This window comes from Oryctolagus cuniculus, chromosome 17 (genome assembly GCF_964237555.1).
Source record: "Oryctolagus cuniculus chromosome 17, mOryCun1.1, whole genome shotgun sequence".
Lineage (NCBI taxonomy): Eukaryota > Metazoa > Chordata > Mammalia > Lagomorpha > Leporidae > Oryctolagus > Oryctolagus cuniculus.
This window is the reverse complement of record NC_091448.1, coordinates 66325360-66450914: the sequence shown is the minus strand read 5'-3', so window position 1 is coordinate 66450914 and position 125555 is coordinate 66325360. Positions and strand designations below refer to the sequence as shown.

At 58.9% G+C, this 125555-nt stretch overlaps 3 protein-coding genes and 3 long non-coding RNA genes across 13 annotated transcripts; 4 read left to right on the top strand and 2 right to left on the bottom strand.

Moving 5' to 3' along the window:
• Positions 1 to 11649: 11649 nt before the first annotated feature.
• LOC138846331 (uncharacterized) lies at positions 11650 to 14458 on the bottom strand. The gene is made up of 2 exons (XR_011383799.1): positions 14337 to 14458; positions 11650 to 11876 (listed from the first exon to the last, which is right to left on the bottom strand). It is a non-coding gene; the product is annotated as an uncharacterized lncRNA (long non-coding RNA).
• PEMT (phosphatidylethanolamine N-methyltransferase) lies at positions 12463 to 73206 on the top strand. Of its 7 annotated transcripts, XM_051830752.2 has the most exons (8): positions 12463 to 12520; positions 13408 to 13536; positions 24959 to 25066; positions 64161 to 64276; positions 69225 to 69370; positions 70920 to 71031; positions 72776 to 72850; positions 73008 to 73206. In XM_051830752.2, the coding sequence occupies exons 3-8, from the start codon at positions 24974 to 24976 to the stop codon at positions 73063 to 73065; spliced, it is 600 nt and encodes a 199-aa protein (XP_051686712.1). In that variant the 5' UTR covers positions 12463 to 12520; positions 13408 to 13536; positions 24959 to 24973; the 3' UTR covers positions 73066 to 73206. The 7 variants fall into 7 exon arrangements, with proteins under 7 accessions (XP_051686712.1, XP_008249834.1, XP_008249830.1 ...); XM_008251612.4 differs by lacking the exons at positions 12463 to 12520; positions 13408 to 13536 and adding an exon at positions 14247 to 14388; XM_008251608.4 differs by lacking the exons at positions 12463 to 12520; positions 13408 to 13536 and adding an exon at positions 14585 to 14823.
• On the top strand, positions 26713 to 34447 carry LOC127486646 (uncharacterized). The gene is made up of 2 exons (XR_011383803.1): positions 26713 to 29723; positions 30096 to 34447. It is a non-coding gene; the product is annotated as an uncharacterized lncRNA (long non-coding RNA).
• A 2705-nt stretch (positions 73207 to 75911) lies between the features above and the next one.
• Positions 75912 to 77687, top strand: RASD1 (ras related dexamethasone induced 1). 2 transcript variants are annotated; one of them, XM_070061739.1, is made up of 2 exons: positions 75912 to 76373; positions 76636 to 77687. In XM_070061739.1, exons 1-2 carry the CDS (start codon positions 76088 to 76090, stop codon positions 77331 to 77333), a joined length of 984 nt encoding a protein of 327 aa, XP_069917840.1. In that variant the 5' UTR covers positions 75912 to 76087; the 3' UTR covers positions 77334 to 77687. The 2 variants fall into 2 exon arrangements, with proteins under 2 accessions (XP_069917840.1, XP_002723370.1); XM_002723324.5 differs by having other exon boundaries at positions 75925 to 76373; positions 76562 to 77687.
• Positions 77688 to 78825: 1138 nt separating this feature from the next.
• MED9 (mediator complex subunit 9) lies at positions 78826 to 92448 on the bottom strand. Its single transcript, XM_051830753.2, has 2 exons — positions 92131 to 92448; positions 78826 to 80311 (listed from the first exon to the last, which is right to left on the bottom strand). Exons 1-2 carry the CDS (start codon positions 92355 to 92357, stop codon positions 80095 to 80097), a joined length of 444 nt encoding a protein of 147 aa, XP_051686713.1. The 5' UTR covers positions 92358 to 92448; the 3' UTR covers positions 78826 to 80094.
• A 35-nt stretch (positions 92449 to 92483) lies between these two features.
• Positions 92484 to 100678, top strand: LOC138846334 (uncharacterized). Its single transcript, XR_011383802.1, has 2 exons — positions 92484 to 94367; positions 98828 to 100678. It is a non-coding gene; the product is annotated as an uncharacterized lncRNA (long non-coding RNA).
• The last annotated feature ends 24877 nt before the right edge of the window (positions 100679 to 125555 follow it).

Below are 125555 nucleotides of genomic sequence, written 5' to 3'. Positions count from 1 at the left end.
AAGCAGCAGTGAGCCTGGCGTTGTGGCACAGTGGGTTAAGCCACCTACAATGCCACCATCTCATACATCACAGCACCGGTTCGAGTCCCAGCTGCTCCACTTCCGATCCAGCTCCCTGCTAATGCACCTGGGAAAGCAGTAGAAGATGGCACAAGTGCTTAGGCCCCTGCTACCCACGTGGAAAACTCGGATGAAGTTCCAGGCTTCTGGCTTCTGCCTGGCTCAGCCCTGGCCATTGTGGCCATCTGGGGAGTGAACCAGCAGATGGAAGACCTCACTCTCGTCTCTCCTCCTCTTACTGTAACTCTGCCTATTAAAAAAAAAAAAAAACAAAAAAAAACAAAAAAAAAAAACAAAAAAAAACACCTCTTTGGACTCTCAAGTCCCTCCCTACCTGTGAGCCCCTGCACCTGCTCCTGCCACCATGCTGCAGTCAGCCACAAGCCCCACCCTGTACAGGTGCACCTCTCGGGTCTCTTTGAAGAGAAGCCTCTTTGCTCTATGAAGGACCCTGCCTCAAATGTATTTTTAAAAGATGTACTTGTTTATTTGAAAGTCAGAGTTACAGAGAGGGAGAGACAGCAAGAGAGGTCTTCCATCCCCAGATGGCTTCAACAGCTGGCGCTGGACCAAGGTGAGGCCAGGAGCCGGAAGCTTCCTCCAGGTCTCCCACATGGGTAGCAGGGGCCCAAGCACTTGGGCCATCTTCTGCTGTTTTCCTAGGCTAGGAGTAGGGAGCTAGATTGGAAGTGGATCAGCCAAGACACAAACCAGCACCCATATGGGATGCTGGGGTTGCAGGCTAGTTACGTCACAACGCAGACCCCACCTCTTTCAAAAAAATATTTATTGGGGTCGGTGCTGTGGCTCAATAGGCTTATCCTCCACCTGTGGTACCAGCACCCCGGGTTCTAGTCCCAGTTGGGGCGCCGGATTCTGTCCCGGTTGCTCCTCTTCCAGTCCAGCTCTCTGCTGTGGCCCGGGAGTGCAGTGGAGGATGGCCCAAGTGCTTGGGCCCTGCACCCCATGGGAGACCAGGAGAAGCACCTGGCTCCTGGCTTTGGATCAGCGTGGTGCGCCAGCTGTATCGCACCGGTTGCAGCGGCTACTGGGGGGTGAACCAATGGAAAAAGGAAGACTTTTCTCTCTGTCTGTCTGTCTCTCTCTCTTTCTCACTGTCCTCTCTGCCTGTCAAATATATATATATATATATATTTATTTATTTATTTATTTGAAAGGTGGAGCGATAGAGGGAGACAGAGAGAGGGAGAGAGAGAGCGAGAGAGAGAGAGCGAGGGAGAGAGAGAGTGAGAGAGAGATCTTCCATCCACTGGTTCATTCCCCAAATGGCTGCAACAGCCAGAGCCGGACCAGGCCAAATCCAGGAGCCAGGAACTCAGTTCAGGTCTCCCACGTGAGTGGCAGGGGCCCAAGCACTTGAGCCACATCTGCTGCTGCCCAGGATACACGTCAGGAAGAAGCTGGAATCAGGAGTGGAGCCAGGGTCTGAACCCTGGCTCCCTTTGTGGGATGTGGGCATATCCCAAGTGGCTTCTTACCCACTAAGCCAAACACTCATTCCCTTCAATTTTATCTTCTAACCCTTAGAGTGAGGTTTTCTATGTATGCATGGAAATATAAATATGTGTGACAGTCATAATGTCTATAATATAAATAGATAGGGGCCGGCGCTATGGCATAGCAGGTAATGCCCATCGCCTGCAGTGCTGGCATCCCGTATTGGCGCTGGTTCGAGTCCCGGCTGCTCCACTTCTGATCCAGCTCTCTGCTATGGCCTGGGAAAGCAGGAGAAGATGGCCCAAGTCCTTGGGCCCCTGCACCCATGTGGGAGACCCAGAAGAAGCTCCAGGCTCCTGGCTTCGGATTGGCGCAGCTCCAGCCATTGCAGCCAATTGCAGAGTGAACCAGCAGATGGAAGACTCTAAGACTCTCTCTCTCTCTCTCTCTCTCTCTCTCTCTCTCTCTCTCTCTGTAACTCTTTCAAGTAAACAAATAAAATATTAAAGAAAAAGAACGCGGAGCAGCCAGGACTTGCACTGGAGCTTTGATCCAGGATGCCGGTGTCGCAAGCTGTGGCTGAACCCGCTGCACCACCGTGCCCGCCTCCCTGTCATATTCGGGAGCACCCGGTGTGAGGCTTCGCACGTTCTACGTCCCATGGAGCGGTTGCAATGACTGCGAGGCGCCTCCGCACCTGCCTCTCGCTGGGCGTGGGTTTTCGTCTCTTTCTGCTCGGAGGCTGTGCCGGGTTTCTGGTGTGCTGAACTCCCAGTTCTCTGGCCCAGCCGCCACCCCGTGTCCCACTGCTCCGCCCTCTCGGGTCAGCCTTTCAGCTCACTTCCTTCTCCCTGAATTCCCCCCTCCCTTCATTCTGGGAGGGGGTATCCTCTTTCCTCCGTCTTCTCTCTCCACCCCCGCCTTTTCCATGCCGGGACCCCGGGCTTCCCCGGCCCAGCTGGTCCCTGTGGGCATTCCTACTCTCCGCTCACCATCCCCCTCAGCCCTGCCAAGGCTACAACAGTCAGGGCTGAGCCAGTCAGAAGCCAGGAGCCTGGAACTGCATCGGGGTCTCCCACCTCGTGGGTGCAGGGGCCCAAGCACTCGGGTTATCTCCTGTTGCTTTCCCAGGTGCATTAGCAGGGAGCTGGACCCGAAGGGGAGCAGCCAGGACTGGAACAGGTGTTCACAGGGGATGCGGGTGTCACAGGCAGAGGCTACACCCGCTGTACCACACGCCAGCCCCCTGATCTGATTTTAATTTGATTAGCACTGTAAAGACCTCCACCCTCTCCAAATAAGGTTACTTCTGGAGCCCTGGGGGCCAGGGCAGGGTGGGGGGGGGCAGATCAGAACATGCAGTCCCTCAGGTCTCTGAGGGGTGTCAAACAAGGAGAAAACAAGGGGATGGAAGATGGCAGCCACAGCAGGTGTTGGGGGGAGAGCATGTCAGCCAGAGAAAACAGCAAAACAGAAGGCTGGCCCTGCCCCCTTGGGTGCTGCCTGTAGCCACCAGCCAAGCCAGGAGGCATGGCTGAGCGTAGCCCAGGCCAGAGCCCTGGGCCAAGAGCAGCGACAAGGACCCACAGCCTGGCCTCCTGCAGAGCTGCAGGGGAGAGGCCTTGCACCAGATCCTCGTGGAGGAGGGAGGAGGAGACAGAAACAAGCTGACCGTAAAGATGTGCAAGGTAGGAGCGCCCCACCTTGGATACTCTCTGGGCAGGGTCCTGGGGGAGGGGTCGGAGGGCACCCAGGAAAGACCACCCTCTGGTGTCCTGCTGTGACAATAAACCGGCTCCCTCTCCTACCTGCTCTGCTTCGGAGCTGTGCCCTGGGTGGGGAGTCTCATTGTACCCGGCAACCTGGTCCCCAAGACAAGTGGCCGCTCCTGTCATGCCCCTGTCTTCCAGCAGGTGGCACTGTTGGCTTGGTGTTGGGCTCCTGAGACTGGTTGGGGGCGGGGAGAGAGACAGAAATGGCCCCGGGGGTGTGACAAGTCCTCCCACACCACCAGCTGCGTGCTCGCTCGGGGCGGGCACAGCGTGGCCTCACCAGCAGGGTCAGAGTGGCCGGAATGGAACAAGCCGCCCCATCCAGGAGGACCGAACGCAGCCCGCAGCCACCAAAACCAAAAGGGAGGCTCTGGGGCCTCCCTGGGGAAGAAGAAGAAGCAACTGGCCGTGGACTCCCTCTCTCTCTTTTTTAAAGATTTATTTTATTTATTTGAAAGAGTTACAGAGAAAGGTAGAGACATGGCCACAACAGCCAGAGCTGACCCCATCTGAATCCAGGAGCTTCTTCCGGGTCTCCCATGTGGGTGCAGGGGCCCAAGGACTTGGGCCATCTTCTCCTGCTTTCCCAGGCCATAGCAGAGAGCTGGATCGGAAGTGGAGCAGCCGGGACTCGAACCGGCACCCATATGGGATGCCGGCACCGCAGGCGGATTTCTAGTAATTAAAATCAGTAAGGAAGGGCAGAACACTGCCGGGAGAAGTCCAAGAAGGCATAAATAGAAAGCCTTCTGCGGGTCTCAGGTTAGGAGACTCACTATTGGGCTGATATCACTCACAGTCAGACACCTGCAGGTTCAAGGCCACCCCTGTCCGTGTCCAGCAGCCTTTTTTTGTAGACATGGAAGAACTGATCCTGAAGTTCACGTGGAACTGCAAGCAATGCCAAAAGCCAAAATGATATTGCAGGACCGACCTGGATGTGCTGTGTTCTGTTTAATATTACGCCAGCGCCCGTGTCCGCCTCTCATTCTGCCTCTTCCTTGCAGAGAAAGCCGCTGTTCCCCGTGCAGCGTGCCCCGCAGTCTGCGCTTTTGGGGGCTGCACCCTGCGGGGTGTGTTCTCATCTGCCCCCGTCCCCTGCACTTGGTGCAGCTGGGCTGGGTTTAGCTCTTGCTCAGTATCGGGTTTGACCGTTTCTGAATAGCCTAGATGCAATGCTGCGCTCATCCACCAGAGGGCGCCAGGCGCCTGATTATTGATGATAGCAGGTGGCAGCCTGCGTTGGTCTCCATCCAGGCTGGCTCCTGACTGTGCTGGGATGTCCCAGGCCCTACCCACCTGGGACAGTAGCACCAGCACTAGGACTGGGGGCTGCAGGAGAGTCAGCAGCCAGGGACCCTGTCCCCCGGAAGTCAACAGCGAGGACTTCTCCCCCAGCCCTCATTATGGGCTATGACAGCAGATCAGAGTGAGAGGGAAGGTGTTTGGGGCAGGGGTGACAGTTTGGAGAAAAAGAACAGAGAGGGAGACAGCCGGGGCAGAGGCAGGAGGAATGTGGTGGACTCTGGAGGGGCAGCCCCATGAGAACTCCCTTCCGTAGAAGCTTCCAGATACCCACAGGTACCAAGGCCACCTTGTACACGCATGGGCTTGCGGCAAGACGCCCCTCGTCCTGGCTCGCCACAGTCGTCAGGGCAGAGGCTGTTGCTGTACGTGGCTTCCTTGCTGCTGGTCGTGACGTGTGGGGACTGCATCCCTGCCCTTGCCTTCATATTTGAGGGGCCAGCGCTGTGGCACAATGATTTAAGCCGCAACCCACAATGCCGGCATCCCATATGGTCACCAGTTCAGGTCCCGCCTGCTCCACTTCTGATCCAGCTCACTGGTAATGCACTTGGGAAAAGCAATAGAAGATGGCCCAAGAGCTTGGGTCCCTGCCACCTACATGGGAGACCCGAAAGAAGCTCCTGGTTCCTGGTTTCGGATTGGTCCAGCTCAGGCCATTGTGGCCATTTGGGGAAAATTCTGTCTCTCCCTCTCTCTGTAACTCTAACTTTCAAATACATAAACACATTTTTTTGGTAAAGATTTATTTATTTATTTATTTATTTATTTGAAAGGCAGAGTTACAGAGAGGCAGAGAGAGAGAGAGAGAGAGAGAGATCTTCTATCCACTGGTTGGAAGTTTCTTCCGGGTCTCCCACGTGGGTGCAGGGGCCCAAGGACTTGGGCTATTTTCCACTGCTTTCCCAGGCCATAACAGAGAGCTGGATCGGAAGTGGAGCAGCCGGGACTCGAACCGGCGCCCATAAGGGATGCTGGCACTGCAGACAGCAGCTTAACCTGCTACACCACAGCCCTGGCCCCCAAATCTGGCCTTTTGATGGGCTTTGCCTGTGCCCCCTAACTGATTGCTAGCTACTGTCCTGTTTGTTTTTATTTTCCTTTCCCCAAAAAATGTGTTTAAAGGACTCCGGAGCCTCACAGCTGGGGGAGGGGGGCGCCCTTCCTCCAAACACCTGGGCGGCCGCCCCAGCTGCTCCGGGCACGCATGCGCAGCAGCGGCTCCCGCGCACTTCCTACCCGTGAACCACTTCTGGATTTCCACTTCCAGGCCAGATGTCGCTTTATGCACCTGCCTCCAGGGGCCACCAGCCTCCTCTGCACTCCCTCCTCCCCTCCCTATTCCAGGAGGGCAGCCCCACCGCTCTGTGCTAGGTCCCAAGTGGTCTTTGTGGTTTCAGTCACAGCTGTGATACCTTCCCCGGGGCAGGTGCACATCCCAGCCACCCCCACCCCCGACTGGTCGGGACCCTACTGCCAGGGTCAGAAAGCATCCAAAGGTCACTTTGATTTCTTTTTGAAACTAAGATCCCCGGACCCCGGGAAGAGCCTCCGCCTTCTGCCAGTTACACGCAATCTAGGGCCGAGCGTGGCGTGTGTTTGGGACTGCGCCTGCGCGGGTGTGTACCCCGCAAGTCAAAGACGCCATGGCCCCTGCCCGCCGGGTCAGGGCTTTGGAAATGATGCCCTGAGGGTCTCCTAATATTTGCGTCATGGGATCAGCGTTGTGGCCTCGAAGGTTAAGCCTCCAGCTGCGGTACAGGCATCCCACAGGGACACTGCTAAGAGTCCCGGCTGCTCCACTTCCGATCCAGCTCTCTGCTGTGGCCTGGGAAAAGCAGTGGAAATGACCCAAGTCCTTGGGCCCCTGCACCCATGTGGGAGACCTGGAAGAAGCTCCTGGCTCCTGGCTTCGGATTGGCACAGCTCCAGCCGTTGCGGCCATCTGGGGAGTGAACCCTAAGATGGAAGACCCCTCTCTCTGTCTCTCTCTCTCTCTTGTCTGTAACTCTGCCTCTCAAATAAATAAATACACTTTTAAAAAAATTGCATAACAACTCCTCATGGTGCCTTTAAAAAAAGATTTACTTATTTGAAAGGCAGAATTAGAGAGAGATAGAGAGAGAGAGAGAGAGAGATTTTCCATTCACTGATTCATTCCATAGATGGCCACAATGGCCAGGCTGAAGCCAGGAGCTTCTTCCAGGTCTCCCACGCAGGTGCAGGGGCCCAAGCACTTGGGCCATCTTCCACTGCTTTCCCAGGCGATGGCAGACAGCTGGATCGGAAGTGGAGCAGCCGGGACTTGAACCAGCGCCCATATGGGATGCCAGCACTGCAGGTGGAGGTTTAACCTATTAAGGCACAGTGCCGGCTCCATGGTGCCTTTCTTAACCTAGCCGGGAGGAAGGTCCCGGACACAGAGGACCACCACAGCGGGACTTGATTGGTGAGAAATGTCCAGACAGGGCACATCTGTGGAGGCAGAGCGGCAGGAAGTGCTGCGGGGGCCTGTTAGGGGTGGCGGAATGTTCTGGAAGTGGACCCCCCGGGGGAGGGCAGACATCCTTGGGAGAACATGGACGTGTAGGTTTCAACATGGAAGGTGTTTAAACAGCGGGTTTTAGGATAGTGAATTTTATCTAAAAAGCAAGGTGCAGGGAATTCTCTACTTTCTAATGAAAGCGCTCTAAAAATTACTAGGGGCAGGTGGTGGGGTGGCGTGGGTTGAGCCCTCGCATCCCCACATCAGCGTGCTGGTTCCAGTCTTGTTTGTGCTTCCAATCCAGCGTCCTGCTAATGCACCCAGCAGGCGGCAGATGGTGGCCCAGATACCCAGGTTCTCGGGTCCCTGCCACCCGCAGGGGAGACCCAGATGGAACTCCTGGCTCCTGGCTTCAGCCTCGCCCAGCCCTGGCTGTGGTGGGCATTTGGGGAGTGAACTACTACAGGGTGACAGATGTCTTTTTTCTTGTCTGCCTCTCTCTCTTTCATGAAAACTTAAAAAAAAAAAAAAAAGTAAAATAAAAATTCAATCTAAGCCGGCGCCTTGGCTCACTAGGCTAATCCTCTGCCTGCGGCGCCGGCACACCAGGTTCTAGTCCCGGTCGGGGTGCCGGATTCTGTCCCGGTTGCCCCTCTTCCAGGCCAGCTCTCTGCTGTGGCCAGGGAGTGCAGTGGAGGATGGCCCAAGTACTTGGGCCCTGCACCCCATGGTAGACCAGGAGAAGTACCTGGCTCCTGCCATCGGATCGGCGCGGTGTGCCGGCCGCGGCAGCCATTGGAGGGTGAACCAACAGCAAAGGAAGACCTTTCTCTCTCTCTCTCTCACTGTCCACTCTGCCTGTCAAAAAAAAATTCAATCTAATAATTAAAAGAACAAAAACATGAAGTAACCCTGAACAATGACCTTGGGTCCCATGGCAGCCACTGCATTGGGAGTTGGATCCCCCTGTGCCTTCCTGTGTAGCCTCACCAGCCTGCCCCTGCCCCTACACCTGCCCCTGCCCATGCCCCTGCCCTACACCTGCCCCTACACCTGCCCCTGCCTACACCTGCCCCTGCCCCTGCCCTGCCCCTGCCCTACACCTGCCCCTGCCCCTGCCCTGCCCCTGCCCTACACCTGCCCCTGCCCCTGCCCTGCCCCTGCCCTACACCTGCCCCTGCCCCTGCCCTGCCCCTGCCCCTGCCCCTCCCCCGAGCCCTTATCCCTTCCTGGTTGGAAAGAGCACTGAGCTGCCCGCAGGTCAGCAGAGCCCAACTGCCCTCAAACCTATGCGCACCCCAGGGAGAGTTGGGGCCCAGAGGGGTCAGCCCCTGAGCCCCAGTCAGCCGGCCGGGCGTGGGGTGGGTGCCAGGGCTGGAACGGGCTGCAGGTGCGCTGGCCCCGGTGGCACAGGGTGGGTATTAAGATGACCTGACTGTCCCTTCTCATGGGTGCCCAGCCCTGCCTCCTGCCTGCCTCCCCTTCCTGCTCACGCACACCCTGGGAGGCAGCAGTGAGGGCTCGAGTCCCTGGGTCCCTGCCAGCCCCTTGGGAGACCTGGATTGCGCGCCTGGCTCCTGGCTCTGGCCCAGCCCAGCTCCAGCAAATGGGGTGGGGTGGGGGCTGGCACTGTGGAGTAGCAGGTAAAGGCACCACCTGCAGTGCCAGCATCCAATATGGGCGCCGGTTCGAGTCCCGGCTGCTCCACTTCCAATCCCGCTCTCTGCTATGGCCTGGGAAAGCAGTGGAAGATGGCCCAAGTCCTTGGGCCCCTGCACCCACGTTGGAGACTGGGAAGAAGCTCCTGGCTTCAGCTTGACCCAGCCCTGGCCATTGTGGCCATCTGGGGAATGAATCAGTGGGTGGAAGATTCTCTCTCTCTCTCTCTCTCTCTCTCTCTCTCTCTCTGCCTTTCTAATGAATAAATAAATTTAAAAAATAAAAATAAATAAATAAAAGAAACTGGGACACACACACACATACCTACAAGGAGACTTTAGAAAGTAGTCTATGGGCCGGCGCTGCGGCTCACTAGGCTAATCCTCTGCCTGCAGCGCCAGCATCTGGGGTTCTAGTCCCGGTCAGGGCACTGGTTTCTGTCCCGGTTGCTCCTCTTCCAGTCCAGCTCTCTGCTGTGGCCTGGGAGTGCAGTGGAGGATGGCCCAAGTGCTTGGGCCCTGCACCCCATGGGAGACCAAGAGGAAGCACCTGGCTCCTGGCTCCTGGCTTCAGATCGGCGCAGTGCCGGCCGAAGCGGCCTTTTGGGGAGTGAACTAACAGAAGGAAGATCTCTCTCTCTCTCTCTCTCTCTCTCTCTCTCACTGTCTAACTCTGCCTGTCAAAAAAAAAAAAAAAAGTAGTCTATGGACAAAGGAATTACAAGTTTATGTGGATGCAAAACATTTTTGCTATCCACGCATGCGCTTTCTATGAATCTTTAGACGGTCCTGCATGGTGGCTAGCACGGACACACCCCACCCGCTCACCCACACACGGAGGCACAGGCACGGGTGTACCCGAGGAGACACATACGCCTTCCCACTCCTGCACGCGGGCCCGGCTCCAGCCCAGCGCTGCCCCCTGACCAAGCCGATGACGTGAGTCCGGGCGGAGCAGCATCGGCTGTCAGTTTCCTGGAGCTCGCGGGTCACTCTGACCTGGCCGGGCCTTGCCATGAGTGACTTGGCCATCTGGTGCCCAAATTGCTCACTCTGGACCTGGGCAAGGGTTGGACTGGGGCCAGGGAGCTCCGGGTCACCCTTGCACCCACTCAGTGACATCAGGTGGCCAGGGTCCCTGAGAACTGAGCGGAGGGCTCCTGCTGGGTCCTGGGGGTCAGAGGTCACTCACAGTCACGCAGTGGGGGGTGGTGACAGTGAGACCGGGTGACTAAGACTTCTTATCGTCCTTCAAGGTCTTTGCTGTCATTGTACCGTTATACAGATGGGGGTGAATGACGCTGCCCAGTTGCACGCTGGCCTTGGAGCCAGTCACAGTGACCTGGCACCCCCCCCCCCCCCAGCGGATCAAGGCAGCAAGCCTGCGTCGCCAGCGCTCCGGGGCTGTGAGCTGAGGTGCACTGGCTGGTTTCCTCCAGGCTCAGCAGCTGGGCGGCTTTATGAACGCTCTGGGCCAGCTTGGGCTTTGTGTCCCACTCAAGGGCTCAAGGTCAGGTGCAAAGTCAACTCCCCCGCCCCCTCCCCATGCAGCAGGCTCCACCCACAAGGAGAGGGGAGGGGGCGGGCACTGGGTGGAGCTAAACAGACCAGGACAAAGTCAGGAAACCAGGCATGAGCTCCTGGCTCCAATGCTCCTTGTTCATTTCTCTGCCTCACTTTTCTCATCTCTAAAATGGGTTGTTACGGGGTGCACACGGGATAGCAACTGAGGGCCAGCCTTAATGTACATAGTTGACATGGTCGGCTGTCACCCAGCTGTTGGTGTGCAAGGTCCTCGCATCTCCTTGGAGCAACCTGGATATGCCTATAGGGCTTCGTGGGGTTGGAGGAATATTTTGTGGGTGTGGCCGCGGGTGCAGAATCACTCGCCTGGGAAAGATTTGCCCCACACGATCGCCAGTTACCCTTAACAAGAAATGACTGGATCCGATTCTAACCCATGCAACTGCCTGTAGCAGATGGCAGAGGCAAGCCCCAGGGAGGGGTAGAGGCTAGACCAGGAGACGTCAGGGCGGAGCCGGAGAGATGGGTGGGGGTGGGGAGCAGGTCCCCACCAGGATGCTATCCGGAGCCTGTTCTTGCAGGCGACTTCCCCGCTCCAGCCTCAAGGGCAGGCAGAGACGGCAGAGGACGAAGCAGTAGCCGCTCCCCCCACCCCCGCAGAGGCTGAGGGAGCCCCCTCCCCACACTTCACTCCCCACTTGGGCGTGTCGCGGGAGCCCAGCTGTCTGCCAGTCCCACAGATCCACCCAGCATCGTGTCCGTGCTGGGCGCTCCGTGGAAGGGAAAGCAGCGAGACCCCCACGGGGGCCTGCAGGGGACAGTGCCACCCTCGGCAGCTGCCAGCCATCACCCGCGCTGAAGTGACAGCCACGCCCGGGGCCAGTCATGACAACGCCCCTCCTCCGGGACAGTCCACAAAACACCTGGCTTGTAAGAGCAACCCCCTCCACCCCCCAAAAAAGTGTCTCTTTAAGGACAGAGACCAGAGGAGGATTTTATTGCAGATTTCAAGCCGGGATCCTGGCCCAGAGCTAGGGTCTCAGAGAGAAACGCCCCCTAGAGGGCGAAACCTGCAAGGACCGGACTTGGCTGAGCTCAACCCCGGGCCCCTGCGCCTCCCTCCCTTCCGTGCCCACCTCCGCTGGGAGCTCAGCACCCACTTGCTTTCCGTTCATTGCAATCTCTCTGTCTGTGGCTGTGCTTGGGCACGGAGCCCTGTGCATCCCCTCCTGTAGCCATGAGATTGGACGGGAAACCCAGTGTGCAACGCAGGCGGATCACCCACTCCTCCCCCTGCTCTCCCCTCCACGGTACTGCTACCTGAGCCACTTCCCAGGCCAGGGCGGGGGGGGGGGTCCCATTCCCACGCTGAACAAGCTCGTAGTTATTGTGTGTGTTTAAAGATTTATTTATTGAGAGGCAGAGTTTCAGAGAGAGAGAGACAGAGAGAGAGGTCTTCCATCCGCTGGTTCACTCCCCAAATGGCTACAATGGCCGGAGCTGCGCCGATCCGAAGCCAGGAGCCAGGAGCTTCTTCCAGGTCTCCCACGTGGGTGCAGGGACCCAAGGACTTGGGCCATCTTCCACTGCTTTCCCAGGCGCATTAGCAGGGAGCTGTATTGGAAGAGAAGCAGCCGGGACACGAACCAGGGCCTGTACGGGATGCTGCACCTAAGGGGGAGGCTTAGCCTAGTAGGCCACACCGCCCCCCAGTTACTGTGTTTCTGGGCAAAGCAAAGCACGTTCTAACTTGCACAGAGAGGGAGGGTCTTGAAGGCATCTTGGCTCCTGGCTGGGTCCCACTGTGTGGGAGAGAGGAGACCATAGATTTCAGTCCTGGGAAAGCTGTTCCGCTTGGCTTTGGAGCCCAGTGCACGCTCTGTTGTGGCAAAAGCCGTGCGTGAACTTCAAGACACGCTCTGTGGTTGTTGGGAGCCTTAGTGCTGTGCACGCAGGAGACACGTGGGTGGGCAGAGGGGCAATGTCCTCGGCTCTCTGGGAAGGGAAAAGCGTTCCTGGCACAAGGAGTGGGAGGTGCAAAGGCCCTGTGGCCAGTGTAGCTGGTGCAGAGAGGAAGAGGAGAGGTAGGGACGGGACAGGGAGGGGTCAGGCCGGCGGCTTACTCTGCCGTGTGACCGTGGGCGAGTCCCTCCCCCGAGGCAGCTTTCTCCTCCGGAAAGCACTCGTGAGGCTGTGAGAAGATACGGTGCCCAAACCGTGGCCAGCCCAGGGCCCACAGCCCACCGGAGCCCCAGCAGGTGAGCTGAGGTCTTCTTTGTTTTTATTTATAACAATTGCTTATTGCTGCTTTTCAGAGTTTATTTGAAAGTCAGAGAGAGAGAGAGAGAGAGAGAGAGAGAGAGAGAGAGAGAGAGAGAGAGAGAAATCTTGCTACTGGTTCACTCCCTAAACCATCCCCAAGCCAGGAGCCAGAAATCCCATTCGGGTCTCCCACGTGCATGGCAGGGGCCCAAGCAGCAGCTTAACCAACTCTACCACCGTGCCTGCCCCAGCCTACACAGGGAGTCAGAGAGGGTGAGTTGCTCCCCCAGGGCCACACAGCGGGGAGAGGGCTTTAGCCTCAAGGAGGGGGTTTGATCTGCTGGTCACTGCACACCCCCATTGCATCGGCTCGGTCACTGGGCTTACAGGAGTGCCCAGCCCGAGGTCATGCGCTCAGAGAGCATCTACCCACAGTGACCGGGGCGGCTGCTTTGGCCCAGTTCCGGACGGAGACAGATACAAATGCCTCCCTTCCTGAAGCTCACATTCCCATAGGGTGTAGGATGCTGATACAACTTGTGGAGAGAAACCAAGTTGGAAAGGGGGGATGCAAGGTGCCTGGGGCTTGGGCAGAGCCCAGAGGCGGTGGGGGAGGGAGGGAAACACAGCAGCGGCATGTGCAAAGGTCCTGAGGTGTGTGTCTGGGTGTTCCTGGGGAACAGCAGAGACAGGGGTTGGTTCAGGTGTTTCCTGGGCTGGCTGAGGCTGTGGACTTCCGGTGACTTCCCTCCAGGTCCCCGGGGGTGGGGTGGGGGTGGGGGTCAGCCTGGATGACTGGCGTCCAAGCCCTCGGGCCTGGGACCTTGGCTCTGAGTAACCCCAGCCGCCTTGGCTTCTGGGTAAAGGTGTTTGCTTTTCACAGGGGGGACGGTGGCCGGGCCAATTGCATCAGTGCTGGGGTGACCTCTGCCTGCTCCCCTGTCTCCGGCCCGGATGAAGCAAACACACAGAAATTCATTTTCTTGGCTTGATCAACAACGGAAGTGACCAGGTAGGCAGCAGGAGACTGGAACTTCAGGGAGAGGGACACATGGGGGTGGACCCTGGGGGGAGGGTGGTGACAGCAGGGGGGGGGCTTCTTCTTTATTTTAATGTATTTTTATTTATTTGAAAGGCAGAGGCACAGAGAGCTTCCCTGGCCTCCCCCAACCCCCCCGCCCGGCCCCAACTGGTTCATTCCCCAAACGCCTGCCAAGGTCAGGGCTGGGCTGGGGTCACTTCTCCAAATGACCTCAGCCTCTTGGGGGACTGGGCCAGGCTGAAGCTGGGAGCAGGGACAGCAACCCAGGTCTCCCATGTGGGTGGCAGGGGTCCAGTTATTTGAACTCTCACCGGTGCCCAAGGCCCGGCTGGGTTTCGGCGACAGCGGCCGCTTTTTCTCGCCTGCTCACCTCCGGGCCTTTGCACCTGCCGCGGCTATTGCTGGTCTGTCCTGTCCTACCCTTAGCGGCAGCCTTTGATCCCACGGGAGCCAGGCCTTCGTTTCTGCCGTCCTAGGGGCTGATCCCAGGTCCGATCCTGGACTTTGGGGGACTGGGGATCCTCGCCCCGTCGTCCTCCAACCCCCCAATCCTTCCTAGCGCCCTCGACACCAGACACGTCCAAATAGGAGAAGGCTCTGGCTGAGGTCGCCGGGGCGGGGGCCCAGCGCGTCGGGAGGAGGGGGGTGGCGGGAAAAGCCGCGTCGCCCCGCACCGCCTGGGGCGAAGGCAGATCCGCAGAGGGGGCGGTGGCCCCGAGCCCCGGCCAAAGTCCAAGACCGCAGGGGGCCGCGCGGGAAGCTACTTATACCTGCGACCTACAGTTCGGGCCGCCTGCCTCCAGCCCCGGACGCGGACGCCAGGTTAGTTGGCAACGTCGGACGCGGGAGCCAGCGACCCTTAAAGGGACCGGCGGGAGGGTGAGCCCGGACGGACACTACCGCGCGGCCGGGGACGCGAACTGCCCTGGGAAATGTAGTCCTCCGCTCCTTGAGCCGCCGCCGCGAACCTCGGAGGAAAGGAGCCTCGCGCGGCCGAGGAAACTACATTTCCCAGAAGGCCGCGGGGAGTCAGGGTGTCCGCGAAAGCGCCCCGGCCGGCGGCGCTTCCTCGTTGCGATGGGGCCGGCTCTGGTTGCGCGTGGCTGCGCGAGTGGACCCCCGTGTGTGGTCCCTCCTGAGGCGCCCCGCCGGTGAAGGGTTCGACCTGGTGGGGTCGGGGGTGGCGAGCCCATGAGCGGCTGGGTGGCGGAGGCGCTCGACTGCTGCGGAGGCCTCGGCAACATTGATTTCAGGCAGGTACTGACCCCGCCGGGCCGCCACAGGCACTTCGAGTAGGCATGGCGGTACCCGGGAAGGCGCCGCCTCCCAACGCCCGACGGCGGGGGCCGCCCCGTTTCCATGGCGACGCGGCGAGGGGCGGGGCGCAGCGCGAGGCGCGCGCGTGGGCGGGTGCGTGCGCGCGCGTGCTCGAGGCTGGGCGTGACCGCGTGGGCGCCGGGCTGGGGGCTGTGGGACCCCCAGGGGAGGGTCCCGCAGGCCCGAGCGGCAGCCCGGCGAGTGCGGTGTTGGGGTCCCGGGTGCTCCGCCGCCGCCTTGGGGCAGTGGGTGGGACGGGTCTGGAGTCCGCTGCAGTCAGGGGCCGGGTGGGCTGGGCGTCAAAGGAGGTGGGACGGAAATCCCAGCAGAGCGCGGCTCCGCCCCTGGCAGGGAGGTGGCTGCGCTCCCTGGGGGTGGCTTCCGGGCTGGGGCAGCGTGGGGAGGGGCGATGCAGGTGCAGAGCCTGGGCGAGAGGTGGTGGTGGTGGTTGGGGGGTGGGGTGCGAGCCAGCAGCCGGCTGGCAAAGCAGTGTTCTGGTGTGTACCTTGTTGGTACAGTTAAGCTTTTCTTAAAAACAAAAATCCCAAAATAACCTATATCTTTACATTGCAATGGCTGCCTGCCTCCTTAGTCAAAATTCCTGTGTTTTTTTTTTAAACCTTATCATTTATTTTAAAAATCATTTATTTTAAGAGGCAGAGATAGAGAGACCTCCCATCCGCTGGCTCACTCCCTGAATGCCCGGGAGCTGGGGGACTCCAATCCAGGTCTCCCAGGCTCACGGCAGGGACCCCCAAGGACTTGATCCATCACCATTGCCTCTCAAGGTTGCACGTCAGCCGGGAGCTGGAATCGGGAGTGGACTGGGGACTTAACCCAGGCAGTCCAGGGTGGGATGTGGGCATCCCAAGGGGCATTTATTTATTATTTGAAAGGCAGAGTGAAGAGAGACAGAGATGGTTCACTCCCCAAATGCCCCCGACAGCTGGGGGCTGGGCCAGGTCAAAGCCAGGAGCCTGAAACTCCATCGGGGTCTCCTGTGTGGGTGGCAGGGACCCAAGCACTTGCACCATTATCTGCTGCCTTCAGGATGCACGAGGAGGAGGCTGGAGCAGAAACAGAGGAGTCAGGCACTCGGATACAGGATGAAGGCAACGCAAGCGGCGGCTTAACCCACTGCCCCACAACCCCACCCCTTAAGTAGCATATCAGTCACCAGTCCGTGGGTCCCTCAAACAGTTTCACGGTTTTTCTATGCCCCGTGGGCGTCCGAGCAGCAGGGTTCTTAGAGCACCAGCCAGCACGAGACATCATGTGTGCCACGTGCAGCTTGGACTTTTCCAGTAGCTGCATTAAATAGATAAAGAGGGGGGCGGGTATCATGGCGTAGCGGGTAAAGCCACCGCCTGTGACACCAGCATCCCAATATAGGTGCCAGTTCTTGTCCCAGCTGCTCCACTTCCGATCCAGCTCCCTGCAGATGGCCTGGGGAAGCAGCGGGAGGTGGCCCAGGTCCTCCCAGGGTCTGATTAGCAGGAAGCTGGAGCTTGGGGCCAGGACTTGAACCCAGGCGCTTTGATGTGGGACATGGGCACCTTAGAAGGGTGGTCTTGGCTTTGCGCATTTCCCTGGGATGTTCTGATCATTTTCGTCTAGGCAATAAGGCAACAGTGGAGAGAGATGACAGGAAGGAGACCAGGCAGGGTAGGGCTGTTGGACTGCAGGAGGTTGACCCTTCCTGTAGAGCTTAAAGGGACAGGAGCTTGGTGGGGTGGGGATGGGACGAGGCCTGGAGGGTCGGAGGGAGCAGGTTCACAGTGAGCCATGGCTGTCTGGATCCACAGGTGGCGTCTCCCAGGTGGCAGCCCACTGTGGTCATCTCCCTGGACAGGCAGCGGCAGACCGAAATGTCTTCTTCCTGGGCAGGAAAGGGCGGTGTCAGATGGCCAAGCCGCCGCGCCCGCTGTAGACATATGTGGTCCCCCCCACCCAGGGGCTGGTGCCACTAAGTACACTGCCACATTGTGTTCAGGCGGGGGGCGTTCCGGCCTCACAGCAGGAATAGGTTTTTTTAATCTGTGCATTCAACTCCCAGTCGAATGCCTCCTGTGTTCTAGGAGGGGCTTTGGTGGCCTGTGTGGCTGCGAGATGCGTTTGCCTCGAGTTATGAGATGCGGTGTGAGGGTGTCGCGGAATTCCCACTGTGCTTCTTGTACCTTCCCTCGTTTTGTCTTGGGTAGTCTGGGCTAAGGGTTCCTTGATGTTATTGAGGAGAATCCTTTTTTCTCAAAGAAACGGCTTTTGATTAAAAAAAAAATCATCTTTCCAGGGGCAGGTGCTGTGGCACAGTGAGTTCAGCTGCCCCCTGTGAGGCCAGCATCCCACATGGGCACTGGTTCGGGCCCTGGCTGCTCCACTTCCCACCCAGCTCCCTGCTAATGAGCCAGGGACAAGCAGCAGAAGATGGCCTAAGGGCTTGGGACCCTGCACCCACCTGGGAGACCCATAAAAAGCTCTGGGCTCCTGGCTTCAGCCTGTCCCAGCTCTGGCCACTGTGGCCAGTTAAGAGAATAAACCAGCGGATGGAAGATCTCTGTCTCTCTCTCTAGCTCTGCTTTTCAAATAAATACAATCTTTAAAAAAATAAACTTTCTGTAGTCTTATTGCTGTCTTATTTTTTCTCCTGCCTGCGTGGAGTTTCATTTCTTTGTATCCCCTTCATTTATCTCTCTCTTTCTTTTTAAGATTTATTTATTTATTTGAAATGCAGAGTTACAGAGAGGCAGAGGCAGAGAGAGAGATAGAGAGAGGTCTTCTATCTGCTGGTTCACTCCCCAGATGGCCTCAATGGCTAGAGTTGAACCAATCCAAAGCCAGGAGCCAGGAGCCTCTTCCAGGTCCCCCACATGGGTGCAGGGGCCCAAGGACTTGGGCCATCTTCCACTGCTTTCCCAGGCCATAGCTGAGAGCTGGATCGGAAGTGGAACAGCCGGGACTCAAACCGGTGCCCATATGGGATGCCAGCGTTGCAGGCTACGGCTTTACCCCCTCCGCCACAGCGCCAGTCCCTTTCCTTCAGTTTTTTTTTTCTTTTTTTAAGATTTATTTTTATTTTAAAGGCAGTTACAGAGAGGCAGGTGCAGAGAGAGAGAGGTCTTCCATCTGATGGTTCACTCCCCAGATGGCCTCAGTGGCTGGCGCTGTGTCAATCTGAAGCCAGCAGCCAGGAGCTTCTTCTGGGGTCCCAGGCGGGTGCAGGGGCCCAAGCACTTGGGCCATCTCCTACTGCTTTCCCAGGCCATAGCAGAGAGCTGGATCAGAAGTAAAGCAGCCGGGTCTTGAACCTATGCCCACATGGGATGCTGGCACTGCAGGTGGTGGCTGTGCCTGCCGTGCCACAGCGCCCGCCCCAATCCTTTCATTTCTTGAGGACAGAACTTGTGTGGCCTCGTTGGTCTGGGATCATTCTTTTTTTTTTTTTTTTTTTTTTTTGGACAGGCAAAGTGGACAGTGAGAGAGAGAGAGAGACAGAGAGAAAAGTCCTCCTTTTCTGTTGGTTCACCCCTCAATGGCCGCTGCAGCCGGCGCTCCATGCTGATCTGAAGCCAGGAGCCAGGTGCTTATCCTGGTCTCCCATGGGGTGCAGGGCCCAAGCACTTGGGCCATCCTCCACTGCCTTCCTGGCCACAGCAGAGAGCTGGCCTGGAAGAGGGGCAACCAGGACAGACTCCAGCACCCCGACCGGGACTAGAACCTGGTGTGCCAGCACCGCAGGTGGAGGATTAGCCTATTGAGCCGCGGCGCCAGCCTGGGATCATTCTTTATGTTGCAGGTTCTTTCCCTCTTAGCCCGGAGCTAGCTGAAGCCCAGAATTTCTGATACACTGCATTTCCGTTAACATCCGGTTCCAAGTATTTTTCAGTTCCCCTTGAAATGAACTTCCTGTGGCACTGGTGCAGTGTCTTTTTGTTACTGTTTCTAGTTTAGTGATTCTGTTGTAGTTTGAGAATATCCTTTGTGTGCTTCCCGTAATTTTCAGTTTAAACTTGTTTTAAAAAATTGAATTTATTTTCATTTTATTTGAAACACAGATAGAGAGGCTTCCTGGCTTCAGCTGGGCCCAGCCCTGGCTTTTGTGGGCATTTGGGGAGTGAACCAGCAGATGGAGGGTAGAGGGATACCTCTTTCTTTCAGTCCATCTACCTTTCACATAAAGTGAAAATAGAGAAAGGTGTTGAAGCCAGGAGCCAGGAACTCTCCATCTGGGTCTCCCCTGTGGGTGGCAGGAACCCAAGAACTCGCCTGCTACTTCCCAGGTGTGCAGTTGTAGGAAGCTGAACTGGAAGGGGTGGAGCCTGGACCAGACCCAGGACCTCCATATGGGATGCAGGTTTCCCAAGTGCATTTTTTTAAAGATTCATTTATTCATTTGAAAGAGTTACACAGAGAGAGGAGAGAGAGAGAGAGAGAGAGAGAGAGAGAGAGGTTTCCATCCACTGGTTCACTCCCCAGTTGGCCGCAACGGCCGGAGCTGTGCTGATCAGAAGCCAGGAGCTTCCTCCAGGTCTCCCACGTGGGTGCAGGAGCTGAAGCACTTGGGCCATCCTCTACTGCTTTCCCAGGTCACAGCAGAGAGCTGGATCAGAAGTGGAGCAGCTGGCACTCGAACCAGCGCCCATATGGGATGGCAGCACTGCAGGCGGTGGCTTTACCCGCTACGCCACAGCGCCGGCCCCTCAAGCACATTTTGACTGCTGTGAATGGAGCCAGGCTCAGATGTGTTTCATGGCGCAGGGCGTGGCTCTGTGTGGGTCTGCGTGGGAGGTGGGTGGTGTGTGGGGGGATCCATTCCCGAGCCCGGCGCATCACATCTCACTAGGATCGTGGATCCGATCGTCTCGCCTGTGAGCTCTGCACGTGGTTGCTTCACGCCTGAGCCTCGATTGTGTGCCTGAGAAGTGGGTGCCTGTCCCAGGGCTGCACTGTGGGCGTAGCGACAGGGTGCGGCCTCCACTGCCTGCCAGTACCCTCCTGCTGGAATCTTGCTCGCGGCGCCATGCCACTCCCATCACAGAGAAAGGGAAACCGAAGCCAGCGGAGACGGGGCTGTGTCTTGTCCGAGGCGCTGGGGCAGCTCTGTCACAACTCAGTAGTGACTTGGACACCGGTTAACTTCCGGTGAGGGTGGCTGGTAGCTCCCACACACCGGAAGGTGTTTGGAGAAACTGACCTTGCCCCCTTGGCCCAGGCCCTAGGAGGTCCATGTTCCCCCAAAAGAGCCTGAAGCCCCTTCTCTTAGTTGCTAAGAGACCCCGGGGTGTTGGGGATCAGCTCCCCCACCCCCACCGGCTAGGGATCCAACCCCAGGAAGGGGCTCCCCAACCCCCACCCACCCCCAGAAGGGACAGCAGGAGCAGGGGAGCCAGCACGGCCCCCCCCCAAAACCTTCACCTCCATAGAAGGAGTTAGGTCCTGTGGCGGGGGCGTCTCCTTTCCTGCTGGGATCCCGGGAGCTCTCCCCGCAGCTGATTGGTGGCCGCAGAGGTCATTGTTGCATTGTGACGCCCTGACCAGCACCTCTCCCTCCACTGTCCCCAGCTCGCTGGGCCTCAGTTCCAGCGACCGACCGACCGTGGGCCTGCGTCCTCCCCTTGGCCCTCCCTTTAGGGCACCAGGCTTCCCTGAGGCTGCCTCTAGAGAGGTAAGTTGTTAGCTCAGGGGGACTAACTCCAGGGGGCAGAGCAGCCCGGGCAGCAAGCGCCCTGCGTGCCCCACGCCTCTGTCCCCACGTGCTCTGTACCCTCTTGGCGGGCCGCTGTCCCTCACCACAGGCAGTCCTGGGCTCCGATGGGTCGCAGGAGCCCGTGGTTCCTCCCCTAGTGGTGGTGGTGGAGTCTGGCTCCAGCCTACACTGTGGCTACCAAAGCCCAGAGTCCTTCCTCCGAGCCACGTGGCCCCGGATGTAGAAAATGGGGTCACAGGGCTGCCCTCATATAAAGCATCCTCCTCCCCCCACCCTCCACCGCATCCCACCCTGCTGCCACCCTGACGGGGTGGGGGTGGGGGTGGGGGTAGCAGCCATGGAGGATAGGACGCCGGACCTGCCTCCCCGCACCTGTGCCAGGCACAGGGCTCCAACCCAGAGCTGCAGGACAGATTTGAGGGGCTGTGCGTGCTCTACAGGAATGGGGGTCCCGCCCCCTCTCAGGGCAGCCCCCTCCCTGTCCTGGGGCCCTCTGATGTGTACGCTTTTCAATCGATGTGACTTTGGCCCTGCTGTTTGCTCGGATGTCACAATGCATGCGACCCACTGCACATCGTCCCCTGACGCCAGGGACTCGCTCTGACAGGTCCCTCGGCGAAGTGTCCTCCTCACCAATCCCTAGGGTCCCCGTGTGACCCGGGCTGGCCTCGGAGCCAAGCCCGACATGTCCTCCTGGTCATGGTTCCGCATTGCTCCACCCCCAACCCCAGACCCCCAGACCAACTCCTCCTGCTGCTGCAGCCTGGGTCCTATTCTTAGAATTACTGAGTGGGAACTTGGTGCTTGAATGATGTTGAGGCTGGGAGGGGATGGGGGGCTCCCGGGTGGGAGGGGTCTCTCCTGCTCTGCGCACGTCTGACCCCATTTTTGGTCTGCCTCCTGAGCAGGTTTTAGGAAATGACAGCCATAGGAGGGGCCCTCTGTGTTTGCTGGGAGGGGAGGGGAGCCTCTTCCAGCAGCAGGTGCTTCTCCAGGAAACCCAACCCCCCCCTCTGCAGGTGGCCAAGGTCAGCCCCTGGGCGCCTCCCTCCTGCCAACCAGGTTGATCCAGGGGCACCCGCATGGAGGAGGGGCCTGGGGCCAGGTTCCGGTTTTGACCAGTTAAGCCTTGACCTGGAAAACCGGGTGGATGGCAGTTGCTACCTGGGTCGGCTGGTGTCAGTGGCTCAGTTCTCCTCCTCCTTGGCTCTCATAAAAGGTGCGAGGACCATATGAAGGGACACTCTAAAGTCCATTGAAAATGCCGGCACTGTGGCGGAGGAGGTTAAGCCACCGCCTGTGACACTGGCATCCCCGTGTGAGCTCTGCTTCATGTCCCGGCTGCTGCTGCACTTCCGATCCAGCTCCCTGCTGATGGCCTCGGAAAAGCCTACTGGGGTTAGGATGCACCTCCCACATTGGAGGGCCCTAGTTCAACTCCGGGTCATGGCTCCTGACTAGTGCAGTTTCTGGGAAGGCAGCACTGATGGCTCAGGGTTGACTGCGCCCCTTTTAAAAAATATTTATTCATTTATTTGGAAGTCAGAGTTACACAGAGAGAGAGAGAGGTCTTCCATCCGCTGGTTCACTCCCCAGATGGCCGCAACAGCCAGAGCTGTGCTGATCCAAAGCCAGGAGTTTCTTCTGGGTCTCCCACGCGGGTGGCAGGGACTCAAAGACTTGGGCCATCTTCCACTGCTTTCCCAGGCCACAGCAGAGAGCTGGATAGGAAGTGGAGCAGCCAGGACTCGAACCGGCACCCATATGGGATGCCGGTACTGCAGGCAGCGGCTTTACCCCTATGCCACAGCGCCGCCCCCATACGTGGATTTTTGAGTCCTTTTCACCACTGTGCACTTTCCTCAGCGCCCTTTTTGCCGGCTTCGCCCATCAGGTTTGGGAGTGTTCAGTCCACTGGGGAGGGGCTGAAAGCCCCCCTGGGGCTGTCTGGAATCCGGGTGGGCCCCTGGCTCTCTTTCTCTCTCCTTCTCTCTCTTTTTTAATTGATTTATTTACTTGAAAGGCGGAGTGACAGAGAGCTCTGAGCACAGCTGGGGACCGGCTGGGGCCGCACCTGGGTCCCCAGGCCGCTGGAAGGCAGGCTGTGTGGGTTTGCCATCCAGAGCTGTAGCCGGCCCGAGACAGTGGCTTCCTGCAGTTTCCCGAGTGTGCCCGCCTCATTCCGTTTGTCAAGGGCGACTTCATCCTCGCCTGCCTCTTTGGTTCCGCTCATCCTCTGGGTTGAAGCGTCCGACACCCCCTTTAGCTCTGCCCTCGGCCCCACGCCAGGTGAGAACAGCCACCCACATGTTATGCTAATATCCTACATGCTCAGGGGGCTTTCCAGAATGTTCCGCCACACTCAGCACCACAGTCTGGACGGGAGGCTGAGCTTTGCCGGGAGAAATTATCTGGGTGAAGCAAGAATTGGAGGTGACCCCTCCCCGGCCCCTCCTCCTGCCACCGCCGCAGCCACCGCCATGCAGCCAGCAGACCAGGCCTCCCCACCCCCACAGGGCTGAGCATCTCATCCACCCCACCCCTGCCCCAAGAAGTAGGCGACAGAAGCTCTCTGAAAGAATTCAGTGTCCGGAGAGGAAACAAAGCGAGGCATTGTGGGAAGTGGGCGTGGCGGGAAAGGGATGATTGTAACACTTAGATTGCAACTTTGGTATTCTTTTTAATTTTGAATTGCTTGTGTCCTGGACCCTTCCCGAAATCCCTTCTAAATTGAAACACAGCTGGCTGGGCAGCTGTCCTGCAGCAGCTGGTTAAGCTGCCGCTTGCAAAGCTGGTTGGAGTTCCAGCTGCTCCGCTTCTGATCCAGCTCCCTGCTAATGCACCTGTGATGCAGGTACTTGGGCCCCTACCGTCCACGTGGGAGACCCAGATGACGTTCTGGACTCCTGGCTTCAGCCTGGCCCAGCCATTTGGGGAGTGAACCAGTGATGAAAGACCTCTCTGTCTCCCCCCTCCTCCATTGCTCTGCCTTCCAAATAAAGAAATAAATACGTCTGTCTTTAAAAAATAACAGAATGGTAAATAGAGAAGAGTTTAGAGAAGAAGTTTAGCGCCAAGCGAATGCTTACCTCCAACCCCCCAATGTCAGAGGTGCCACCCATTCAGCAGGAAGGAGCCTGCGTGGACCGTGGACCATGGACTGTGGACCGTGTCGTGTCCCTCCCTCCCCACAGGCGACACTTGGAAGGCAGGCACAGGCCGTGCCAGGCCCCAGAGGTCAGAGGGCCGGGGGGTTCGGAAGGGCTGCTCTGGGCAGCCGCCGGCCGCCAGGGTCAGTGCAGCGCATCCCAGTCCGGTCATGCCGGTTCGTGCCGCTTCCTAAGAACGGACGTCTGTGCTCCGGGTTCTGCAGCTCACTCCTTTCATCTGGCGTTGCGTGTCTGAGAATGTCTGCGTGGCCGCCGGTAGAGCTGCTCTGTTCACTTGTGCGGTTTGGCTTCCCCCGAAGTGGCTGCTGGCTTCTTTGATGGAACCCTGGGGGTGTTTCTTTCCTTCCTCCCTCCCTCCCTCCCCCCTCCCTCTCTTCCTTCCTTCCTTTATTTTAAAAAAATTCTTATTGATTTATTGGAAACACACACACACATACAAATCTCTGTCCCACTGGTTCACTCCCCAAAATGCTCACAAGAGCTGGGGGTACACCAGGCCAGAAGCCAGGAGTCTGGAACTCCATCCGGATCTTCCACGTGGGTGGCAGGGGCCCAGGAACTTGGGCCAGCACCTGCTGCCTTCCAGGGTGCGCATTCGCAGGCAGCTGGAATCAGGAGCAGAGCCAGGACTCGAAACCCAGGCTCTCGTACGGGATGCAGGCGCCCCACGCGGCACCTCCAGCACCCTCAAGTTTGCTTCTAACTGTCCAAGTGACGGGAGCGGCTGTCATGTGCTCCCTGTGCCCAGGACGGGAAGGCTGGGCCGTGGGGGACACTTTTAGACCTTGGCCTTGGCCCGATCGTTGCTTCCAACACATTCCAGCTTCCTGGGCTCTCTCTGGTCCCCTGGGAGCCCTCACCCTGGAGGGTCGAGGTTCCCCCCTTACACCCCAGGCTTGGTCACTTCCCTTGGAGGCTGCTGGACTTCCATGTTCAGAGTCAACAGTTCCCCGCCCAGCGCCTGTGCAGGCTCGGGCGGCGGCAGCCTGCCCGGCCACCCTCCCGATGGGTAGGACACAGCTGATTAAATTTCAGTCTTTCATCTTAGCTCATGAACCGCACTGTTGTAACCTTTGCTGGACCTGCGTGTTCCCAGCCTCCTGGCTTGTTCCCAGAGGGTAACTTTCTCTCCGGGGGCCGGGGTGGCGGAGGCGGCAGTGGGGGGTGCTGGTTCCCGCTGATCCCAGCTGTGTCTCTGCAGGCAGACCTGCGCGTTATGAGCCTACTGCTGGGCTACGTGGACCCCTCCCATCCCAGCTTCGTGGCCGCCGTCCTCACCATTGCTTTCAACCCACTCTTCTGGAATGTGGTAAGTGCACAGCTACGGGGGGTGGGGGGGTGATTGGACACACGGACGGACAGATGGACGGCTCAGCCCTCTCTACCGGCCAGCGTTGGGGTACTCAACCCTTGTCCTCTGCCTGCTCCCCACCACAGGTGGGCCCCTGTTCTGCCATCCTGTGGAAGCCCCTCACCTTGGAGGGAGTGCCAGTAAGGGGGTCTTCCTGGTGCCACAAGTGAGCGGCCGTGCATCTATCTGTCCCAAGTGCCTGCCACCCCAGCGGTAGCTTTCTGGGCTGTGCCATTGGTTACCTGGGTGGTGAAGGGGACCCTGTTCCCTCCTCTGCCAGGCACACGACACCCGGGCTCCCCAGGTGTACACCACGCCACACCTCCCAAATGTGCCCCTGGTGTGTTTCTGTCTGTGAGGCTTTTCCTGCAGGATGTATATGCTGGTGGCCTGGACTGAGCACAGAGACCGAGCGGTGCCTGGCTGGTGTGTGGGTACCAAGGGGCTGCACGATGGGCAACGCTGGGGCCAGGTGGTTGGCTCCTGTGGCAGCGCGTCCCTGTGTCCCCCACCCCCACCCCGAGCTGTGGGGTGAGGTGCTGGCGTTTCTGCTTCCCACCCCCACCCCCACCCCACCTCTGTGGCGCTCTCTGGGCATCGGGGCTGGCTTGCTGATGCGGAGCTGCGGACGCCCTGTGCGCACCCTTCGGGCTAATCTGCAGAAGGCCAAGATTCGCGTCAGCCACACGCTGTTCCCTGCTGTTTTCATTTAAGGGGAGCCCTTGGTCCCGGGCAGAACTGGGCGTGTTTGCCATCTGCTGTTACAACTTGGGTCTTTTCGCCCATCTGGGAAGGGTGGTGGTGCGTGCGGGGTGGGGTGGGGGCCCAGCTCATCCCAGAGAGGCTGTCTCCAACACAGTGTACCCAGCACAGGAGGAGACGTGGCTCCCACTCCCCAGAAGACCCCCCCCCCTCAACTCCCCTGAAGCCGGGCTGGTTCTGCCTGAGCTGGCCTTGACCTCCTGCCCTGGCCCCTGGCGTGAGAGCTGTGTCTGCAGCACCCGGTCCGTCCGTGCACTCTCCCTAACCTGTGTGTGTACGCGTCACCAGCATGCCTGGGTGCTGAGGTGTGTGGAGCAGGGCGTGGCTCACTCTTGGCCTTGAAGGCCGGGGCTCCAGGCCCCTGGGGCTTGGGAGAGAAGACGTTTCTGTTTTCAGCCAGGAAGTTTGTGGAGTTGTTCTTGCAGCTCAGGAAATGGATAACGGTACGGGCAAAGGCTCCAGATCTGAGGTGGGGCATGTTGGGGTGGGCTCCATCCCAGCTGCAGGCCTCTTCCCACAGCAGGAGGGCCCTGTGCCCCCATGGCAGCCTGGAGCCCCGTCTCTGGCTGGCTGCCGGCCAGGTGTGTGGCCACGGACTCCGTCATTCCGGTGCCCGCTGGCTTCCCAGCTGGGCGGGCGCACGCAAGGCGGTAGTGGGGGGGGGGGCAGGGGGCGGGATGCTTTCATTCAGGCGTGAGCCCTCTTGGGTCTTGTCCCGCCCCTGTGGTTTTGTGCATTTCTTCTGAAGCTGCGTCATGGCCCCGGGGCTCCACCACGGCGGCCAGGCGGCTGACGTTGAGTGCTGGTCACAGGGCTCTGTTCTCTGGCCGTAAGTTTCTGATTTGTCCCATCTTGAACAAATTATCCCCTGGACCAGCTTGTGGGTGGGAGAGCCAGCGCCTGGAAGGCGGCTGCTGGGACCAGGAAGGGCTGGTGTCACAGCAGTGGGGGAGGGGGAGCCAGCTGGGGCAGGGCCTGTGGCTGGGGGTGGGAGGTGGGGCGAGAGACCCTGCTGCCCGCAGTAGGAGGGGTCGCCCTGTGCAAGCTGGCAAAGGACAGGGATGACAGTTAAGCAAGCGTCAACCCGGGAGGTGGGGCTGGCCTATCTGGCTGAGCACCACAGAGCCGGGGTCCTGGCGAGCCCCCTCACGCCCACCCCAGCTGCCGCTCAGTGTGCAGAATATGGAAGAGACTAGGCCCATGGGGCGGCCTCTCTTTCTAACAACTTACTCTTAGGAGAACTCAGTCCTGCACTAACTCAGCCCTGCAGGGCCGAGGTCAGTCCCTTCCCTGGGCGGAGTCCCCATCTCCTCCTCCCGCCACCTCAGCACCCTGGGGACCGAGCCTGCAGCACGTGAACCCTGGGGGTGGGGGGAGCCTGCTCACACCACATCCAAATCAGAGAGGTTACTTAGGGCCAACGACGGGTCAGGCAGCGTCCCCGGGCACTGGGCAGGTGCTGTGGCGGCCTGCAGGGGGAAGGTACAGGAGGGAGGGCCCGGGCTGGGGCCTGGGGGACAGCGTGCCAATCACGAGTGCAGGGGTCCTGGTTTGAGCCTGTCCTTGTCCTGGAGTCAGGCGGTGGGGATAGTGGCACGGGCCCCACAAGTTGTGGGAGGACTGTGTTTGGAGGCTGAGCTGGGAGCCCGGTCAGCCACTGAGGCCCAGATGGAGGCTTACTGCGGAGCAGAGCCAGGGCGTGGTGTGTGTGTGTCGGGGTGGGGGGGTGATTGCTGCAAATGTCCAGGAAGACTCTGGTGGGACTGCGGGAACATCTGCCTGGGGCCCGAGGGGCCAGGGGGAGGCTGTGGCCATTGAGATGGGGCAGCCGAGGGCCGAGGGGCTGCGGAGTGAGAGTTCAGTTCTGTTTGCGCAGGTGGGCAGTGGCCATGCGCTCCAAGAGGAGGTGGAGGTGGTGTGTCTGGGGTTTTGGGGTGTGGCTGGGGCGGAGTCTAACCTTGATGCTCTGCCCAGAGGGGGCTATAGGGGGTGTGGCCTCCATGCCTGGGTCTCCCATCTGTGCCTAGAATCCTCAAGCTGTGGATACTTGGGTCTGGGCCCTGCAGCCCCACCTGGGGTCAACAAACTGTGGCCAAGACCTCCCTGGGGTGCTGTCCCCTCCCACCTCCATGAAGGAGGCCCTTCTCCAGGGTCCAGGGCAGAAATCTAGAGTCTGCCCTCAACTCCTTCTAAACCCTGCCCCAGGGTCCCGGTCCATCCAGCTTCAGGCCACGTCTGTGCAGCCGCCTGGCCAATCTCCCTGCAGGTCACCCGCAGCCGTCCCCAAGCGCATGGCTGTTTCCAGCACCCAGCGGCCACTCTGCCGTCTAGGAGGGGTTAGCTCCTCGGCTGACCCAGGAGGCCCCTCCGCAGGCATCCTCTTGTCTGCCTCCTGGTCATCTGGGTCCTGGCTCCTCCCAGGGTCACCTGGTCACTAGCATTCGGGGCCAGCCCAGGCACTGCCTGACGCTCAACCGCAGCCCTGGCCTCTGCCCACTAGGTGGCAGTAGCGGCCTGGCCTTGACACTACCTGCGGCCGCCAGGGGCGCAGTCGCCTTTGCTGGTCTGAGTGCCCAGCGCACGTCCAGAGTCCTCTCAGCCACCATGTCTAGTCTCCCCATTTACTCCTCGCAGCCCACTCAGCAGAGCGTCTCCCCACCCCCACCCCTGGCTTTGTGGGTGAAAAAGAACTGCAGGGGAGTCAGACACAGAGACCCATCACCTGAGCTCCCCGCTGAAGGTGGGACAGGCGCCCCCTGCTGCCCAGTCCCTAGGGTGCGTGCGGTGATTGACAAGTCAGCTGTGGAGACAGGATGAAGCCAGCCAAGGTGCATTTCTAGACAGGGCGGCCGGAGTGCGATGGGCTCCCTGCAGGGCACTGCCTGGAAGGTGGGGGTGGGGCGGGGTCCCTCCAGCTTCAGGGGCCAGGTGCCTCGTGTGTTCCCTTCCATGCCTCCTGGTCTCCTCCCCACTGCCCTCCTTCCTTGTCTGTGAGCACCCCACCTTCGGGCCCCCCTGCATGCACAGTGCATCTGCCTCACCCCCCTCTCTGGGCAGATCCATCAGCGTGCCCAGTGAGAGAAAGTGGTGGACCAGGTCAGCCGCCGACAGACACCTGGCCCTCACTTACACACCAGGCCAGGGCTCCACCCGTGGCCCTGCTGGTGCCAGCTGGCGGGGGCCCATGAGCACGATGTCTGCATTAGGGTGGGTGGCCTGCCTGCCAGCCAAGATGGACCTGTCTCAGGGTATTTGGTTAGGGAAGAGGTGGCTTTGCCTCTCCAGGAGGTGGAGGAAGCTCCTCCCTGCCCTGGGTGGAACTGGGGTTCCCACGGTGGGCGTGTTTGACCCCCTGATGCCTATACCTGTGACCTCAAGGGCTGGATCAGCCTCTTTGGAGGGAGTTTCCTGGCGACTGGACAGTAGGTGGCGCTGTGGGTGCAGGGAGGCAGGAGCTGGAGCAGCTGGGGTGTAGCCACCACACTGCCTGCCACCTGCTCCTCAGTCACCAAGCCTGTGCTCCCTCCCCTGTACCACCGCCACCCCCTCAGGCTCCCGCTCCAGCCAGCAATCCTTTGTCTCATTTCTGGGTGCCCCGAGGAAGTGCTGAGTGCCCAGGAAGCTGGCGCTGAACCGCCTGCAGCGGCAGTCCTGGTCCCATCCATCTGTGTGTGCATGGATGTGTGTGAGTGTACATGAGTGTGTGCATGGATGTAGGTGTGTACATGTTTGTTGGTGTGAGCGTGTGTGCATGTATGCATGTATGTGGGTGTGCATGTGTGTGGGTGTGCACGCATGTGGGTGCAAGCATGTATGTGGGTGTGAGCATATGTGCGTGTGTGCATGTATGCAGGTGTGCGTGTATGTGGATGTGAGCATGTATGCAGGTGTGTGCATGTATGCAGGTGTGTGCCTGTATGTGGGTGTGAGCATGTATGCGGGTGTGTGTATGTATGCAGGTGTGTGCATGTGTGCACGTGTGCATGTATGCAGGTGTGCGTGGATGTGAGCATGTATGCAGGTGTGTGTATGTATGCAGGTGTGCACGTATATGGGTGCGAGCATGTGTGCATGTATGTAGGTGTGTGCGTGTATGTGGGTGTGAGCATGTGTGCACGTGTGCAGGTGTGCAGGTGTGCGTGTATGTGGGCGTGCACATATGTGGGTGTGAGCGTGTGTGCATGTATGTGGGTGTGAGCATATGTGCATGTGTGCATGTATGCAGGTGTGCACGTATGTGGGTGCGAGCATGTATGCAGGTGTGCATGTATGTGGGTGTGAGCATGTATGCAGGTGTGTGCATGTGTGCATGTGTGCCTGTATGTGGGTGCGAGCATGTGTGCATGTGTGTAGGTGTGTACATGTATGCAGGCGTGTGCCTGTATGTGTGGGTGTGGGTAACGAGAGTGTGTGTGTTCCAGTCAGAGGGTGGGAGACAGGGTGCAGTGCAAACCAGCACCTGTGTGAGACCCTTGCTCCCATCGGGCTCTGGAAACCTGGCTCCCAGGGCGTGGCTCTGTACCCAATGGGCTCTGATCCAGTGTTTCGGGGCCAGAAGGCACTCTCTGCCAGGGCACAGCGTGGGTTTGCTGGAATGCAAGGCTGGGCTCGCTGGTGTAGCCTGGGGCCTTAGAAGGGTTTTGATCTGAGCAGAGGCAGCTGGCTCTGAGCACGCAGGGTGCTAGCCAGCCCGCCCTGTGTCTCTGTGCCTCGGGGCCGGTGCAGCCCGAGGCACCGTGGCCCTCCCTGCTACTCACAGCCATGGGCTCTGTCTCCCGCCGGAAACAACCCAGCCTGCCCTGGCCCCGTGTGCCCCGTGTGCCCCGTGTGCCCTGCATGGAGAGTTCCACGGCTCACTTCAGAACAGCGGTATCCAAGCAACGTGGCGTCAGGAACTGGGTCAGCTCACAGCCTTTGCCAACTGGGCTCGGAACGACACAGCCCAGAACAAAGGGAAGGGGTCGGGGCCGGCAGGACCCCCAGGTCCCCGATGTGCCAGAGACATAGGCTGAGAGTTCTTAAGGGAGCTGGCCCTGGGCGGGCGTGGGAGGGGCGTCTCCAGCCCGCCTCTCCTTGAAGCTTTATTTTCGGTCCTGGCTTTCGTGGTGTTACGAGGCAGCGGACGGCGCGTCCTGTTCCTGCTGTGGTGTGGATGCTGCTTTGGTATTGCTCTCACTCTGGGGACCAGGAGCTGGGAGCAGGGCTGAATTCTATTCCTTGGCTTTGTCTTTTTTTTTTTTTTTAAAGATTTATTTATTTGAAAGGAAGAGTTAAAGAGAGGGAGGCAGAGGCAGAGAGAGAGAAAGGCCTTCCACCTTCACTCCCCAAATGGCTGCAACAGCTGGAGCTGTGCCGATCCAAAGCCAGGAGCCTGGAGCTTCTTCCAGGTCTCCCACATGGGTGCAGGGGCCCGAGGACTTGGGCCATCCTCCACTGCTTTCCCAGGCCACAGCAGAGAGTGGGATCGGAAGAGGAGCAGCCGGGACTCGAACTGGCGCCCATATAGGATGCTAGCACTGCAGGCAGCAGCTTCACCCGCTATGGCACAGTGCCGGCCCCTTGGCTTTGTCGTTTAAGATTTATTTATTTATTTTTATCTATTTGAAAGGCAGAGTTACAGAAGGAGAGAAAGAGAGAGAGAGAGAGAGAGAGAGAGAGAGAGAGAGAGAGAGATTTTCTATCCACTGACTCACTCCCCAAATGGCTACAACAGGGTCGGGCTGAAGCCAGGAGACAGGAACTCCATCCAGGTCTCCCACTTGGTTGCAGTAGCCCAAGCACTTGAACCACCTTCCGCCAACTTCCCAGACCCATTATCAGGGAGCTGGATCAGGAGTGGAGCGGCCGGGACTCGAACCCCTGCTCTGATACGGGATGAGGGCATTGCATGCTGCCACTTAACCCACTGTGCCAGAACACTGGGCCTTCTTGGCCTTTTTCTTCAGTATTCCCAGCACGTCTGGCCCTCCTGCTTCTTCCTCCTGAGCCTGGCTGCCTTCAGGGTGGGTGGTGTGGCTTGAGTGGTCCATCCTGCTCCATGCCCCACTGTCTCCCTCCCAAACATCTCCTCCAGCCAACTTCTGGGCCAGAGCCCCGTGCACTGTGGATGGTAAGTGTGGTCTCACTTCCTCCCTGCACCAGGAGCTCTGGGAGCTGAGGGCAGGTCTGGGCCTAGCCTTCCTAGAGGAGGAGCCGTGCAGAGGCCCCGGGAGTGGTGGACCCTGGCAGGGTCAGCCCCTGCCACTGTGTGTGCATTTATGAGGTGCAACCCCTGGGGCCAGCCTGGCTGCAGCGTCTGCTCCTCCCCATTCTTGTGTCTCCTATTTAGGGGCCGGTTGAGATTGCTTAGGAAATTTCCAAGCTGAGCTTTGCTTTTTGTTGGCTCATTTCATTGCTAACCCAGCTGCCTGGTCTGGGACGTGCTGTGTGGGCTCTCCAGGAAGGGCAGTCTCCTCCCTACTTTGCCCAGATGTGGCAATGAGGCTTGGGGGACGGAGGCGGGACCGGGTACAAAGGGCTTTGGCTCAGAGGAGAAGCCGTGGTGGGCGCCAACGCTGCGGGGTAAGGGGGGAGTTCCCAGTGTCTCTGTCTTCTGCCGCTTCTGCCGGCTTTGGGCCAAGAGCTTTGACTCGTGCCCCAGCGAGTTCTGCAGCCAGGCGCCCTTGCTTCCCTAGGCACGAGGAGTCAGACCCACGGACTACTGGGTGCATATGTTCTGGGCCATGCGAGGGAGCCACGCCGTGCCAGGTGGCCTTGGGTTCCCGGTTCCCCTGGGGTGCTGCTGCCAAGGTGCCCTGGCTGCTCCGCCGTCGGCCTTGACCCCACCACCTTTGTCCCCACTTCCTGCTGGGCTTGCCTATCACCACTCAGGAGGGCTGAGCTGGGAGGTGGGCGGTGCCCACATGACCACACTTGGGCCCAGCCTTGCATTCCAGGGAATGGGGCCCTTGTTTGCTAGCAGCTGGGCCTTGAGTCAATCTCAGGAGTTTACTCAAAAGTGGGGACACTGGCAGGCCCCCCCTCCCCCGCAAGGTGTGCTTGGGCTCCTGCTGACCTCGGGCGTAGGGGGCCGGGGCTGGCTGTGGGGGCTGCACTGGGCAGTGTCAGGTGGAGGGGGACAGGGAATCCAGTCCTGATGGAAAGCAGACTTCAGAGAGGCTGGTGGTCGGTGCACAAGTGTGGGGACAGACCGGAACCCTCCGCCACTGCAGCTCTCTCAGTCAGGTGCCCGTGCCCGAAGCACTGGCCCAGTCCCCCGGAAGCAGGCACAGGGCCCTGCGGTGTATGGATGGCTTGAGGAGGCAGCCACAGGCTCAGCCGGGCTGCTGAGACCCTTGAAGATGGTCCGCAGTGTGCCCGGAGCCCCTGGGGCAGCCACATGACCCTCCCTGCGCCTCTCCAGCCGAACGTGACACACAGCTGTTAGCCGCACATGGGCACAGGTAGCAGGGGGCAGCTAGAGGCGGGCAGTTCAGATTCCTGTGTGCTGGGCCCTTGTCTCATGGAGCTGTGTCCTGCGCTGCCTCCCTGGGAGAGCTGGGGGCAAGAGAAGGAACTGAGTTCCAGTTCTAACCCTCTTGGGTCCGCTGTCAACCCAAGGAGGGAAAGAGGCTTGGAAACTGTAGGATTCAGGGACGGGCACTCCGTAGGGCGCAGGCGCAGGGGCAGGGGCAGCTTGCCGCCCCCTACCCTGTATCCCCCACTTCTCCCCTCCCCACCAGCAGGAAGCCCTGGGCAGAGGGAGCTGGCTGCTGGCATGGGGCTCTCACCTCCTCTGGTGGCCCTAAGCTTTGTGGGTCCTCCTAGAGGTGTCTGTGGCCTGGGCCCGTCTGTGAGCCATTTGGGGGACGCCTTGCCACGCACGTGGGTGGTGTGGGGCAGCCCGGTTCAGGGGCCAGCAAAGAGTCCAAGAAGCTGGTCTGGAAGGCTCAGTGTGGGGGAATACCCTCTACCAGGAGCCAGTGCCATCAGGGCAGGGACTGGGGCTGTACCCAGGGAGGGTTTGTGGGGTGGCTGTGAGGGCCCCTGACCTCGCGTGCCGCGTGGCCTCACATCCCGGAAAAGGCGTTTGGTTCCCGCCCTCCAAACTGAGAACATCACACCTTGCCCAGGGGCACCACTGGGGGCTCGGATGAAGGGCAGCCCCTGGCCAGCCTGAGTTGCCTCACACCCTTCCCCTTCCGTCCACCTGTATGGTGCGGTTGTCATGGAGACCAGATGCGTAATGGTGTGAGAAAGAAACTTCTTGGTCCGGGCAGAAGGGGTTAAGTCCTTACTATCAGTGGGAAAGGCCATGAAGTTTTTTTTTTTTTTTAATGCTTCTGTTTGTTTATTTAAAAAATTCGTGTGAGAGGCAGTCGAGGGCAGAAGGCACGGAGGAGGGCCCCCCCACCTGCTGGGTCCACTTTCCCAGATGCCTGGCTTGTTGGCTGAAACTGGGAGTGGGAATGCAATGCAGGGACCCAACTCAGCCATCACTGCTGCCTCCCAGGGTCTGTGTTGGCAGGAAGCTGGAGTCTGGAGCGTGAGTGACGGCGCTTCCCCAACCCCGAGGACTGACAGACTGCAGGTGCAGTTGCCGAGGCCAGGGTGTGGCCCCCTAGAATCGGCCCCAGTAACAGCACAGTGCCTGGAAGCCCCTCCTTCCCCTCCAGCTAGGAGGCGCTGTGCCCAGCTGTGTGTGCACTGCTTCCTGCCCACCTCCTGGCAGCCCCTCGCCAGGGTGCCGGGGTAGGGTCTGAGCTCCAGGGGGCCCAAGGAAGCTCAGCGGGGATGCTGCCCGGAGGAGAGGATGTGAGCTGCACAGCAGGTTCACCCTCGGTCTGCAGCAGGGACCCGCCTGCCCTGTGTTCCCCTGGGGACCCCCTGTGGGATGGGCGTGTGTGTGCTCTCTCCCTGTGTGGAACACAGAGCTCCACCTGCCCCGTGCGCCTCCTCAAGGGCCCCTAGCCTCGCCCGGAGCCCACTCTTGGAGCCAGGCCTTGGAGCCCATGAGGCCACTGTGGGTGCTGCGGTGGGGCAGGGTGACCACTGGGAGCGGTCACGTGCAGATCAGATTCTGCCTCTTGTCAGACAGGTGGGGATCTCAGGTGCAGCTACCGGTAAGGCAGTGGTGGCAGGTGAGGGGGTGGGGCCCTGTCAGACGGGACACACCAGCCTGGGCAGGGGTCAGGGGTAGTGGCTACAGTGCAGGGGCCCCAGCCACCCACGCTGGGTGCCCAGAATCAGCGGCTCTGATATCATTGTCACCACTCCTCCCAGCGCGCTGTATCTGCTGGGTGCTGATAGGGTTCCAAGGGGTCAGCTCTGAGCACCAGGGTGAGGGTGGGGGGCTAGGCAGGATGGGGGAGGGACTCTCACTCTGCTGCTGCCCCCAGCTCTACACACCTGCAGCAAGATGGGAACCCAGCCCCTAGCCACACAGCACTGGGCCCCTGCGGGCATCAAGAGGCCACACACCCCGCGGCACCCTCCCCGCTGGAGCTGGAGCCCGCACGTGTCCCTTGCTGGCTTCTCTCTCCACGCCTTGACATCCGGGCTGCCCTGTGCCCCGCCTGTGTCAATATTTTGGCCGCACGTGAGACTTCCTGTGGGCAGGGCTGCGCAGGGCTGCACGTGGAGTGGCCGCGTGAGGCAGCCCCATGCCAGCCAGGCCTCTGCCTCCACCCCTCACCGCCCTCATCAAGGGCCCTGAGGCAGTGATGCACCTTCCCTGCCCCCACCCCCCATCGCCCTGGGCCCCTGAGCACAGGGACCCTCAGGCAAGATGGCTGGCTGCTCAGAACCTCAGTTGTCTCACTTGTGAAATGGGCCCAGTGGCAGGGCCCAGCAGATGGGGGAGCAGCTCAGTGACTTCCCCTTGTCTCGCCTCCAGTCCCACTGCCCGGTCCACCTTCTACAGCCACCACGGGCCTTCTGTTGTGGAACCGGCCTGTGGCCTTTGTTGTTGGAACCCAGCTGGGCAGCCAGGGCTATGGCATCCAGCCCGGGATTGGCTGCTCTGTCTGAAGCAAGACCCTGAACCGCACTCCCGTGCCTCAGTTTCCCCATGTGAATCAGACTTAACCAGGGTAATGGTAATGAGTAGACTGCCCGAGGCAGGGCCAGGCAGAGCCCAAGCTGGCTGTGGCTTTGTCCTTGGGGTCCTGCCCCAGTGTGTGCCTTGGAAATCAGGATGCCTGTGGATTCCGCCAATCATATGAGCCCCCGCCCTGGGCCCTGGTGGAAAATAGAATTTGACCGTAGGGCTGGGTGCAGGAAAGATTGTGGCCACCAAGTCCCAGATGTGGGGCCTGGGGCTCGGGGCATCCAGGACACAGGGCATGGTTGGTTAGGAGGCAGTTGTGTAGGTAGGCTGGGGTGGGCAGAGCTGGAGAGGAGTGGCTGAGGCGGGGCTGGACGCTGCCTTGCACCTGCTGGGCTGGCGTGGAGCCGCGTGGGGCTGGCCGGGCGGGCTGGTCCTGCACCTGCTACACCTACAGAGTCCTCCACCCTCACGGCACTGCTCCCTTGCCACGCGGGACTTTCCCCAAGGTGAAAAAGGTGCTGACAGGTGTCCAGACATGGGCCGGGGTCAGTCCAGCTGGGCTGCTCATTGGCTCTGTGGCTTTGGCTAAGTCACTGCCCTTCTTGGGCCACGTCACCTCCACTTTGCCTTTTGTTTGGTCATGGAATTAGGCCATGTGTGCTAAGGGCAGGGCCCAGGGCCTGGCCCATGACTGGGGAGTTGTGAGGGTCAGGGGGAGGGGGCGGGGACAGCCACCAGCGCCCGCTCCCGCCTCCCACACAGGCTATGCTTGGCCCAGCCTCAGCACTAGCCAGGCCATGTCTGGCTTGCTCTGTGGCACCTTGCTGCCCCTGGCCTCCCTGAGGGTGACAGCTGGCTGCTCGTCGGGCAAACCTGAGGGCTCCCTGTCTGCTTCCCCCAGACACTTGCCCGTGGCCAAGGGATGGGGTGAGGAGGTGCTGGGGACGCACCGGCCTCGGTCCTCTGGGGTCCCTCTGGCCAGAGCAGGCCTGTGTCTGCTGTGAGTGGTGGAGAAGCTGGGTCTGGGGGTGGCAGCCAGACAACAGTGTGGGGTTCTAGCCCCTGTCCCACTACTGCTGCTGGCCAGGGGCTGTTGCATCCACTCTGCCCCTCACTCCTGGCCACCCGGTCCTGGCTCCGCCCTTGCACAGAGCCTCTTGGGAATCCCAGCCAAGACCCCCCAGCCTCCTGACTGCAGCCCCAAACACTCACTTCGACCCAGAGCCCCCTCCCCCTCAGCCTCCTCCTGTGCCTCCCTGGCTTCCTCCACACCCCCGGGACAGCTCTTCCTCCCAGCCCCACTGGCCTTTGTCACCTCCAAGGACTCGAAGGCCCATTGCAGGGGCCCAGCCCAGGTGCTGTTCCCAATGGAGGCGACTTAACACTGCCAAGTACTCCCAGCACGCTGCCTGCCCTGTCAGGTCACCGAGGGCCAGGCCTGGGCCTCAGACAGGCTGCCAGGGCTCCAGCCCTGGTTCTACCCGCCCTGAACAAGTCATTTAGCCTCTCTCAGCCTCAGTGTCCTGCTGGGTGATAGGCACAGTGGTGCTGGCCTCCAAGGCAGGGCCTTGCCCCGGAAGTCCCAGCTTCCCCAGCAGGGAGGGGCTGTGGAGGGGGAGGGCTTCGGGGGTCAGTCTTGCCCGTGGCTTGTGCTGGCTGCAGAGCCTGAGCAGCCCATGAAGCTCTCCGGGGCTCTGTTCCAGTCTGTAAAACTGGGGAGAGCAGCATATGCCTTAGGGAGGAAGCGAGCAGGCGGGCCCGCCCGCTGCGGGTGGGGACATGGGAAGGATGCAGACGGTTTGCAATGCATCCTGGAGGTAGCACCAGGTATGTGGCCGGACGCCTTCCCAGCAGGCCTTGCTGAGTGCCAGGCACTCAGGGTGGGCTGTCCTGCGGGCTGGGGGCGGTCTCTCGGAGGGGCGCAGCTGGAGGGTCCTCCTTCTGTTGCCCATGAAGACCGCAGGCCCAGGGGAGCAGGACGTTGGCACAAGCCCAGTGCCCAGCTGGGCTGCGTCCAGTTCCGTGCCCTTGGCTCCCGCTCCTCTGATTGTCTTACAGCAGGTGCCACATGCGTGGGGCTCTGGGGCCCCCGGCCCAGCCTACCAAGCGTTGCCCGGTCCCCTTTGGGCCCAGAACTGTTGGGTGCCTTCTCTGAGGCCTGCCTCCCCTGGCCCCCAAGGGAGGACCTGCACCCAGAGTGTGGTCTGCCTCCACCGTGGCCTGCAGCATCCCACTAGAGGCCTGCTGAGGTCTGCTATGGTTCTTCTGCCACCCAGCAAACACTTCCTGAGCTTTTGCCGCTGCAGGAGCTGTGGGGCGTGTGGAGGCTCCTAAGGGCCGCTGTGTGTCCCGGGCGGGCAGTGAGCCGACCCCGGCCACTCTCCTGCAGGACTCCACGTGGGAAGCAGTGTCTCTCCCCGGGCGAGTGTTTGCACGCACCGCACACCCGGTGTGTAGAGCAGCATGAGACCAGAGAAGTCGGCTCCGTGCAGAGGCTGAGGGAGGAGCCTGGATGTGCCCCATGTGGCTGCAGGGTAGGGCGGGGCGGGCTGGGGAGGTCAGCTGGGCTGGAAAGGCCAGGGCTGCCCAGAGTCAGAGCCGGGCTCAGGGGCAGTAAGTGCAAAGACTCTGGGAGGAGCCAGGCATTGCAGGGGGAGGGGGAGGGATGTGAGGTGGCCGCCCTGCCACCCACCCGGACTTGATAAGGGGACTGGAGGCGTCCGAGGCAGGGCCCTGGGGACCAACCAGGACCCCAAGGCTTCCCCGCCCAGCCTTTGCCACAGATGAGAACTTTGCTTTCCCATGGGAGCCGCTTCCGCCTGCCGGTGCATCCGGTTCCTCATCAGAGACTGCCCTCCAGGGGCCTCTCTGTTGGTGATGACAACCCCACGAGGGCGCAGAGGCCCTGGCTGGATCTGGCCAGCAGTCGCAGGACTGGCCGCTGCATTGGTTGTTTCAGGGCTGCCAAGTGGAGCCGGGGCTTGTGGGGGTTGGGGGGCAGGAGCCACCCGAACTGCTCGGGACCCCTCGTCATCTCCTCGTCCTGGGACCAGGGACAGCCCCCACCTTGGCCGGATGTGTAGCTGCGTGCCTGTCACTAAGCACTGAGGCCTGGTCCCTGCACAGGAGCCCCACAGGGTTCCCTTGAAGCTGTGCCGTGGTGAGGGGCCAGAAAGCCCGGCTGGCAGGTGGAGCAGGAGCTGGAGGGAGGGCCCGGGGGACCCTGCGGCAACCCCGTTTCCTAGGTGGGGGACAGTCGACACCCACCTCACCCCTGGCATCGCCTGCCGCCAGAGGCACCAGCATTTTTTCCTGCTGGGCTGCAGCATCACAGTGGGCATTAGCAGTCGGTGTGGACCTGGGGGCCAACGAGGTGCTGAGGAGGGGAGGGGAGGGGAGGGGAGGGAAGGGAAGAGGAGAGGAGAGGAGGGGAGGGGAGAGGAGAGGAGAGGAGAGGAGCTGCTAAGGTCGAGGCCAGGCATGCACAGCACCTGCCCGCGTAGGGGATAGCTATGGCGAGATGCGCCCCACCTACTGGTTACACAGTCAGGGACCATTGGGAGCCCGGGTGGCTTCGTCTCTTGTGGGCCTCCCAGTTTGGAGCACCTGAACCCATGCTGGGCCAGACCGGGGCCCGTGCTCTGGAGCGGGGAAAGGTGGAGTGGCTGCTGTGCCCCCCCCACCCCAGCTACCTCCCCCCTCCCCCTGCCCCAGCTTCCTGGACCCTGCCTTCTCCCTTGATGTCGCCTTTCACTTCAGGGGCAGGTGGGGGTGACAGGGCTTGTGCAGAGGGCGAGTGCCTGCCCCTCTCTGTGTGCATGTCCTCCTGTGTGACGAAGCCACCAGGTTCCGCCCCCACGGAGTCAACCAGCTGTGGCCGAAAATATCTGAAAACAGTTGTACGTGTACTGACCTCAACAATACATCCTGGCCACTATTGATAAAGCCCTCACGTTATGTTAGGTGTTACGTGAAGTGTGAGCAGGTTATATGCAGGTACTATGCCATTTCTTTAAAATATGTATTGTGTGTGTGTGTGTGTGTGTGTGTGTGTTAGAGGAAATGGAGATCTTTTTTAAAAAAAGTGTATTGTTTTGGATTCTATTGAAAGGCAGAGAGAGAAAGATCTTCCATCCACTGATTCTCTCCCCAAATGCACAACAGCTGGGGCTGGGCCAGGCCTTTGCCAGGAGCCAGGAGCTTCATCGAGGTCTCCCGCGTGTGTGTGGCAGGGGCCCAAGGACTTGGGCCTCAGCTGCTGCCTCCCCGGGAGCCCGTGAGCAGGAAGCTGGAGTGAGGAGGAGAGCCAGGACTGGAACCCAGGGGCTCTGCTATGCCATGATGCAGGGCTCTCACGTGGCCTCTCTCTCTCTCTCTCTCTCTTTTTTTTTTTTTTTTAAAGAGATTATTTGAAAGGCAGAGAGAGAAAGAGAGAGAGAGAGAGGATTTCCATCCTCTGGTTCACTCCCCAAATGGCCACAATGGCCGGAGCTGGGCCAATCTGAAGCCAGGAGCCAGGAGCTTCTTCCGGGTCTCCCACGTGGGTGCAGGGCCCAAGGACTTGGGCCATCTTCTTCTGCTTTCCCAGGCTATAGCAGAGAGCTGCATTGGAAGTGGAGCAGCCGGGACTTGGACCAGCGCTCATATTGGATGCCGGCACTGCAGGCCGCGGCTTTACCGGCTACACCACAGTGTTGGCCCCACCACGTGGCCTCTTAACCATGGCACCATTTTAAATAAGGTTCTTTGAGCATCTGTGGGTTTCAGACTTCAAGGGAGTCCACGGCCACTGGGGGATGGCAGGCGCTGCTTGTAGGGTGGCTGTGATTTCACAGGGTGCTCCAGCCCCTTAGAGCTCATGCAGAGTGTGTTGGGCCCACGCCAGAGCCCCCTCCCTCGAGGGCATGGGGCTGTGCCCCACCTGTGAATGTTGGTTGAATGGGTGCATGAATATGTTGTGCCTGCTTTTCCTCCCTGTGCTGTGGGTGTTTTTTAAAGTGCTTGCTGCTGGGGAATCCTGCCCTTCAAGGCTCGTGGGCTGGGCCCCATGTGGCTCACGGCTCTTTTACTGGCTTGAGCTCAGCCAGGACCAAGAGAGGCAAGCTGCCTGCTCCTGCCCGAAGAGCATTGTGCCTGCCAGAACATTCTAGAAGTGCCCTGTTTGCCTCTGAAGTCAGGGCAGTTCTCTCCAAAGCAGGCTGGGGGTGGGATAGGGAGGTGGGTTTGGATATGGAAACCTCTGGGGGTGCTGACATCATGCCGCCCCCTCCCCTCACGAGGGTCAAGGGCAGAGGCTGGCTTCACACCCGCAGCTGTGGTCTCAGGCTCCCAGGTACCAGAAGGCAAGCGCTTCCTATGCACAGGTGTGGAACGAACGCAAGAAGACGACCCGAAGTGCTCGGAGCCACCGCTTGCTGTTGGCTGCCTCTCCCAGCTTTACCCCCTCCCAGAGCAGTTCCCCCCACCAACCAGGCAGGCTGTGTGCTGGGCCCGAGGGAGTGCACCCATCCCCCAGCCTCTTCTGAGACAAGCAGGAGAAAGGAAGGGAACCAAGGAGACATAGCCACAGAAGTTTCTAGGTTTTTCTTGCCTTCCGAGTAGGAGCTCTGGCCTCCTTTTGTGAGTTGCAGAAGGTCCTGGAAGAGGCAGTCGCACCTTCGGGGCAGCCAAGGAGCAGGTGTGTACGTGGGTCAGCGGGGTGCTCGTGGTCAGGTGGATGAGAGGGCAGGATCGGGGTGCTCCCGAGCAAGGCACCTGGCATGACTACGTGTGGGGTCGCTCAGAGACAGGAGCCAGGGTCACCACCAGAAGACCCGGATGTCATTGGTACAGGTGTCCCTTAACGGGCCCTCGAGGCTGTCCCAGGAAACAGAGGTGGTTATGGGCAAGAGGAAGGGGAGCCCGAGGTGCGCAGGTGCCACCCCCTGCCCCTTCCCCTCACCACTCCCCGTTCCCACAGCCAAGCCCTGGTGCTCAGTTCTGAGCCAGGATGACTCCTGGCTGCCCCGTGATAGGGGTGGAGCAACCGTCCCTCCCTGGGATAGAGCGGGTGCAGCCTCCAGCACCCCCATCCTGTGTCTGCATCTGCCTGTGTGCACAGACAGGGCCGGGACATGAACTCCTCGCCCCTACCCGGAGAGGGGGTGAGAACACCCTGCGTGGGGACATCAAAGCCCTTTAATCCCCAGCACCTTCTCACCCAGGTGGGAACCTGCATGGGCACTGGTTTCCATGAGGAAGGTCGGATCAGGCTCTGGGCGGTGGGCGAGGGGCTGGGGCTCCACGGATGAGCGGCCTCCAGTACCTCCCCACTCTCAGCTGGGGCACGCAGCCCCCACCCCAGGCTCCTGCGCAGGGCGGGGCCGGGGGCCAGGGGCCAGAGTTGGGGCCCAGGGACGGTGCAGCGTGTTCCGAAGAAGCTGTTCCCTGTGCGGATTTGACACATCCTTGCCTACCCCCAGAGCAGCAGTAGTCAGGTGCCAGATCCAGTGGCCTAATTTTAGACCAGAGGCACAGCAGGGTAATTAAAACAAACAAACAAAAAAAGAAGGCAAGGTGGCCTTGACCCCTTGTTAATTTCCCATGGTGGGGAGCAAGGGTCATTGAATGCCTGCTGGCCTGCGGGGGTCTCCGTGGCCCCAGTATTACAGGTCTTGCTCTGCTTGGCTGAGTGTGGGACCTGTGGGAACCTGCCCAGCTTTGCATGGGCTCGGAGCTAGAATCACCTCCAGCTCTGGGCCATGGGCACAGGCTGCTGCTCCTGGCTTCCTGTGCAGGAGTCACGTTTGAAACCTCAAGGAGCCGGCGCCGCGGCTCACTAGGCTAATCCTCCGCCTAGCGGCGCCGGCACACCGGGTTCTAGTCCCGGTCGGGGCGCCGGATTCTGTCCCGGTTGTCCCTCTTCCAAGCCAGCCCTCTGCTGTGGCCAGGGAGTGCAGTGGAGCATGGCCCAGGTGCTTGGGCCCTGCACCCCATGGGAGACCAGGAAAAGCACCTGGCTCCTGGCTCCTGCCATCGGATCAGTGTGCTGCGCTGGTCACAGCGCGCCAGCTGCGGCGGCCATTAGAGGGTGAACCAACGGCAAAGGAAGACCTTTCTCTCTGTCTCTCTCTCTCACTGTCCACTCTGCCTGTCAAAAAACAAACAAACAAACAAACAAACAAAAAACCTCAAGGAGGTGATGGCCGTGTGCGGGTCACGCCCTGCAGGGAGGCGTGGGCAGCAGGCAGCGAGCCCCGCCTTCTCCTGGAAGGGGGGGGGGGGCGGCGGGTGGGGGCAGCTTCCTCAGCGGCCTTCCAAATAATGGAAGAAGGCGCTGATCTCGCTAACCAACGTTCAGGAGCACCCCGGGAGCGCTGGCTGTGTTCTGATGTACGCTTTTGGGTGGGTGGCCCGCACCGCGTGCACCGCCACTTATCTGCCTACAAGGATAGGGTCCCCGTCTAGACCCGGAGCTGCCATGGGTGGCGTGTTGTATGTGTGGGGAGGTGAGGGCATCGCAGGGAGGGCAATGTATTTGTGAAGGACCGAGGCTGCAAGTGCCGGAGCCATGACCTTTGACCCCAGAGTGCCCCCAGGGGTCCTGGTTTCGTGTGTCCCTACAAAGCTCCTGCAGACCTGGCTTGTGGGGCCGGCACTGTGGCAAAGCTGCGACTTGTGACGCTCGCATTCTGTATAGGAGAGCCTGTTTGAGTCCCAGCTGTTCCACTTCCCATCCAGCTCCCTTGCTAATGCGCCTGGGAGAGCAGCGGAGGATGGCACCAGTGCTGGGACCCCTGCACCCTGCCTGCATGGGAGACCAGGAAGACGCTCTTGGCTCTTGGCTTCAGCCTGGCCCAGCCCTGGCTATTGTGGCGATTTGGGGTGGGGGGTGAATCCATGATTGAAAGATCTCTCTCTCTCTTTCTCTCTGTAACTCTGCCTTTCAAACAAGTAAATCAGTCTTTAAAAGAGCTAACCCGGCTTGCTCGGTGAACAGAAAGCTACACAAGCTGCAGCCCCCCCGCAGGCTGCCTTGTCCCCTCCTCTGGTGTCAGAGAACCGCAAATGCGCCTGTCCCCAGAGGGCCACAGGAGGTGCGGCCGTGGGAGGACGCTAAGCCCAGACTGTACCCGGCGAGGAGAGAAAGGGTCCCCGTGTCCAGCCCATGCTGTCCCCTCGCTGTCAGATGTTGTTTTCGGGGACAGTCGCACCTCCCTGTGAAGAAGGATCAGGTGTCCGTGGCGGCCGTCTTTCAATGCCTGTCCCTCCAACGCCGCCACCCCCACCCCATGCCCACACTGCCCGGGCTTACACAGCCTCTGGCATAGCATGCATGGCGTGGAGCTGCAGGTTCAGTGTGGCCTGCAGGCAGCACGGGCGGCTGTGTGGTTTTGGCCAGGGGCATGTCCCTGTCTGCACAGGGCAGGGGGGCTGAGGCGGCTCAGACCCTGGAAGGGAAACACTGCTTCTGCCCTGTGCTGTCTCTGCAGCTTCTCAGGAAATACAAAAATATTCCAGAATAAGGGTTACTTTTATTTTTTTAAAAGATTTATTTGAAAGGCAGAGTTACAGAGAGGCACAGTCAGAGAGAGAGAGAGTTTTCTATCTGCTGGTTCACTCCCCAAATGGCTGCAAAGGTCAGAGCTGTGCCGATCTGAAGTCAGGAGCCAGGAGCTTCTTCTGGGTCTCCCATGCAGGTGCAGGGGCCCAAGCACTTGGGCCATCTTCTACTGCTTTCCCAGGCCATAGCAGGGAGCTAGATGGGAAGTGGAGCAGCTGGGACTCGAACCGGCGCCCACATGATGGAGGCAGTCACCCTGCAGTCTGCTGCCCGCACACTTCCTTCCTCCTGCGCTCACTCTGTGTACCCACCACGGAGCCCGCGTGAACTCTGTGCCACGGACTTGACTTCTTTTTTTTTTTTTTTTTTTTTTTTTTTTTGACAGGCAGAGTGGACAGTGAGAGAGAGAGAGACAGAGAGAAAGGTCTTCCTTTGCCGTTGGTTCACCCTCCAATGGCCGCCGCGGCCGGCGCGCTGCGGCCGGCGCACCGCGCTGATCCGATGGCAGGAGCCAGGAGCCAGGTGCTTCTCCTGGTCTCCCATGGGGTGCAGGGCCCAAGCACCTGGGCCATCCTCCACTGCACTCCCTGGCCACAGCAGAGGGCTGGCCTGGAAGAGGGGCAACCGGGACAGAATCCGGCGCCCCGACCGGGACTAGAACCCGGTGTGCCGGCGCCGCTAGGCGGAGGATTAGCCTAGTGAGCCACGGCGCCGGCCCGGACTTGACCTCTTAACCCCTCCAGGGCCCAGTCCTGCTCAAAGTCCCCCTCCCCGGGACCCCAGGCACAGCTTGAGCTGCAGCTCACAATGGAGGGAGAGACTTGAGGTGTGGGCTCTGCGGCTGGGTCTGGGAGCCCGGGGAGCACCAGGCTGGTGAGCCAGAGAAAAGCCCACGAGTTTTTATTCCATTTACATTACGTGTGCATGGGTCCTCACGGGAGGGCGAAGGCTGAAGAAATGGCCGGAGCATGGTGCTTTTGTCCTTTTTAGACCCAAAACAAAAAATGCGTGAAGCAGCGGCCAGATGGGGGTATCTGTGGACCGGCGCAGTCCACAGATGGCACCAAGAGATCGAGGGGCCTTTAGAAGGTGTATGGGAAGCAAAATGAAAAGACATTTGTATTTTGGTGCAAAAAAAAAAAATTAAAACCCATGCATAGTGCTACCCAATCCCCATGCACCTTTTGAAGAACCTCTGTGTATGCACGGATTTAAAAAAATTATTTTATTTATTTGAAAGAGTTACAGGGGCCAGTGCTGTGGCATAGCAGGTAAAGCCATCGCCTGCAGTGTCGGCATCCCATATGGGCGCTGGTTCAAGTACCGCCCCCTCCACTTCTGATCCCGCTCTCTTCTATGGCCTGGGAAAGCAGTAGAAGATGGCCCAAGTCCTTGGACTCCTGCATCTATGTGGGAGACCCGGAAGAGGCTCCTGGCTCTGGATCAGCGCAGCTCCAGACGTTGCGGCCAATTGGGGAGTGAACCAGCTGATGGAAGACTCTCTCTCTCTCTGCCTCTCCTTCTCTCTGTGTGTAACTTTTTCAAATAAGTAAATCATTTTTTTTTTTTTAAGAGCTACAGAGAGTGGTAGAGAGGTTTTGCATCCGATAGTTCACTACCCAAATGGCCACAACCGCTGGAGCTGGGCTGATTTAAAAACAGTGTTTTGCAGCAGCAGCAAGAAATTTGAAAGAAATTTCCTTTTAAGTCCATTTTCCCTGAACTTTGGCAAGTGCCATTGTCTGTAGGGGTGGAGGTGGGGGTGGGGGTGGGGGTGGGGGTAGAGGTGGAGTTGCAGAAGGTGCCGGAAGAGACAGGCTGCTTCTGAGAGTTCAGGTTCACAGCTGCTGGCACCCCCCTCCCCCCCCCCGACTGCAGGGGGAAGGCAGGCCAGATGTCCTTTGCCCCAGCTGCCGCTCTTCCGAGTGACTGCAGCCCGCATTATTCCATGCACCAGGCTGGCAGGCTCCTGGGGTGCACGGACACTGAGTGACCCGTGGGTGACCGTGGAGCAGCAGGTGTCCTGCGGGCCTGGTGTCTCTGCTGTGTTTAGGTGCACTTAGCCGCCCAAATGCTGTTCACTGTTGCGTTAGCAGCGCTCAGTACAGCAACGGGGCTCAGGGGTCTGTGGCCGAGGCGCTGGGGGCTCCACTGTAGGCCACGCGTGCAGCGGGCTGTTCTGTCTGGCTCTGTCCACCCAGCGCTGCCTCGAGATGGCGGAAGGCCCCTCTGCTCTGTTCTCAGTGCCCAGGGGCAGATCCGCGCGTGGAGTGGGGTGTGTGTGTGTTTGTGTTTGCAGCTTGTGTGTGAACACACGTCCTGGCCTTGGCAGCAGCTGCTCGGAGCCCCTGCGCCGAGCCGTTCCTGCTGAATCCATTAGCTGTGTTAATAGTACGGCTGCTAATAGAGAACATTGGCTGCTCCCCGGGCGCCTCATAGGAGGGCACATCGGGGACACCGAGGGCGGCAGCAGCCTGGGGCTTTACAAGGGTGTGTCTTGTGCTGGGCTCACGCAGGGCCGGCCCTCAGCACCCCCTCCCACCCCTCCTTCCTCTTCTGTTTCTTGAAGGGGAGTGAGAATAAGCCCAGTGGGTGGGGTCATCAGCACGCAGAGGGTCGGTATGCCTGTGGCTGGGCGGGTAACAAAGCAGTTCCTGGGAACTTTCTGGGGACTGTGCGTGGTTGACTTCCAGATGAGGAGCCCTGTTGGGCCCCCCATCACCGGGGCTCCCTGTGGTCACGGGCCAGGTCAGCCCCAGGTGAGCCTGCAGGTGGAGGCAGGCGGGCGCTGGCAGGGGGGCTGTGGGCGAGGCTCCGCCCATCTCCACTTCTCTCTGGGTGCTGGAAGTTTCTTTTCGCGGCCAATGCCGGAAGCGCTGTGGGCCGCTGAGATCCCAGGACTGCCTGGCCTGGCCCCCATGTGTGAGGCCGGTGCCAGTTTGAAGCTTGACCTGAAGGTGCGGGTGCCGAAAGTCTTGTGCTCCAGGAGGGTGCCCAGTCCGGTTGGGAGGGTGCGGGGGATGGGGCCCTGCCTGGCCGGGGTGGTGGCCTGCACGAGGCTCACGGCCCCGCACTTGCTGCTGTCCTCCCCTTCCTTCTGCTAGTGACAGCCTCGCCCGCGGCCACTGCAGGCACTGGCCGTGAGGGGTTAATCCTGGGACTCAGAGAGGTGCTTCAGGTGTGGCCCCCTCCCCGCCAGGCCACGTGGTGGCGGGAGCTCCCTGGAGCCGAGGCGGAGTCCAGCAGGGAGGCACTGGACCTCTCAGGCAGCGGGGGCTTTTCTTTAACTGAGAGAGAAGTGAGGGGGTCGGGCGGCCGGAGCAGACCCCACGGCCCGTCTCGTCCCTGAGAGTCGAGGACGCCCGCTTCCAGGCAGTGGCACAGCCTCTTTCCGGCCGAGAACATTGTGAGCGCCAGCTAGGGAGCAGGCAGGGGAGGGCTCGTTCCCACAGGGAGTGAGAGGCTGAGTCACTCACTGCATGTTCCTGTTGGCCAGAGGCCGCGGGGCTGGGCTCCCTGTCTGAGGTCCCCGCAGACCGTGGCCCTTGGACACGCACCTGGAGAGGCCAGGCTTGCAGTGGGGGCGCTGCCTGGCCACGGTGCGGGGAGCGTGCCGGCCGGGCCGCTCCTGGCAGCTGCTACGCTGGAAGCCGATTGCCTTGAGTGGGCTTTTGAACGGGGATGCCTCTTTTGGGTCCAGCAGGGCCCGAGGCCCACCTTGTACTCGCTCCCCACCCCCCGTCACCTCCTTCCTTCCACAGGGTCTCAGTAGAAGCACTGAGCTGGGGACAGTCGGTAGGGGGAGGGGGACAGGGCAAAGATGGTGCCTGGGAAAGGCTTCTGGTACAAGCAGTCGGGAGGAAGCTCCTGCACCCCCAACCCATCTGCAGGTCAAGAAGTGGAGGAGCCGGCCCCGTTTTGTTGTGGCTTAGGGATGCCTTTTCCATTCAGGGAGGTTTAATGACCCAGAGCTGGTTCAGATATTGGAGACCGTTATGTGGCCCCTGTCTCCCCGGCTTGGGGGGGGGCCTTGGCACAAGGGACCCTGAGCTTATGATGTGGGCTGGGCTGCAGGTCCGGGTGGGGGACCAGGAGGCTGGGCCGTGGGCCTTGGAGGCTGGAACCTCTGCACACAGCAGGGCCGCCGCTGCCCCGACCCTCACCCCCTCATCCGACTCCCCCCACCAGCTGCACCCGCCCTTTACGCCATTCCTAGGAAAGGCATAAAGGCTTCTCCTAGCAAGGCTGAGGCACTGAGTGCCTCTGAATGGGAGCTCGAGTTCCCCCTCCTCTGGGACAGAGCTCACGCTGCCCACACGCTGCTGGCCAGGGCACCACACCGGGCTGTGGCCGGTCTGGTTTTAGAGATGGGGATAGTGAGGATTAGGGCTGCATCCCAGGCCCTGCCAGCTCAGGGTGCGCAGAGCAGGTGGCGTCCCTGCCTGTCATCCTCTGCGGTAGCCCCTGGCTGTGGCCACGCTCTCAGCCCGTGTGCCCATCTGCGAGATGGAAGTTCTTGCTCCGCACCGCACACCTCGCCGAGCCCCAGCGGCCATCGGGTGGACTTATCCTGGGAAGCAACCCCGGAGACCTGAGAGATGGCGTCAGAGCCCGGATGTGGCCGCTGTCAATGCCGGAAGGGCCGGAGCCCTCTTCTGTCTTTCTCCCATGCAAAGCCCGTCCCTCCAAAAACGCGGGTGCTGCCCTTGCTGTCTCTGTGTCCTTGCTGGGGCTCAGCGTGCTCCCCAGCCCCGCGCGTACCTGGGGAGCCGAGCGGGGCCAGGTGGGTCAGCGGTGCAGAGGCGAGGCCCGGAGGTAATCCAGGGAAGCCGTGGTGAGCTGAGGGCACCAAGCGTGCGCGTCTGTGGTCACCTGAGCAGGCCCGCGCCGTCCCAGGCCCCGCCGAGACCGCCAGCCCAGGTGTCCGGATTAACTGCGAAGGAGATGCTAATGAGACGGCCACTTTCCACAACACAGGGTGTGCCTTAAAGCGAAACAAGATTAGCTGTGCTTTCTGGCTCAGGCCCTGATACCCAGGGCCTCACTGGCCTCGAAGGACCTTCTTGGAAGCAGCTCCGGGCTGCGGGGCGCCTGGGGGCCCATCCAGTTGGAACTGAGGCCCAGGCACAGAGACAGCCCACACCGTCTCTCGGAAGCTCTGAATTGGCTTGGAAAACAGACCTGGAGATATTTTATTACTCTGCCTGTTGCCACCCCAGCCGGCCGGTGGTCCCCCCGGATTTGAGGTGAAGCCCTGTGTCTCAGCCTAGCCTGTCCTGACCCCTGCCCCTGCAGCTGGGGTTGCTGGGGCCTCCAGGGAGCCTGCTCTCCGGGGAGCCAACCTGGCTAGCGGTGGCAGGCCATGCTGCAGGCACCAAGGCCCTGGCCCTAAGGCCCTGGCCCTAGCGGTCTTCCTGGGGCTTTGCACTGCTGGTCTGGGGTTGTGAATCGGGGTCCGAACTTGGAGAAGCCCCCGCCCCTGTTGACATGGGCGTCCCCTGGCTCAGCCATGGGCCACTGACACCACGGAGCCCTGCACATCCATACGGCCACCTGGACACATCACAGAGGTTGTGCCCAGCGGAGGAGGCGCCAGACTGTGTGGTCCCCCTTCCTGTGACACCAGAACAGGAGAATGGGACAGGCACGGGCCGCATGTGGGGGTTTTCAGAGAGACGAGGACGTTCTCTGTCTTGATTTGGCCGTGGCCACATGACTGAAACCTGGGTTGAGTCCCTGGCTCCTGCTTTAGCCTGGCCCAGCCCTGGCTGTTGTGGACTTTTGAGGAGTGAACCAGTGGATGGAAGATCTCTGTCTCTCTCTCTACCTCTCAAACAAATTTTTAAAGGTCTCTCCTTCTGACATATTTTTTTCAGAAAATATTTTTTTCAGAAAAAAATAAAGTTGGCTGACAGTGGTGCTGCTAGTGTGATGATGGAAGTGATGGTGATGGTGGCGGCGGCTATGGTGGTGGTGGTGATGATGGTGGTGGTGGTGATGATGGTGTTGATGGGAGCTGTGGTGGTGGTGACGATGGTGATGATGGTGGTGGTGGTGATGATGGTGGTGGTGGTGATGATGGTGTTGATGGGGGCTGTGGTGGTGGTGACGATGGTGATGATGGTGGTGGTGGTGGTGATGATGGTTATGGTCGTGGTGGTGGTGATGATGTCATGATGATGATGGTGGTGAGGAGTGATGGTGCCATCATCAATGGCGATAGTGATAAACTTATCTTGCCACTGTGTCCAGCCTGGGACTCCCCTTAAAGACCTGATCAGAAAGCTGAGCCCCCGCTGCTTAGCGAGGACCTCGCGTATCCAGACAACCACTCCACTGCTCACCAAATACTCTCAGCTCTCCTCCCCCAGCCAGGCTGAAGTCCGTGTCAATATTGACCCAAGAGCTGTATTTGGCTAAGGGCTAGAGAGTCACTCCTAGGAGTTTAGTGCAGGTGGGTCTTGTTTAACCTGAAATTAAAAAAAAGTCTGAAAGTGCTGTGGATTAGTGAGTGTGGTAGCAAGGCCTCATTTTAAAATGAATATCCTGTTAGAGGAGTTAGAGAGGCAAAGAGAGAGAGAGAGAGAGAGAGAGAGAGAGAGAGGTCTTCCATTCACTGGTTCACTCCCCAATTGGCTGCAACAGCCGGAGCTGCACTGATCCGAAGCCAGGAGCCAGGACCTTCTTCTGGGTCTCCCACACAGGTGCAGGGGCCCAAGCACTTGGGCCATCTTCTACTGCTTTCCCAGGCCATAGCAGAGAGCTGGATTGGAAGTGGAGCAGCCAGGACTCGAACTGGCACCCATATGTGATGCAGGCACTGCAGGCAGCAGCTTTACCCGCTACACCACAGTGCCAGTACCCCCGTTAGACTTTTGATAAAGCAGTTAGTTACCTCTCCTTAGCCTCAGAGCTACATCAAAACGTCTGTGAGAAAACAAAAATTAAAATGTACATTTATTTTGGTGCAGAAACTTTTTGAAATCAATGCATTTTTTTTTTCACAGTACACATTTCCCATAAACTCTGTGAAGTTGTTAAATAAATCTTTTTTTTTTTTTTTTTTGGACAGGTAGATTTATAGACAGTGAGAGAGAGACACACAGAGAAAGGTCCTCTTTCTGTTGGTTCACTCCCCAAATGGCTTCTAAGGCTGGCGCTGTGCTGATCCAAAGCCAGGAGCCAGGTGCTTCTCCTGGTCTCCCATGCCGGGGCAGGGGCCCAAGCACTTGGGCCGCCCTCCACTGCACTCCCGGACCACAGCAGAGAGCTGGACTGGAAGAGGAGCAACCGGGACTAGAAGCAGCGCCCATATGGGATGCTGGCGCTGCAGGTGGAGGATTAACCAAGTGAGCCACAGCACCGGCCCCTAAATAATCTTAGAAATGCACATCTGATGAGCTTAAGAGGGGGCTGTGGCCAAGTGGCACATGCCACCACCTGCGTCTTGTCTGGACCACTCAGCACCTGTGGAATGTGCCGACCGGCGGGATCCCTGCTTGCCTGCTGGGGTGGGCACAGGGCCGGGACTCAGGTCCTGGGCTTGTACCCTGTTGCAGAGAGCCAGAGGCCACCATGCAGGTCCTGGCAGCCCAGCCATCCCCCTCCTGGGGGCGTGGGTCCCTGAGTGCTCCCCTGCCTGCCCTTCCTGTCTGGGTCTTCCCAGGAGGGGGCAGGTTGCATGCGAGGCCAAGATTCCAGCCAAGTCAAAGGCATGGGACCATCTTCCAACGCTGCCTGGAGGGCCAGGTGTTGGGAAGGAGCCCCCCTCCCGGCACAGCAGGCTCGGGAAGCAAGTGAGTCATGGTCGGCCGCAGTGCTGGGAAGTGGCGGAGCTGTGGTCCCTTCCCAACCCGCTCCAGGGCCAGTGCACGCCCAGGCCAAGTCTTTGGTCCTGGAGCCTCAGGAGCTGAGTGGCCCCGGGCTTTCCCTCCTCCTCTTCCTCCCCAGCAGATAAACACCAGGGGCAGAAGAGGTGGCCGAAAGGTACTGACTAATGGGCAGATGAGCCTGCCTGGGGCCAGCACCAGGAGAGGCCACTGCTGGCGGTGGCCCGCGCGAGGAGCAGGTGCAGCGGCTGCGGCTCAGCCCTCCGCGATGAGGTGGCCTTTGCCATCACTGCAGCGAGGTCACTCCACAGCGGATGGGGACTGGGGACCTGCAAGGGTGGGGCCAGCAGAGCAAGAGGAAGCCAAGGAGCCTGGGCTGTGGAGGGAGCAGGTGGGCAGGTCCCCTCCCTTCCTTTCCAGGGTCACCCCGCCCTACATTTGGGATGTGACCATCTTTCTAAGCAGAGGCCCAGAGACCCTCTAACAGATATGAGGGGTCATTTTCCAGCCCCAAAAGCCCCAAGCCTTGTGGCCCTTGGCTCTCCCTGGTGGGAGACGCAGATGGACTTCCTGGCTCCTGGCTTTGGCCCAGCCCTGTCCCCCTGTTGCAGGCATTTGGGGAGTGAACTGAATGAAAAACATTGTTTTAAGAGCTGTGAATGTGTCTGTCACCTCCAGAAGCTTCCTTGTGCCCCCCGGATGCCCACCCTAATCTGCATTTTGCCACCAGACATTGGTCTGGTTTTGATGTCCCAGACTCACACACTATGAGTACCTTTTGGCCCAGCCAATTCCACCCTGGGTGGCTGGGAGTGACCAAGCAATGCCATGCGTGTGTGTCAGTTTCCTGGTTGTTGGCTGGTGAGTGTGCCACTGTGCGCAGGCCCCACCGTTGGTTTTCTGGGTCACCTGTTGCTGGACATGTGGGTTATTGCTACCAGGACTGAGGTCGCTGCATAGAGCCACTTTCTGGCTCTGCACGGGCGGCTGCTCTCATTTCCCGTGGACGAAAGCCAGGAGCGAGATGGCTGGGCCACACGGTAGCTGTCTGTGTGTCTGCTTGAGAATCGGCCAGATGTCACTTGGCGGTGACGGTGGTGACTGCTCCCCCTGCGACCTCGCTGGCAGCGAAGGAGAGTCCTGGCTGCTCCACTTCTCTCCACCCTTTGGTGTGGTCAGGGTTTGTTTGCAGCCATTCCCATGAGTGCAAATTTATCCTTGTCTTATTGGGCTGTAAGAGTTATTTATATATTCCAGTTACAAGCCCCTTATCAGGCAAATGATTTACAAATATTTTCTCCCATGCCGTGGGTCCTTTTTGTGTTTTCCATGATACTATCCTTGGAAACCCAAGAAATGAAACTTCGTGATGAGATCCAGTTTATTATATGCTTCTTTCTTCTGTTGCTTGTGCTGTTGTTGGTGTCGTATCTGAGCAACCATGGCCAAATCCAAGGACATCTGCACCTGTGTTTTCTTCTAATAGTTTCGTAGTTCTAGGTCTTGAGTTCATTTTTCTACGTGGTGTGAGGTAGGGATCTGTCCTGATTCTTTTTGCATGGGGATGTCCAGCTGTCCCGACATCTATGTCTCATTCTTCCTTCATCTTGGCAGCCCTGCTGAAAAAGGAATTGACAGGTGAATCAGGATTTCGGGTTCTTCCTGACGCCACACTTGCGCTGGCTACTGTTGTGTTGTAGCGAGTTTGAAATCAGGAAGTGTGCGTTCTCTTAATGTTATCCTTTATCGAGATGATTTTAGCTACTTGGGGTCCCCTGCACATCCACTAGGCAGCAGGGTCAGCCTCTCAGTGTTGGCAGTGGAGCCAGCTGAGATTCTGGCCCTGACTGCATCGAATCCCTGGATTAGTGCTGTCTTCCACACTCCCCACATGGCTACAACGGCTGGAGCTGGGCCGATCCGAAGCCAGAATCCCAGAGCTTCTTCCGGGTCTCCCATGCAGGTGCAGAGGCCTAAGGACTTGGGACATCCTCCACTGCTTTCCCAGACACATCAGCAGGGAGCTGGGAGTAGCTAGGAATCTAACCAGTGCCCATATGGGATGCCAGCGCTGCAGGCAGAGGCTTTACCCACTACACCATCAATTTTTGTATATTAACCTTGTGTCTTGTAACCTTGCCAGGTTCAGTTATTAGTTCTAACAGTTTCTTAGTGCATTCCCTAGGGTTTTTTTTTTTTAAGATTTATTTATTTATTTGAAAGTCAGAGTTACACAGAGAGAGTGGCAGAGGCAGAGAGAGAGGCAGAGAGAGAGACAGAGAGAGAGAGAGAGAGGTCTTCCATCCACTGGTTTACTCCCAGTTGGCCGCAACAGCTGGAGCTGCGCTGATCTGAAGCCAGGAGCCAGGAGCTTCTTTGGGGTCTCCCATGTGGGTGCAGGGGCCCAAGGACTTGGGCCATCTTCTACTGCTTTTCCAGGCCACAGCAGAGAGCTGGATCAGAAGTGGAGCAGCCGGGACTCGAACCAGTGTCCATAAAGGTTGCCGGCGCTGCAAATGGCAGCTTTACCCCCTGCGCCACAGTGCCGGCCCCTCCCTAGGGTTTAACAGAGTTAGTTTTATTGCTTGTTTTTGAATCTAGATGCCTTTACAAGAGTAATTCAGAAAAATTTGCAGCAAAATTAAATTAAAAGATAAATTGTCTTGCTGTAAAATATTTTGAAGGGCAGGTGTTGTGACACAGCAGGTCAAGCCACTGATTGGGACACCCACGTCCATGTTGGAGTCCCAGTTCAAGTCCCAGCCACCTCCGCTTCTGATCTAGCGACCTGCTAATGCACGCTGGGAGGCAGCAGGTGATGGCTCAAGTGTCTGGGCCCCGCCCACCCATGCGGGAGACCCAGATGGAGTTCCAGGTGCTGGCTTCAGCCTAGCCCAGCCCTGGCTATTTGGGGCATTTGGGGAGTAAACCAGCAGACAAAAAAAGAGCTTCCCTCTCTCTCTCTCTCTCTCTCTCTCTCTCTCTCTTTCTCATTAATGCACAGCCTGCGAGGTGGCAGTGATGGCTCAAATCACTGCCACCCACATGGGAGATCCGGATGGAGTTCCTGACTTCAGCCTGGTCCTGCCCTGACTATTGTAGACATCTGGGGAGTGAACCAGAGGCTGAAAGGCCTCTCTCTGTCTCTGTGCCTTTCGAATAAAATGAAAATAATTTTAAAAAAAGTAAAACAAGAAAGTCGCATAGCCATGGCAAGAGTGGATTTCCTTTCCGGTTTTGTTCCCAAGCACAGGAAAACCTGCAGCCATTTTCGATGACTATGAAGTTAGTCGCAAGCCTCCACCTGTTAAAAAGATTGAGTTGCTTTCTTCGTTATCACATTTTGAGAGCTCTTCATGTGTTTTGGATTCAAGCTTTACGGAATGCATACTTGAGGCTAGCCCATAACTTATCTTTTCATTCCATCAGTAAAATCTTTTTTTTTAAAAGATTTATTTTGTTTATTTTGAAAGACAGAGTTACAGAGAGAGGTAGACAGAGAGAGAGGTCTTCCATCCACTGATTCACTCCCCAGATGGCCACAATGGCCAAAGCTATGCCGATCCAAAGCCAGGAGCTTCTTCCGGGTCTCCCACATGGGTTCAGGGGCCCAAAGACTTGGCCATCTTCTACTGCTTTCCTAGGCCACAGCATAGCAGAGAGCTGGACCAGAAGTGGAGCAGCTGGGACTCAAACCGGCACCCATATGGGATGCTGGCGCTTCATGCCAGGGTGTTAACCCGCTGCACCACAGCGCCGGCCCGAAAGTCTTTTTTTTTTTTTTTTAAGATTTATTTTATTTATTTGAAGACAGAGTTACAGAGAGAGAGACAGAGAGAGAGAGAGAGGTCTCCCATCTGCTGGTTCACTTCCCCAAGTGGCTGCGATGGCCAGAGCTGGGCCAGGCTGAAGCCAGTAATGCCTTTTGAAGATAAGCAGTTTTTCTTTTTTCTTTTTATTTTTTTGACAGGCAGAGTGGACAGTGAGAGAGAGAGACAGAAAGAAAGGTCTTCCTTTGCCGTTGGTTCACCCTCCAATGGCCGCCGCGGCCTGCGTGCTACGGCCGGCGCACCGCGCTGATCCGATGGCAGGAGCCAGGAGCCAGGTGCTTCTCCTGGTCTCCCATGGGGTGCAGGGCCCAAGCACCTGGGCCATCCTCCACTGCACTCCCTGGCCACAGCAGAGAGCTGGCCTGGAAGAGGGGCAACCGGGACAGAATCTGGCGCCCCAACCGGGACTAGAACCTGGTGTGCCGGTGCTGCTAGGCGGAGGATTAGCCTAGTGAGCCGCGGCGCCGGCAAGATAAGCAGTTTTTAAAACATTGCTGTTCAGTTCACCCATTTTTTTTTAAATGAATTACGCTTTTCACGTTGTACCCGAGGAATCGTCACATTCTCCAAGATAATGAAGAGTCTCCCCTGTGTGTCCTTCTGAGTTCACTTTTTCGCGTTTGGTCTGTTACGGGTGGAGGTTTGCTCCTGTGTGCGTGATGTCCGATTGCTCGTCTGCCCTTTATTTCTGAACCCTCTGCCCCGTCCCCCTGGTCTGGTTGTCTGTCTGTCCGCCAGTCCTACGCCGTCTCCACTACTGTAGCTCTGTTGACACATCTCAAAACCTGGTTGTGTTAGCTTCATTCTTCCGTTTCAAGGTCATTTTGCCAGTACTGGGTCCTTGACCTTTCCTGTGAGTTTTAGGATCCCATTGTGACTTGGTGCCCGAGAAAGCCCACTGGGCTTTGGGTCACCCTGTAGATTGTCGAGAGGGGAGGGGACACCCCAGGAGCACCGAGTCCTCGGGGCTACCCAAGTCTCCATGTCACAGGTCTTGCGTGCCCGAGGGTACTTCAAAAAGTCCGTGGGAAATAGAGTTAAAAGATTATTTTGGTGCCCAAAAAAAATATTTGCAATGCGCACAGAGTTTTTCCATCATGTGAATTTTCCAGAAACTTTTTGAAGTCTCTTCCTGTCTGGGGATATTCCATCCAATGTCCCACGTAGGATCATCCTCGCTGGCTGTGAGCAAAGGTGGACCTGCCTGGACCCGCTGGACGTTGAGCAAGAGTGTTGAGAGCGCCCCGAGCCTCAGCCGGGTCTCCCACGTGGGTGGCAGGAGCCCAGGGACTTGGACCATCTTCCGCTGCTTCTGGCCCGGGGCCATTAACAGCAAGCTGAATTGGAATTGGAGCAGCCGGGACTCTAACCGGCACCCAGCTGGGATACCTGTGTTGCAAGTGGTGGCTTTGCTATGCCACAGCGCTGGCCCCAGACTTTATTTTTTAAATATTCTACTCGCCTTTTGTTCCTGGGGTAAACCCTTCCTTAATCATGGTGTTTCGTGGTATGTTCCTTTTTTTCTGAATCCATTGGGCTAATTTGCCAAGATTTTTTTTTTCCCTCTAGAATTTTTACGTCTGTTTGTAAGGGACATTTGTAGTTCTCTATTCACCTCATGTCTTTGGTTTTTTTTTTTTTTTTTTTTTTTTTTTTTTTTTTGACAGGCAGAGTGGACAGTGAGAGAGAGAGACAGAGAGAAAGGTCTTCCTTTGCCCTTGGTTCACCCTCCAATGGCCGGCGCGCTGCGGCCGGCGCACCGCGCTGATCCGATGGCAGGAGCCAGGAGCCAGGTGCTTTTCCTGGTCTCCCATGGGGTGCAGGGCCCAAGCACCTGGGCCATCCTCCACTGCACTCCCTGGCCACAGCAGAGAGCTGGCCTGGAAGGGGGGCAACCGGGACAGAATCCGGCGCCCTGACCGGGACTAGAACCCGGTGTGCCGGTGCCGCTAGGCGGAGGATTAGCCTAGTGAGCCGCGGCGCCGGCCCCACCTCATGTCTTTGACTTTGGTATCAGGTAATGCTGATCTTGTTGAAGGAGTTGGAAAATACTTCCTCTTCATTTTTGAAAGAGTTTGTATATAATCGACATTAGTTTCTTTTTTTTTAAAGATTTATTGATTTATTTGAAAGTCAAAGTTACAGAGTGAGAGAAGGAGAGGCAGAGAGAGAGAGGGAGAGAGAGAGAGAGGTCTTTCATCCACTGGTTCACTCCCATTTGGCTGCAACGGCAGAGCTGTGCCAATCCAAAGCCAGGAGCCAGGAGCTTCTTCCAGGTCTCCCATGTGGGTGCAGGAGCCCAAGGACTTGGGCCATCCTCCACTGCTTTCCCAGGCCACAGCAGAGAGCTGGATCGGAAGTGGAGCAGCCACATGAGATACTGGCACTGCGGGCAGCAGCTCCACCTGCTATGCCACAGCACCGGCCCCATAATTGGCATTACTGTTTCCTTAAATAGCTATTTACCAAATTGGCATACATTTGTCTATGAAATTTCCTGATCCTTCGACCATCTGCAGCCTGGAGTGATAGCATCGCTTTCATTCCTGAGGTTGAAAACTTTTTTTCTCTTTATCATTGATCCCTCTGGATAGAAGTTTTATCAACTTTGTCTTCTCGAAGAACCAGCTCTTGGTTTTATTGATTTTTCTTGTTTATCCATCTGTTTTCTATTTAATTGCTTTCCAGAGCTGAGCCAATCTGAAGCCAGGAGCCAGGAGCCAGAAGCTTCTTCTGGGTCTCCCATGTGGTGCAGAGGCCCAAGAACTTGGGCCATCTTCTACTGCTTTCCCAGGCCATAGCAGAGAGCTGAACTGGGAATAGAGCAATGAGGACTTGAATCGGTGCCCATATGGGACACTGGTGTTGCAGGCTGGGGCTTTAACCCACTGTACCATAGCGCACCTCCCTTTTAATATTTATTTCATATCTGTTTATGTATTTATTTCCCCTTTTTAGCCTGCTGGAGGCTGTCCACATTTTCCCTTGTGTCTGACGTTTCCACCTGGTCTGTGAGCACTCTTGTGCTCAGGCCCAAGGCCTTTTTTTGTTTGTTTGAAAGGCAGAGAGACATGGAGAGGGGGAGATGGAGGGAGGGGAGGAGGGAGGGGGGGAGAGAGGGAGAGAGAGTCTTCTATCTGCTGGTTCACTCTCCAAATGGTTGCAATAGCCAGAGTGGGCCGGCCTGAAGTCGCGTCTGGAACTCCATCAAGTTCTCCCACTCGGGTACCTGAGCTATCGTCCACCGGTTCCCAGGCACATTAGAGGGGAGCTGGATTCGAAACAGAGCAGCTGGGACTCGAACTGGCACTCTGATGTGGATGGTGGCCTGGCAAGCAGCAACTTAATCCACTGCCCCACAACACTGGCCCCAGGCCCAACATGGTATGTGTTGTTTCTACCAGACTTTCTAACCAAGGAGCTCTGGATAGTTGTTTTTTTTTTTTTCGGGGGGGTGGGTGGCGGGGAGGGAGAAGGATATCGAGAGACCACAGTTTGAATGCTAGTGGAGCTAGGGAAAATGAATTTTTCAGGGACAGAAATAAATAATGAGTTTATACAGTATTTCTATACCAAAAGCTTTTTGCTTAACTTAAAAAAATCTTTTTAAAATTTATTTGAGAGGCAGAGAGAAAGTACCCATCTGCCAGTTCACTTCCCAAATGCCTGCAATGCCAGGTCAGGGCAGAGCCAAAGCCAGGAGCCGTGAATCCAGTCCAGGTCTCCTTCGTGGGTGGCAGGCACCCAACCCCATGAGCTGTCGCCTCTGGAGTTGGAGCCAGGACTTAAACCTCAGGCCCTGTGATAGGGAATGCTACAGTCTAAACCACTAGGCCAAACCCCGCCCCCTGCCTAGCTTTCTTATTTCACTTTTGTATCTTTTCCTCTCCTTTGGGGAAACTTGGCCCCTGACTATATTGACATAACTGATTCACCTGTGACCAGAATGCCAGTGCCTGTATTCCCATCTGTGCCATGACTCCCGGTGGCTGTGGAATTTCTTGAGCTCTTTTTGTCCTTAGGCTGGGGAAAAAAAAATTCCTCCCTACGTTTTTTATCGACTTGATGTGCAATTGGTACCATTTATTTATTTATTTTGTAAAAACAATCCCTTTGTTTTCACTCTTGAGTATACAAAACATTTCGGTGGGCCCATAGTCAATATTACAAAACGAAAGATGTTCCTAAAAGCCCGAATCTGTCTCCTCCTCCCCCGCCCTGCTCCCTCCTCACCTGGAGGGAATCACCCCGATTCCTGTTGGCCCACCCTCCCCTTGTTTCTTTTTGAGAACACTGGGGCAGGTGCCCAGGCTGCAGGAGGAAGCTGCTGTCCCATATTGGATTGCCCGGGGTCTGAACCTGTCTCTGGCTCCCGGCTCCGGCTTCCTGCTGTGGATCAAGTAGTTGGGTCCCCAAGAATGAATGAATGAATGAACAAACTAAAGGGTTCCTGGGGCTTTGGCCAGGCCCAGCTCCAGCTGTTACATGCACTTGGGGGAATGAACCAGTGGGTGTGGGTGCACTCTCTTGGTCTTTTTCAAATGCAAAAAAAAAAAAGAGTTGGGGAACTCTCTATCCGTGAAGTTTTTTTTTTTTTTTTTTTTTTTTTTTTTTTTTTTTTTTTGAGCGGCAAGGGTTTGTGTGTTCACCGCACCCCGCCCCTGCTCCTCTTCCGACATGACAGGTAAGAGCACTTTCTCCTCCCGCACCTGGCTTTTTATTGAGCATTGCATCCTGGAGCTCACTCCTTCCTGGTTCCTCCACCGCCATGCATGCAGCCAGGCCCCTGCTGGCGGATGCTGGCGTGGGCCCCACCATCGTAGGATGTGATTGACTTGGGGGGGAGGTTGCTGGAGCCAGAGTTGGAACCCAGAGCCTTTGCTCGGAGCCCTTGCTCTGTCCTTTGTGGCTGTGGAGAGCGGGCACGGGGAGTCCAAACAGGGGGCAGGGGCCAGGACGCGGAGCATGTGTCGGGGACCAGGGGACGGTGTGTCACCCTTCCAGGCGTTCTCCCTGGGGGGCGGGGCTTAGGACCCACCCTCCTCACAGAAACCTGCACTGCATGCTCCCAGCTCCTGGTCGTTGGCTGGCTGACCTCCAGGCCCCGCCAGAGTCCTCGCCCACAAGAAGATAGGAGCTTCTGGGCAGGTCCCACTGTGTCTCCCGGTGGGGTGGGTGGGAGCAGGAACGAGGGAGGAGCAGAGAAGGCCTTGGCACTGTTCACTCATCATCCATTGACTCAGAGCAGCATCCACTGAGCCCTCTTTGGGGGACAGCCGCGTGCACGATGTCACAGCAGGTGTCACTTGCACTGCTGGGCCCTGGCCACAGCGCCCTGGGGAGCGAGTCCAGAGGAGGGAGCAGGTGCTGGCCCCTGGCATCGGCTAGGACAGCAGAGCAGGCAGGGGGTGGGCCCTGCTGCAAGGGGACGCTCAGGTGTTGCAGGAAGCTATGGGGAGCGCAGGAGCCCCTCCTGTCCCCCCCCCCCCCCCGTGCTCTGCTTGCCCTGGCGACTGCGGCCCTCAACGTGCTTCCTCCAGCAGGCCAGCAGGCCCCACAGCCCCAGGCGTCCGTCCACGCCGGGATGAAACACACGGCACCACAGCCAAGGAGCGCTAGCCGTTCTCCAGCCCACTCCCAGCCTCGCACACATGAAGCCAGCATCGTCAGCTGCTTCCACCGACCGGGGAGCCGGTAGAGGAGCACGGACCCAGAAGCCGACGCCCTGAACCAGTCCAGGGCTCCACCAGGCGCACGGGAGATGCTCCATGAGACCCAGCCTCTGTGCCCCTGCCCCACCCCCATTCCCCCAGCACCCCAGCAGCCCTGGCTTCAAGGGCAAGGGGGGGGTGGTCTCTGACAGCCCCTGCTTTTCTGGCCTCACCGGTTGGGGGAGACAGCTCTCAGGCCTCCTCCGTGGCCCTTGCTTTGCTCGTGTGGGTCTCAGGACAAGGGGCTGCCCGTGCTGTTTCCAATGCATGAGGCTCCCTGGGCTGCGATTCTCAGTATTGAGTTACACGCATGACGTGGAGCCAAGGGCAGCGTCGCTATGTTCCTGTTTCTTCTCAAAACAGTTTGCTGCCTAGTGTGACACCTGGCCTGCAGTACAGGTGGATGGAAGGCGGCGGGCTGGGTAGGTGGGGGCAGGGTGGGCGAGTAAATGGATGAAGAGAGGGGTGCACGCATCCATGGAAGAATGGGCGGTGCAAAGAAGGGTGAACGTGGATAGGTGAGTGGGTCAGGTGTGGACAGATGGGGGTGGATTGTGAATGATATCTGGGTACATGAAGGATGGGCGGATGAACGGATGGGTGATGGGTGGATGGGGTGGGTAGAGGAGTAGATGGACGAATAGATGGGCAAATGGATGAGTGGGCAGATAATGGATGGCGGATGGATGGATGGATGGATGGATGGTGCATGGGTGGGTGGCTGGCTGGCTGGGTGCGCAGGCACACAGAGGGGCCCTCTGGTCTGTGAGGGAACCCAGACAGTCTGCAGTTACAGAAGGCTCTGAGAAACATCCCGCCATGGCTCGGATCCTGGGCTCAGGGCTCCTGGCACTGATGAGACAGCTACAGGATGCCTGGCAGCTCGTGCCCCCCCCCCCCCCGGTTCTGTCAGGTGCCCCTGGGTTGTCACCGTCCCTGGGCACTGAGCTCCTGCTGTCGCTGGGCCAGGGCTGCAGCATGTCCTGCTGCATCTACGCAGACTCCCTGGGCAGGCATTGTTGTCATTTCAAGCACAGGAAGGTCCTGTGTCACTCGGTTTGGGCAGATTCAAACCGGGATCCAAGCAGGTCTCGGGTCACCAGCATAGCCAGGTACACACGCTGTGCTTTGTGCCTGCGGCCAAGCACAGCCGTCCCTGGCTCTGTGTGGCCGCAAGTCCCAGGCCTCCAGAGTTCTCTTTCCCTGTAGATGCTGACCAGGGTCATCTCTGGTCATGGCAGTGGGCACACAGCAGGCTGGGGTTGCGTCCTGGAGCCTCAGGGGTGTGCTGTGCCTGTTGCGGGCTGTGTGGACATCTAGGGGGGCTGGGCACCTCGGGCTGCACCCCAGAAGCCTCATTCGCAGAAGAGAGCAGAGCTGCCCTGTCCTCGTGGGGTGTGCAGCCTGCTGGGGCTCCCAGTGGAATCCCAGGTCTTCATGTGAAAACTCTGCATGCTTAGCTGTCGGATCAAATACGTTGGCAAACGCTGTGAGTTTGACTAGAATGTTCTGGCCTCCCAGCTACGACCCCTATCTGAGCCCAAGGATGCAATCCCCAGGCATGCCCAGAGTTAGAGCCCTGGGAAAGATAACAAGGGGGCTGGTGGCTGCACACACAGCGGGTTAAGCCGCCGTCTGCAGAGCCAGCACCCCGTGTGAACACCGATTTGAGTCCCGGCTGCTCCACTTCCTATCCAGCTCCCTGCTGATGAGCCTGGGAAGGCAGCGGAAGGTGGCCCGAGTGCCTGGGCCCCTGAGGCCAGGACTGCAGCGACGCTGGACACACGTGCTTTTAGGGCCCGGGCAGGCGGCCTGCCACCCTGCTCCCAGGCTGTGCACCTGCCTTTGGGCATCTTCTGTGCCTTTGCCTCCATCCACACATCCCTGTGCTGGGCCAGGAAGAGCCTGGGAGCCCAGCCAGGCGGCGTGGGAACAGCCCCGCTGGCAGCCCCGATGCTGGGACCCCACACACAGCAGGGTGCAGAGGGCGCATTTGGAGTTCTGTGGCTCAGGCAGCACCAGGCAGGGTCCCAGGTGAGGAGGGAGGTTCCCTTCCATCCCGAGGTTGCCCGTGTGGTGAGCACTGTGGGGGTCCTGCAGGCCCTTTTCGCTTCTTGGTTGCATTTGGCCAACGGTTGCTCCTGGCTTTCCTGTGTCGCCCATCCAGCCGCAGATGAAGGCAGGGCCCCACTCCAGGATGGGCTGGTGGCCAGAGGCAGGTGGGCGTGGCTGTTGCTCCCTTCATTCTGCTTCCTGAGAACCCAATGGAGACCGCTCCCCACCACGGCCACCCCGCCCCCAGCCCCACACGGCAAGCCGCTCACGTCTCGCTCTCTCTTCTGGCCGTCTAGGTTGCAAGATGGGAACAGAAAACTCGCAGGCTGAGCAAGGCCTTTGGGTCCCCCTACCTAGCCTGCTATGCCCTGGGCGCTGCCATCTTGCTGCTGAACGTGTTGCGCTCGCACTGGTAGGTCCTCCGGGGGCCCGGGTCGGGGGCGGCGGGGGGCACGACACCCGTGATCCCCAGGCTCACATCCCTGGAGTCCACCAGGAAGTGTCAGATGCCCCGCTGTTACCTTTGCCATCCGGGGCAAAGGCCAGGGCAGGATCCGGCAGAGCGCAGCCCCCCGCCTGGGAGCCTGTTCTGTCCAGAGCCAGGCCAGCCTGGACCCTCCCTCCGAGTGTGCCTGCCCGTGGGGTTGAGTTGCCAGACCCCAGCGTGGTCCCCTCCTGGGCCCTGGGTCTCCCGCGCCAGCACCACTACCACCAGGGTTCCGCTTGCTCGGGACACTGATAGCGCAGGCGCTGTAGGAACTGGGAAACCATACCTGTTTTCGCTGACTTGTCGCACACTCGGTGGGGGAGCAGTCGCTGAGAGTGGAGTTGCAGCTGCTCCTCCTTGGGTGGGACGCATGCTGGCCCCATGCCCCCAGATGCCTTTGGCCTCCCTGTCCCCTGGGCTCTGCCTGACCCTGCAGGCCCCGGCCTGCACAGTGCTCAGTGTCTGGTGGGTGGGTGGGAGCCACGCTCCCCCTCCCCACGGCCCAGGCACCCTCGCCACAGGCCCTCACTTCTTCCTGTTGCTGGGGCATCCTCCAAACTCAGCCTCCCCAGGACGCTGGAAAAGGGGTCATGGGCAGCCCTGGGACAGGATCCCTCGGTTACCCCCACCACCACCAGAAGGCAGCAGCGGTGGGTGCTGGATGCCAGCTCCCAGGTACCTGCCCCACCCCTCCCCGGCTCTGCCCCCCTCATGAGCTGTCCACAGGACGCCTCTTCCTGCCTACTGGGGAGACGGTGGGGATGTGGCCCTGGGGGCGAGGCCGCTGATAGATGCCCCGGGGTCTACTCCATGCCTGCAGGTGCGGGTTCTGTGTGTGTGTGTGCGTGCGTGTGTGTGGCAGAATACACATAATGGAACCTTTACCGTTTTTGAGGCGCACAATTCAGTGGCATTCCATGCATTCCCAGTGATGCGCTTCCAGAACTTTCCTCGTCCCCGAATGAAAACCGTTACCGCCACCCTTGCCTGCCAGCCCTCGCAAATGTTGGTCTTTCCCGTGTATGGCCAAGGCCAACGGTCACTGACGGGTCCCCCTGGGCCGGGACACCTGGAGCTGAGGTGTAGCCCAGACCCCCGCGGGCCATCAGGGCAGACCTGTTTGCTCTGGCTGCCGAGTGTGAACCAGGAGGGACAGCTGGAGCAGCTGTGGGCGCCCCTCCCTTGCTGGCCTCAGCAAGGAGCCCAGCAGGCGCGACCCACTGCCCCCTGATGAGCTGCACCGGGAAGGGGTGTGGGGGCAGGCAGAGCTGTGCCTCGCAGGGCCCCTCGGTGCCCTGGGGGGAACCCGTGCTGACTGGTGAGGCCATCCGGGGGCCCTCGGTGGAGCCATGAGCTGGCTCACATCCTGGCCCCTTCCCTCGCCCAGAGTCTTATTGGAAACGTGGCCCCCAGGATTCCCCCGGGGTCTACCCAGCCCCCACACAAGCTCCGTTGGAGGCCACAGCCAGGCTGGGGTTGTAGCTGTCAATCAGAGCTACCCGAGGGGCTGGGTGGGCCCTGGTGGGGAGGAGTGCAGGCAGGGGCAAGCCGAGAGGGGCGCGGTCTCCAATCAAGGGCTGGGGTGCGATGTGCAGCAGGTGCAGGGGGTGGGGCGTGAGCACCCCACCCTCTCCCGCTCTGGCAGCTGCAGCCCTGTGCGACGCCACGCTCGCGTCCCTGCAGAGTTTGTGGTCTTCAGAGCTGTGGCTGTGTGGCAGCTGGCCAGGCCCTCAGGGACTGTGGCCGCACGTGCGGCTCTGTCCCTGCAGCCTCTGTGTCCCTGTCACAGCCGCATCCAATGCCCGGCCAGCTGGAGCTGCCAGTGGGGCTTGGGGATAGGCCTGGGGGCTGTGCTGAGGAGGGGCCCGTGGGGTGGGCCAGGCCTGGGCCGATGGAGCGAGGGCAGGTTGGGTGCCGGGGTGGCATCCACAGCAGACGTCCTGGGGCAGGAGGGGCCCCAGGGAGGTGGGGAGGGGTGGCACCAGCAAGGGTGAGCCAGAATGGGGGAGAAAGGGTTGGTGGGGGGGAAGGGCAGAGGGACTCTGTGAGCCACCAGTGCTGTGGACACTGCCTGTGGCCTGGTATGGGCTGGGGTCTCCAGGGCCTCTCCCTACGTCCACCCCAGAGCTAAGGGACCTCGGGCGGGTAGAGCATGCACAACCTCAAGGCCCCATTGGTGACCAGAAGCCCGAACCAAGTTCTAAAAATAGAGCCCGAGGCAGTGGAGTGCATCCTGTCCCCCGCCCCGCGCCTGCCTGTGCAGACGCGGTCCATGAGCTCACTCAGTGCGGGGCTCACGGCCACCGAGCCGCTCGTCCCGCCGTGCGTTTCCATGCAGAATGGGTTGTGTTTCCCGGCTCTGATGCGGGAGCAGAAACAGCACGGTCCTCTATTAGGCGTGGATTCCAGTAAACCCAGCGTTCTGGTCACAGTGTGTACACAGCCGGCTGGGCTAGGGCTCCCCCAGGCCTCGGAGTGAGTACCTGGTGGCGAGCCAGCCCCGCTGTGGGCTCAGCCTCACCGTGGTGCTGGTGGTGGGGACTGGAGTTCCTCCTGCCAGGTGGCCGGAGCTGGGGCCGGAGGTCCGCCGCAGCCTGTGGTGGTGTCTGGTTGATTCCAGGGCAGCCACTCGGCCACGCTGGGCCTCTCCCGCACCTGCCCGGTGCACCGGGAGACACGCTCTGCATCGGGGCGGCGCATTCGGGCCCACAGGAGGCCTTTCCTCTGCTGCCTGCCTGGGTGGTGCGGGGGAACCGGGCCGCACAGAGCAGGGCGCTAAAGCCCGCGGCAGCCCGGCTGCATCCCCTGTCCCTGGAGCACAGGGTCCCAGCGACCCTCAGCCCCCAGTCTTCTATCTGCTCCCGTCTCTGCCGCTGTCCACAGCCCCAGAGCCCGTGCAGGGCTGCCCAATGTGTGCCCGGCAAGGAGGCAGGGAGCGACCCTGGTCTGTCTGAGCCCTCCCTCCCACTCCTCCTCCAGAGCCAACAGCCCTGTGCCGCGCTGTCGCTGGTGAACCCCAGGAACACCAGGCGAGTGGCCTGGGGCTGGCCTCGCTGCGCTTGGCTTGGGCAGGCAGGGCCTGGTGGCCGGGCATTTGGGGGTCACCTCAGTCCATGAAGAGTGTCACCTCCCCCCAACACACACACACACACACACACACACACTCTGCTTTGTGGTCCCACTGGAGCTGGAAGGCGAGCCCCGCCCCCACACGGGACCTCAGCCTTGCCCCTCCCTCCCCACCAGCTGTCTGCTCACGGGGACAGTGCCGAAACTCAATGGCCTTGGTGCTGCACCTGCAGGGGTGGAGGCTGGCCTGCTCTCAGGCTGCCCAGGGGGTGGGAGCATGCATGGGCCCCCCCCTTCACACAGCACGCTGGCTCCCTGGCAGCTGGTGGCCCTGAGCCAATCCCAGCGGCTCAAGCCACAGCCTCAAGGTGACCCTGAGCTGAGCGGCAGGAGGGATGCAGGGCAGCGGTGGGTGGAGAGCTGGGGGCGTGGGCAGCGTGACCTGGGCCGCGTCTACCCTGACACTGGAGTGTTGCTAGAGGGTCACCTGCAGGCGTCTGCTTGCAGCTGCCTTGTTGGCTGTTTGTTCCCAGGCCCCCATCCCCTCCCCTCCCTCCCTCCCGTAGGCTGAGAGGAGGGAAGGAGGGGCGGGGGGTGAGGGCTGGTCTCTCTCTCCACTTGGCGACTGTGCACTCAATGCAGCCCGTGCCAGGTGCTGGGGAGATGCTCGGGGAAGGACCGGCAGCCTGGACTCCCCCGGGGCTGAGAGTCAAGTTGTAGGCGGGAGCTCCAGCTCAACGTTAGAACAGTGTCACTACAGTCCGAGTTTACCAGTGAGCGTGGTGAATCCACTGCCTGGCAAACAAGCACTTCTGATGAATGGCTGGGGGCGGGGGTGGACGGATGAGTGGATGGATGAGTGGATGGATGAGTGGGTGGACAGGTGGGTGGGTGGATGGATAGATGGATGGAGAGGGTGGATGGACGGACGGGTGGATGGAGAGGATGGATGCATGGGTGGGTGGATGGATGGACGGACGGATGGATGGATGGATGGGTGGATGGATGGATGGGTGGGTGGGTGGATGGGTGGATGGATGGATGGTGGGTGGATGGATAGGTGGATGGATGGGTGGATTGGAGGACAGATGGATGGGTGAGTAGATGGATGGGTGAGGGTGGACTGTGGGTGCTGAGCCGTCCTTGCTGGGAGGTGCCTGGGAGAGCAAGTATGCGGCTGCAGGTCTCCGCGTGTCTTCTGGGCGCCCTGAGAAATGACGGTTGGCTTGCGCAGGAACCTGCCCCACACAGCCCTTCCTCCCTCACCCGGCACCCAGGGCCGCCCTCCCGCGGGAGCGGCTTGGGAGACCCAGACTTCCTGGCCCCAGGACAGCCAGGCTTGGGGGCAGCTCCATACCCACTGGCGTGCTGTCCTAGTCACCCCCATTTTGGTCAGCCCACTGCCTTGCCCCGGAGGCTGCCTAAAGGGAGAAGCCCTGGTGGGTCAGTCATAAAGGGGCCCGGGGGGCACCCAGGGCCAGTGAATCTGTCTCCCTCTCCCCCCCTCCCCTCCCTTCACCCCTCTTCCTCCCCTCCCCACTCTCCTCCCCTCCTTCCCTCTGACTCTCAACGGCTCTCGCTGACTGTCCATTCCTGAAAACCAGGCCATTTCACACACGCAGGTGGGCCTTGCGGCTGCTCCTGGAAGATCACAGAGCCTGGCAGGCCCGGGCCTGCAGTTCCTGCCACCTCCCTCAGGGCAGCCAGGGCAGGGCAGGGTTCTGCGGGTGGCCCTGGGTCCCACCTGCAAGCCACAGGTGTTGAAGTGTGTGAGACAGCCGCTCGCTCGGGTCTCTGCCCGCAGCTTCACCCTGGCCATGGTGAACCAGCCCAAGTTGGACAGCCTGGACAACCCCAGCATCCAGCGCCTGGGCCTCGTGCTCCTGGCCGTGGGCATCCTGTTTGTGGTCTCCAGCTTCCTCGCCCTGGGCTTCACCGGAACCTTCCTAGGTGAGACCCCGCTGGCTGCTGCTCCGTGGGCTGTCAGGCCGCCGGGGCCCGGGCTTGTCTGTGCTTAGACCAGAAACCGGGCTCCGGCATCGCGTCTTGTCTGGGCAACCTCCCGGCGAGGGGCACAGCTCCCCCCCCCATCCCCGCTGCACTCGGGCAGCTCCCTGTCCACACGGTGGCAGGGTGAGGGCTGTGGGGACAGAGACCCGACCCCTCAATCCCTCGACGCCTGTCAGCCCAGGCCGGTGCACAGAGACTCCGCAAGTCTGGCTCAGCTTCCTCCAGAGCCCACAGCAGTGGCGAGTCCCTGGCTGCATCCTTGTACCCAGACGGTGCTGTCTGCCACCGCGGGCCTCACTCCTTGGGCTCCTGCGGCCCCTTGGGTGAAGCCCGCGCCCAGGAGTGGCCGCCCTGTGGCCTGGCTGCGTCCCTAGGAAGGTGGGAGCCCCACAGCAGGTCCCAGCAGGGCAGGGCAGGGCACAGAGAACCCCCCACCCCCACCCCGCACTGCAGCTCTGGGCAGACCCTCCCAGTGGGCGTGGCCTAGCAGGCCAGGGCGAGGTGGTCGCTGCCCAGTGAGTCAGCCCGGAGTGGGTTTCTGGGGCGCCCACCTCCAGGCTCCACTGCCCCACTTCCTGCTTCCCGGCGGCTCCCCGGCAGCCCTGAGCCCCTGCACCCCTGCACCCATTGTTCGCAGACACCAGGCGACAGCGCTGCTGGCAGCCCCCCTGCCAGTGGCTGTCCTAGTTTCTGCTCCATTGTGCTGGGCTGAGCCACAGGAGAGGAGCGGGCAGGGTCTGCTGGCTCCCGCCTCGTCCCCTGGCTGTGGGGGCTGGGCCGGACACTTCGCTGTCCCTTCTTCCTGCCCTGGGGACCGGGCAGTGGGCGGGCAGGCGACTGCCTGTCTGGTGGTCGCTCTCTGCCCTTCCTGGCTGCTGGTGCACAGACACTAAGCCCCGGCTGCCCTCCCAGGGTGGTGGAGATGTGAATTGGGCCAGAGCCATGGCAGCCCTTAGCAGCCAGCCGGTCCCAGGGACACCCCCCCCCAGGGAGAGGATCTGGCCCTGGGGAGGAGGCAGGCCAGAAGCGGGGGCACAGGCCCTGCTGGGGGAGGCGGAGGGGGGAGGGGTACGCTCGGTAAGCAAGGCAGGAATGCACAGAGCAGGGAAAGGCTTGCCGAGGGAACAGCATGTGCAAAGGCCCGGGGGTGGGTGGGAAGAAGGGGCAGCCAGGGTGGCTGAGCTGAGAGCGAGAGGAGAGGGGCAGGGCTCAGGCCCAGCACCCCGGCCCCTGGGGACTGCAGTGTGCCGGGGGCGGGGGGAGCGGGCCCTGGCCTCACCCCCCACCCCGCTGCTGTCTCCCCTGCGGGTCCCACCCACTGCAGCTCCCCCTGGGGACTCCCCTCTGTGTGCCAGAGGGGGAGCGGTCCCTGGGTCCCCCCCCCACTGTCTCCCCTGCAGGTCCCACCCACTGCAGCCCATCCAGGGGCCTCCCTCTGGGGCCGTGGTGGCCCGCCCAGCAACACCCCGCCCGGCCCGTTTGTCCACAGGTGACTACTTTGGAATCCTCAAGGAGGCCAGGGTGACCACGTTCCCCTTCAACGTCCTGGACAACCCCATGTACTGGGGCAGCACGGCAAACTACCTGGGCTGGGCCCTGCTGTGAGTGGGGGACGGGCGTGGGCCGGCGTGGCCCTGAGGTTTGTCTTTCCCACGATGCTCCCATCTCGAGATAGCCATTGCCTGGGTTTTAACCATTTAACAATGCCGGAAGTATCTGTGACCTCTGCTGGAACGTGGGAAGCCCGGGTGGTCTGGTCCCTTTTAGTACAGGCAGCTCACGACCTGCTGGGGGCTCCCCCGTGCGAGCTCCCCGAACCTCCCTGTGCCCCCCCCCACCGGCAGCCTCCAGCCCATGGTGGGGGGGCGGCGACTGGACAAGGCCACAAAGACACGCCCCTCAGAGGGGCCAGGCCCCAGGGAGTGGAGACCAGGCAAGGGAGGGAGGGATCTTAGGGCTCCAAAGACCTGGCTCTTAAATGGTGGATGTCAGGGGCGAGGTGTCCCCTGCTGACCTCCGACCCTGCAGCCGTTGGGGCCACTTCCAGCAGCCTCGGGTGTTAAGAGTGGCTGGGGTTTTTGAGTGACACGAAGCCAGGAGGGACTTGTCTGCTTTCCCCAGACGGGGCAGCCCCCACCCAGCCCTGCGAGCTGGGGCTGTGAGCTGTCCCTCCCGCTCACCCTCAATCCGACTCCGCTCACCTGGCCTTGGGTTTGGCGGGGGGCAGGGAGAGGTGGGAACCGTGTGCCCCTAGACCCGCTCATCTCCACCCAGGCCCTCCCCGCAACCCCTGAGTTCCCCAAGACAGCAGGTACCTCCCTCCCTGCACACATGTGCGTGCGATACACACGGACACATGCGTAACACATGACCATATGTGCACACACATATGTGATGCATGCATGACCATGTGTGCACACACATGAACACACGTGCTAGCGCCCTGGGTCAGAGAACTTGTTAGGGACAAGCCATTACCCCGCAGCCCGGCGCTGACCCAGCCCATCTGTCTGCCACCTGCTAGGGCCCCACGAGTGGGACTCAAGGGTGCCTGAGAGCCTGGGTGGCAACAACCTGGAGGCCATGAGGCTGGCGCTGGGTGCTGGGCTCCTGCTCCCTCCAGGCCCCCCTAGCCCATCCTGCCTCCATGGGGGTCTGTTAGCAAGAGCATCTCTGCGTGGCAGGGAGGGGCAGGCTGAGCTTCCAGACAGACCAGCAGGGAGAGGTGGGGGGTGATGAGCACGGCCAAGGGTCCCCACGGGTGCCTGTATCCTCAAGCCCCTCCTCCCAGCTGACCGGGGGCAGCCCAGCCCCTCTGACATCAGAGGTGATTATAGAAATGGACCAGGGGACAGCGTGACAGGAGCTATTTCTGGAAGCCCGAGGCAGATGCGTGCCGGCTCCTTGGCTCCGTCACGAGAAGCCGCCCACGAGGTCAGAAGCTGGTCAGCAGCTCAGAGCCCACGGCAGGTGCCCTGTCCACAGGGAGGGAGCTGCGGGCCCCTCCTCCAGGGGGTGGGGCGGGGTCTTCCACTCCCCTCCCCCTGCAGCACCCTGTACAGAGGACCCCACTTCTAGAAGCCGTCTTGGTCCCCGGCACTGTCCCTGTCCCGAGAGGCCACTTGTCCCCGCCCTCCCCATGCCCTCCCACCGCGGCCTTGGCCGGGGACTGAAGCCAGGGACCCCCCCCGCCAGCAGTCAGGGTAGGCAGACCAGGAGACAGCAGATGGGGACCCGGACAGCGGGCACCCTGGCCCCCAAGGAGAAAGCCAGGCAGGGAGGGAGAGGTCTTGAGGGGGGCGGTGGGTGGGGGGCAGCGCCCCTGACGCGCGGCTGCATCCACAGATACGCCAGCCCCACGGGCCTGCTGCTGACGGCCGTGGTGGCCCTCGTCTACATGGTCGCTGTCTACTATGAGGAGTGAGTAGGGGCCAGTGGGCGGGACACGGGTGCACCTGCTGTGCCCTGGTGGCGGCTGAAGGCGCAGGGGGTGGGGGGCCGAGTGGGGGTCAGGTCCGGTTCCCACAGGGGGAGGGGCTGGGGGCTGGGGCCAGCTGACCTCGGCCCACCCCCACAGGCCATTCACCGCAGAGATCTACCGCCAGAAGACCACCAGGCCCCACAAACGAAGATGACTGGGCCAGGCCCTGTGTGGGGGAGAGCCGCCGGCTGGGGGAGAGGGGCGCTTCAGTGCCTTGGGGGCCCCCGGACCTGCCGTCGGGTGGTTCCAGCCCCCTACTAGGACCACACTCCCCAATAAAGGCGCTCTGACCCCAGCAGGCCCCCTGGCGTCTGTGTCCCCCCACAACCCCCCACCCTGCCTTGCCACCTCCCCTCACTGCACCCGGGGTGGGGGTGGGGCGTCCCGAGTCAGCCCCGCACCCCCAGGAGCCTGGCGGTCCCCACCAAGGCTGCTCAGTGCACACTGGACACCATGACTGTGGTGGGAGCCCCTGGCCAGAAGCCATCACGGGGTCCTCCCGTGAGCACAGCCTCGCGCCCGGCCACCCCTCCTCGTCCTGGCCCCGCCCCATCCTCTGCCATGAGGCCTGGGCAGGTGCCCAGCTCCCCGCTTTGCGTAGGGTTGGAGTGGACAGACCCTGTGGCCCCTCGGCTGTGTTCACGCCGCGCCCCCTGCCCTCCCTGGATCCCTCCGGGTCTCCCCAGAGGCGGGGTGCGCATGCGCCCTGTGTGTGGTCAGGCGTGCTCAACCCCTGGGGTGCAGAGGACTTGCCAGGTCGCAGGTGTGGTGCTGGGAAGAACCTCTGGGCTGCTGGCCCCCGCACCGCGACACCAATCTCACGTCCCTGTGTCCCCAATGCCCCTGCCGGCCGCCCCCTGCAGTCTCACTGGGCTGAGCCCGCCTCGGAGCTGGGGGCCACAGGGTTTGGGGGGTGAGCTGGCCTCTCGGGGATGGCTCTACTGTGGCCAGAACAGGGGATCGCCCTGAGAAGGCAGCTGCCAGAGGGCGTGGCCTGGGCTCCAGGAAGGGAGCCTGCTGGGGGAGGGGCTGGCCTGGGCTCCGTCCCCCTTGGGCAGCCACGGCCACACCTGGAGCCCTGAGAAGGCCCCGCCTGGCACTGTCCTCACACCCAGCTCCCAAGAACCTTCCCGAACCTGGGCCTCTAGACCAGGCCGTGTGCCTAAGGCCTGCCTCAGAGGCCAGCTATCCAGGCCCCGGTCACACTCATCGCTTGGTCAGATATTATGAAACAGTTGCCATTGCACCCTGCACAGGGACCCAGCCCCTCTGCAGGCTAGGCCACGGGGAAGCTGGGGTGTGAGCGCCAGGGGCAGAGGCTGGTGGGTCTGGGGGATTGCAAGGTGGTTTACAGACCCCCCCAAGGCTTCCTGTGTGCAGCTGGGGCACCAGGAGGCAGCGCTATGGGGAGCCGGGCAGCTCAGCTGTCCCAGCAGTGGGACAGCCGAGCTAACCGGAGTCGGCTCTACTCGTCAGTCCTGGACGCCGTGTGCGCCCGGAGGCCATCGGCAGGGGAATTGGCAGCTGGGCCCAGGGCTGAAGGGACCGACTTCCACAGGGAGGCCGGGCATTCATGGGACGCGCGTGTGATGCAGCCAGGAACACCCAGGCCGGGCAGGGAGGGGAGGGAGGCGCTCGGTCGAAGCTGGGGTCTGGTCCCCTGGGTCTGCACAGCAGCGACCAAGGCTCGGGCCCTTGACCCTGCCGCCCTTGGCCACTGCACCTCTCTGGGGTTAGGGGCAGGGGTGCTGTTGGTGGTGGTGAGGATGGCCCTGTGGAGTCCACTTTTTCCCCAGGCCCTGGCCACAGGTACAGGCCATCCTCGTGGGGACACACAGGGAGGAGCCCGTGAGCCCTCCAGGGCGCACTCTGGTGGGAGGGAAGCCAGCCTGGGGTGGTTAAGAGTTGAGAGGCCCAGGGTTCAAGCCCCAGCCATGCAGTGGGCAGCTGTGAGACCCCCCTTCCCCGGCAAGTCGCTTGCTCTCTGTCTCAGTTTCTCCACCTGTAAAATGGACAGAGCCAGCGGTCCTTGCCCCCACAGCGGTCTCGCGGAAGGCAGCATACATGTAGGTGTACAGCAGTGCCTGGTGGGCTTGGTACTCCGAGCCCCGGAGGCCTGAGCACCCAGCTGCACGCAGCCGCAGGCCACCAGCGCAGACAGGGGCTGGAGACCTCTGAGTTCCCCCCCACCCCAAGGCAAGCGTGAGCCTTCGCCTTCTGCAAACACTGGGAGGAAGGCAGGTGGCTGGGTGGGCAGAGCCAGCCGATGCCCCCCCAACCCTGGATCCCCCATACCGGACGCCGCGAGCCAGGGTTTCCTCCTGAGCTCCAGACGGCCTATTTCTGGCCAGCATCGACAGCCGCTGGTTCCTGATGGACCCGCAGCCGGGCCCTGCCCCGCGCTCCAGCGTTCGAGTGCAGGCTCGGGCCGCAGCCACGCGGCCGGGAGAGGCCCCCCAGATACTGGGCTGCGACCCCCACCCCGCTGCAAGAAGAGGCTGCGGATCTCGGGGGACCAGGAGCTGCCCGAGGGCTTGGCCCCCGCTCAGTCCCTCGCTGCGCGCCGCAGTGGGGCTCTCTGCCGCCCCCCTGCGGCGGTGGCCCGCAAACACGGCCTGCCGGGAACGCGCTCCCCGCACTGGGGCAGCCGGGGACCCGGCGCTGGGGGCTCAGACGGACGCGGTGCGCGCGAGCACCCCGCAAACGCCGCTGCTACCGCGGGGTGACTACAAGCGATTTCTGGGGAAGCTGAGGACCGAGGGCAGCGGGCGTACGCGTAGGCCCGCGTGTACTTGTTGCGGGGTTGGGGTTCAGGGGGATCCTGGCCCCAAATCACAGAGGCGCACAGGCACGGCCGGGACCAGAAACCCCGAGGTCCCCCTCGCCCCGGCCTCGGGCTGCTGTCTCCGAACGCGCAGCGGGCAGCGGGCAGGGCCCGGCTGGGGCGAGTCCGCGGGACGGGGGCGGGGCAAGGGGCGGGGCTCCCTATGGGCGGGGCTTGGCAGGCGCGGGCTGCATATAAACCCGGGCGGCGGGCGCGGGGAGTCAGAGCGCTCTGTTCCCGGGATCGTGCCTCCAAGGATCTGAGCCGAGCCGAGCCGAGCGGGAGCCTCTCCGCGCCCGAGTCCCCGCCGAGCTCTCCGGCCGCTGCCCGCCCCCGCGCTGCTCTCGCCCCCATGAAACTGGCCGCGGTACTCAACAAGATGTGCCCCGGCGACTCGGAGCTGAGCATCCCGGCCAAGAACTGTTACCGCATGGTGGTCTTGGGCTCGTCCAAGGTGGGCAAGACGGCCATCGTGTCGCGCTTCCTCACCGGCCGCTTCGAGGACGCCTACACGCCCACCATCGAGGACTTCCACCGCAAGTTCTACTCCATCCGCGGCGAGCTGTACCAGCTGGACATCCTCGACACGTCCGGCAACCACCCGTTCCCGGCCATGCGGCGCCTCTCCATCCTCACAGGTGAGCCGGGGGTCGGGGGCCGGGACCCTCGCTCGCGCGCGCGCGGGGCGGGGCAGGGGAGCCCAGTCCGGGACCTTCGCCGTGCGCGCCTGGAGCCCAGCCCGGGACCCGCGCCGTGCGCGCCCAGAGCCCAGTCCGCCCCGTGCCCGCCACGGCCGCCGCCCTCACCTCCCTCTCCCCGCCCGCAGGAGACGTGTTCATCCTGGTGTTCAGCCTGGACAACCGCGACTCCTTCGAGGAGGTGCAGAGGCTCAAGCAGCAGATCCTGGACACCAAGTCGTGCCTCAAGAACAAGACCAAGGAGAACGCGGACGTGCCGCTGGTGGTGTGTGGCAACAAGGGCGACCGGGACTTCTACCGCGAGGTGGAGCCGCGCGAGATCCAGCAGCTGGTGGGCGACGACCCCCGGCGCTGCGCCTACTTCGAGATCTCGGCCAAGAGGAACAGCAGCCTGGACGAGATGTTCCGCGCGCTCTTCGCCATGGCCAAGCTGCCGAGCGAGATGAGCCCGGACTTGCACCGCAAGGTGTCGGTGCAGTACTGCGACGCGCTGCACAGCAAGAAGGCGCTGCGTGCCAAGTGGCTGCAGCGCGCGGGCAGGGGCGGCGGCGACCCCGGCGACGCCTTCGGCATCGTGGCGCCCTTCGCGCGCAGGCCGAGCGTGCACAGCGACCTCCTGTACATCCGCGAGAAGGCAGGCGGCGGCCAGGCCAAGGACAAGGAGCGCTGTGTCATCAGCTAGGGGCCCCGCGGCTTGGGGAGGGCCGTGCGTTTCTTTTTGTGGTTGTGTTAAAAAGAGTCCAGAGCGTGCGTAGCCGCGACCGGCCCTGGCTGCGCGCCCCCTGCGCCGCACCGCGCGCCCGCGCCCTGGGGAAGGCGCCGGCGAGCCGAGAAGGGACGGTCATCTGTTCGCGAAGGAAAGACTGCTGGCTCAGCCTGGGGCTCCCCCAACCTCTCTGAGGGTGGGAGAGGGGAGGGAGGGGCGCCAGGCCGCTGTTGGGTTCTAGGAACGTGCTGCCCCGCCCGGGGGTCAGGACCGGCGGGCGTTAGCTTGTCCGTGGCCCCTGCGCAGCCCCGAGGCCTTTGCGCTCTGGAAACTGCCAATCCTAGGCAAGTGACTTGTTTACATGTGTGTGTGAGGAATCGCACAAAGGACAAACAAAACGCAAAACTTGCACTTTAATAGTTCCGGTGTCAGCATGGACAAGAACAAAAACTCATCCAGGTGTTTATACTGTGTGTGTGTGTGTGTGTGTGTGAGGTCTTTATTATTATTGTTGACTTTTTTAATATAAAATAAAATTCAGTATGGAAGTGCGGACTTCCTTTGCTTTGAGACGGCTGGAAGGCAGGGGCAGGGCAAAAGGAAAAGGGGCAGGGTTTCCACGGATCCACCGTCCCAGGAGCTCGGAATTCACCAACCCTGCGCTCCATGAAAAGCTGGGGAAGACAGTGTCCACGGCCCAGGCCCTTCCATTTGGGGCGCTATCCAAACCTGTATCAACCTTCGCATAAGGGATTTTTTTTTTTTTAAGATTTATTCATTTGAAAGAGTTAGAGAGGTCGGTCTTCCATCTGCTGGTTCACTCCCCAAGTGGCCGTCACAGCCAGAGCTGGGCCCATCTGAAGCCAGGAGCTTCCTCCAGGTCTCCCTCGTGGGTGCAGGGACCCAGGCACTTGGGCCATCTGCTGCTGCTTTCCCAGGTGCATTAGCAGGGAGCCGGATCAGAAGTGGAGCAGCCGGGACTTGAACCGGCGCCTGTATGGGATGCTTTACCAGCGGCACCACAGTGCTGGCCCCAGGATGAGGGATCCTGAGGCTGCCCCCAGAGTGGGGACCCTGAAGACTCCACCTGCCCAGCTGCTTTAGGCCCCATCCCGGAGCTCCCGCAGGTGTCCTGGTCTTCCATCCTGGAGAGGCCACGGGGAACCCTGCCCAGCCCCCTGCCTCCAGGCTCTGGGGTCCTGGGCCGAAGGCCCTCAGCCTTCAAACCCTCCTGTTTGAAAAGCAGAGCCTGAAGCTGGGCCCAGGTGCCTGCAGGTAAAACTCCCCACCTCTGGGAGGCGCTCCCCCCGCTTTCTGGCCCTCAGTGGGTAAGGGGCCTGCTGGTGACTCCTGCTCCAGCCTCGCCACTCCTAAGTGCAAATCTGGGGTACACAACTTCTGACCCCAAGCCTGGGCTGCATGGGGATGACGTGTGCTGTGCAAGGGCTCAGCACAGGCGCCAGTGACCCTGTAACTGCCACCGGGCCCGCACACCTGACCTCACCAAGCGCAGACCAGGGCCACGCACAGCAGGTGCAGAGGGGACCACCCTGGGAACAGACAGGGTTTGGGGGCCAGGGAGGCAGCGTTTTCCCTCAACTACCCGCATCCTACTATGAATTTCGGTTAAAAAAAAAAAAAAGAAAGAAAAGAAAACCTATGGTGTGCAGCAGTAAGTGGAAAGGGTTTTTTTTTTTTTTAATATTTTATTTATTTGAAAGACAGAGTTACAGAGAGGTAGAGACACAGAGAGAGAGGTCTCCCATCCGATGGTTCACTCTCCAAATGGCCGCAACGGCTGGAGCGGAGCTGAGCCGATCCGAAGCCAGGAGCCAGGAGCTTCCTCCAGGTCTTCCATGCAGATGCAGGGGCCCAAGGACTTGGGCCATCTTCTACTGCCTCCCCAGGCCACAGCAGAGAGCTGGATGGTAAGTGGAGCAGCCGGGACTCAAACCACATGGGGTGCCGGCGACTCAGGCCAGGGTGTTAACACCCTGTGGACCACAGCAGCTGAAGACCACTCTGCCCCCACCCCCATGCTTTCCTGTGCTTCCAGTACCAGATCAGAGCCTTGGAGCCGCCCGCCCTCTACTCTGAGATGCCGGGAGGATCACCGACTCCGCAGGACAGCAGTTCCCCGGTAGACCTGGTCCCCTCTGTCCCCGCCACGGTCACCAGGCCTCCTTCCCGCTCCCCCGCTGCCTCCCGGGCCAGGCGCTCCCCCTCTCCCCTAGAGCTGGAACCCCAGCCACAAACACCTGCACCGCACTGGCACTCCTGCCAACAAGGCCGGCAGGGAGGTGGGAGGCGCCCATCTCCAGGGGGTCTTCTCGGGTGATGACAGAGGGCCAGCGGGGTGGGAAGCTTCTGCTAACCAGGACCAGGCGAGTCCGGGGGGAGGGGGGGCGGCAGGAAGCACGCCCGGTCCCCTCCCGGGGAAGCAGTGTGGGCCCCGTCAGGCACAGGCAGGAGAAGAACAAGAGGCACAGGGCGGGCGGGCGGCCCGCAGGGCTCCCCCCTTCTCACACATCAAAGGAAGCACCGGGGAGGGGAGACAGCCCGCCCTGGCCTGCGGCCTCCTACTCCCACAGCCTCCTTCAATCACATTAAACCCATGCAGGCCTAATTCCCGGTGAATTCTATGCAAATGTCTCCTGACGGGAACAGTCTGTACCTGGCACACTGATCCTAGCAGGGCCCCAGGCGGCCAGAGGAGCCGCCCCCCTTCCTACTGGGCTCTTCAGCAGCACTGGGGGGCTGACACAGCACATGCTCTCCCCACAGCCTCCAGGAACATTCTGACCCCCCCCCCCCAGGCACACGAGTCATTAGCAGACACAGGATTACTACAGAGCCCCCAGCAGGACCGCTCACCAAGCGAGCAGCAGGGCCCGCGGCGCCCCCTGCCCCCCCCCACGGCGCCCCCTGCCCCTCCCGCGGCGCCCCCTGCCCCCCCTAGTCCTTGGGGATCTCGAACATGCAGAGGCTCTTGTACTTCTGCAGCAGCGCGTTCTTGGTGCGCACTTGCTCGCGGAGGCTGTGCAGCTGCTGCTGCTGCTGCTCGGGGCTCAGATGGATGCCAGGCATGGCGCCCACCAGCTTGCGCAGCTCCTGGAACTTGGCCTTGAGGGCGTTCAGGTCCTGGTGGACGTCCGGGCTGTCCTTATCCATGCTACGAGGGCGGGGGACAGAGGGCAGAGGTTAGCTTTCCCAGCTCGGACCCACGCCTGCCCCCTGCTCCGCACCCCACAGAACGCCCCGTTTCTGTGTCTGTCCCCGGTGGGCTGCGGGCCCCAGCACCTACTCCCAGGGCTCTAGGCCAGGCAGTCAAAGCAGCCCCCGGCCCCCAGGCTTGGGGTCCGTGCCCTCCAGCCAGCGGTCAGCTAGCTCTGGGAGTGCCACCTCACAGCTACCTCGTGTCCCAGGCCAGTCCCCTGTCCCTGGTCCCCAGGATGGGGCAGACACTTAGAATCAATGCTCAGGCCGGCGCCGCGGCTCACTAGGCTAATCCTCCACCTTGCGGCGCCGGCACACCGGGTTCTAGTCCCGGTCGGGACGCCAGATTCTGTCCTGGTTGCCCCTCTTCCAGGCCAGCTCTCTGCTGTGGCCAGGGAGTGCAGTGGAGGATGGCCCAAGTGCTTGGGCCCTGCACCCCATGGGAGAACAGGAGAAGCACCTGGCTCCTGCCATCGGATCAGCGCGGTGCGCTGGCCACAGCGCGCTGGCCGCAGCGGCCATTGGAAGGTGAACCAACGGTAAAAGGAAGACCTTTCTCTCTGTCTCCTCTCTCTCACTGTCCACTCTGCCTGTCCAAAAAAAAAAAAAAAGAATGAACGCTCGCCATCGGCCCATCGGCCCATCGGCCCATCAGCATGTGGGGAATGATGGACCAAACCACCCACTAAGGATCAGGTGACCAAGGCAAACACAGCCGTCGCCACCCTGGCGAGCCATCTCCAGCCCAGACTCGATCAGCCTGGCAAGAGTTAACTTTGGCTGGGGTTTCCATGTTTGCTTGAAGCCTGTTAATATCACCACCAATTTCCAGTCATTAGGCAGCTGTAAATTGGTTAAGGGCTGCTGGAACGCCTCAGCAGGTGCAGGCCCCTGGCTCAGTCATGCAAAGTCCTCACTTGGTCACTCGGCCTTGGCCTCCTGGCCGTCACTTCGACGCAAGGGCCGCCTACTCCACACCGCGGCCAAAGAAATGGACGCCCAGCTGCTAACAGTTTAGCACGTGGATGAGCTTTCCAAAGCCAATGGTGCAGATGACAAGCTCAAAGCCAGTTAGCTCAGTAGGCTGCCCTGCAGGGGGCCGATGAGGCGTGGCCCAGCTCTGAGCTGGGGGCAGGCTCCGGGGCCAGTCCTTACTCCAGCCATTGACCCGCCAGCCAAACAGTCCCTATGTCCCCGGATGCCCTGGCTGCAGACAACCATCGACGGCAGCCTGGGTTCCGAGGCAACGGGCCGCTGGTTAATTCCCAACCCCTGGGAGGAGGGGGCCCAAACAGAGAATCTCAAACCCAACGATTCCACTGCACAGACCCCTCGGCTGGCTCCTGGACACACATGGTAAATCGGGGGAACCAGCTGACAGCAGTGGACACGGGTCTCCCCTCCCGCCACCAGCATAACCACCACGACCAGGCTGCAGCCTGCCCACGTGCGACCCTCACGGCCCTGCCCCGCCATCCTCCCTCTGCCTGGCTGCCTCCTCACCACCGCCTTCAGATCCTGAAACTCACAGCCTCCTCCCGGCTTCCAAGGCCCTGGACGCACACGTGGCACCAACCGTGATGCGTCCAAGGCCAACGGCAGTTTGGGCGTTGAAGTGCACGTTTCAAGCAAACGGACCCACGCTGCGTGCGTCTGAAAGGACGCGATAAAAACCAAAGACGATGCGTGCGGTCACACTTGGCAAGGAGGCGCTGGGGATCCGGTTCTTGGGCCCCACCCAAAACAGGCCATGTCCAAGACGCTCACTTCTGCACACACGCCCAGATGCCGGCCTCCACCAGCGCACTCGGGGGAAGGCACCAGTCTTCAGCGAGGAGCGAAGCCACCAGGCAGGCAGCTACGCCGGGGAGGGAGAGCACAGAGCCCCCAGGAGCCCCTCTGCAAACGGCGAGGAGAACTCGCAGGCCCCAGCTGGGAGCCAGCCAGGAGGAGTGTGAAGCGGCCGGCCAGGAGCACAGGCAGACCCCAATACTGAGAGGGGGGAACAGGGCCCGCCCCTCTGGGCTCCACCGGAGCCGCTGTCCAGCTTCAGGGGAAGAAAGGGGACCCGCAGGGTGAAGGAGGAAAAGACGGAGACGGCACAGGCCAGGGCGAGGCTGGGGCTGAGTTTGGGGAGCAGGCACTCGGGGGACCCTCAGGCTTAGGTGGGTGCAGTGAAGGCCCAGGCCCGCACGTTCTCTGCCCCCTTCTGGTCCGGGTGTCGCCACCCCCGGCAGCTCTGATGCATGGGAAACCCAGGTCCGCGGAAGCTGGCCTCTTGCCAAACTCTCTCTCAGTGGGGTCTGCCTCAGTTTCCCACATCCTCCTCCTCCAAGCTTCCACCCCCTCAGCCTCTGCCGACCGTGCCTGGCCCAGGGCCCCTGGGCCTTCTTGGGCCCTGGCCCGGACGCACACCTGCCTGGAGGCCTCTCTCGCAGCCCGGGACGCCTGGCTTCCCGGTCAGCACCACACAGCCGCATGGATCACGCGGCTGCCAGCGAGGCTTCGGGACGTGGACGCTTTGTACCTCCACCCCCCGGACTTGTGCAAGTATGCTGGACAAGACCATTTCCTACGAGCGGGAACGCTGGGTCAAAGGTTACGTAATCTCAGACAGATGTTACCAAGACGCGCTCCAAAACCTGCGCTGACGCACACCCCGGGGGCGGCGGGGGAACCGTGCTCCCACGCGCTGCGGGTGACGTCCCTGTCTCTGCTCCGCTTCTGCCAGCGCCTGGTGGGCCTGTGGGAGAGGGCTCGGGACCGCACACCCTCGCTGTACCGGCTCACAGACACACACTATTTTTGGCCCGTCTGCGGGTGCTGGGATGCCCCCCGCTGGCACCCCGAAACTCCCACTCCTCTTCCTAACAGCTGTCAAGCAGGTTAACAGCTCCCACTCCTCTTCCTAACAGCTGTCAAGCTTGGGGACCCGCACAGGTCCACGGTGGCCTCTGGGAGACCTGCCCTCCCAGACTCCCTGCCCCCGTGCCCAGTCTCCCAGCCACAGGCGCTGTCGCCCCCTCCCCGGCCCCTCCAGACCACCTGCAGCCTCTGCCTTGCCGGAGACCCAAGTCCTCCCCTTCCTTCTGGCCCTTCTGCCACCCAGCCCAGACAGCACCTGCCAGGTGCGCTCAAACAGCACCCCCACGAGGGCCTCTGGTCCCCTCAGGCTCAACCTCCCACACCCCCCAGGGGCCGGGGGAAGACACCCTCCCTGGAATTTCTCCTGCTGCGCTGAGTGCCTGGTGGCCTGGGGAAGGCCTGTCCCCGTGGGGCCCGAGTTCCGGGGGCCCAGCAGGCCAACGGGTGAAATGAAGCGGCCGAGAACAGCGAGGGCTTAGGCAGGCCTGGGACGGCTCTCCACAGCCTCCCACACACTCCCCATCCAGGTCCGCAGCCTCTCCCAGGGCTTGGAGGGAGGCGAGAGGGACCGGCGGGGGGCTGCAGCACCTGGGTGCACAACAGAGCCTGGGGTGCCGGTGTGGGCCCTCCCCGCAAGTGCACAGCCTGCGAGCGGGGCTCAGCTGGCCTGGAGGGCCGAGCCGATTAAAACAGCAGCCGGTCAACGACACCGTGTCCCCGTGTGAGAGGTCCTGCTGACCCGCCGAGGGGCAGGCGGTCTCAGCGCTGTGTGAGCCTGACTCAGCCCCTCCACGGGGTCGGGGTCAGTTCTCGACCGCCCACTCCAGGCCCTAAGACATCTGGAAGAATTAGAACGTGCCCTGAAAGACACATCGAGCAGTCCAGAATATTCCGGCCAGGTGGGCGGGCAGAGCCGCAGGCGCAGTGCAGGATTCTGGCGGAGACATTCAGTTCCAGGCTCAGATTTGACTGAAGGAAAGAAAGAAAGAAAAAAAAAAAAAAAGCTCGCTCTCCTGGCCGAGCAGCGCTCACTTCCACCCCTTCATTACGGCCGCAGCGCCCGCATCCGTGAAGCGAGGTCTCCAACAGTGCACAGCTCTCGCACACCCAGAACGAGGCTTGTCTTTCCCTTGCTCTTTAAAAATAACACGAATGCGTAGGTTTGGCCATTCACTCAGCCGTGGGGAGGAACGCGGCGTGGGCACTAATGCCACAGGGTGGCCGTGCAGTGGGCGGTGCGGGCTCCCAGAGCTCCCTGCGCCGAGGCAGCCTCGGAGCGCGCCCTGAACCAACGCGTGGTGATCTGTGGGTCTCCTGAAGAGGGGCTGCCGGGCCCAGGGCGCCCCCCACCCAGAGACACTTGCAGCAGCCAGGTCCCACTCCCAGCTCCGCAGTGGGTGGTCCAGGCAGGCGATCCTCAGGTGGTCTGCTGAGACCCCTGAGTGCAGGCCAACGTGTGCGCTCACTTTGGAAAGAACAGGGAGGCAGCTCTGGGGAATTGTGAGTAGAAAAACAGGAATCTGGTGACAGGCACAGGGCGAACCAGTAGAGAGGACCACAGCAAAGAGGCTGGTTAAGGATCTGTGAGAGGGGCCAGCGCTGCGGCGCAGCGGGTGAAAGCCCTGGCTGCTCCACTTCCGATCCAGCTCTCTGCTGTGGCCTGGGAAAGCAGTAGAAGATGGCCCAAGTCCTTGGGCCCCTGCACCCATGTGGGAGACCTGGAAGAGGCTCCTGGCTCTGGATCAGCACAGCTTCGGCCATTGTAGCCATCTGGGGAGTGAACCAGCAGATGGAAGACCGCTCTCTCTTGTCTCTACCTCTGTGACTCTTTCAAATAAATAAAATAAATCTTAAAAAAAAAAAAAAAAAGAATTTGTAAGAACCAGAATTAGGGGCTGGTGTTATGGCGTAGCGGGTTAAGCCGCCACCTGCAACGCCAGTATCCCATATGGGCGCCACTTCTGGTCCCAGCAGCGCTACTTCTGATCCAGCTCTCTCTATGGCCTGGAAAAGCACTGGAGATGGCCCAAGCACTTGGACCTCTGCACCCACATGGGAGACCCAGATGAAACTCCTGGCTGCGGCCTGGGGTAAACCAGTGGACGGAAGATTTCTCTATCTATCCCTCTCTCTGTAACTCTGATCTTCAAATAAACCAATCTTAAAAAAATCCAGAATGAGGTTAAAAGACCTGGTTGGTGAGTGGTGTCAACAAGCTTGGAAGTAAAGGAGCAAAGAGAAGACAAGAGGCCGGCGCTGCGGCATAGCAGGTAAAGCTGCCGCCTGCAGTGCCAGCATCCCATATGGGCACTGGTTCGAGTCCCGGCTGCTCCACTTCCTATCCAGCTCTCTGGGAAAGCAGTAGAAGATGGCCCAAGTCCTTGGGCCCCTGCACCCACCTGGAAGAAGCTCCTGGCTCCTGGCTTCAGACCGGTGCAGGTCCGGCTGGTGCAGCCATTTGGGGATTGAACCAGTGGATGGAAGACCTCTCTCTCTCTCCCTCCCTCCCTCTCCCTCTCTCTCCTTCTCTCTCTGTGTAACTCTAACTTTCAAATAAATCTTAAAAAAAAAAAAAAAAAAGGTGCACTTCACAAAGTTCATGGAAAAGCAGAATTAAAGGCAAGTTTATTTTGGGGTAAACAATTGTGAAATCTATGCATAGTTTGTAAAAACACATTTTCCGTGACCATTTTGAAAACTCAAACTGACAAGCAAAGGGAGAGAAAGACAAGCCCGAAAGTAATAAAATGTGCCACGGAGACCTGGGACGGACCGGCAGTGGAGGACACAGCACCCAGGAGTGGACGGGAAGACACCCCGGAGCCAGGGCCTGAGAGCCAGCCAGCGACTGGGGGGTGGGAGGGGGTGGGCAATGGACATCCAGCTACCCAGCTACGGGCGGTGGGAGGACCCGGCTCATTCACTCAAAGCCATTCTGCACACCAGAGACGGAAAGCACAAGATGGAGGCATGAAGCGCTGGGGCCGAGATGGCGCGGCTGGAGCTGCAGTGGGGAGGCCTCTGCGGGGCACCCGGCTCAGAGGCAGGCGGAGGGCAGGGGCATCCTATCTGGGGAAGCGGCACCCACGCACAGGGGAGAGGGAAACAGCAGTGTGGGGGAGGCACTCACCACGCCCGACAGACACGACTTCACCACCACCACCGCGCAGAGCTCACACAAAGAACTATCCCATGGCAAAACGCAAATACGTCTAAAAGTGCACGTGGAGAGACGCTTTGTCTGACGCAGCAATGCACACAGCTCTAAGACGTCCTTTCTGACCCATGCGACTGGCGGCTGCCGCGGCGGCACAAGCACCCAGGCATGTGTTCTTGGGGAGCCTGGCGACTGAAGTTCACAGTCACAGGTACCGCTGCTGGAAACCTACCTCCGGACAAAACTGCCCAAGTGACAGCAAAGGCAATGCTCGCTTTGGTGCTCACTGCGCCAGCAAACGGCCAGGAATGACATGGGGGTCCTGGGGCTGGGGCTGCTTCAGTAAACGGACGCCCCAGCGTGGGGACAAGGTGCGGGGGGGGGGGGGCTCACTTTCCCTTTTGTTCCCATGGCTACCCTGGGACTCCATCTACAACTTTATTTATTTATTTTTTTTCTAAAGATTTATTTAGTTCTTTTGGGCCACCTTCCGATGCTTTCCCAGGCACATTAGCAGGGAGCTGGATGGGAAGCGGAGCAGCCAGGACTCGAACTGGCGCCCACTTGGGATGCTGGCATGGAGGCAGTGGCTGTAACCCACAGTGCCACAGTGCCAGCCCCGATTTTTTTCTTACTGAGTTTTGGCCAGCAGATTTACAGGCTGTTTTGGGTGACGGCTTTTTAGGTTGATCAAAGCGGCCCAGCTTACAGGGCTGAGATTTGGAGGCAGGCTAGAGAGATGGGGTGTCGGCTAAAAAGATGGGGTGCTCTACATTCAGCACCAGGTTATCAAAATACACACGTGTGGACCCTGCGCCCAGCACTGCCACTCAGCATGGGCTTGGACGCCTGCCCCAGCGTGGCGGGGACTAGCAGGAGAACAGAGCAGGGTGCCCCACAGAAGCCCCCCGGGGCTCCTGCGGGGGCCCTGAGAGACGAACCTTTGTGTGTGACAGGGAAAGCTGTCCAGAACACACCCCTCAGCGCTGCCAGCACCGGACGCAGCCTGTTCTCCACCTGTGGGCAAGTTCTGAAAAGCTGCCCAGAAAATTCGAGGAGCAGCAGGTGACCCTCGGTGAGGGGACGTGGGGCCAGGCACTCCTCATCTGACACCTTTCTACACTGCCCAATTTGCAAGTTACTTTCCCTAAACAGTTTAAAGAAGCCAAGCGTGTCACACTCCAACTCCTTCTACAAGGGCAAGAGAGGCGGCACGCACCGTCTCAGGGTCCGCTCTCCTGCTGCTGCCCTGAGCAAAGACAACAGTCAAGGCCAGAGGGACGTGGCGGTGCAGAACAGACCAAGGGCCTGCAAGCGCCTCCCTGGACAGCTGGGCCGGGCCTCGCCCTCACCCCCTCACCCCCCGCCCCCCGGCCCCCAGCCTGTATCTCCATAGCTCATCAACCCTCAGGGTACAAAGTCTCGCTGCGCGGTGGGGGGGGGGGGGGGATGCGCTGCTCCCACTGCTGCCTCCTCCCCGCTTGCCAGCTCTCCCCTTCCACCAAACTGAGAGCGGAGCCCGTGGCCAGGCCACTTTGTGGCCTCAGCTCCTTACCTGGGCCCTTCCCCCTTGTCCCCCACCTGATTCAGACTGCTCAGTGCCAGCCCTGCGCCAGGGCTCCTGCTCCCCTCTGCTCCCCTCCAGAGCCTAGGGAAGGAAACACGCCTACGCCGCGGGCCCTGACTGCCACCTAGCCCGTCCTCGCCCAGATGTGGGCGCCCAGCTCCGCTCACACGGCTCCTCCCAGGGGCTCTCCTGCTCTCTGTCGGGGCTGTCTTTCTGTACGGCTTGTCTATCTACACTCAGCGGCCCAGCACGGATTCAAAGGCGTGAGTTGCTGTCTCCCTTTCTCAGAACGAACCGACTGGGCTCTTTCTTGGGAGAAAGGACGTCTTTTTTCTTTCCAATGCCTTTTCTCTCTCGGGCTGGCCACACACCTCTGTCCCCTCTGGTGCCAGTCCAGCAGCAGGTGGCGTGAGGCAGCCAGCTGGGGTCTCCCTCTGCAGGCTGTGAGCCGCGAACCTTCTCTGAATCCACTTTCATTACGGCTCCCTGGACCTGGTCCAGCAATGCACCTGCTGCCCCTCAGCCCACTCTTTGACTCACTCCTCCCCAGGAACAATCCTGGGAGCAGAGGAGTCCTCTAATCGCCTGCCAAGGCGGCTGAAGGCGGTCCCCTCTTAGGCTTTGCAGTAACCTCCCGTGCTTACCCTCGCCTTCACCCTTATTCCCAGAGGTCGCTGAGGGTCAGGGGAGCCCTTGTTCCATCGTTGGCTGACAGGGGTTAGCACGTGGCCCTCTACTTTGTGGCAACCACTCATCTTTGTCCTGTTCTTTTTGGTTCTATGTTTTAAAAAACAAACAACTTCACTGTCCCCTTAGGGGGAACAGAGCCAGAGCCGTGGGACACACCTGTCATCTCTCACAGTTCTCAGTGTCCCCACTACAATCTTGTGGTTCCCATCTCAAGAGAAAACGAGGCCCACTCACCCAACATTACCCTGCCGGTATGTTGCAAAGCTGCAGTCTGGGCCCATCGCCTGGGGTGCACCACCCACCTATGAGACGAGACACCTGCACCTGGGAGAGCGCCAGCACCCACACAGATGAGAACGCGAGCCAGCACCAGCACCCAGATCTGAGCCCAACCCAGGCCTGTCGCGCGGCAAGGCCCGCTGTCTCTTGACTGCTGCTGGGGCCATCCCAGCACAGCTGCTCTGCTGGGGTCCACGGATAAACCGCTGGGGAGCCCAACAGCTGTCCTTGTCACTGTGAATGTTCTGTTTCCATTTTTCCCAAAACCAGCGTATTCTGGGTTAATCCTTTATAATTCTACGCGCCTCCGGGACTGCACTGGGTAGCCCCGAAGTGTCACTTGAGATCACAGGGCGGCACGAACGTAGGGAAGCCAAAGGAAGGCGGGTCTAATGGGAGAACAAAGGCGTCCAGGCCGTCCACAGCCCGCAAGTCTCTCTCGTCTGCCCGCTCTCCAGAGAGCTGGGCCATTACCAGTCAAGATGCTCACACTGGGGGTCGGCGTTGGGGTGCCGCGGGTGAAGCCACTGCCTGTGATGGGTGCCAGTTTGTGTCCCAGCTGCTCCAATTCCAGTCCAGCTCCTTCTAATGGCTTAGGAAATGAAGCGAAAAGATGGTCCAAGTCCTTGGGTCCCTGCCACCAACGTGGGAGAACAGGATGAAGCTCCTAGATCCTGCCAGGCCCAGGCCCGTTGTTTTGGCCATCTGGGGACTGAACCTGCACATGGAAGATCTCTCTGTCTCTTCTTCTCACTGTAACTCCTTTTTTAAAAAAATTTTTTAAGATTTATTCATTAATTAAAGTCAAACTTAGAGAGGAGAGACAGAGCGAGAGATCTTGCACCCGCTGGTTCAGTCCCCAAACAGCCATAACAGCTAGGGCTGGGGCAGGTGAAAGCCAGGAGCTTCTTCTGGGTCTCCCACACGGGTAGCAGAGTCCAAACACTTGAGCCATCTTCTGCTGCCTTTCCCAGGCCATTAGCAGGGAGCTGGATTCGAAGTGGAGCAGCCAGGACTCGACCCGGTGCCTATATGGGAAGGCAGCACCGCAGGTAACATCGGACCCTGTAACTCTTTCCAAATAAATACATCTTTAAAAGAAAAAAAAAGTCCACGTTGTCAGCAGCGACTCCATCTCAGCACAGCATCGGCAAGCCCATCAACCTTCAACCTGAACGCCCCCGCAATGGTGGTGGTGTCAAGTTTAGCTTGCTTTGGTTTTAAATGGTTGAGCTCGAGTGGCAAGCCTGGGGGTTTACATCTAGCACTGAGTCGTGAGTCAGCCAACAACAGACTACACACACGACGAATGGTGGCATGAGATTAAAACGGGGCTGAAAACAACCTTGTTCGTGGTGACTCCGACGGAAAGAAACCGACTGCACTGCCAGTTCTCATACAGGGAACTTCAGAAAGTTACTGCGGGGCCGGCGCTATGGCGTAGTGGGTAAAGCCACCGCCTGCAGTACCGACATTTCATATGGGTGCTGGTTCTAGTCCCGGCTGCTCCACTTCCGATCCAGCTCTCTGCCATGGCCTGGGAAAGCAGTAGAAGATGGCCCAGGTCCTTGGCCCCCTGCCTGCTTGGGAGACCCAGAAGAAGCTCCTGGCTTCTGGCTTCAGATCGGCACAGCTCCGGCTGTTGCAGCCATTTGGGGAGTGAACCATTGGGTGGAAGCTCTCTCTCTCTCTCTCTCTGCCTCTCTGTAATTCTGCCTTTCAAATGAATTAAAAAAAAAAAAGTTACTGGAAAAATGGAACTAAAATTTTGGTTCAGGGGCCAGCATTGTGGCACAAGCCGTTGATGCTGGCATCCCACATGAGGACCTACTCAAGTCCCCGCTGCTCCATTTCCAATTCAGTTCCCTGATAATGCGCCTGGGAAAGCAGCCGGGATGGCCCAAGTGCTTGGGGCCCCTGTCGCCCACGTGGGAGACCCGGATGGGGTTCCAGGCTCCTGGCTTCAGCCTGGCCCAGGCCGGCCGTTGTGGCCATTTGGGCAGTGAACCAACAGATGGAAGATCTCTCTCTCTCTCTGCCTCCCTATCACTTTGCCTTTCAAATAAGTAAAACCAATCCCTGAAAAATAAAATGAAACCCATACACATCTTTCCATAATACGCACTTTTCCGTGAACTTTCAAAACAATCCTCGTATTGGCTGTCCTATACCTCTCACTGCTGTTTCAGAACGTACTCCTCCTACTTCCACGAAAGGCCAAACACCACGCATGTCCCGTTGGGACGTGTCTGCCTGCAGCAAGCGGCCGATGCCTCGGCTGCACCTCCTCACTCTCCCAGGCACCACTCCGTGACGTCAGCGCCAGCGGCGTACTCACTCAGGCAAGCGTGGAACGGGGGGGACTTTGGTTTCTTGTCTGTTTTTGTTTTTTCCTTTCCAGAGCCTGTCTGTCCGAAAGCTTGGGCTCCCCTGAGGGCTGGCCAACAGCACGGCCATATCCTTTCAAGGTAGGCTGGGATCAAGTTAGTCCAGGCCCGGTGGAGGCGATTTCTGTGTCTCTGCAGGCCATCTCAGCCCTGCAGGCTCAATCTGTATGAATTATGGGTAACATAATTATGGGTAACAGAGAGAGATCTTCTATCTACTGGTTCACTCCCTAAATAGCCCGAACAAAGCCAGGAGCCAGGAGCTTCTTCCAGGTCTCCCGCGTGGGTGCAGGGGCCCAAGGACTTGGGCCATCATCCACTGCTTTCCCAGGCCACAGCAGAGAGCTGGACCAGAAGTGGAGCAGCCGGGACTCGAACTGGAGACATTCGGGATGCTGGCGCTACAGGCGACGGCTTTACCTGCTACGCCACAAGGCCGGCCCGCAGTCGGCCCCTTTTACCGTGCGCACCCCGTAACGCCTAGCAGAACGCTATGCAGTCCCGACGATGTTTCTCTGCGGGATGTGCTGAAGACGAGGAGAAAACCAGAGCGCGTCTTAACCCTACGGAGCCTCAGGGACGCTGCCCAGGCTCCCGAGGCCCCCGGCCACCTGTGCCGGCCAGCTCGGAGCAAGTGTCCCCCGCATAGAGCACGGCGCCCCCCGGCGCCCCCATGCGCCCGGACAGGCGCCGCGAGCTCTCGGGAGAGGCCCCTGCCCACCCCCTGGCCTCGGCCTGCCCGCCCGAGAAATGGGGACGCACCCTTGCAGCCTCCTAGCGCCAGCGCCAGCGGCGGCGGCGGGGCCCCCTCTTCCGGGGCCCTTCCTTACCATTTGATGATGTTGTGAACCAACGGCAGGAAGGAGTAGTTCTCCTCCTCCTTCATGCTGGCGGGGCTCTGGGGCCGGGGCGCCGGCGACTGCTGCGGCTGGGGCGCGGCCACCGGTGGCGGCAGCTGCGGCGGCGGCAACGGCTTGGTCTCGGTCAGCGGCGGGTCGGCCGGTGGCGGTAACGCATCCTCGGCCTGTCGCCCAGCGGCCACCCCGGCCGAGGCCATGGCCCCGGGGCTCGGTCCAGCGAGCCAACTCCCCCACTTCACCGGCTCGGCTCGCCGGGAGCGTCGCGGACTCTACACGTCACTGCTGAGCGCCTCGCAGGGGCGGGGCCGGACGCACGGATCTGAGCATGCGCACTGAGCAGGGGGCGGGGTAAAAGCGCAGGCGTGAGGGGAGGAGGCTGTTGCTAGGCGACATGCGGTGGGCGGGCTGGTGTAGGCTGGATTTGGTTGCGAGTCTAGTTAAGTAAATTAGTCAGAAACAGGCGATTTAGCTCAAGTGACCTCAACGGCCAGGGCTGGGCCAGGGCCAACCCAGGAGCCAGGAGCTTCGTTCAGGGTTTTCACGCGGGTGCAGGGGCCCAAGTACTTGGGCCATCTGCTGCTGCTTTTCCCAGGCCTTTAGCAGAGAGCTGGGTGGGAAGTGGAGCAGCCGAGTCTCAGACTGGCGCCCATATGGGATGCCGGCGCTGCAGGCCGCGACTTAACCCACAGCACCATGGCTTCGACCCGCTATTTTATTTTTTTAAAACAACTGTTCAACATTTTTAAATTTATTTTTATTTGAAAGGCAAAGTGATAGACACGCGGAAATCTTTTCTCGGATACTTCTCTCTCCCAATGCCTCCAACAACTGTGGCTGGGCCAGGCTGAAGCCAGGAGCTAGGTACTCCATCCAGGACTCCCACGTGGGTGGCAGGGGCCCAAGCACCTGGGCCATCATCTGCTGCCTCCCAGGCTCATTAGCAGGGAGCTGGGCAGAGCAGCCGGGACCTGAAACAATTCTCTAGTGTGGGGGGCAGGTGTCCCGCAGAGAGCTGGATGGGACGCAGAGCAGCCGGGACCTGAAACAACTCTCTAGTGTGGGTGGCAGGTGTCCCAAGCTCTGGCCTAACCCACAGCGCTAGGACGCCAACTCCAAAGCATCCCCATTTTAAAGACAAAGTAACTGAGACTTAACAATGGGTGTGGGTCTAGGGTCACCCAGTTTGCCTAACGCCAAACCTATGGTCTCAGCCAGGTTCCTCAGGCTTCTGCTAGTTTTGTAACTTTATGATTCAAAATGTTAACGTGGCTTTCTATTCAGAATTTGAGAAGCAATCTAATAGTCATCAATAATATCCCCATGGCAACGTGCGTCATTTTTTTTCCCCTCCCAGCGTGTTTGATCACAAGCCCCGAATTTGTCATTGGCATCATAATGAGAACGTCCTTTAAAAAGAAAAAAAAAATCAGGTATAAATAGATATGGCTAAAAAACAAACAAAAAAACCCACAAATTGAAAATGTTAGATGCATGAGCAAATACTGGGTATTGACAATTTGCCCTATAAATAGTTCATATAATTAGTGACAAAGAGTAAAGTTTTGTAATGCTGCAAGCATATGTCAGAAAAATCCTGCCTGGGCTGCTTTCAGGAAGCCCAACATTGCCACAAAAATACGCATCTGTTTAATACTCATCCTGGTAAACGTCAGCAAAGGCAGCTGCTTCATGAATATGTAAGGCGGCTGTTTTGTCAGAGACGTGGCCAGCCTCAGCTGCACTGATGACGTAAGCAGATTTTTTTAAAGGATTATTTTATTTATTTGAAAGACAGAGTTAGAGGAAGAGGTAGAGCCAGCAAGAGAGAAAGAGAGAGAGAGAGAATCTTCCACCTGCTGGTTCACTCCCCAAATGGCCACAAAGCCCAGAGCTGAGCAGATCCAAAGCCAGGAGCCAGGAGCTTCTTCCTGGTCTCCCATGCAGGTGCAGGGGCCCAAGGACTTGGGCATCCTCCACTGCTTTCCCAGGCCACAGCAGAGAGCTGGATGGAAATGGAGCAGCCGGGACTGGAACCCATATGAGATGCCGGCACCGCAGGAGGCAGCTTCACCCGCTATGCCACAACACCGGCCCCTTGAGCAGCTTTGTGCTGTTTCTCCTGGGTCCCGTCCTGCCAGGTTTCTGGTTACAAGGGCAGGCTTTGGAGCTGGCCAGCCTGACTTCTGTCCCAGCTTGGCTTCCTTCAGGTGTGTGTGTGGACGGTGGCTCAGCCTCTCTCTGAGCAGCAATGGAACACGTTGGGGGGGGGGGGGGGGGATGGGACCTTGAAGAGCTGGTTGAGCCTGGGAAAGGGTTTGTGATCAAGGCCCGTGGAAGGAGGGAGTGTCTGTTACAAACAGTTCAGCTCTCTCTTGCCATAGTGGCACCCTTTTCTACACCCTTCTGCTGTGTTAGGACACAGCAAGAAGCCACCAGCAGGTGTGCCCGCCCTGCCCCCACCACGGGTCTTGGACTTTCCGGCTCCCAGAACTGTGAGTTTCTGCTACGGGGGGGGGGGGGGGGGGGGGGGGGGGCTGAAACACATGTGAGGCATTTCATGTAGCGTTTTATGCTGCCAGCAAAAAGGTCTCCATGTGGGAGACCTGGAAGAAGCTCCTGGCTCCTGGCTTCAGATCAGCGCAGCTCCGGCTGTTGTGGCCACTGGGGAGTGAACCAGAGTTTGGAAGACCTCTCTGTCTCTCCCTCTCTCTCTGTAAACTCTGCCTTTCAGAGAAATAAATTTAAAACACACACACACACACAACGGACTTCAAAAGCGCTATGAAAAATCAGTAAGACAGCAGGTGCAGTATGGGATGCTGGCATCACACGCAAGTGGCGGCTTTACCGGCTAAGCCTCAACACCAGCCCCCAGCGTGTGTTTTATGATCACAGGACATTTGCACTGAAACCAGCCACACTCCAAGTGCAGTGGTGCCTCGGCCCTGGCTGGTGCAGACGCGGCATCAGCACAGGCAGCGCTGGCAGCGTTGGAAGCCGATCGGAGGGGGAAAAGCAAGCCCGAACCCATCCCCGGGGGGACAGAGTTGCTTATGCACTTGTCTGAAACGTGGGCGGGCCAGGGTGCTGGGCGCATGCGTAGAAGCGTCAGAGAAGGAACGCGAGGGGGCTCCCTTCGTGGGTCGGGGGAGTGGCACAGGCATTGAGACTCTGTGTGCTCCTTTTGTTTCCTTCGTAAGTTGCAAGAGGACTTGAAGCTAATAGGGAAAACGCAAACAATTGTCACATATGGGGTTGGGTACTGGGTGGGGAATTTGGACCCCTGAAGCCAGGCTCTGCCCCTCTCTGGCTGTCTGACCTCTGGCACAGTCTTGCTGAGTCTCTGTTTTCCCGTCTGTGAAATGGAATCATTGTGGCAGTTCCCTGACAGGGCTGCTGTCAGTCAGTTCTCCAGCACACATCAAAGAGGTGTTAAGCCAGTCCTGTTGTCGAGTGATGGAGGCGTTTTCATCCGAGCCATATTCTTTTTCTCAAGATTTATTTATTTGAAAGGCAGAGTTAAAGACAGTGACCTTCCATCTGCTGGTTCGCTCCCCAAATGGCCACAATCCATTCCCCAAAGTGCCTGAAACCTGGAACTCCATCCAGGTCTCCCACGTGGGTGCAGGGGCCCAAGGACCTGGGCCATCTTCTCCTGCTTTCCCAGGCCACAGCAGAGAGCTGGGAAGTGGAGCAGCCGGGACTCAAACTGGCACCCACTTGGGATGCCAGCACTGCAGGCGGCGACTTTACCCGCTACGCCACAGCAACCCCGGACCCCACTCCGAGCAGGGAGAGGAAGCCACAATATGATTTGACTTTGGTGAGCTGAAAACAATGGCAGGCGGCCCTCATCCGGACCGAATTCCATGGAGTGAGTAGCAGGAATCAGCTGGTTCAAGCCACACAGCCCAGCGCTCAGAGCTCAGACACACAACAGCCCTCCGAGCTCCACTGGACAGTTTTCTTTCTTTTATCTTTCCCACCTCCTCTCCTGTCTCGGAGGATCTCCGGTGCACGGTAGCCTTCATGTCTCCAGAGTGCTTACTTCGGGACGCTTTGGCAGACAGATCTCTCCTGCAGCCTTCCTGTGATGTCCAGTTGTCTCTCTCTCTCTCTCTCTCTCTCTCTCTCTCTCTCTCTCTCTCTCTCTCTTTCTGTCTCTGGTTTTCAGCCAGGCCTCCACCACCTGCCCTTTAATTCACCAAAGAACTTTTTTTTTTTTTGACAGGCAGAGTGGACAGTGAGAGAGAGACAGAGAGAAAGGTCTTCCTTTACCGTTGGTTCACCCTCCAATGGCCGCTACAGCTGGCACTGTGCTGATCTGAAGGCAGGAGCCAGGTGCTTCCTCTTGGTCTCCCATGGGGTGCAGGGCCCAAGCACTTGGGCCATCCTCCACTGCACTCCCTGGCCACAGCAGAGAGCTGGCCTGGAAGAGGGGCAACCGGGACAGAATCCAGCACCCCAACCGGGACTAGAACCCGTTAACCCTTTTTTTTAAAAACTGATTTTTTTATTTATTTAAACAATAGACAGAGAGAGATCTTCCATCCACTGGTTCACTTACCAAATGGCTGCAATGGTTGGGGTTGGGCCAGGCTGAAGCCGGGAGCCAGGAGTTTCTTCTGGGTCTCCCACATGGGTGCCGGGGCCCAAGCACTTAAGCCATCTTCTGCTGCTTTCCCAGGCTATTAGCAGGGAGCTGGATCAGAAATGGAGCAGCTGGGACTTGAACCAGCGTCCATATGGGATGCCAGTGCTGCAGGCGGTGGCTTTACCAGCTATGCCACAGTGCCGGACCCCTTACTATCATTTTTGAATTATAATTTAAAAATGACAAGGCCACTGGGATGCTGAAGAAGGCTACGAAGTGTCCTGTGGCCAGGCTTTCTGTCCTCTGGGGACAGAACACAGCCTGGGGCCACAATGCTCAGTGCACCAGAGCTGCGGAAGGCAGGTGTCCCAAGCGGATCCGAGCTCATCGTAGCGTGGGACCCGCATCCGAGAGCATCCTTTGAAATTCTTATTTATTTGTTCATTTAGGGTAGTGAAAGGCAAAGAGACAGAGGAGAGACAGAACTCCCATGTGCTAGTTTACTTCCCCACAATGCCTGCAACAGCCAGGGCTGGGCCAGGTTGCAGCTGGAGCCAGGACCTCCAGCGGGTCTCCCACTTAACAAAGCAAGGACCCAGCGACTTGAGCCATCGCCACTGCCTCACAGGGTGTGCATTGCTGGGAAGCTGGATTCGGGAGCAGAGCCGGGACTTGAACCTGGGTTCTCTGATACGGGATGCAGGTGGCACCTTAGCCCCCGTGCAAGATGTCTGCCTCTGCCTTTATCCTGAATGTCCCACAGACACAGAGCATGAAGGCTGGGCATTGCTCATAGATTCACCCCATCCCGTACAATTCTCAGGAACCTGTTAGCTCACCTGCATGGCTGGAGGCCTCTCGCGATGGCCTGGACCCTGCTTCTTTCTGAACTCCAGCCGCTGAGTGTTTGGTTCAGGACAGCGGCTTGACTCATCCCAGGCAGGGTCCCTCCTACCCTCCTCCGATCTCCCCTACCTACCCACCCACCTACCCCAAAAAGGGAGATCTGGACCGAGGACTGGTGGGGTGGCGCAGAGCCAGGCCCCCTCGCCCCATCCTGCAGTCCCAAGGGGCCGCACAGCGGGCGGGCTCCTCTCTTCCCCCGCCAGTCGGAAATGCTGGTGTCTGTTTCACTCCCGTGTTCAGGGATATGATGCAAAGAGCTCTGGGAAGGGCTGAGTGAGAATCTGGGGATTTGGGAAGGGAACCTCGCGGCTGCCCTGGTGCTGGGCTGTGATACGCTCACTTCTGGCTCAGAACAGTGTCGTGAGCCCAAGAGCTGGCAGGAAGTCCTAGAACCTGTGCACACCCAGCTGTGTGCCCAGCTGTGTGCCAGGACCTGTGGTCAGGGGGCGTGGGGGCATGCCAGGCTCACCTCGGAATGGAGGGACTCTGGCATCGGCTCCCTCCGTCCTGCAGAGCATGAAGCGGGGGCCCCTGATGTGAGGTCCTGCGGCTGTGGGTGGGGAAGCTGAGGCTGGGAAAAGGGACCTCGGGAAGCGATCTGGACCCCAAGAGTGATGTCGTTGTCATTTCTAGCATGTGTGCCCCCTTCTTGCATCTCACCTGCTTTTTGTCTTTAAAGATTTATTTATTATATTTGAAAGGCAGAGCTACAGAGAGAGGGAGAGACAGAGAGGTCTTCTATCCACTGGTTCACTCCCCAGATGACTGCAACAGCCCTGGCTGGGCCAGGTTGAAGCCAAGAGCTTCTTCTGGGTCTCCCACATGGGTGCAGGGGACCAGGAACTTGGGCCATCTTCCACTGCTTTCCCAGGCGCATTTGCAGGGAGCAGGATGGGAAGTGGAGCAGCTGGGACTTGAACCGGCAGCCATATAGGATGCCGCCATTGCAGGCAATGGCTGAACCCGCTGTGCCACTGCGCCAGGCCCCATCTCTCCTGGTTTTAAAGTCACAGGAAATGTACTCTGCAGCTTTGGCCCCTGGCTTTGGAAAAGTTCAGGGCCAGAACTGAGCCCTGCTACGAGTTGTAAGGGGCACCCCGGCGGGGAGGGGGGTGGGTCAGGACCGCAGCCAGCGTAGGTCTCATTGCTGGCTTCTTAATTTTGCAGGTGGCCTTGATGACAGCTGGCAGAGGGGACTGTTGAGGTGAGTCCTCCAGCAAGGATCACAGGAGGAGACAGACAGCCCCATCCAGGGAACGGAGACACAACTTTCGTGGGAAATTCACAGATACGTGTTTTTTTAATATTTTATTTATTTAATTAATTAATTACTTTGAAAGGCAGAGAGAGAGGAGAGAGAGAGAGTGATCTCCCATCAGCTGGTTCAATCCAGCAATGGGGCCGGCGCCGCGGCTCACTAGGCTAATCCTCCGCCTTGCGGTGCCGGCACACCGGGTTCTAGTCCCGGTCGGGGAACCGGATTCTGTCCCGGTTGCCCCTCTTCCAGGCCAGCGCTCTGCTGTGGCCCGGGAGTGCAGTGGAGGATGGCCCAAGTGCTTGGGCCCTGCATCCCATGGGAGACCAGGAGAAGTACCTGGCTCCTGCCATCGGATCAGCGCGGTGCGCCGGCCACGGCAGCCATTGGAGGGTGAACCAACGGCAAAGGAAGACCTTTCTCTGTGTGTCTCTCTCTCTCACTGTCCACTCTGCCTGTCAAAAAAAAATAATAATAAAATAAAATAAAAAATCCAGCAATGCTTGGACTGGGCTAGGTCAAAGCCAGGAGCCAGGAACTCAATCCAGGTTGCCCACAAGGGTTAGCAGGGCTGGCATTTGGACCAGCAGGCGTTCCTTGTGGTGTATTAACTGCTGTGCCGACCGCCCACCCCCACAGCCGTCTCTTGAAAAGCTCTTGGGAGCCTGGGATGTGACCGCATCATGACTGCTGACCTCAAACCAGCTGTCACCTGAGATGCAAGGGGCACCCACAGCCGGCCTCATGCTCCCGGGGCACAGCAATGTAAGGGTCAGGCTAGTGGCCACAGGCTGAGGTCCTGTATGCCCGCAGTGTGACAGTGTCAGGGGGTGGAGCCCTCACGAACCACTGATCAGCACTGCAGCAGTAAGTGAAGCCATCGTTGCTACAGCAGAATCCCAAACTGGAGAGCCAGTTCAAGTCCCAGCTGCTCCGCTTCTGATCCAGCTCCCTGCTGATGCATCCTGGGAAAGCAGTAGCAGATAGCCCAAGTGTTTGGGCCCCTGCCACCCACGTGGGAGATCTAGGTGGAGTTCCTGGCTCTTGGCTTCAGCCTGGCCCAGCCCTGGCTGCTGTGGCCACCTGGGGAGTGAACCAGCAGAAGGAGAGGCAGAGAGAGAGAGAGAGAGGGAGGGAGAGAGGTCTTCCATCCCCTGGGTTCACTCCCCAACTGACCACAACGGCCGGAGCTGGAGCCAGGAGCCTCTTCTGGGTCTCCCACGTGGATGCAAAGACTTGGGTCATCTTCCATTGCTTTCCCAGGCTATAGCAGAGAGCTGAATCAGAAGTGGAACAGCTGGGACTCGAACCGGTGCCCATATAGGATGCTGGCACTGCAGGCAGCAGCTTTTTCTTTTGGCTGTTATGCCACAGCGCAAGCCCCAAAAAGAGCCACTAGGCTAATCCTCCACCTTGTGGCGCCGGCACACTGGGGTTCTAGTCCCGGTCAGGGCACCGGATTTTTTTTTTCCATTTCAAATTTTATTACATGAAAGGAAAATAAAAACCTCCACAAAACAAACAAGACTCTTAAGACCTAAACCAATTGAAAGACAGGAGATAATTATCAAGGTTCTAACCAGCTCCACTCCTCCCCCCAGAACCACCTTATGTTAAAAAAAATAAACAAAACCTGAAAGAAATAGAAATACCAGCTTCAAAAATATTTATCCAAAAAGTAAGGCATCCACTTTAAAAAAAAAATTAAAGAGGGGAGGAGATTGGAGGAATGAGGAGGTCCCCTGATCCTCCTGGGGCCACCCCAGCCTACCTGGTGGAAGGGATCATCACTTAGGCCAAGGCCAGCATCTCACCAACTAGGGGGGCCAGGCAAGCTGGGAGCCCTGAGCAGGGCCGGGGGGCGGGGGGCTCCCTGTATTCCAGTCTTACCAGATGCAAGGGACAGGCCGAGAGAATGGAACTCTGAGATACAGAATTCGCAGCCTCAGGACACCAGGTGCAGGTAGCACACAGCAGGGCCCAGGGGAGATCCTCTCATTTCCCTCTGGGGCACAGGGAAAAAGGGGTACCCGGGAAGGGGGTGCCCCTCTGCCACCACCTCCCATCCTGCCCCAAGACGGGAGAGGAGCTGGGAGTGGAGCTGGCCCCCAGGAGACAGCCTGGCCCCCAGCAGCCTCCAGGGCCACGGAATGGGCTCCTCTGGGGAGGGAGAAGTGCCCTTCCTCCTGGGACAGGCGTTGAATCCCAGGTCTGTCCTGCTGGGTAGAAAGAAGGAAGTGATCATAGGCCCGGTTCTTCGATGGGTGGTGACTTAAGGCTGATTTGGCTTTGATTTCGGGCCTGAAGGCCTTGGGGGTCCTTCACACATGTCCAGAGCGAAGGCCTAGAGAGGGGGTGAAGGGTATGATGGTATGATGGGGTGGCTGCCCTGGGTGGGGCTGCGCTAGCTGCAAGAACGAAAGGGAGTGTATGTGTGTACATGTGTGTAGCCAAGCTGCTGTGTTGGCCACATTGAAAACAAGCAAGGCTCTGGCTTCAGGAAGCGTTGGCACCATGCTGGGGCAGGATGCAGGAGGCGGGGGCAGGGCTGAGTCTGCAGCCTTTTCCAGGATGTTCCAGGGGCCTGGCTTGGGGCTGGGGGGAAGGGCAGCCCTCCCGTTGGTCCTTAGCTCAGTGGGGAGGCAGTGTCCATGGGACAGGGAGCCCAGGTTGCGTGGGGTGGGAGCTGGGGCAGGGGGGGCAGATCCCTTCTGAGTTTTGGGTCCCTGGCGAATGGGGGAGGGGTCTGGGTCGAGGGGTCTGGGTCTCTCGAGCCGCCCTTTAATGGGGGATAGATCTGCCAACTCCTGGTGGCTGCCTTGTGCCTCTGCACTAGGGTATCTCCCGGCCTTAGAAGTGGGGGAAGGCAGTAGTGGGCTCAGGTTCCGGAAGAGGCACCTGAGGGCATGGGCCCGGGGGAGGGGTCCTGTAGGGCATCCTGGCCAGCTCCAGGGCCTGGGGGCAGGCCGGTTCCTTGTACAAACGTTAGTGTCGTTGTCATCTCTCGTCACCACATCCAGATCTTCCTGCAGGTGTGCATGTGTGTGTGTGTCCTGGGGACCCAGGCGGGTGAGGAGGGCAGAGAGGAGGAGCACGTGGGGGTGGCCAGCCGAGGGGACAGTGGGCCTCAGGGCTGGGACTGCTCCAGCAAGTCCTTGTCCTTGCCAGGAGAGGGCTGGCAGATGGGCTGCTGCTGCTCCTCCATGTCCTCGCGCGTCCCCTCTGTCCCCGAGCCCCCGTCCACCTCAGGATACACAACCACGCACATCTTCTGGCTCACCAGGGTTAGCAGCTCAATGAAGTCTGTCCTGGTTGCCCCTCTTCCAGGCCAGCCCTGTGCTGTGGTCAGGGAGTGCAGTGGAGGATGGCCCAAGTGCTTGGGCCCTGCACCCCATGGGAGACCAAGGAGAAGCACCTGGCTCCTGCCATCGGATCAGCGCGGTGCGCTGGCTGCAGCGCGCCAGCCGTGGCGGCCATTGGAGGGTGAACCAACGGCAAGCAAGCAAGCAAGCAAGCGTATTGCAAGCCGGTGCCGCAGCTCACTAGGATAATCCTCCACCTGTGGCGCCGGCACCCCGAGTTCTAGTCTCATTTGGGGAGCCGGATTCTGTCCCGGTTGCTCCTCTTCCTGTCCAGCTCTCCGCTGTGACCCAGGAAGGCAGTGGAGGATGGCCCAGGTGCTTGGGCCCTGCACCCGCATGGGAGACCAGAAGGAAGCACCTGGCTCCTGGCTTTGGATCAGCGCAGCACCAGCCTTAGCGGCCATTTGGGGGTGAACCAATGGAAGGAAGACCTTTCTCTCTGTCTCTCTCTCTCTTTCTCTCTCTGTCTAACTCTGCCTGTCAAAAAAAAAAAAAAAAAGGCATATTGCAGCTTCAAGATGGAATGTATCTCTGTGTATGTCCAAGCATCCTACGGACCTGTGGCATCAGGTTCTGGCTCAGAGCCGCTGCCAATTAAGAACAATTAAGGGCAGGAACCTGAAGCAGATCCCCGGCTGCTGGGGAGAGGGGAGGGGGCTCGGGTGGGAGGGAGGCACTGCCCTTCCACAGCCTGGCCTCGTGGACCCCCCGGATATGATGGCTGACTCTGACTGAGTGTGGAGCAGCGTGAGCTGTGCTTTCATACCCTCTCCCAATGCCTCGGCCAAGTTCAGCCAGGAGGCAACATTGTGTTGCCTTCCCAAGGGCCCAGAAAGGGCTGCTCCCCCACCTGCTCCAGCTGCCTGTTCTCCCCTTTGCCCCCGCCCCCTGCCTGCAGCCACAGCTGTGTTTACTTCCCTGGAAACGGGCACCTTTGTGAACACCAAGTTTGCAGGCAGCAAAACCCAAGGCACCCACTGTGGACTCGGTGAGTCCCTACAGAAAACTAGGGTAGGACGGGGGTGGGGGGCATCCCTTTACACCTGTGCCCTTCTGCACACAACAGGAGCCGGAGCACAGCCCGTGGCAGGTGAGTTTATAGTCTAAACACCTAACCACACACGAGGAAGGCAAGAGCAGAAATGACTTCCAAGGTCGGGGGGTGGTTTTTGTTTTTGCTTTCTTTTCCTTTTTTTCTGGAATGAAAAAAAAAAAAAAAGCCACTGGAACTCTCCAATAGTGCCCCCCCCAAAAAAAAACTGGGTTCCCACATATAACTCTAGGCCTCAAAATGTGGCAGTGAGGAAGGGGCCGGCACCTGTGACACCCGGCATCCCTAATGGACATTCGTTTGACTCCGGCTGCTCCACTTCCCCTCCAGCTCCCTGCTAACGCATCCTGGGAAAGCAGTAGAAGATGGCCCAAGTGCTTGGGCCCCTGCACCCACGTGGGAGACCCGGATGGAGCTCCCGGCTCCTGCTTTGATCCCAGCCTTTGTGGCCATCTGGGGAGTGAACAAGTGGCTGGAACAATCTCTCCCCCACCGCATCACTCTACCTCTCAAATACATAAATAAATCTTCGAGAAAAACAATGTGGCTTAATTGGCAGGTCACGCTGGTGTATTATGGGCAAAGGTATGTGGGAGAGAAACAGCTCCAACTGCAGCAAAACAGCGTTTGCTGCAAGTTCTGGTCCACGTGGCTCTACAAGAGGGTCAGGTGCTGGGCTCCGGCAGACAACAGGACAAGTCCTGGTCACGTGGAGCTTAGATGCCGGCCCCAGGATACTGAAGAGAAACAGATTTCACAGAACAACGTCCATTTCCAGCTTCTCTTTCAAGACTCTCAGTCAGGCCGGCGCCGCCGCGGCTCACTAGGCTAATCCTCCACCTTGCGGCGCCGGCACACCAGGTTCTAGTCCCGGTCGGGGCGCCAGATTCTGTCCCGGTTGCCCCTCTTCCAGGCCAGCTCTCTGCTGTGGCCCGGGAGTGCAGTGGAGGATGGCCCAAGTGCTTGGGCCCTGCACCCACATGAGAGACCCGGAAAAGCACCTGGCTCCTGCCATCGGATCAGCGCGGTGCGCTGGCCGCGGCGGCCATTGGAGGGTGAACCAACAGCAAAGGAAGACCTTTCTCTCTGTCTCTCTCTCTCACTATCCACTCTGCCTGTCAAAAAAAAAAAAAAAAAAAAAAAAAAAAGACTCTCAGTCATCAGTCCCAGTCCCTTGTCTTCCTCTGGTGACATCGGCTCTGTGGGTCTTTGTCTCACCTGGCACCCAGCAGACAAGGTGCATCTGTCCACTCAGAGCCAGGCTCTCACCTCCGTCACCCCAGGGATGACGGCAGAGATGGCGTGGACACCATGCAGGGGGTACCCCTCACCAAGAGCCATTCACGGGGCCTGTGCTGTGGTGTAGTGGGTAAAGGCGCCGCCTGCAGTCCCAGCATCCTATATGGGCACCAGTTCGAGTCCCGGCTGCTCCACTTCCGATCCAGCTCTCTGCTACAGCCTGGGAAAGCAGTGGAAGATTTGCCACAATAGACAGTGGCACCGCTTCTATGAAGCTTGTGAGGAAGCCCAGGCCAGCCCTCAGAGTGTAGCCCCATGGAGAGGCCCCAGTGTGGTTTTCTGCCAACATGCTGGCTTCCAAAGCCAAAGCCGCCTGGGTGGGGCCCCTGCGCAGTGCCTGGCCATGCACACAACAAAGGGGCCACTTTGCGCGGCTAACAATAGTTCGTTGCCAGCCATCGTAGCCAGAACAGGTGTCTTTTCCCTCTTTCTGAAAAGGGATTTGAAGAACAGGCAATGGAAAAAATCAGCCCTCATTCCTTCTGCTGCTGCACAGCCGGTGCTACCGAAGCCAGCTTCCAAGTTCAACAACAAGTTCAGTCCCCGGGGAGCTGCTTGGCTCTGTTCCCAGTCTGCGCCCTGCAGCCTCTGGGGGCTGAGAACACCCCTGCCGGGAGCCTTGTTCTCCCTTCCCCACTGCCTGGCTCCGGCTCCTGGCTCCAGCTTCCTGCCAGTGCAGAGCCTGGCTCACATAACTGGGTCCCTACCACCCACATGGGAGACCTGGATTGCATTCCTGGCCCCTGGCTCCTGGCTCTGGCCCAGATGTGGCTGTAGCGGGCACTGGGGGTGTGGACTAGTGCTTAGGAGGTCTCTGTCCTTTCTAGTCTCAAGTGTAAAAGCTAAAAGCAAAACCAACAGGGTTACACAAGCTGGCACCACTCCCCGTCTCCTTTCTTTAGCCCAGGCTTCCTAAGTTCCTGCTGGTGCTGGGGGTCGGTGCAGGGGGTTGAGGAGAGGGCCAGGCTGCCCCCCCCCCCCGAGACAGTGGAACAGCAGAGTTCTGCCCACGAGGGCCACTTCATCACTAACTCTTCATTTTTCCCCCCCTGTGCACTTTTTTTTTTTTTTTTTTTTTTTTTTTTTTTTTTTTTTTTTTTTGACAGGCAGAGTGGACAGTGAGAGAGAGAGACAAAGAGAAAGGTCTTCCTTTGCCGTTGGTTCACCCTCCAATGGCCGCCATGGCCGGCGCTTCTCCTAGTCTCCCATGGGGTGCAGGGCCCAAGCACTTGGGCCATCCTCCACTGCACTCCCTGGCCACAGCAGAGAGCTGGCCTGGAAGAGGGGCAACCGGGATAGAATCCGGTGCCCCAACCGGGACTAGAACCCGGTGTGCCGGCGCTGCAAGATGGAGGATTAGTCTAGTGAGCCGCGGCGCCGCCCCCCCCTCCCCGTGCACTTTTAAAATCGATTATCACCTGTAAGTCTTTTTAAATTCTCTTTGTCTGGGGGGGGCCGGTGTTCTGATGCAGCAAGTTGAGCTGCCACCTGCAGTGCCAGCATCCCATATGGGCTCCGGTTCAAGTCCCCGCTGCTCCACTTCCAATCCAGCTGCCTCGTCCCTGGGTCTCTGATTCTTGGTGGGCAGATACAGGGGTGGGCATCCAAGAGCATCCTTTTAACATTTCATTTCTTTATTTATTTAGTGCGGGAAAAGGCAGAGACAGAGAGACAGAAAAATCTCTCATCTGCTAATTCACACCCCCAAATGCCTGCAACAGCAGGCAGCATTGTGAAAACAGATCTTTGTTTCCACCCTGGAAGGATACTTTGTTCTTACACTGCACAGCCCAGAAATCCTAACAGAATCTTGGTTGCCAGAAAAATAAATCTTAAAAAGAAAAAAAAAAAAAAAGCTCATGAAGAAGTCAGGTTTCAGACAAAGAAAATTTATTTTTGAAAGATGTATTGATTTTTTTTTTTTTTGACAGGCAGAGTGGACAGTGAGAGAGAGACAGAGAGAAAGGTCTTCCTTTTGCCGTTGGTTCACCCTCCAATGGCCGCCACGGCTGGCACACCGTGCTGATCCGAAGGCAGGAGCCAGGTGCTTCTCCTGGTCTCCCATGGAGTGCAGGGCCCAAGCACTTGGGCCATCCTCCACTGCACTCCCTGGCCACAGCAGAGAGCTGGCCTGGAAGAGGAGCAACCGGGACAGAATCCGGCGCCCCGACCGGGACTAGAACCCAGGGTGCCGGCGCCGCTGGGTGGAGGATTAGCCTATTGAGCCGTGGCGCCGGCCAGATGTATTGATTTATTTGAAAGGCAGAGTTACAGAAAGAAGGGGGGGGGGGAGAGAGAGAGAATCTTCCATCTGCTGGTTCACTCCCCCAGGTGGCCACAGCAGCCAGGGCTGAGCCAGGCTGAAGCCAGGAGCCAGGAACTCCATCCGGGTCTCCCACGTGGGTGGCAGGAGTCCAAGTACTTGGGCCATCTCCTGCTGCTTTCCCAGGCACATCCAACAGGGAGCTGGATGGCAAGTGGAGCAGCCAGGACGAAAACCGGCATTCGTGTAGGATGCCAATGTCGCGGGTGGCAGCTTAACCTACTGCACCGTGACGCTGGCCCCCGTTAGGAATTTTTAATGGATTATTTTGAATGTTCTAGATGGTCAACCACAGCCCCAGCAACTGGTGGTGAGTTTCCCTCCGGCTTTTTGAGTTTTTATAAGACTTCCTGTTCCTGTTCTTGGCGTGGGCTGGGACCTCCTGGAAGAGGTGGGGACAGATATAGAGCTTGGCTTGGGAGGAATGAGGTGGTATTTACTGTTCGACTGGACATTTGCTACTGGTTTTGTTTTTTTTTTTAATTTTTGTGGCACAAGCTGTAGGCTAAGGAAACACCCATTTCTGTTGAGTGACGAACTTGTTTGTTATTTTCCAAGTCTTTCACGGAAGTGGAGCGTCTGTCCCAGACACTGGCTTAAGGAAGCGCCTGGAAATTTCGTGCTGGGAGACTGGACAGATAAAGAAGAGTTTGCCTGGGAACACCATTCCCTGAGGCTGCAGCAGTAGAAGTTACCTAGAAGGACCCTCAGGGAACCCTGCTGGGGGCTTTACCCGTGTGGGTCCCCGTCTGAAATCCCATGGCCTCACTCCCATCTGGCTGAAGCAGGCTAACCGGGAAGGTGATCCACATTCAAACCCAAAACAGTTATTTGGTTGTGGGATTAGGAGGTCTCTTTATTTTTTTAACTATTCTTAAAAATCTATTTATCGCGGCTGGTGCTGTGGTACAGCGGGTAAAGCTGTTGCCTGCAGTACTGGCATCCCATATGGGCACTGGATCGAGTCCCCACTGCTCCACTTCCCATCCAGCTCTCTGCTATGGCCTGGGAAAGCAGTGGAGGATGGCCCAGGCCTTTGGGCCCCTGCACCCGCGAGGGAGACCTGGAAGAAGCTCCTGGCTCCTGGCTCCCTGGCTGTTGTGGCCATCTGGGGAGTGAAGCAGCAGATGGACGACCTCTCTCTCAATCTCTCCCTCTCTCTCTGTAATTCTGACTTTCAAAATAACAATAAATCTTAAAAAAATATTTAATGATTTTTGGCCTTTTCCTTTTTTAAAAAAAATATATCTACTTATTTATTTGAAAGGCAGAGATACAGAGAGAGGGAGAGACAGAGAGAGAGAGGCAGAGAGAGAGGTCTTCCATCCGCTGGTTCACTCCTCAAGTGGCTGCAACAGCCGGAAGTGGGCTGATCTGAAGCCAGGAGCCAGGAGCTTCTTCCAGGTCTCCCATGTGGGAGCAGGGGCCCAAGCACTTGGGCCATCTTCCACTGCTTTCCCAAGTGCATTAGCAGGGAGCTGGATCAGTTCCTGAGACTTCAGGCAGCTGCCCTTGGCGGAAAGACAGCAGCCCTGGGCACTGGGTTGCAGGACAGAGTTGCCTCAGGCAGGCAAGAGACACAGCCCCTGCCTCCCAGCGGAACCTTCCGGCCAGCACTGCTACGTGACATGGCAGAGAGCACGTTCTGAAAGCAGGGTCAAGAGCATCTACCTGGGGGCCAGAGGTGTGGTGTAGAGGGTAAAGTTGCCACCTGAAGTGCCAGCATCCTATATGGGTGCCGGTTCGAGTCCTGGCTGCTCTACTTCTGACCCAGCTCCCCACTAAAGTGCCTGGGAAAGCAGTGGAAGATGGCCCAAGTCCTTGGGCCCCTGCACCCACATGGGAAACCCAGAAGAAGCTCTTGGCTCCTGGCTTTGACTTGGCCCACCCCTTGTTGTTACGACCATTTGGGGAATGAACCAGAGGATCTCTCTCTGTCTCCACCTCTCTCTGTAACTCTACCTTTCAAATAAATAAAATAACTTTTTTTAAAAAGGTAAAATGAAATGATATAAACTATATATTAAAAACGGAGTGGCCAGCACAGCGGCTCAATAGGCTAATCCTCCGCCTTGCGGCGCCGGCATACCGGGTTCTAGTCCCGGTCGGGGCACTGGATTTTGTCCCGGTTGCCCCTCTTCCAGGCCAGCTCTCTGCTGTGGCCAGGGAGTGCAGTGGAGGATGGCCCAGGTGCTTGGGCCCTGCACCCCATGGAAGACCAGGAGAAGCACCTGGCTCCTGCCTTCGGATCAGCATGGTGCGCCGGCCGCAGCGCACCAGCCGCGGCGGCCATTGGAGGGTGAACCAACGGCAAAAGGAAGACCTTTCTCTCTGTTTCTCTCTCTCTCCCTGTCCACTCTGCCTGTCAAAAAAAAAAAAAAAAAAAAAAGGAGTGTATGCCCCTCTTATCAAGACATTTTGGCCAAATGCTCGCAGGTTCTCCTGTCCCAGCCGTGCAGCTCACCAGCTGGGCGCCTGTGTGCATTTGTACCTCCATTGCTCAGGGCATGTGGGCTGACGTGTACCACATCCTCCTCAGGGGCTACCTGGGGAGAAGGAACTGATGAAACCTTAAAGGGGCTTAGCAGACGTGAGTGCTCAGGGGGTGTCAATGGTGGTGATGGTGGTGGTGAGGATGGTGGTGATGGTGGTGATGGCAGTGACGGAGGTGATGGCGGTGATGATGGTGGTGATGGTGATGATGGTGGTGGTGAGGATGGCAGAGATGGTGATGGTGATGGTGATGATGGTGGTGATGGTGGTGATGGCGGTGATGATGGTGGTGGTGGTGTTAATGATGGTGGTGATGATGATGGTGATGATGGTGATGGCAGTGATGGTGGTGATGGAGGTGATGGTGGTGGTGATGGTGATGATGGTGGTGGTGAGGATGGCAGTGATGGTGGTGGTAATGGTGCTGCTGATGGTGGTGGTGATGGTATTGATGGTGTTGATGGTGATGGTGTTGATGATGATGGTGGTGGTGATGGTGTTGATGATGGTGATGATGATGATGGTGGTGATGGTGGTGATGGCAGTGATGGTGGTGGTGATGGCGTTGATGGTGGTGGTGATGGTGGTAATGGTGGTGATGATGGTGATGGTGGTGATGATGATGGTGTTGATGATGGTGGTGGTGGTGATGATGATGGTGGTGATGGTGATGATGATGATGGTGATGATGGTGGTGATGATGATGGTGGTGGTGATGATGGTGGTGGTGGTGATGATGGTGGTGGTGATGGTGGTGATGATGATGATGATGGTGGTGGTGATGGTGATGATGATGGTGGTGATGGTGATGATGATGGTGGTGACAGTGGTGATGGTGGTGGTGATGGTGATGATGGTGGTGGTGGTGATGGTGGCAATGACGGTAATGGTGATGATGTGACAGTAATGATGATGAGAGTAATGATGGTGATGACAGTGATGATGATGATGGTGATGATGATAGTGACAGGTGGTGGTGATGGTGGTGATGGTGATGGTGATGGTGACAATAGTGGTGGTGATTATTATTAACTCCTTGGGCCAATTTCTACACCCGGAAAAGGAGAGGAAGTGGACTAACTTCTAAGACCCATTCCAGGTACCAAGGAAGCATTTTACTATCTGTGGAATTGACCACAGATATTAGCCACAGGACCACAGGATGTGGTCCCCTCTTCCCACTCTGAGTTCCGCTTCTATAGCTCTAGGGCGCAGAGCAAGCCTGGCTTTCCCGGTGGTGTGAGGTCCGGTTGCACCTGTTGAAAGACTGAGGCTCTGAACCACGCCACAGCGTCTCAGGGTGCCACGCTCACTGGTACCTGGGGACCTGAGTGAGCCACGAACCCTCCCACCTCCAGAGAGGGAGAAAAGATAATCTCCCTGGGACCCGGGCACATTGTAGCAGCTCCGGGGGGCGGTTCCCTGGTAAGTTCGTTCAAGTTCAGATCAGCAAGTTTCTTTTATGTATTTTTTAAAAAGATTTACTTATTTATTTGAAAGGCAGAGTTAGAGAGAGGCAGGGGCAGGGCCAGAGCTGTGGCGCAGCAGGTGAAAGCCCTGGCCTGAAGCGCCGGCATCCCATATGGGCGCTGGTTCCCGGCTGCTCCTTTTCCGATCCAGCTCTCTGCTGTGGCCTGGGAAAACAGTAGAAGATGGCCCAAGTCCTTTGGCCCCTGCACCCATGTGGGAGCCCCGGAAGAAGCTCCTGGATCCTGGCTTTAGATCGGCCCAGCTCTGGCCATTGCAACCATCTGGAAGACCTCTCTCTCTGGCTCTACCTCTCTCTGTAACTCTGTATTTCTGTATCTCTGTATTTCAAATAAATAAATCTTTTAAAAGAGAGAGAGAGAGAGAGAGAGAGAGAGAGAGAGAGAGAATCTTCCATCCACTGGTTCACTCCCCAGATGGTTACAACGGCCAGAGCTGGGCCAATCCAAAGCCAGGAGCCGGGAGCTTCCTCCAGGTCTCCCACACAGGTGCAGGGCCCAAGCACTTAGGCCATCCTCCACTCCTTTCCCAGGCCATATCAAAGAGAGCTGCACTGGAAGTGGAGCAGCTGGGACTCGAACCGGCGCCCATATGGCATGCTGGCGCTGCAGACTGGGGCTTTAACTCACTGTGCCACAGCACCAGCCCCTGCTGCTGTTTTTAAAAAGCCCTTCTCTGGGGTCTGCATTGTGGTGAAGCCGGTTGGGCTGTGCCTGCAGCTGTGGCATCCCGTGTGGGTGCCGGTTCGAGTCCCAGCTGCTCCATTTCTGATCCAGCTCCCTGCTAATGTGCCTGAGAAAAGCAGAAGATGGCCCAAGTTTTTGGGTTCCTGTCACCCAAATGGGAGATCTGGAAGTTCCTGGCTCCTGCCATTGCAACCATCTGGAGAGTGAACCAGTGGATGGAAGATCTTTCGCATTCTCTCTCTCTCTCTCTCTCTCTCTCTCTCTTACTCTTTCAAATAAATAAATCTTTCAAAATAAATAAAAAGAAAAGAAAAAGTCCTTCTCCACTTCTCCCCAAACACTCTGCACATCCCACATGAGCCTGGGGCACCAGGGTAGGGGTGAGGCCGGGGCAGGGAGAGGGAGGGAGGCATAGACTTGCTTCCAAATGTCCCGATCCCTGGGTGACTTGGTCCCCGCTGCACCAAGGACAGCTGACATCGCTCTCTGAGCAAGAAATCACGCTCATTCTCTAAATCCAAGATTTTTTTTCCCCAAATAGAGTAGCTTTAATATACATATATATGTATATATGTATGTATGTATATGTATATATATGTGTGTGTGTGTGTATATATATATATATATATATATCGACCTAAACATATTTTAATGAGCCCCTCCTTGCACGGAGCGGGCAGGATGGCTCCTATTTGCTGTTCAGCACTTCCTTTGAAAGCACGGTCAAGCTACCCTTGAAGACGGCTAGCATGAGGTTTGCACGAGCCAGCTAATGTCCTTGGAACGGTTTTCCGGAGCGCTGCACTGGGAGATGCAGGGAGTTCAAAGAAGGAGGGTCACGTGCGCGTAAAACCAGAGCGAAAGCCGGGTCTGAGGGCTGCGATTGGTGCAGCCTCCCCCACACTGCACCGCAGCACGTAGTCCCCACCCCCACTGTAGAACCTGTCTCAGAGCCGTTGGCATGAGCCGTATCCAGCCTGGCTCTGGCTGGCCCCGGGCTTCAAGTCCTGAGGAACCCAGATACTCCAGGTACTGCTCCACGTACTTAGACAATGCTGAAGATGTGAATTCTTTAATCACTGTCTCCCTTATTCTCCAAACCAACAAACAAGGGGACTTCAACAACAATAAAAAACCTGTGGAGGAGCTGGCGCGGTGGTGTAGCAGGTTAAGCTACTGCCTGTGATGTTGGCATTCCACATGGGCGCCGGTTCTAGTCCCGGCTGTTCCACTTCCAATCCAGCTCCCTGCTAATGCACCTGGCCCTATCCTGGCCATTGCAGGCATCTGGGGGGAGTAAACCAGGAGATGGGAGTCTCTCTCTCTCTCTCTCTCCTCTCTCTCTCTCTCTCCTCTCTAAGTATTAGCTTATTTTGGTGCAAAACCAATTTTGAATCCATGCCTATGTTTTTTCACAATACACATTTTCCATGTATGCTGGGAAAAAAGAACATTTTTGTATTTCAAATTCCTTTTTGTTCTTGCACCAAAACACACAGAAGCGATTAACCCAGTTTCTCCAGGAGCCCTTGTCTGTGCAGCTTCTAGTCTGTGGTCAACACTGTTCCCCATCGAGGGGCTGCAGCCAGGAGGACCACCAGGTTCCCCCCCCCCCCGCCTGTAGAACAGGAGAGTGAGAGAGAGAGAGAGAGACACGCAGGAGGAGGCTTCGGAGAGCGTGAAGGGGCTTGGAGGGCACGGGGCGAGGTGCCACCACTCTGATTCCTCCAGATTGCTCTGAGCCTTGCTTACTGAGCGTGTGAGGCAGGGGCAGACAGGGGACACGGCTAGCTGCTGGCGGTGGTGGCCAGGGCAATGGGCTAAGCACCCAGGCAGGCAGGAAGTCCCAGTAGTGATCAGAACCACAGAACAGAACTGGAGGTGGCCCCATTCCGTTCCCGCCGCCGGCAACAGGACCTCGCTGTCACTCTGCACCGGCGCCTCCTCCCTTCAGGCCTTCCCTGCCCGTATTTTTAAAAAAAATCAGGTCGAGGACCACTTTTTTGTAACAATGAGCCTGTCCCCACCCCCCCCCCAAAGTCCTGCCGATCCACTGTTCTCCCCTAATTAGGACATCTGCGGCCACACAATGCAAGGGAGGGCTCTTGTCTCTGCTCCCCCGCCCCGCAGCCCCGAATTCAAGGCTGAATCACGCCTATTTGCTGCGCCCTCTCCGCCTCCCCCATGTCAAGATTTAAGTTCAATTGGATTCCTAGGGCTTGCGCCCGCCTGTCCCAAACTCCCTCCAGCCTGACCCACTTTAGGCAAGTGGGGAGCGATGCAAACTCAAAACACTAGCAGTAAAGAGGTGGGCGGCACAGACAAAGGAGGCGCTCAAACAGGAGGGGCTGGCAGGGCCCGCTGGAGAGGTGCAGGCGAGGGCGGGGGCGCAGGGGCCCCAGCACGCGTGCTTCCCGCGCCCGCCCGGCCCCCCGGAGTTCTCCAGGCCTAGTTTTGGGCTGGGGTGAGGAACAGCCATGGCAATTTTCTCTGCTGACCTAGTTGCTTAGCAGGTCATGGCCTGGGTGCTGCTCTGACCAAATCGGATGGCGTGGATTGTTTTTTGGCTCAGGAACCCAGGCTTGTCTGCAGTGAGTGACGGTGATGATGACGGTGACAGCGAATGGCTGGCTGGCTGGGGACCTGGCCTTGGCTAGGAAGTGCCTTTGAAATAAACAGCTGCAGGGGCTGGCGCGGTGACACAGCCTACATCCCATAAGGCCATCGGTTCGAGTCCTAGCTGCTCCACTTCCCTCCAGCTCCTTGCCAACGTGCCTGGGAGAGCAGTGGAAGATGGTCCAAGTCCTTGGGCCCCTGCACCCATGGGAGACCTGGATGGAGTTCCAGGCTCCTGGCTTCAGCCTAGCCCAGCATTTGGGGAGTGAACCAGTGGATGGAAGATCTGTTTCTCTCCCTGTCTCCCTCTCTCTCTCTCAAGTTGTCAGTGCTTTATTTTATTTTTAAAGACTTTTTATAATTTTTTAAAGATTTTATTTATTTATTTATTCGACAGGTAGAGTTACAGGCAGTGAGAGAGAGAGAGACAGAGAGAAGGGTCTTCCTTCCATTGGTTCACTCCCCAAATAGCCACAACGGCTATCCGAAGCCAGGAGCTTCTTCCCGGTCTCCCATGCGGGTGCAGGGGCCCAAGGATTTGGGCCATCTTCTACTGCTATCCCAGGCCACAGCAGAGAGCTGGATTGGAAGTGGAACAGCCAGGACTCGAACCATTGCCCCTGTGGGAAACCGGCATCTCAGGCGGGGCTTAACCCACTGCCCCACAAGTCCCACCCCAAATGCTTTATTTTAAAATAGCCCTTGATCGTTGCCCAGTCATGGGCTGACGTGCGTGTTGAGAGCGTGTCTAAGGCAGGCGGGGGCTGGGCTGGGTTGTGAGAGGTCAGGTGTGTGCAATGCACCTTCAGCCTAGGATGGCTCCATCAGGGGCAGAGCACCCATGCAGGTCTCCGACCTCTGCCCTGGCCGCTTGTCCCAGAACGGATTCTGGAAGCACAGCCCAGGGAGAGGGCGTCTGACTGAGCCTGCTGTATGGGCGGCTGGGGACCGGGCAGGCACGTGGAGCCTCCAAGACAAGCTCTCCCCAGCGAGGGAGCGTGATGCAGCAGGTCCCCACAGCAGACTCTGATTAAATGTTGCTGTCAGTCTTCCTCAGCTCCCCAAGGTAGTTGTGCTGTGAGTGCGAGCTGGGAGCTGCTGCCCGAGTCTTCCGTATCTGTGAATCCATGAAGGAGACATCCAGTTCTCCCTGCTGTGGGAAAGGGTCCCATGGTCCATGTTCAACCCAGAGTGGAAAATGACTGCCAGCTGATTTGCAGAGGGAGGCAAGCTACCAGGCAAACAGGAAGTCAGGGAGCAGCCAGCTCACAAGAGGAAATTAGAGAAGAGAGGAGGAAGGCAACTTTGTAACATAGGTGACTTCCGGGAGGATTGAACACCCCACAGTACACAGCCAATGAGGAGCTGGGGGAGGGGCTTGCAGACTGGGCTATAAATCTGCTCACCAGACACGCCATCTTGGAAGACTGATGATAAAGTCTCACTTTCAATGCCCTTCCTTTTTTTTTTTTTTTTTGAAAGGCAGAGTGGACAGTGAGAGAGAGAGACAGAGAGAAAGGTCTTCCTTTTTCCGTTGGTTCACCACCCAGTGGCCGCTGCAGCCAGCGCACTGCGGCTGGTGCATTGCGCTGATCCAAAGCCAAGAGCCAGGTGCTTCTCCTGGTCTCCCATGCGGGTGCAGGGCCCAAACACTTGGGCCATCCTCCACTGCACTTCCGGGCCACAGCAGAGAGCTGGCCTGGAAGGGGGGCAACCGGGACAGAATCCGGTGCCCCGACCGGGACTAGAACCCGGGGTAGTGGCGCCACAGGCAGAGGATTAGCCTAGTGAACTGTGGCACTGGCCAATGCCCTTCCTTTAAAGATATATATGGAAGAGTTAGAGAGATCTTCCATTAGCTGGTTCACTCCCCAAATGGCTGCAACCTTTGGACCAATCCAAAGCCAGGAGCCAGGAGCTTCTTCTGGGTCTCCCACATGGGTGCAGGAGCCCAAGGACTTGGGTCATCTTCCACTGCTTTCCCAGGCCACCAGCAGAGAGCTGGATCGGAAGTGGGCAGCCAGGACTCATAAGAGCTCCCGTATTCCATGAACTTTGGGAAGTGCCTGTGTGTATATCTGCAGGGTCCAGCGGTCCCCAGAGTCGCAGGCATTTCCTGTGGAGTACCCCTCCCCGCCTCCCGGAGAGCTGCTGTGTACCTTGCTTTAAGTTAACCTAAGGTCTGGCCCCCTGACTTCAGACATGGAGAGATAATTTGCCTAAGGACTTGCTAACGTCTGCTCTGCCGTGGCACTGTGACAGAAGCCATCTGACTCAGTTCTGCTGTGTCGTAAACCACTATAAATAGTTTCCAAACAAGGTAGACTTGGGAGGAAATAAAACAGCTATGTTTAGGAGCATGGTTGCCAGGCTGGTGATCAGCCAGCCATGCGGGACCAAGGTTTGCGCTTCCTGGAGCTTTGCAGTCAATAATAAGGAAGTGCCTGGATGACAGGCAGGAGCTAATTCTGGGAGCCCAGTTGGGATCTGTTGTAGCTGGGGGGCTTGGGTGGATTCTTTGCTTGTTTTTTGAATTGCTTTCCTCCAGACAATCTGAAAAATGCCTCCGGGTATGAAGGTGCCTGTGATTGCCGTCATAAACCACCACAACCTTGCTGGATTATAGTCACACACACACACACATGCACATGCACGCACACACACGTGTACACACATGCACGCACGCATGCACACACACACGCTTGTCGCTGGAGTTCTGGAGAGCAGAAGCCCTGGAGCAAGGCTTCTGCAGGGTTGCGCAGTCTCCTGGGGAGGGCGTTAGCTTCCTCCTGGAGCTGAGGTGTCCTTGGCTTATGGCCGCTTCCCGGTCGTCTCTGCTCCATCTTCACGTAGTCTCTGTGTCCTCTGCTTCTCTCTCTCTCTTTAAAGATTTATTTATTTGAAAGGAAGAGTTACACAGAGAGAGAAAGAAAGAGATCGTAGCTGCAACAGCCAGGCGGACTCCAGGAGTCTGGAACTCCATCTGGGACTCCCGTGTGGACACAGCAGTGCACCTGCCGTCTTCCCAGGTGCTTTAGCAGGGAGCTGGATCGGAAGTAGAGCAGCCGGGACTTGAACCAGGGCTCATACGGGATGCAGGCATCACAGGCAGCTGCTTAATCTGCTGCACTACAGAGCCAGCTCCTGTCTTCTGTCTCTTAGAAGGACACTCGTCCCCAGTCGAGGTCCTGCTCAGATGATCCGGGGCAATATTGTCTCAGGATCCTGCATCAATCGCCTCCAAACAGACCTGGGTCCTAGTCTCTCTGCTGTTGCTGGTAGCACCACAGACTGGGTGAGTTACAAAGAAAAGAAGTTTGCTGTGGCTCACGGCTCTGGACCAAGGTCACCTGCAGTGCTGGCTTCTCAATGCCAGGGTTTGTGGCTGCCCCTGGCATCCCACCGCGAGAGCCAGGGAGCTTTGTGGGAGACCTGGCCAAACTGGCTTCTGTCCCGGGCCCTTGCTCCGGATAACCCGTGAACCCGTGGTTGATAACACGAACGGACTCATCCATCCAGGAGAACAGAGCCCCTGTCCCCTCTTGTGATCTCGTGGGATTCAACGTCACAGGAGCTCAGGGGAGCCGAGCCGTGATCACACCCCAGCCGTCCTGTCCCCAGATCACAGGATCACACGCTCGGGTTCTGAGCGACAGTTCAGCTCGCGTCGCCGGCTCTGTTCAAAGCGTCTTCCTGCATTTAACCTAGATGGATTTCAGGCTTCTGATTCTAAACCTGGACCTTGCCCCGGATTTTGGATTTGGCAAAACACCACCTTCTGCATGGCTCCTCCTGGCGACATGGTGGCCACACGGCCAGGCCCCAGGCCCCAACCTTCACACCGTGCTCCTTAGAAGGCCAAAGTGCACAGGTCTGCCAGACCCATTCAAAATTCAGATTCCAGGGCCCACGATAAGGTGCGGTGGGTTAAGCAGCTGCCTGTGGTGCTGACACCCAGTATGAGGACTGATTCGAATTCTAGCTGCTCCACTTCCGATCCAGTTCTCTGCTATGGCCTGGGAAAGCAGTGGAGGATGGTCCAAGTCCTTGGGCCCCTGCACCTGTGTGGGAGACCCAGAAGAAGCTCCTAGCTCCTGGCTTCGGATTGGCCCCGCTCCGGCTGTTGGGGTCATTTGGGGAGTGAACCAGCAAATGGAAAACCTCTGGAGCTAGGCCAGGCCTCAAAGCCAGGTTCCAGGAAATCCATCCGGATCTCCCACATGCAGGGACCCAAACTGAGCCATCCTCCACTGCTTTCCCAGGTGCATTAGCAGGGAGCTGGATGGGAAGTGGAGCAGCTGGGACAGGAACCGTGGCTCTCTGATTATGGGATGCTCAGGTCGCAGGAGTCAGTTTCAATCTCTCCTCCACGGTAGGACGGGGCAGGGGGGTCATGCATGCATCCCCTTGAATGCAGCCAGCAGCCTGGGTGCCTCTCTCTGCGTCACCATTTCCCATAAACAACCACACATTCCTTTCCGGTAGAGGAAAAGCCAGGCTCGGCCAGGACCCCCTGCTGCGTGGCTGATTTCTTCGTGCCCTGCCCCCACCACCCGGAAGCAAGTCAATGACAGGAATTTCCCCATAGGCAGTCATCCTGGGGGGAGGGGGAGGAGCGATGCACCTGCTTGAGAATGGAGCTGCACCCAGACTGTGGCCTGGAGGATCCAGGCCGTCTGTGGGAGACCTACAGGCCAAAGGATGGGAGGAGGGCAAGAAGTGTGTCACGTTGGTGACTGGTGACTAGTGTCCCAAAGGGAGGCAGTGAAAGGTACAGACCGATTCTGCAAAGGACATTACTCCTGGAAGTAATGAGTGCCCTGTCATGGGGAGGGGGTACAGGCAGCAGCAGGAAGACCATCTCTGGTGACTCCATGCTGAGAGGAGGAAGGGACCTTGACTGGACGGTGACGCACATGGGACACCAGGGCTGTGTGTCCCATGGATGAGTCACGGGTGGCTTTCTTTTTCTTTCTTTTTTTTTTTTTTTAAGATTTATTTATTTGAAAGAGTTACACACAGAGAGAAGGAGAGGCAGAGAGAGAAAGAGAGAGAGAGAGAGAGAGAGAGAGAGAGAGAGAGGTCTTCCATCCACTGGTTCACTCCCCAATTAGCTGCAACAGCCGGAGCTGTGCTGATTTGAAAGCCAGGAGCCAGGAGCTTCTTCCAGGTCTCCCACGTGGGTGCAGGAGCCCAAGGACTTGGGCCATCTTCTCCTGCTTTCCCAGGCCATAGCAGAGAGCTGGATCGGAAGAGAAACAGCCAGGAGTCAAACCAGCGTCCATATGGGATGCCGGCCCTGCAGGAGGAAGCTTAGCCCGTTATGCCACAGCGCCGGCCATGAGATTACATTTTTTTTACAGGCAGAATGGACAGGGAGAGAGAGAGAGACAGAGAGAAAGGTATTCCTTTTCCATTGGTTCACCCTCCAATGGCCGCCGCGGCCAGCACGCTGCAGCCGGCGCACCGCGCTGATCCGATGGCAGGAGCCAGGTGCTTCTCCTGGTCTCCCATGGGGTGCAGGGCCCAAGCACTTGGGCCATCCTCCACTGCACTCCCTGGCCACAGCAGAGAGCTGGCCTGGAAGAGGGACAACTAGGACAGAATCCGGTGCCCCGACCAGGACTAGAACCCAGTGTGACAGCGCCGCAAGGTGGAGGATTAGCCTATTGAGCCACAGCACTGGCCGAGATTGCATTTTTAAAACCTACAGTGACCGGGACCCTGGCCACAGCAGCCTCCACAAACAGCCCTTTCTCCTACCGCAGAAGGCAAACAGCTAACAAAAACTGAGAGGAACAAACGTACAGGAGAGCGAGCGAGTCCCAGCTGCCTCCTCATTTGTGCCAAACCCGCCTCCATCAAGCTGGCCCTGGCTGGCTGGGCTGTCTCCTCGTCTGGGCTGTCCTCAGGTTCTGGGAGGCCGGGGTGTGGAGGGGCGGGCGGAGACCGGCTTTCCACAGCAGCTTCAGCAGGGACCTGCACAGAGCACCCTGGAAAATGGCTCTTTAACAAACACCCATAAAGCTTGTTTGTTTAACGGCAGCACTGATGCAGAACGAGGCAAGGAGCCAAGAGCTACACCTGTGATGTCTCGAATGCTCACCGGGCACGTGTGCGCACGGGGCGGGGAGGGGGGCTGAGGGGTTCTATTATTATCCTCATTGTACTGCTGTACTGGTAACTTCCCCAGGTCGAAGGCCCCCTGGAGCGGGGACCTTGTGTCTTTCACCAGAGCATCCCCATTGCCAATGCACTGTAGGACTGCGGGTGTTCCTTTGCGATGGACAAATGAGAACCTGAGGGTTTGGCCACTGCCTGGGACACCAGTGTACACAGCGAGCACCGGTTCGAGTCCCGGCTGCTCCACTTCTGATCCAGCTCTCTGCTGTGGCCTGGGAATGCAGTAGAAGATGGCCCGAGTGCTTGGGCCCCTGCACCTGCATGGGAGACCCAGAAGAAGCTCCCGGCTCCTGGCTTCAGCCTGGCTCAGCCCTAGCCATTGCAGGCATTTGAGGAGTGAACCAGCAGATGGAAGACCTCTCTCTCTCTCTCTCTCTCGCTCTCGCTCTCGCTCTATCTCCTCTCTACTTCTGCCTTTCAAATAAATAAATCTTAAAAAAAAAAACTATGAGAGTCAGAAATGAACAAGACAAGTTTATTTTGGTGTAAAACATATTTTTTGAGATCCAAATGCATATCATGGAAAAATTATGCATGGATTTCAAAAAAAGGGGTTTTTTTTTTGCACCAAAATCAACTGCTCTTTTAAGCGCGTTTTCCCATGAACCCTTTGAAGTCTCCCAGTGCCACCAAACACACACAAACTCTTCCTGCTCACTTCCTTGGGCCAGGCCTTACAACCAAAAACAAGATGTTCTCAGTGTTCCTGGCCGTCATCAACCCTAACGCACCAGGCAATGTCCTGCAGAGGCCCGAGCTCCAGCGCTGACCGGGCCTGGCATTGCCCAGCCACTTGTGCATGTCTAATTGCACTTTCTGTGCTGTTCAGAGGCTCGCTGGGCCCCTGGCCAGGGACTTGTTTGTGATTTCAGGGCTGAGTGAGGAGAGCGCCAGGTGGAGCCTCCCGTTCCCCCCGGGGCCTCCTACTGAGCAGAGAGTCAGGTGTCCAGCTCAGCACCCACCTCTCCCTCTCCCTGTTTTGCCGTCTGTCTGTTCCCCCAACCCCAGCCACTGTTTGTTTTGCTCCTGCAGACAAGGCATAAGAGGATCTGTGACTCCCCGTCAGGGCAGGGGAGCCGATTTTCTCCAGTGCTTCCGGGAGCGGAGCAAGCCTGGCCGGTCCCTGCTGCAGAGGGATGGAGCTGAGCCTGAGCAAAGAATCCTTTGGCTCTCATCACTGGGTCCAGGATTGGCAGCCAACAAACCAGAAGCCCTGTGTCAGGCACCTGCCACGTGGCAGTGGTGCACTCTGGTGGGTGGGCTCACCATGGTCCCTCGGGAGACACCCTAGTACTTTGCCTGCAATTAGCGCGTCCCGCCAGCAGGTGGACTCATTGTAGCCCCACAGAGGTCAGACTGGCATTACCCGAGTACTGTACGGCAATTAGTACATTCTGCCAGCAGGGGGTGGGGGCCACAGAGCCTTGGACAAGACCAAAACAGCACTATTTGAAAGAGAGTTACATGAGGCCAGTGCTGTGGTGTAGCAGGTTAAGCCACCGCCTGCAGTGTAGGCATCCCATATGAGTGCCAGTTCGAGTTCCGGCTGCTCCACTTCCGATCCAGCTCTCTGCTGTGGCCTGGGAAAGCAGTAGAAGATGGTCCAAGTCCTTGGGACCCTGCACCTGTGTGGGAGACCCAGAAGAAGCTCCTGGCTCCTGATTTCGGATCAGCACAGCTCCAGCCATTGCGGCCAACTGGGGAGTGAGCCAGAGCATAGAAGACCTTTCTCTCTCTCTCTCTCTCTCTCTCTCTCTCTCTCTCTCTCTGTGTAACTCTGAATTTCAAGTAAATAAATAAGATCTTTTTAAAAAAGAAAGAGAGAGAGAGTTACAGAGAGAGATCTTCCATCTGCTGGTTCACTCCCCAAATGGCCGCAACACGTGGACCATGCTTTCCCAGGTGCTGCTTTCCCAGGTGCATTAGCAGGGAGCTGGATCGGAAGTGGAGCAGCCAGGACTCGAACCAGTGCTTATAGGGGATGCTGGCAGTGTTGCAGGCAGTGGCTCAGCCCACTGCGCCACAGCAGCAGCCCCCATCTTAACCCTTTTTTTTTTTTTTTTTTTACAGACAGTTTAGACAGTGAGAGAGAGAGACAGAGAGAAAGATCTTCCTTTTGCTGTTGGTTCGCCCCCCAAGTGGCCGTAGCGTGTTGTGGCCGGTGCGCTGCGCTGATCCAAAGCCAGGAGCCAGGTGCTTCCTCCTGGTCTTCCATGCAGGTGCAGGGCCCAAGGACCTGGGCCATCCTCCACTGCACTCCTGGGCCACAGCAGAGAGCTGGCCTGGAAGAGGAGCAACCGGGACAGAATCCGGTGCCTCAACCGGGACTAGAACCTGGGGTGCCGGCACCGCAGGCAGAGGATTAGCCTAGTGAGCTGCGGCCCTGGCCCCATCTTAACCCTTTTTAAGTGCACAGTTCCGTGTGGCACGAAGTACATTCGCCGTCACCACTGCCCCACCTCTCTTGGAAGGAAACACACTGTCTTCGTGCTTTTGTGTCTGGCTTAGTTCATTTATGACGTCTTGGAGGCATGTGTCAGAATGGCCTCCCTTTTCGGGATTAAATAACATTTCCCTGCATAGGTAGACCATAGTTTGTGTATCTGTTCATTCATCTGTGGGTGGCCCCTGGCTTGTTTTCATCTCTTGGCTGCGTTGTATCGTGCTAATATACAATATCTGTTCTTGTTCCTGCTTTCGCTTCTTCTGGGTACAAGCCTGCAAGTGGAATTGCTAAGTCTCACCGTAATTCCTAACTCTGGAAACTGCTATGCTGTCCTCAATTCAATTTGTTAAAAAAAAAAAAAAAAAAAAAAAAAAAAGCCAAGGCCTGTGCTGTGGTGTAAAAGGTTAAGCTTCTGCCTGTGGCACCAGCATCCCATATGGGCGCTGGTTCTTGTCCCGGCTGCTCCTTTTCTGATCCAGCTCTCTGCTATGGCCTGGGAAAGCAGTAGAAGATGGCCCAAGTACTTGGGCCCTGCACCGGCATGGGAGACCCGGAAGAAGCTCCTGACTTCAGATCGGCTCAGCTCTGGCTGTTGCAGCCATTTGGGAAGTGAACCAGGGAATGGAAGACCTCTCTCTGTGCCTCTCCCTCTCTGTGTCTGTAACTCTGCCTCTCCAATAAATAAATAAATCTTTTAAAAATTTGTTCTATTCCTGGCTCAATGTAACACCGATCCAACAAACCTGGATTGAGCCTCTGTTACGTCTTCAGACGAGATACAATAGAGACAGAAAATTCTAGACGTGTGCAAAAATGAGGACATGCAAACCAGCCACCGTCTGTACAGTAATGGAGTAAGAGCAGGACCACGCCAGCCCGGGTTTTGCAGAGAACCTCACACAAGCTGAAACTGCCAAACACCACAAGTGAGTAGAGTGCAGAAGGATCTCCTTTGTGTAATGGGAGGTGTGTGTGTGTGTGTGTGTGTGTGTGAATCCTCTCCTGGGGACCCTGCCTGAAGCCCTCTGGCTGATCCTTGGGGGTCTTCCCCAGTCATCTGCCCATGGGTAGTGTGGCGCCAGGACCCTGCGCTGGGCAGGTGGGGGCAGCCTCCAATGACCACACGGCAGGGAGCCAGCCAGATCTAGCCACGCTGGCAGGCAGGTAGCCGTGGGGCTCCTCAAGGGCAGGTATGGAGTTGGAAGGTGGCAGATAAGCGGCCTGGGACTGGGCTGCCTACATCCCAGAGAAGCCACCTGCTGCCCCCAGCCAAGGCACCCCATCACCACTGGCACGAGCCAGGCAGGAACCAGGGCTCAGGTGTCCCCTGTCCCTCTGAGACCCACAGGGGATGCAGTCACCCCAGCTGTCAAGCGACACTGGAAGTGAGAAGATGACTGACCGCCTGCCTAAGACCCCAGAGCCGGGCAAGTTCATGTCTGCCCCACCCTGCACCCCCGCCCCTCCAGGGCTGCTGGGGACAAGAACAGCCACTCCTCAGCGTGTCTTCCACACTCATTGTATTTTGTTCTATCTGATTAACCCTGAATGCTGGCCACCCGTGACTCGGCCGGCCGCACAAGCCACGCAGCCTCGCGCCAAGACGTGAGTTCCGTTTCCTGATTCTTATGAATGAAGCCAGGGATGGGGTGGGGCGGGGCGGGGAAATAACCCAGCCCAGGCAGTGCGGGCCATCTCTCCGTGCCCTCTGCCTGCATCTCTGCCCCATGGGGACAAGCACAGCGGGTGTGGTGTGGCTGGGAGTCCTTATCGGTCAAGGTGAGCACCTCCACCGCTGTGTGGGTGGAGGGGCAGCCTGGGGCCGGGGGGTCTGGGATGGGGAAGGGCTCTGTCTGTGTGTGGGGGTGGTGGGGGCGGTATTGTACCCTCACTGTCACCAAAAGACACCCTGGTGGCAGTGTCACTCACAGAGCTCAGAGGAACCCCGGATGGCGGCTTTGAACTTGGCCTTTCGCTGTGAGCAGGTGCCGTGGAGGTGCAGGGGTGCGTGGGAACGCAGCCCATCCCAGCGGCCCCCGGCCTTGTGCAGAGCTGAAGCTACAGGAAGAACTGGGAAAGCAGTCTGCTTCCGGGCCAGTCCTCCCTTCCCACGGATAGAACCCTGGCCTTTTTTTTTTTTTTTTTTTTTTTTAAGATTTATTTATTCATTTGAAAGGCAGAGTTACAGAGGGGGGTGGGGGAAGAAAGAGAGAGAGAGAGATCTTCCACTTAGGTTCACTCTCTAAATAGCCTTGACAGCCAGGGCTGGGCCAGGCTGAAGCCAGGAGCTTCTTCTGGGTCTCCCACGGGGGTGCAGGGGCCCAGGCACTTGGGTCATTCTCTGCTGCTTTCCCAGGAGCATAGCAGGGCGCAGGATGGGAAGTGGAGCAGGCGGGACTCGAACTGGCACCCATATGGGATGCTGGCACTGCAGACGGCATCTTTACCTGCTCCGCCGCAGCGCCAGCCCCACTGGCTTCTGTTAAGTAAGTTTTGGACACTGTGTGCTTTTGTTACCTGTTTTTGCACAGCGCTTCTGGAAGCCACAGTTACACCTAAAGGAATCACCAGCCCTTTCTTTGCTTTGTCGAGGGTCCTGTCCCTGTGGAGGGCTCCTGGGGGTGCCCTGTGCCCCCCTGGCCCCAGCACATGCTCGGTGGGTGTGGCTCGGGAGCTCCCCGCCCCCTTGCGCA

What these genes read in the sequence shown, in the direction of transcription:
- PEMT (XM_008251608.4), top strand. Translation starts at nt 14,758, where the DNA reads ATGAGCGGCTGGGTGGCGGAGGCGCTCGACTGCTGCGGAGGCCTCGGC. An exon ending in GCAACATTGATTTCAGGCAG is followed by an intron (nt 14,824 to 24,958) that starts GTACTGACCCCG and finishes GTGTCTCTGCAG; the next exon opens with GCAGACCTGCGCGTTATGAG. An exon ending in AACGTGTTGCGCTCGCACTG is followed by an intron (nt 64,277 to 69,224) that starts GTAGGTCCTCCG and finishes CTCTGCCCGCAG; the next exon opens with CTTCACCCTGGCCATGGTGA.
- RASD1 (XM_070061739.1), top strand. Translation starts at nt 76,088, where the DNA reads ATGAAACTGGCCGCGGTACTCAACAAGATGTGCCCCGGCGACTCGGAG. An exon ending in GCGCCTCTCCATCCTCACAG is followed by an intron (nt 76,374 to 76,635) that starts GTGAGCCGGGGG and finishes CTCAAGCAGCAG; the next exon opens with ATCCTGGACACCAAGTCGTG.
- MED9 (XM_051830753.2), bottom strand. Translation starts at nt 92,357, where the DNA reads ATGGCCTCGGCCGGGGTGGCCGCTGGGCGACAGGCCGAGGATGCGTTA. An exon ending in GTTCACAACATCATCAAATG is followed by an intron (nt 80,312 to 92,130) that starts GTAAGGAAGGGC and finishes CCGCCCTCGTAG; the next exon opens with CATGGATAAGGACAGCCCGG.